This window comes from Ranitomeya variabilis, chromosome 8 (assembly GCF_051348905.1).
Source record: "Ranitomeya variabilis isolate aRanVar5 chromosome 8, aRanVar5.hap1, whole genome shotgun sequence".
NCBI classification, from domain to species: domain Eukaryota; kingdom Metazoa; phylum Chordata; class Amphibia; order Anura; family Dendrobatidae; genus Ranitomeya; species Ranitomeya variabilis.
The window spans coordinates 91,576,613-91,720,791 of NC_135239.1; positions in this window are offsets into that span (position 1 = coordinate 91,576,613).

A 144,179-nucleotide genomic window follows, 5' to 3' on the forward strand; every position below is an offset into this window, starting at 1 on the left:
AGGAAGTTAGATATGGATGTAAAATGAATTGGGTGATGGAGGAGGGTGCTAAGCCCCTGATGGTGGTCCTCCCCATCTTACAATTCATTATGACACTATCAGGGACTTAAAATTTATTGGGGAGTGAGAGAGGACGGGTTAATGTGCAAAGGACACTTTATAACGAATTGAAATGTGATAAGATGCGATCAGGGACTTGTAATGGATTTGGAGGTGGCTGAGATTGCTCAGTACCCGATAAAGCCTTCTCCCAACCCCAAATTCATTATGATGCTATCAAGTATGTATTAGTAATGATCAAATAGTGAAATATTCTGATTCGGGAAAATCGGCACAAATAATTTCTAATATCCATGTATTCTTGCCAAATGACGAATCCAATACAAGACAATGGGAAAGCTAAATATTTTTCAGATGGACAGAGCAAACAGGTCTGGGGGCATGAGAGAAAAACTGAACTGGATGGTAAAGAGCTAAAACTAAAAAGGAACTGCATGGAGAAGATGTCTGCATGCCTTTCTGAGTCATATATGGTATCTGGGAATAATGTCAGACTATTGCGCCGATTTTACGGATCTTTAAAAAGACCTACCAAACCAAATAAAAAAAAAAAATTAAAGGGAAAAAATATAACAAATACTATTTCCATATATAATCAAATATACAGTAAATCAGTTTATTTATGAATAAAAACTGATTTTTCCTCTTGTTTTGCCATATTACTTTTAGTGTGTGGTCAGTTATCCCCTTTGATATTCGTAGTGCCCTCGAATTCCTCTTTACACTACAATTGGTGTAAGCTGGTACACGCTCCATGCATGGCCCATGTGCTGAATTTGGTTGTAGAGCAGTTTTTAAAAACAATACCCTGACTTGCCAGACCTACTTGCCAATGTACGGCGTGTCAGCTCACATTTCCGAAAGTCATTTTAGGCTTTCGGCGGACTGGCTTGGCTGCAGCACTACTTTAATTTTGCCTCATGACCAACGGATTTGTGACCTGCCCACACGCTATAATTCAACCTTTATTAATAATAACAATAATAATAATAATAACAATAAATAATAATAATTTTATTTCCATAGCATCAACATATTCCGAAGCACTTTACATTTTAGAAGGGACTTGTGCAGACAATAAAAGACATTAATTACAGAATAACAATAATCACATAAACAAAAGATACCAAGAGGAATGAGGGCCCTGCTCGCACGCTTACAATATATGAAGAAATAAAGGAGACACGAAAGGTGGATGATATTGCTTTCATTCTCCTGACCAGCCATAACGTAAGAAGTTGGATGTTCACGTAATGCTGCATGAACCAGTTACAAAAAAGTATGTGTAAAAGTACAGACAAAGAGGGCTATTAAATTCATAAAGCATGTGAGAACAAGATACAAGCATTCTGGTTATGAAGAAACAAAAATGGAATTCTGTAAAAAGTCACTTCAAATAGCGTCAATTAATACAGTTCTATCCTTGAAGGTACTAGGAAGCAAAGTTCACAAAGCAGTCTTTCCGGAGCTTTGATTTAGTGTCTCCGGGCTGATAAAAAGTTCAAGAATATGCAAGAAGTTCATACAGATATGTCTCTGTAGGTACTGGGCTTAAACGTTACAGGACGATAACAATGACTAGGGTTGAGCGACTTTAATTTTTTTAAGATCGAGTCGGGTTTTGTGAAACCCTACTTTGTCCAGAGTCGAGTCGAGTGCAGTCGGCCGATTATCGCTAAAAGTCGGGGATCGACCGAAACACGAAACCCAATGCAAGTCAATGGGGAAGCATAGTCGGCAGTGAGTGGAGGCCAGGAAAACACCTACAGTGCCCATTTTAATGCCAAAAACATCCATTCTTGTTTCTGAAGCTTGTCAATCTTAATTAACTTTATAATAATAGTTGGGCATAGGAAATTGGGGGTCATTTGGCAAAAGTTGTGGGGGTAGGGCTGGTTCAAGGCTTTAGTGGGCCCAGGAAACGTGGACTACGTCACGGCGGTGGAGCAGGGAGAGGTAAGTATTTCAACGTTGCAAGTGCTGTGATCCTGAGCAAGCAGGGGGGCACACTCGTTCGCATTGGCACTGGCACAGGGCCCCTCAAAGTACGGCGGTGTGTTTGCATGGCGGGGGCGCCTCCCAACAGCAGCGACACTTTTGCGTACTCTGAGGGGCCCTGTGCCAGTGATGTCGCCAACGAGTATGCCCCCCCCCACCTGATGAAGGAACCTGCACTTTCATCTGCACCTTCCTCTTTGTCCCTGTGTAAGGTGGTATAACATGCGGGAAAAGGAACCTTACTTTCAGCAGGGTCAGATTCTGGCTGTGTAGAGTGCAAGGGGAATGTAGTGGTCTAGGTCAATGTACCAGCAGACTCATCTAGCAGTGGCTGGGCAATGGGCAGGATGAGGAGTAAACAGATATAGGGCCAAAGAATAAAGTAGGGTAAATGCAGTTCAAAATTGGTAACAGGACTAAACAGGCGGCATTGCTTTGTTCAGTGGAGTAGCAAACCCAAGAGCAGCAGACACTGTTTTAAGGGCCCAACCACACTAGTAGGCCAAATGCAGTTTAATATCTGCTACTGTAGGCCAAAAGCCAGAAGGTTGAAGCTCAGCTGTATTCAGTTGAGGTCAACACCAGGGAGGGGCAGACACCATTAGTAGGCCCTAACCACCAATTTTTAAAAACACAGCACTTAATGAGAGCCAGAAGGTTGAAGCTCAGCTGTATTCAGTTGAGGACAAACACCAGGCAGGGGCAGACACCGTTAGTAGGCCCTAAACACCATTTTTTTTTTTAAAAACAGCACTTAATGAGAGCCAGAAAGTGGAAGCTCAGCTTTATTCAGTTGAGGGCAACACCAGGGAGGGGCAGACACCGTTAGTAGGCCGTAACCAAAGTTGAAGGCCAAATGCAGTTTAATATCTGATACTATAGGCCGAAAGCCAGAAGGTTGAAGCTCAGCTGTATTCAGTTGAGGTCAACACCAGGGAGGGGCAGACACCGTTAGTAGGCCCTAACCACCAATTTTTAAAAACACAGCACTTAATGAGAGCCAGAAGGTTGAAACTCAGCTGTATTCAGTTGAGGACAAACACCAGGCAGGGGCAGACACCGTTAGTAGGCCCTAAACACCATTTTTTTTTTTTTTAAAAAAGCTTAATGAGAGCCAGAAGGTAGAAGCTCAGCTTTATTCAGTTGAGGACAACTTGAATTAGGGACTGTAGACAGACTTAGCAGGCTGTCCCCTGTGTGGACCATGCATCCAAGACATTAACTCATTGCGCCATAAAGGACACGTAACCTTCCGTGGCCATGCCTACAGGTCCATGTGTCTGTTGTCAGGTGTACCTTTGGACTCACAGATTGACAGAGTGCATGGACAATGCAGTCTTTTACATGCTGGTGGAGGGGTGGGATGGCTTTTCTCGCAAAAGAATTGTCAACTGGGTAGCTTATAGCGTGGTACAGCGTAGTCCATCATGGCTTTATTAATATTAAATAAAATAAAAAAATAGGCTCTATGCACTGTAAAATAGGTTCCAGGGGTAAACGGGCAGCATTGTTGTGGTCAGTGGAGGAGGATTGCAAGGAGGCACCGCAGACAGGCTAACGAAGGCCTAGAATAACAAAACATAGGCTCATGGCAGTTTTACATCGGTTACATGGATACACAGGCAGGCAGCATTGTGGTCAGTGGAGGAGTATTGCAAGGAGTGTCTGACTCAGTACTCCCAAAATATAAATAGATGTTAATGTCTCGCAAAACAAACAAAAATAAATAAAAAGGGTGGCATACTTAGGTACAGGGGTGGGCTCATCTGCTGAGTTTCTGACATAGTAATTTGGCAGTAAATATTTAATGGTGCCAATATAGGACACTGACCCAGACTACTTTAAGTAGCATCATAGATGTCTACAAATTGGTATTGTCAGTGCCAGACATTGAATGATGTCAGCGAATAGACTAAACATTGGTGGAGCTGTGCGAGATAATTTTGCACGTGGTAGAGCACAGTTTGAGCTGGGGGGGGGGAACTCTCTTGTGGCCAGCGGTACTGCCCCAGGGCCCCTCATGTTACAACGGTGTGTCTGACGTTGGGTGCGCACCACCACCGCCAGAGACACTACATTGTACTATGAGGGACCCAGTGGCAGTGCCGTCGACCAAAAGCGGGCACACCCACCTTTTCAGACAAACAGCACTGTAACGGGTGCTTGAGACAAGTGGCGAGACCACGGCCCCGTGGGGGGAGTTTTCTCATTGCGGGAGGTGTAAACATGTCATATGCTGGACAAACAGCTGCTGCAAATTAACAGATTGGAACACTCAGTAAGACCAGTCCACAAGCAAGCACTTTTTATAGGAAAGCTAGGTGTCAGCCGGGAAAGGTGGGGCAAAATAATTTGAAATCCAGGAGTGGTTCATTTTAATGAAGGTGAGATCATCCACATTTTGGGTAGCCAGACGAGTCCTTTTTTCGGTTAATATGAACCAGCAGCACTGAATACTCTTTCTGATAGCACACTAGCTGCTGGGCAAGCAAGCTCCTGCAATGCATATTCTGCCAATTCAGGCCAGGTGTCTAATTTTGATGCCCAGTAATCAAATGGGAATGACGGTTGAGGGAGAACATCGATAAGGGCTGAAAAATAGTTAGTAACCATACTGGAAAAATGTTGTCTCCTGTCACTTTGAATGGATGCTGCAGTACCTGTCCTGTCTGCGGTCATTGCGAAATCACTCCACAACCTGGTCAGAAAACCCCTCTGTCCAACGCCACTTCTGATCTGTGCACCTCGAACATCTCTGCCATGTAGCCCCCTGCAGCTTGTGTGAGACTGAGAACCATCACCGGCGCAGTGTGCTGGGAATGCCAGAATCAAACGGTCTACAAGAGTAGCTTGTTTGGTTGCTAATATTTGTTCGAGGTTCTCATGTGGCATAATATTTTGCAATTTGCCTTTATAGCGAGGGTCAAGGATGCAGGCCAACCAGTAATCATCATCGCTCATCATTTTAATAATGCGTGTGTCCCTTTTGAGGATACGTAAGGCATAATCCGCCATGTGGGCCAAAGTTCCAGTTGTGAAATCTGTGGTTGTGCTGGTTGGAGGGGCAGTTACAGGCAAATCTACGTCACTTGTCTCCCTTAAAAAAACAGAACCCGGCCTTGCAACGCCACTAATTTCTGTTGGCCCAGGAGAAGCTTCCTCATTCAAAAAGTACTCATCCCCATCATCCTCCTCGTCCTCCTCCACCTGTTCGCCCGCTACCGCGTCCTCAACACGGCCCTGACCAGACAATGGCTGACTGTCATCAAGGCTTTCCTCTTCCTCGGCTGCAGACGCCTGCTCCTTTATGTGCATCAAACTTTGCATCAGCAGACGCATTAGGGGGATGCTCATGCTTATTATGGCGTTGTCTGCACTAACCAGCCGTGTGCATTCCTCAAAACACTGAAGGACTTGACACAGGTCTTGTAGCTTCGACCACTGCACACCTGACAACTCCATGTCTGCCATCCAACTGCCTGCCCGTGTATGTGTATCCTCCCACAAAAACATAACAGCACGCCTCTCTTCGCACAGTCTCTGAAGCATGTGCAGTGTGGAGTTCCACCTTGTTGCAATGTCGATGATTAGGCGATGCTGGGGAAGGTTCAAAGACCGCTGATAGTTCTGCATACGGCTGGAGTGTACGGGCGAACGGCGGATATGCGAGCAAAGTCTGCGCACTTTGAGGAGCAGGTCGGGTAACCCCGGGTAACTTTTCAGGAAGCACTGCACCACCAGGTTTAAGGTGTGAGCCAGGCAAGGAATGTGTTTCAGTTGGGAAAGGGCTATGGCAGCCATGAAATTCCTTCCGTTATCTCTCACAACCTTGCCTGCCTCAAGATGTACAGTGCCCAGCCATGACTGAGTTTCATTCTGCAAGAACTCGGACAGAACTTCCGCGGTGTGTCTGTTGTCGCCCAAACACTTCATTGCCAATAAAGCCTGCTGACGCTTGCCACTAGCTGTCCCATAATGGCACACCTGGTGTGCAACAGTGGCAGCTGCGGATGTAGTGGATGTGCGACTGCGGTGTGTGGACGAGCTCTCGCTTCTGCATGAGGAGGAGGAAGAGGAGGAGGGGGGATGAACGCCTACAGCCAACTTTTCCTTGACCGTGGGCTAGGCAAAACTGTCCCAATATTGCTGTCCCCTGTGGACCCTGCATCCATCACATTCACCCAGTGTGCCGTGATGGACACGTAACGTCCCTGGCCATGCCTACTGGTCCATGCATCTGTAGTCAGGTGCACCTTTGCAGTCACAGACTGCCTGAGTGCATGGACGATGCGGTCTTTAACATGCTGTTGGAGTGCTGGGATGGCTTTTCTAGAAAAGAAGTGCCGACTGGGTAGCTCGTAGCATGGTACAGCGTAGTCCATCAGCGCTTTGAAAGCTTCGCTTTCAACTAACCGGTAGGGCATCATCTCTAATGAGATTAGTCTAGCAATGTGTGCGTTCAAACCCTGTGTGTTGTAAACTCTATTTTTGGGCTCCCTCTAGTGGTCACAAGCGGTACTGTGTAGTGTTGTCTTTCTGCAGGTTGGCTGCATCAGCTGGTTCGTTATCCTTGGTTGGTTTCCTATTTAGCTCACCTGGATACTCAGTTCCTTGCCTGCTATCAATGTATTCAGTGCTCTTCAGATTCCTTGTGACTACCTTGCTCCCAGTCTCTCCAAGACAAGCTAAGTTTTTGTTTGTTCATGTTTTGATTATCAGCATTCATCATGTTTCTTGTCCAGCTTGCTAAAATGTGATTTCCTCGCTTGCTGGTTGCTCTAGGGGACTGAGTTTCTCCCCCCACACCGTTAGTTGGTGCGGGGGTTCTTGAAATCTCAGTGTGGATATTTTGTAAGGGTTTTTTACTGACCGCATAGATCCCTTTTCTATTTTCTGCTATCTAGTATTAGTGGGCCTCATTTGCTGAATCTGCTTTCACCCCTGTGTATGTGCCTTCCTCTTACCTCACCGTTATTATTTGTTGGGGGCTTCTATATCTTTGGGGATTATTTCTCTGGAGGCAAGTGAGGTCTTTCTTTTTCTCTAGGGGTAAGTTCCTCAGGCTGGCTCGAGACGTCTAGGATTTTAGGCACGTTCACCGGCTACCTCTAGTGTGTTTGGATAGGTTCAGATTTGCGGTCAGTCCAGTTTACCACCTCCCTAGAGCTTGTCCTATGTTTAGTTACTTAGCTGGAGTCATTTGTGATCCTCAACCACTAAGGATCATAACAGGATAGCATGCCAAAAAGTGTTTAATGCATCGCAGAAGTGGGATAAAAAGAAGTCCTGAGTACATTTTTTTTTTTCCTCCCGCTTTTCCTTTGCTGCAGTCTGTTTAGCTTCTTTCATCCCCTTGAACTCTGGGTGGTTTTGAGCTCAGCTGCAGGCATGAATATTCAGACTCCTCTGACTTCTAGTGTGGATCATCTTACTGCACGGGTGCAAAGTATTCAGGATTTTGTTATTCATAGCCCTATGTCAGAACCAAAGATACCCATTCCTGAGTTGTTTTCTGGAGATAGATCTAGGTTTCTGAATTTTGAGAATAATTGTAAGTTTTTTCTATCTCTGAGACCTCGTTCCTCTGGTGATTCCGCTCAGCAAGTTAAAATTGTTATCTCCTTGTTGCGTCCCTCAGGATTGGGCTTTCTCTCTGGCGCCAGGAGATCCTGCATTGCTTAATGTAGATGCATTTTTTCTGGCTCTTGGACTGCTTTATGAGGAGCCTAATCTTGAGAATAAGGCAGAAAAAGCGTTGCTGGCTATTCTCTCAAGGTCAGGATGAAGCAGAGGTGTATTGTCAAAAATTTCGGAAATGGTCGGTGCTTACTCAATGGAATGAGTGTGCCCTGGCTGCAAATTTCAGAGAAGGTCCTTCTGAAGCCATTAAGAATGTTATGGTGGGGTTTCCCACCCCTACAAGTCTGAGTGATTCTATGGCTTTAGCCATTCAGGTTGATCGGCGTTTGCGGGAGCGCAAATCTGCTCATCCTTTGGCGGTATTTTCTGAACAGAGAACTGAGTCTATGCAATGTGACCGAACTCTGACCAGAATTGAGCGACAAAGTCATAGACGTCAAAATGGGTTGTGCTTTTACTGTGGTGATTCTACTCATGTTATCTCAGCATGCTCTAAACGCTTAAAAAAAATCAGTAAACCTGTCACCATTGGTACTATACAGCCTAAATTTATTTTGTCTGTTACTTTGATTTGTTCTTTGTCGTCCTACTCGGTTATGGCTTTTGTGGATTCGGGTGCTGCCCTGAATCTGATGGATTTGTCGTTTGCCAGGCGCTGTGGTTTTGTCCTGGAGCCTTTGGAATTTCCTATTCCTCTGAGGGGAACTGATGCTACGCCATTGGCTGAGAATAAGCCTCAGTATTGGACGCAAATGACCATGTGCATGACTCCCGCACATCAGGAGGTGATTCGCTCTCTTGTTCTGCATAATTTTCATGATGTTGTCGTTTTGGGTCTGCCATGGCTGCAGGCTCATAATCCAGCTTTAGATTGGAAAGCTATGTCTGTGTCAAGTTGGGGTTGTCAGGGAATTCATGGCGATACTCCGTTGGTGTCTATTGCTTCTTCCACTCCTTCTGAGGTCACTGAGTTTTTGTCTGACTACCAGGATGTATTTGATGAGCCCAGGTCCAGTGCCCTGCCCCCTCATAGGGATTGTGACTGCTATAAATTTAATTCCTGGTAGTAAATTCCCTAAGGGACGACTTTTTAATTTGTCTATACCAGAGCATGCCGCGATGCGGAGTTATATAAAGGAGTCTTTGGAGAAGGGACATATTCGCCCATCCTCTTCCCCTCTTGGTGCAGGATTTTTTTTTGTGGCCAAGAAGGACGGTTCTTTGAGACCTTGTATAGATTATCGTCTTCTGAATAAGATCACAGTCAAATTTCAGTATCCTTTGCCACTATTGTCTGATTTGCTTGCTCGGATTAAGGGTGCCAGTTGGTTCACCAAGATAGATCTCCGTGGTGCGTATAACCTTGTGCGCATTAAGCAGGGAGATGAATGGAAAACAGCATTTAATACGCCCGAAGGCCATTTTGAGTACTTAGTGATGCCTTTTGGACTCTCTAATGCTCCTTCTGTGTTTCAGTCCTTCATGCATGACATCTTCCGAGAATATCTGGATAAATTTATGATTGTTTATCTGGATGACATTTTGGTCTTTTCTGATGATTGGGAGTCCCATGTGAAGCAGGTCAGGATGGTGTTTCAGGTCCTGCGTGCTAATGCTTTATTTGTGAAGGGCTCAAAATGCCTCTTCGGAGTACAGAAGGTTTCCTTTTTGGGTTTTATTTTTTCTCCTTCTACTGTGGAGATGGACCCAGTCAAGGTCCAGGCTATTCATGACTGGACTCAGCCCACGTCTGTTAAGAGTCTTCAGAAGTTCTTGGGTTTTGCTAATTTTTACCGTCGTTTCATCGCTAATTTTTCTAGCGTGGTTAAACCTTTGACGGATTTGACCAAGAAGGGTTCTGATGTGACTAATTGGTCTCCTGCGGCCGTGGAGGCCTTTCGGGAGCTGAAGCACCGGTTTTCTTCAGCTCCAGTCTTATGTCAGCCAGATGTCTCTCTCCCCTTCCAGGTCGAGGTTGATGCTTCTGAGATTGGAGCAGGGGCTGTTTTGTTGCAGAGAAGCTCTGATGGCTCTGTGATGAAGCCATGTGCTTTCTTTTCAAGAAAATTTTTGCCTGCCGAGCGGAATTATGATGTTGGTAATCGGGAGTTGTTGGCTATGAAGTGGGCATTTGAGGAGTGGCGACATTGGCTCGAAGGAGCTAAACATCGTGTGGTGGTCTTGACTGATCACAAAAATCTGATTTACCTCGAATCTGCCAAGCGCCTGAATCCTAGACAGGCTCGTTGGTCGTTGTTTTTCTCCCGTTTCAACTTCGTGGTCTCATACCTGCCTGGTTCGAAGAACATGAAAGCTGATGCACTTTCTAGGAGTTTTGTGCCTGACTCTCCGGGAGTTTCCGAGCCGGCTGGTATTCTCAGAGAGGGAGTGATTTTGTCTGCCATTTCCCCAGATTTGCGACGAGTGCTGCAGAAATTTCAGGCGGATAGACCTGACCGTTGTCCACCAGAGAGACTGTTTGTCCCGGATAGATGGACCAGCAGAGTTATTTCCGAGGTTCATTCTTCGGTGTTGGTGGGTCATCCTGGGATTTTTGGTACCAGAGATTTGGTGGCTAGGTCCTTCTGGTGGCCTTCCTTGTCGCGGGATGTGCGTTCCTTTGTGCAGTCTTGTGGGATTTGTGCTCGGGCTAAGACTTGCTGTTCTCGTGCCAGCGGTTTGCTTTTGCCTTTGCCTGTCCCAAAAAGGCCTTGGACGCACATTTCCATGGATTTTATTTCGGATCTTCCAGTATCTCAGAAAATGTCTGTCATCTGGGTGGTGTGTGATCGTTTTTCCAAGATGGTCCATTTGGTGCCCTTGCCTAAGTTGCCTTCCTCCTCCGATTTGATTCCTCTATTTTTTCAGAATGTGGTTCGCTTGCACGGCATTCCTGAAAATATTGTGTCTGATAGAGGATCCCAGTTTGTGTCCAGGTTTTGGCGGACTTTTTGTGCTAAGATGGGCATTGATTAGTCTTTTTCGTCGGCCTTCCATCCTCAGACTAATGGCCAAACCGAGCGAACTAATCAGACGTTGGAAACTTATTTGAGATGTTTTGTTTCTGCTGATCAGGATGATTGGGTGACTTTTTTGCCATTGGCCGAGTTTGCCCTTAATAATCGGGCTAGTTCTGCTACTTTGGTTTCGCCTTTTTTCTGCAATTCTGGTTTCCATCCTCGTTTTTCCTCGGGTCAGGTTGAGCCTTCTGACTGTCCTGGGGTGGATTCTGTGGTGGATAGGTTGCAGCAGATTTGGAACCATGTGGTGGACAATTTGAAGTTGTCACAGGAGAAGGCTCAACGCTTTGCCAACCGCCGCCGCGGTGTGGGTCCCCGACTTCGTGTTGGGGATTTGGTGTGGCTGTCTTCTCAGTATGTTCCTATGAAGGTCTCCTCTCCTAAATTCAAGCCTCGCTTCATTGGTCCTTATAAGATCTTGGAAATTCTTAACCCAGTGTCTTTTCGTTTGGATCTCCCAGCATCCTTTGCCATTCATAATGTGTTCCATAGGTCTTTGTTGCGGAGGTATGTGGTACCTGTGGTTCCTTCTGTTGAGCCTCCTGCTCCGGTGCTGGTCGAGGGCGAATTGGAGTACGTGGTGGAGAAGATTTTGGATTCTCGTATCTCTAGACGGAGGCTTCAGTATTTGGTTAAGTGGAAGGGCTATGGTCAGGAGGATAATTCCTGGGTTGTCGCCTTTGATGTTCATGCGGCCGATTTGGTTCGTGCCTTCCACGCGGCTCATCCTGATCGCCCTGGGGGTCTTGATAAGGGTTCAGTGACCCCTCCTCGGGGGGGGGGTACTGTTGTGAACTCTATTTTTGGGCTCCCTCTAGTGGTCACAAGCAGTACTGTGTAGTGTTGTCTTTCTGAAGGTTGGCTGCATCAGCTGGTTCGTTATCCTTGGTTGGTTTCCTATTTAGCTCACCTGGATACTCAGTTCCTTGCCTGCTACCAATGTATTCAGTGCTCTTCAGATTCCTTGTGACTACCTTGCTCCCAGTCTCTCCAAGACAAGCTAAGTTTTTGTTTGTTCATGTTTTGATTATCAGCATTCATCATGTTTCTTGTCCAGCTTGCTAAAATGTGATTTCCTCGCTTGCTGGCTGCTCTAGGGGACTGAGTTTCTCCCCCCACACCGTTAGTTGGTGCGGGGGTTCTTGAAATCTCAGTGTGGATATTTTGTAAGGGTTTTTTACTGACCGCATAGATCCCTTTTCTATTTTCTGCTATCTAGTATTAGTGGGCCTCATTTGCTGAATCTGCTTTCACCCCTGTGTATGTTGTTATGACCCCAATGGCGAGGGTCTCAGAGGAACAAGTAAGTCTGCGAAGTACAAAAATCCAGCTCTTAGGGCAGTGGTAACTGGGTTGACCATATATCTACTCCTAACGCCAACACTAGAAGTAGCCGGGGAACATGCCTACGTTGGTCGCTAGATGTCTCGCGCCAGCCGGAGGACTAACTACCCCTAGAAGAGGAAAACAAAGACCTCTCTTGCCTCCAGAGAATAGACCCCAAAAGTAGGATACAAGCCCCCCACAAATAATAACGGTGAGGTAAGAGGAAATGACAAACACAGAGATGAACTAGGTTTAGCAAAGAGAGGCCCACTTACTAATAGCAGAATGTAGTAAGATAACTTATATGGTCAACAAAAACCCTAACAAAAATCCACACTGGAGATTCAAGAACCCCCGAACCGTCTAACGGCCCGGGGGGAGAACTCCAGCCTCCCTAGAGCTTCCAGCAAGGTTAGGATACAGATTATGTACAAGCTGGACAAAAATGCAAACAAAAACAAATAGCAAAAAGCAAGAAAGCAGACTTAGCTTTATTTAGCAGGAACCAGGATCAGTAGACAAGAGCACAACAGATTAGCTCTGATTACAACGTTGCCAGGCATTGAACTGAAGGTCCAGGGAGCTTATATAGCAACACCCCTGACCTAATGACCCAGGTGAGCATACAAGGGATGGCAGACATTCCCAGAGTCAAATCACTAGTAACCACTAGAGGGAGCCAAAAAGATAAATTCACAACAGTACCCCCCCTTAGTGAGGGGTCACCGAACCCTCACCAAGACCACCAGGGCGATCAGGATGAGCGGTGTGAAAGGCACGAACCAAATCGGCCGCATGCACATCAGAGGCGACCACCCAGGAATTATCCTCCTGACCATAGCCCTTCCACTTGACCAGGTACTGAAGCCTCCGCCTGGAGAGACGAGAATCTAAGATCTTCTCCACCACGTACTCCAACTCGCCCTCAACCAACACCGGAGCAGGAGGCTCAGCAGAAGGAACCACAGGCACAACGTACCGCCGCAACAAGGACCTATGAAATACGTTGTGGATGGCAAACGACACCGGAAGATCCAGGCGAAAGGATACAGGATTAATGATTTCCAATATCTTGTAAGGACCAATGAAGCGAGGCTTAAATTTGGGAGAGGAGACCTTCATAGGAACAAATCGAGAAGACAGCCATACCAAATCCCCAACGCGAAGTCGGGGACCCACACCGCGGCGGCGGTTGGCAAAACGCTGAGCCTTCTCCTGTGACAACTTCAAGTTGTCCACCACATGACTCCAGATCCGCTGCAACCTATCCACCACGGAATCCACCCCAGGACAGTCAGAAGGCTCCACATGTCCCGAGGAAAAACGAGGATGGAAACCAGAGTTGCAGAAAAATGGCGAAACCAAGGTGGCTGAACTAGCCCGATTATTAAGGGCAAATTCAGCCAACGGCAAGAAGGTCACCCAATTATCCTGATCAGAAGAGACAAAACACCTCAAATAAGCCTCCAGAGTCTGATTAGTTCGCTCCGTTTGTCCGTTAGTCTGGGGATGGAAAGCGGATGAAAACGACAACTCAATGCCCATCCTACCACAAAAGGATCGCCAGAACCTGGAAACAAACTGGGATCCTCTGTCCGACACAATATTCTCAGGAATGCCGTGCAAACGAACCACGTTCTGGAAGAACACAGGAACCAGATCAGAAGAGGAGGGCAGCTTAGGCAAAGGAACCAAATGGACCATCTTGGAGAAACGATCACATATCACCCAGATGACAGACATGCCCTGAGACACCGGAAGATCAGAAATGAAATCCATAGAGATGTGTGTCCAAGGTCTCTTCGGGACAGGCAAGGGCAAGAGCAACCCGCTGGCACGAGAGCAGCAAGGCTTAGCTCGAGCACAAGTACCACAGGACTGCACAAATGACCGCACATCCCTTGACAAGGAAGGCCACCAAAAGGACCTGGCCACCAGATCTCTGGTGCCAAAAATTCCCGGGTGCCCTGCCAACACCGAGGAATGAACCTCGGAAATGACTCTGCTGGTCCATCTAGCAGGCACAAACAATCTGTCAGGTGGACAAGAGTCAGGCCTACCAGCCTGAAATCTCTGTAACACATGTCGCAGATCTGGAGAAATAGCAGACACGATAACTCCTTCCTTAAGAATACCCACAGGTTCAGAGACTCCAAGAGCATCAGGCACAAAGCTCCTAGACAGAGCATCGGCCTTCACATTCTTAGAACCTGGTCAATACGAGACCACAAAGTCAAAATGGGAGAAAAACAATGACCAGCGGGCCTGTCTAGGATTCAGGCGTTTAGCAGACTCGAGATACATCAGATTTTTGTGATCAGTCAAGACCACCACACGATGCTTAGCACCCTCGAGCCAATGACGCCACTCCTCAAATGCCCACTTCATGGCCAACAACTCCCGATTGCCCACATCATAATTTCGCTCTGCCGGCGAAAACTTCCTAGAGAAAAAGGCACAAGGTCTCATAGTAGAGCAACCAGGGCCTCTCTGCGACAAAACGGCCCCTGCCCCAATCTCCGAAGCATCCACCTCAACCTGAAAGGGAAGTGAGACGTCAGGCTGGCACAAAACAGGTGCCGAAGTAAACCGGCGTTTCAACTCCTGGAAAGCCTCCACGGCAGCAGGAGCCCAGTTAGCTACATCAGAGCCTTTCTTGGTCATATCCGTCAGCGGTTTAACAACGCTAGAGAAATTTGCGATAAAACGACGGTAGAAGTTAGCAAAACCCAAGAACTTCTGAAGACTCTTAACTGACGAGGGTTGAGTCCAATCATGAATAGCTCGGACCTTGACTGGATCCATCTCCACAGCAGAAGGGGAAAAAATGAACCCCAAAAAGGGAACCTTCTGTACACCAAAGAGACACTTTGAGCCATTTACAAACAAAGAATTTTCACGCAGAATCTCAAAAACCATCCTGACCTGCTCCACATGCGAGTCCCAATCATCAGAAAAAACCAGAATATCATCCAGATAAACAATCAAAAATTTATCCAGATACTTCCGGAAAATGTCATGCATGAAGGACTGAAAAACTGAAGGTGCATTAGAGAGCCCAAATGGCATCACCAAGTACTCAAAATTACCTTCGGGCGTATTGAATGCGGTTTTCCATTCATCGCCCTGCCTAATGCGCACAAGGTTGTACGCACCACGAAGGTCTATCTTGGTGAACCACTTGGCACCTTTAATCCGGGCAAACAAATCTGACAACAGCGGCAAAGGATACTGAAATTTGACAGTGATCTTATTTAAAAGCCGATAGTCAATACAAGGCCTCAAAGATCCGTCCTTTTTGGCCACAAAAAAGAATCCCGCACCAAGAGGGGAAGAAGAAGGACGGATATGCCCCTTCTCAAGAGACTCCTTGATATATGAACGCATCGCGGTATGTTCAGGTACCGACAGATTAAACAGTCTCCCCTTAGGAAACTTACTGCCAGGAATCAAATCTATTGCACAGTCACATTCCCTGTGAGGAGGCAGTGCACTGGACTTAGACTCGCTGAAGACATCCTGATAATCAGACAAATACGCCGGAACTTCCGAAGGCGTAGAAGAAGCAATAGACAAGGGCAGGGAATCTCCATGAATTCCATGGCAGCCCCAACTTGACACTGACATAGCCTTCCAGTCCAAGACTGGATTATGGGTCTGTAACCATGGCAAACCCAAAACAACCAAATCATGCATTTTATGCAGAACAAGAAAACGTATTACCTCCCGATGTTCGGGAGTCATGCACATGGTAACCTGTGTCCAAAACTGCGGTTTATTTTTTGCCAATGGCGTAGAATCAATACCCCTAAGAGGGATAGGATTTTCCAATGGCTCAAGAACAAATCCGCAGCGCTTGGCAAATGACAGATCCATAAGGCTCAGGGCAGCACCTGAGTCCACAAACGCCATGACAGGATACGATGACAGTGAGCAAATCAAAGTTACAGATAGAATAAATTTAGGTTGCAAATTACCAATGTCGACCGGACTAACAACCTTAGTAAGACGCCTAGAGCATGCTGAGATAACATGTGTAGAATCACCACAGTAGTAACACAAGCCATTCTGGCGTCTATGAATTTTCCGCTCATTTCTAGTCAGGATTCTATCACATTGCATTAAATCAGGTGCCTGTTCAGACAACACCATGAGGGAATTTGCGGTTTTGCGCTCCCGCAACCGCCGGTCGATTTGAATAGCCAGGGCCATAGAATCATTCAGACCTGTGGGAATGAGAAAAACCCACCATCACATTCTTAATGGCTTCAGAAAGGCCATTTCTAAAATTTGCAGCCAATGCACACTCGTTCCACTGGGTCAGCACGGACCATTTCCGAAATTTTTGGCAATACACTTCAGCCTCGTCCTGGCCCTGAGACATCGCCAGCAAGGCTTTTTCTGCCTGAATCTCAAGATTGGGTTCCTCATAAAGCAAACCGAGCGCCAGAAAAAACGCATCAATGTCAGCCAATGCCGGATCTCCTGGCGCCAGCGAGAAGGCCCAATCCTGAGGGTCGCCCCGTAAAAAAGAAATAACAATTTTTACTTGCTGAGTGGAGTCTCCAGATGAACAGGGTCTCAGGGACAAAAACAATTTACAGTTATTCCAGAAATTTCTAAATTTAAATCGGTCTCCGGAAAACGGTTCAGGAATCGGTATCTTAGGTTCTGACATAGGATTTCTGATAACATAATCTTGTATGCCCTGCACACGAGCAGCAAGCTGGTCCACACTTGTAATCAAGGTCTGGACATTCATGTCTGCAGCAAACACAAGCCACTCAGAGGTAAAGGGGAAAAGAAAAAAAAAAAATGAGAGAGAGAAAAAAAAACTCAGAACTTTCTTTCTTATAATCCCGCTTCTGCAATGCATTTAACATTTAATACTGGCCTGGCAAACTGTTATGACCCCAATGGCGAGGGTCTCAGAGGAACAAGTAAGTCTGCGAAGTACAAAAATCCAGCTCTTAGGGCAGTGGTAACTGGGTTGACCATATATCTACTCCTAACGCCAACACTAGAAGTAGCCGGGGAACATGCCTACGTTGGTCGCTAGATGTCTCGCGCCAGCCGGAGGACTAACTACCCCTAGAAGAGGAAAACAAAGACCTCTCTTGCCTCCAGAGAATAGACCCCAAAAGTAGGATACAAGCCCCCCACAAATAATAACGGTGAGGTAAGAGGAAATGACAAACACAGAGATGAACTAGGTTTAGCAAAGAGAGGCCCACTTACTAATAGCAGAATGTAGTAAGATAACTTATATGGTCAACAAAAACCCTAACAAAAATCCACACTGGAGATTCAAGAACCCCCGAACCGTCTAACGGCCCGGGGGGAGAACTCCAGCCTCCCTAGAGCTTCCAGCAAGGTTAGGATACAGATTATGTACAAGCTGGACAAAAATGCAAACAAAAACAAATAGCAAAAAGCAAGAAAGCAGACTTAGCTTAATTTAGCAGGAACCAGGATCAGTAGACAAGAGCACAACAGATTAGCTCTGATTACAACGTTGCCAGGCATTGAACTGAAGGTCCAGGGAGCTTATATAGCAACACCCCTGACCTAACGACCCAGGTGAGCATACAAGGGATGGCAGACATTCCCAGAGTCAAATCACTAGTAACCACTAGAGGGAGCCAAAAAGATAAATTCACAACAGTATGTGCCTTCCTCTTACCTCACCGTTATTATTTGTTGGGGGCTTCTATATCTTTGGGGATTATTTCTCTGGAGGCAAGTGAGGTCTTTCTTTCTCTCTAGGGGTAGTTAGTTCCTCAGGCTGGCTCGAGACATCTAGGATTTTAGGCACATTCACCGGCTACCTCTAGTGTGTTTGGATAGGTTCAGATTTGCGGTCAGTCCAGTTTACCACCTCCCTAGAGCTTGTCCTATGTTTAGTTACTTAGCTGGAGTAATTTGTGATCCTCAACCACTAAGGATCATAACACCTGTGTACGCGGATGCGAGGATGAGTACTTCCTTTTCCTAACAAGAGTCTCATGTAGGGTGAGTTGGACTGGAGAGCTGGAGATCGTGGAACTAGCGGTGGTGCCGGTGGACATGGGTGAGTGAGAGAGGGTTGGAGATGGTATTCTTGCCGGTGCCCTACATGCAGTATTTCCTACTGCAAACCTGGCGATTCCCTGACTTCTTTGGCCTGGCGACGAAAGCTGCACAGATACTGCAGGTGGTGCGGGAAATGGTGGGTTTACAGTGAGGGAAGGGATGTAGCGTTGCTGACTAGCTTCATTGGCTGAGGGTGCTGCAACCTTTAGGGACATTTGGTAGTTAGTCCCGGCTTGCAAATGCATGGTGGATAAATGTCTATGCATGCAACTTGTATTTAGACTTTTAAGATTCTGACCTCTGCTTAAGCTAGTTGAACATTTTTGACAGATGACTTTGCGCTGATCATTTGGATGTTGTTTAAAAAAATGCCAGACTGCACTCTTTCTACTATCGGATACCTTTTCAGGCATTGCAGACTGAGCTTCTTTAACCGGATGGCCACGCTGTCCTCCAACTGGTTTTGGTTTTGCCACGCGTTTTTGGCCAGATACGGGCCCGTCAGATGGAACCTGTTGTGATGTTGATGCCTGCTGCGGCTCCTCCTCCTCCGCTTCTGAACTACTGCCACCTGTACCCTGTTCCCCCAATGGCTGCCAATCGGGGTCAACAACTGGGTCATCTATGACCTCCTCTTCTATGTCGTGTGCAACTTCGTCTGTGTCACCGTGTAAGCCGGTGGTATAGCATTCGTGACGGGGCACCATAGTCTCTGCTGGGTTTGATTCTGCCTCAGTACACTGCGAGGGCAATGTTCTGGTCTGAGTCAAAGGAACAGCATAGTAATCTGGCTGTGGCTTTGCATCTGTGCACTCCATGTCCGATTCAACTTCTAATGGGCATGGCCTGTTAACTGTTTCACTGTCTAACCCAGGAACGGTATGTGTAAAGAGCTCCATGGAGTAACCTGTTGTGTCGACTGACGCATCCTTCACTGTTGTTCTGGGTGAAGGACACAAGGAAGCGACTTGTTCCTGACCGGGAGCATCCACTGATGATGCACTGCTCTGACATTTTGCACTTTCCGAGGAGGAGGAGAAAGAGCTAGAGGCAGAGTGAGCAATGAAAGCCAATACTTGTTCCTCCTGCTCCGGCTTCAAAAGTGGTTTTCCTACTCCCAGAAAAGAGAGCGTTCGAGGCCTTGTGTAGGCAGACGACGTTTTTGGCTCAACAACTCGAGACTTAGGTGCTGTACTGCTTTTACCACGACCGCCTGATGCTCCACCACCACTACCATCATTACCAGCTGACAATGACCGCCCACGGCCACGACCTCTTCCACTAGACTTCCTCATTGTTTGCAAAACGTAGCCAAAGTAACGCTATTTGTTACTGTAAAACAACTTATTAGTTGAACTCAAACTTCTTTAGGATTTATATATACCTTTATAGGTGCCTGACACTGAAAGGAAAATCAGGCCCAATGTTACACACTAGGTTTTCTGTGCCCCAATAATTTGAGACAGATGGCACATACTGGAGCAGCACTCAAGCAGACTTGCCAATATTTATCTCCCACTATTTTTTTTGAAAAGGGAGAATTTACCCAAAAAAAAACAAAAAGGCCCAGTATTACACACTGCTTTTCGGTGGCACACAATGAGAGACAGATGCCACACACAGGACTGGCACGGAGGCAAACTTGCCAATATTTATCTCCCACTAACTATTTTTTTTTGAAAAGGGAGAATTTACCCCCAAAAAACAAAAAGGCCCAGTATTACACAGTGCTTTTCGGTGGCACACAATGAGAGACAGATGGCACACACAGGACTGGCACGGAGGCAAACTTGCCAATATTTATCTCCCACTAACTATTTTTTTTTGAAAAGGGAGAATTTACCCCCCCCAAAAAAAAGGTCCAGTATTACACAGTGCTTTTCGGTGGCACACAATGAGAGAGAGATGCCACCCACAGCAATGGCACGGAGGCAGACTTGCCAATATTTATCTCCCACTAATTTTTTTTTTGAAAAGGGAGAATTTATAAAAAAAAAAAAATGGCAAAGTATTACACAGTGGTTTTCGGTGGCACACAATGAGAGAGAGATGCCACCCACAACAATGGCATGGAGGCAGACTTGCCAATATTTATCTCCGACTAATTTTTATTTTTTTTTGAAAAGGGAGAATTTAGCCAAAAAAAAATAAAATGGCCAAGTATCACACAGTGTTTTTTTCGGTGCCACACAATGAGAGAGAGATGCCACCCACAACAATGGCATGGAGGCAGACTTGCCAATATTTATCTCCGACTAATTTTTATTTTTTTTTGAAAAGGGAGAATTTAGCCAAAAAAAAATAAAATGGCCAAGTATCACACAGTGGTTTTCGGTGGCACACAATGAGAGAGAGATGCCACCCACAGCAATGGCACGGAGGCAGACTTGCCAATATTTATCTCCCACTAATTTTTTTTGGGGAAAAGGGAGAATTTAGCCCCCCCCAAAAAAATGGCCAAGTATCACACAGTGGTTTTCGTTTTCGGTGCCACACAATGAGAGAGAGATGCCACCCACAGCAATGGCACGGAGGCAGACTTGCCAATATTTATCTCCCTGCAGTTATCTCAGAAAAGTATGGCAGGCAGCTATAAAAAGGACTGCTGCACACAAAAGTGTGGACAAACACACAAGATAGCTGTGCAGAAAGGAAGGAAATACAGGATTTGTGCTTTGAAAAAAGCAGTTGGTTTGCACAGTGACATACACACACAGGCACAGCAACGCAGCTATCAGGGTCAGGGAGCCTTCTAAGGCAGCCCAATGAGCGACAGCGCTGAGGAAAAAAAAAAGTAGCTTCCACTGTCCCTGCAAACAAAAGGTCGTGTTGGACAGCGGAAATCGCTACAGCACAAGCGGTTTGTAGCTTTATGTACCCTGCCTATCACTATCCCTGCTTCTGAAGAAGCGGCAGCAACCTCTCCCTATGCTCACATCAGCAGCAGTAAGATGGCGGTCGGCGGGAACGCCCCTTTATAGCCCCTGTGACGCGGCAGAAAGCAAGCCAATCACTGCAATGCCCTTCTCTAAGATGGTGGGGTGTTATGATCCTTAGTGGTTGAGTATCACAAATTACTCCAGCAAGGTAACAAAAATAGGACAAACTCTAGGGAGGTGGAAAACTGGACTGACCGCAAATCTGAACCTATCCAAACACACTAGAGGTAGCCGGTGAACGTGCCTAAAATTCCTAGACGTCTCGAGCCAGCCTGAGGAACTAACTACCCCTAGAGAGAAAGAAAGACCTCTCTTGCCTCCAGAGAAATAATCCCCAAAGATATAGAAGCCCCCAACAGATAATAACGGTTAGGTAAGAGGAAGGCACATACACAGGGGTGAAAGCAGATTCAGCAAATTAGGCCCACTAATACTAGATAGCAGAAAATAGTAAAGGGATCTGTGCGGTCATAAAAAACCCTTAGAAAAATATCCACACTGATATTTCAAGAACCCCCGCACCAACTAGCGGTGTGGGGGGAGAAACTCAGTCCCCTAGAGCAACCAGCAGCACAGAAATCACATTTTAGCAAGCTGGACAAAAAAACATGATGAACGCTGATAATCAGAAAAATGAACAAACAAGAACTTAGCTTGACTTGGAGAGACTGGGAGCAAGGTAGTCACAAGGAATCTGAAGAGCAATGAATACATTGATAGCAGGCAAGGAACTGAGTATCCAGGTGAGTTAAATAGGAAACCAACCAAGGATAACGAACCAGCTGATGCAGCCAACCTGCAGGAAGACAACACTACACAGTACCGCTTGTGACCACTAGAGGGAGCCCAAAAATAGAGTTCACAACAGTGGGGACTGAGCTCTATGTCATCACGCTGCCCACACTCTGTGTCCACCTTCATTGGCTGAGAAATGGCCCTTTTAGCGTCATCGAAACGCGACTTTGGCGCGAAAGTCGCGTACCGCATGGCCGATGCAACGCTGGGATCGGCTCGGTTTCATGAGACGCCGACTTTGCCAAAAGTCGGCGACTTATGAAAATGAACGATCCGTTTCGCTCAACTCTAACAATGACTATAGTCTTATAGTTGGTAATCCGCATACCTGGCCGGTAATTGACCCTGGGTACTACGCTGGGATCTACGTCATAGCGGTGTCTCTTTATGTGATGTACTACTGTCTACTGCGGATATGGTATCTGCCCTCTCTGCTAAAGATAATTCCACAGCTATGGGGTTGGCAAGTCCACCGTGAATGGGTTGAATAACTTCTGGTTCTGGCTGGACAACTTCTGGCTCTTTCAACGTTTCCGGACATAATTTAAGATTGTCTCTTGACACTAGTACAGATGTTAAACCTCCATTTTTGCTAATGAGACACATTTTAGGATTATCCATTCTTGTTGGTAAAACTGTGTAGGGTACGGCTTCCCATTGATTATCCAGTTTATTGGTTCGACGATTCCTCTTGAGTAGTGTTGAGCATTCCGATACCGCAAGTATCGGGTATCGGCCGATACTAGCGGTATCGGAATTCCGATACCGGGATTCCGATACTTGGCGCGTATCGGATACCGGAATCGGAAGTTCAATGATTCAAAATTCAGAAATTCAGCCAATGAGAAAGATTCCAAGTGTGGGCACATCCTGTTTAGCATGGAGGGCATGAAACTACTGGCAAGGCTGTGATTGGCTGCTGAAATGATGTCATGATGCAGTTTAAAAGTCGCTGGCGCCATTTTGCGATCACTCTGCTGTGAATTCAGTTAGTGACAGGACGCTGTTTGCTGACTGAGGGACAGTTTAGAGATAGCGATTTGCTTCTTTGTGCTTTCCAAAGGCTAATTTAGCAACCGCTGTGTTCACCTACTATTCACCTTCCTTTTGCCTTGTAGCGCTGTTTTCACAGCGATCTGCAAGGTCTCTCTGTGTGTGTGTGTGTGAGTGCAGCCCACTCTCTAGTCTGAGTGCAGCCACATAGGCCATCCATAGCTGGTTGTATTCAGTTCAGGGAGGGTGGTTCATTGCCTCATACTGTCCTTTTTTTTTTTTTTTTTGAAGTAGTGCAGGCTGCTGCACATTTTTTCCAAAAATTCCTATTAGTGTCTTTCCACCCGTCTCCAGCTAATTTGTGGAAAAACACTACATAGGATAAAGTAGAGGAGGGTTTTTGGGCCTTGCAGCGCCGTTTACGGCTGTCTGCACGGTCTCCGTGTGACTGCAGCTCGCCCTGTAATCTGTGAGCAGCTATAGCCTGGTTGTCTCCAGCTCAGGGTTTTTCACTGCGTCATACCGCCAAATCAATTTTCTTTTTTTTCAAAGTAGTGTAGTCTGCTGCTAATTTATTTTAAAAAATCCTATTAGTGTCTTTCCACCCGTCTCCAGCTAATTTGTGGAAAAACACTACATAGGATAAAGTAGAGGAGGGTTTTTGGGCCTTGCAGCGCCGTTTACGGCTGTCTGCACGGTCTCCGTGTGACTGCAGCTCGCCCTGTAGTCTGTGAGCAGCCGTAGCCTGGTTGTCTGCAGCTCAGGGTTTTTCACTGCGTCATACCGCCAAATCAATTTTCTTTTTTTTCAAAGTAGTGTAGTCTGCTGCTAATTTATTTTAAAAAATCCTATTAGTGTCTTTCCACCCGTCTCCAGCTAATTTGTGGAAAAACACTACATAGGATAAAGTAGAGGAGGGTTTTTGGGCCTTGCAGCGCCGTTTACGGCTGTCTGCACGGTCTCCGTGTGACTGCAGCTCGCCCTGTAGTCTGTGAGCAGCCGTAGCCTGGTTGTCTGCAGCTCAGGGTTTTTCACTGCGTCATACCGCCAAATCAATTTTCTTTTTTTTCAAAGTAGTGTAGTCTGCTGCTAATTTATTTTAAAAAATCCTATTAGTGTCTTTCCACCCGTCTCCAGCTAATTTGTGGAAAAACACTACATAGGATAAAGTAGAGGAGGGTTTTTGGGCCTTGCAGCGCCGTTTACGGCTGTCTGCACGGTCTCCGTGTGATTGCAGCTCTATCCGTTGTCAGTTCAGCCCCCAAAAAATAAATAAATAATAAAGTTCACCAAACACACCAGTTACACACCACTTTACATTTGTGTAGGCCACATTAGCTCATATTCAAGTCTAGTCCACACTTTAGAAAATTAGTGTGTCTTATACCTGTTAGGAGGAGTTGCTCAGGAATCAGCACACAAAGCCGTTAGTACTTTTCTGCTTATCTTTATCAGTCAACCAAGATGAAGAAGGCAGTGAGTAAGGCACGTGGGCGTGGGCGCGGAGCAGGGAGGGGACGTGGGGATTCTGTGCCTGCTGCGGGCACCGGTGAGTCATCAGCACCCACTTTCACAAGGGAACAGTCGTTCACGCGCAGCTTTGTCGCCGAGCGCCGTACACCGCTGCTGCGTGAAGACCAAATTGAAGCCGTTGTGGGATGGATGGCAGCTAATGCATCAACTTCCATTAGTGCCACATCCTCTCAGACACAGAGCACTGGAGAGCAGCCATCTGTCTCCTCACCACCTGCAAAATTGCCCAGGCAGACAGAGATCCCAGGACAGGAGCAGTCTCTACTTCTGTTCTCTGAATCATCTCTTGGCTTGGAAACAGGGGGCCAGCCAAGCAGCATTGAAGAAATGGAAGAAGAGGCAGGGTGCAGTGATGCCCAACAGCTTTTTCTGTCTTCCTCTGAAGAGGCGGGTGGGCCAGTGGCTCCGGTCACCACCTCGCAGGCCGCATCAGCTGATGATGACACTCAGGTGCCACTTACTGGTGCGTGCTCTGCTGCTGAGACTACCCAGGAGGAGCAGTTGGGGGCAGAGGGTAGTGTAGATGATGAGGTCCTTGACCCATCTTGGCGTCAGGGACAGGAAGGTGGTGGGAGCAGCTCTGAGGAAGAGATTCCCCGTACGGCCCAAAGAGGGAGAGGGAGGGGGAAGACTGCGGATCCTGCAGCCTCCGCTTTGGCACCCGTAAGGAGCATGTCTCTTCCAAAAGTCAAAAGGGGGGCTCCCAAGACTTGCAGTGCCTGGTCCTTTTTTGACACAGTTGCAGATGACATTTGCTATGTCAGATGCAAGGTGTGTCATCAAAAAATCAAAAGAGGTCAAAAAGTCGCCAACCTCAATACCTCCAACATGTGGAAACATGTGCGCAACAGGCACCCGGCGGAGTTGGACAAACACACTGAAGAGCTAGGCCAACCAACAGCGGCAGCTACCACCTCTTCAGCTCGTGTTGCCTCTTCCTCTAGCTCACACGCAGCTGGTTCGGCTTCCTCCCAGGATCGCCGTGGAAGAACCTCTGGCCCTGTTGTCCAGAGACCCGCTGTCATTCCACCCGCAGCACCACTTTCCCAGTCAATCACACACTCCCAGCCCAGTCTACAGCCATCGGTAGTACAGGCATGGGAGAAAAGGCGGCCTTTCTCGTCAAACCACCCACGAGCACAGGCTCTGACTGCAGGCATTGCCAAACTTCTGTCACTGGAAATGCTGTCATTCAGGCTGGTGGAGACTGACAGCTTCCGTGACTTGATGTCATTGGCAGTCCCACAGTACAGTGTGCCCAGCCGCTTTTACTTCAGCAGGCAAGCCGTCCCTGCCCTGCACAAGCATGTGGAGGGACACATAAAACACGCGCTACTGAACGCCGTCAGTAGCAAGGTCCACCTCACCACCGATGCGTGGACCAGTCAACATGGACAGGGGCGATACCTTTCCCTCACTGCCCATTGGGTTAATGTCGTTGAGCCGGGTACAGACCGTGCGAGTGGCGCAGGACGTGTCCTGCCCACTCCAAGGATTGCAGGAATCCATTCTGTACGCATTGACTCCTCCTCTTACACCAGTTCCTCAGAATCATCGCTGCAGGAGCCGTCACAGTCCACCTCCACATGGACCCGTGATGAACGTGTACCTGTTACGACTGACATGAGCACAGCCGTGGCCAAACGTCAACAGGCCGTCTTGAAATTAATTTTTTTGGGGAATCGTAGCCACACAGCGCAGGAGCTCTGGAATGCCATCAAGCATTAGAGCGATGTGTGGTTTGAGCCAGCGAATCTCCAGCCAGGCATGGTAGTGTGTGATAATGGCCGAAATCTGGTGGCAGCCCTGGGCCTCGGCAACCTCACTCACATCCCATGTCTGGCACATGTGCTCAATTTGGTCGTGCAGAGTTTTTTGAGGGACTATCCGGATCTTGATGCACTGCTGCACAAGGTCCGCCTAGAGTGTGCTCACTTGCGGCGTTCCAGCACGGCAAAAGCGCGCATTGCGGCTCTGCAGCGCCGACACCGCCTGCCGGAACATCGCATCATATGTGACCTACCTACCAGGTGGAATTCCACGTTACATATGTTGGAGCGGTTGTGTGAGCAGCAGCAAGCTGTAATGGAGTACCAGCTGTATCAGGCGCAAAAAAGTCGCAGTCAGCGCCGTACAGACTTCACAACCACAGAGTGGGCCACTATGAAGGATGTCTGCCAGGTTTTGCGTCCCTTTGATTATTCCACGCGGATGGCGAGTGCAGATGATGCACTAGTCAGCATGACTGTCCCCCTTATCTGCCTGCTTGAAAAATCACTGCAAGCGCTAAGGGATGATGTTGTGGAAGAGGTGGAGGATGAGGATTCACCACTTCCATCATCTTCTGGACAGTCAGCGCCACGTGGTTCCTCACAAACGCGTAGGCAGGGGACAGTTTGTGAGGAGGATGAGGAGGAGTCAATGGAGGAGGAAGACATCCGTCCAGAGGAGGGAGTTCCCGAATTGTCCAGTACTCAGTGTGTACAGCGAGGGTGGGGTGATGACGAGCGGGCAGAGATCACGCCTCCAGCTGGGGACAGCGTTTCTTGGGCAGTTGGCAGTCTGCAGCACATGGTGGATTACATGCTGCAGTGCCTGAGAAACGACCGCCGCATCGACCACATTCTCAACATGTCTGATTATTGGGTGTTCACCCTCCTCGATCCTCGCTACCGGGACAACGTAGAAAGCCTCATCACACCGTTGAACCGGGAGCGAAAAATGCGGGAGTACCAAGACACATTGGTCAGTTCCATCATCTTCTCCATTCCAACTGAGAGAAGTGCTGCTAGTGCATTCCAAAGCAGCTCAGTGCGTCCAGGCAGTGGTGGAGGCTCTGCACAAAGAGGGAGCAGAAGCAGTGCCTCTGCCCAAGGCAAGACCAGTATGGCCGAACTGTGGCACAGTTTTCTGTGCCCGCCACAAAAGTCTACACCATCACAGACGGCTCCAGTCAGCAGGAGGCAACGGTTCCGTCAGATGGTGACAGACTACATGTCTTGCCCTCTTGCTGTACTCCCAGACGGCTCTTCCCCTTTCAAGTTTTGGGTCTCAAAGCTGGATACATGGCCAGAGCTAAGCCAGTATGCATTGGAGGTGCTGTCTTGCCCTGTGGCCAGTGTATTATCGGAACGTGTCTTTAGTGCTGCAGGTGGTGTACTAACTGACCGTCGCATGCGACTATCCTCCGATAACGTTGACCGGCTTACTTTCCTGAAAATGAACAAGGCCTGGATCTCGCAGGAATTTGCCACTCCTCCTCCTGATTAAATAATTAGGTCACTGTATACGTTATCCAGGTCTCCTGTTGTGTTCATCTTTCTACCACCTGAACTTAAATTCCTGGGCTCCAACACCGCCAGTTGAGGCTCAGATGTGCCGTCTGCACAGTCAAAACATACGACCCAGTGTTATTGGGTTTCAGTAACGTCAGCTGATCCCCAGCTGTGTAGCCGGCAATGTGTCATGCGACCGCCACGCTGACACAACAACTGAAATGTAAGGGAATCTGTCCCCCCCCCCCAAGGCGTTTGTTACTGAAAGAGCCACCTTGTGCAGCAGTAATGCTGCACAAGGAAAAAGGTAGCTATTTTGGTTTTGCTCCTTGCACACGCAAAACTTAACACTTATAAAATGTGTCCACTGATACCGTAAAACCGTCCCGGAGGTGGGACTTTCCTTCGTAATATGACGCAGCACAGCCGTCATTCCTACCCCCCCGGCGCCGCGCCCCGGCTCCTCAGCGTTGTTTGATTCCGTCCCGGAGCCTGCGCTGTTATGTTATCCCGTGGCCAGGCACACTTAGCGCTGCCCGTCTTCTGGCATCATTTGGTGTCAGGCTGGCTGCGCCTGTGCGGCCACGCTGGCCGAGAGCCCGCCTCGCAGTGTCTTCTGATTTAATCCCACTGGGGGCCTGGGATCTATGGACATGCGCAGTGCATATCTGAACCTCCACCTCTCACTCATCTCCCTATGGCTTCTTCAGACTGTTCGGTGTCAGCTGGTCCCTAATAGCATGCCACGGCCGTGACACCGCACAGTCTGAAAAAGAAGCCGTAGGGAGGGGAGTGAGAGGCGAGGATATGCACTGCGCATGGCCATGGATCCCAGGCCCCCAGTGGGATTACATCAGAAGACACTGCGAGTCGGGCTCTCGGCCAGCGCGGCCGCACAGGCGCAGCCAGCCTGACACCAAATGATGTCAGAAGATGGGCAGCGCTAAGTGTGCCTGGCCACGGGATAACATAACAGCGCAGGCTCCGGGACGGAATCAAACAACGCTGAGGAGCCGGGGCACGGCGGCGGGGGGGTAGTAATGATGGCTGTGCTGCGTCATATTACGAAGGAAAGTCCCACCTCCGGGACGGTTTCACGGCTTCAGGGGACACATTTTAAAAGTGTTTAGTTCTGTGTTTGCAAGGAGCATGATGAAAAGAGCCACCTTTTCCTTTTGCATCTTTTGTGCTGCACAAGCTGGCTCTTTCAGCTACAAACGCCTTGGGGGGGGGGTTAAAGGTTCCCTTTCGACTTTCTCAGGCTTCGGCCTACATTGTGTTCCTCTGCTTTTCCACCTGCCCCTGGGCTCCAACACCGCTAGTTGCCGTCCAGAAGTGCTGTACGCACAGTCAACAGTCCCTCCTCTGTTATTGGGGTTCAGTAACGTCAGCTGTTCCCCTGCTGTGTGTGTGGCAATCCCTCCTACCTCCTCCTACCTCCTCCTCCTCCACCTGTCCCTGGGCTCCAACACCGCCAGTTGCCGTCCAGAAGTGCTGTACGCACAGTCAACAGTCCCTCCTCTGTTATTGGGGTTCAGTAACGTCAGCTGTTCCCCTGCTGTGTGTGTGGCAATCCCTCCTACCTCCTCCAACCTCCTCCTCCTCCACCTGTCCCTGGGCTCCAACACCGCCAGTTGCCGTCCAGAAGTGCTGTACGCACAGTCAACAGTCCCTCCTCTGTTATTGGGGTTCAGTAACGTCAGCTGTTCCCCTGCTGTGTGTGTGGCAATCCCTCCTACCTCCTCCTACCTCCTCCTCCTCCACCTGTCCCTGGGCTCCAACACCGCCAGTTGCCGTCCAGAAGTGCTGTACGCACAGTCAACAGTCCCTCCTCTGTTATTGGGGTTCAGTAACGTCAGCTGTTCCCCTGCTGTGTGTGTGGCAATCCCTCCTACCTCCTCCAACCTCCTCCTCCTCCACCTGTCCCTGGGCTCCAACACCGCCAGTTGCCGTCCAGAAGTGCTGTACGCACAGTCAACAGTCCCTCCTCTGTTATTGGGGTTCAGTAACGTCAGCTGTTCCCCTGCTGTGTGTGTGGCAATCCCTCCTACCTCCTCCAACCTCCTCCTCCTCCACCTGTCCCTGGGCTCCAACACCGCCAGTTGCCGTCCAGAAGTGCTGTACGCACAGTCAACAGTCCCTCCTCTGTTATTGGGGTTCAGTAACGTCAGCTGTTCCCCTGCTGTGTGTGTGGCAATCCCTCCTACCTCCTCCAACCTCCTCCAACCTCCTCCTCCTCCACCTGTCCCTGGGCTCCAACACCGCCAGTTGCCGTCCAGAAGTGCTGTACGCACAGTCAACAGTCCCTCCTCTGTTATTGGGGTTCAGTAACGTCAGCTGTTCCCCTGCTGTGTGTGTGGCAATCCCTCCTACCTCCTCCAACCTCCTCCTCCTCCACCTGTCCCTGGGCTCCAACACCGCCAGTTGCCGTCCAGAAGTGCTGTACGCACAGTCAACAGTCCCTCCTCTGTTATTGGGGTTCAGTAACGTCAGCTGTTCCCCTGCTGTGTGTGTGGCAATCCCTCCTACCTCCTCCAACCTCCTCCTCCTCCACCTGTCCCTGGGCTCCAACACCGCCAGTTGCCGTCCAGAAGTGCTGTACGCACAGTCAACAGTCCCTCCTCTGTTATTGGGGTTCAGTAACGTCAGCTGTTCCCCTGCTGTGTGTGTGGCAATCCCTCCTACCTCCTCCTACCTCCTCCAACCTCCTCCTCCTCCACCTGTCCCTGGGCTCCAACACCGCCAGTTGCCGTCCAGAAGTGCTGTACGCACAGTCAACAGTCCCTCCTCTGTTATTGGGGTTCAGTAACGTCAGCTGTTCCCCTGCTGTGTGTGTGGCAATCCCTCCTACCTCCTCCAACCTCCTCCAACCTCCTCCTCCTCCACCTGTCCCTGGGCTCCAACACCGCTAGTTGCCGTCCAGAAGTGCTGTACGCACAGAGCCAAACACCTCGCCAATGTGTTAGTGGGGTTCAGCACCGCCAGCTGTTCCCCTGCTGTGTATACGGCAACGTGTACTGCGACCGCCACGCAGACACAACAAGTTAAATGTAAGGGAACCTGCCCCCCCCAGGCGTTTGTTACTGAAGGAGCCACCTTGTGCAGCAGTAATGGTGCAAAGGGAAAAAGTGCCTCTTTTCGATGCTCCTTGCACATGCTGAACCAAACACTTATGAAATGTGTCCCCACACAGCGTTAAACCGTCCGGTAGGTGGAACTTTCCTTTGTCGTGTGACGCAGCACAGCCATCATTTTTACCCCCTTGGCGCCGTGCGCCCCCTCCTCAGCGTTGTTTGAATCTGTCCCGGAGCCTGCGCTGTTAGGTTAGCCCTTGGCCATGCACACATGTTGCGCTGCCCGTCTTCTGACCTCATTTGGTGTCAGGCTGGCTGCGCCTGTGCGGGTGCGCTGGCCGAGATCCCGCCTCGCAGTGTCGTCTAATGTAATCCCACCGCGGGCCTGTGATCCGTGCCCGTGCGCAGTGCATATCCTCTCCTCTCACTCCCCTCCCTACGGCTTCTTCAGACTGTGCGATGTCAGCTGGTCCCTAATAGCATGCCACGGCCGTGACACCGCACAGTCTGAAAAAGCCGTAGGGAGGGGAGTGAGAGGAGAGGATATGCACTGCGCACGGGCACGGATCACAGGCCCGCGGTGGGATTACATTAGACGACACTGCGAGGCGGGATCTCGGCCAGCGCACCCGCACAGGCGCAGCCAGCCTGACACCAAATGAGGTCAGAAGACGGGCAGCGCAACATGTGTGCATGGCCAAGGGCTAACCTAACAGCGCAGGCTCCGGGACAGATTCAAACAACGCTGAGGAGGCGGCGCACGGCGCCAAGGGGGTAAAAATGATGGCTGTGCTGCGTCACACGACAAAGGAAAGTTCCACCTACCGGACGGTTTAACGCTGTGAGGAGACACATTTCATAAATGTTAGGTTCCGCATGTACAAGGACCATAATTAAAAGAGCTAAGTTTACCTTTTCCAGCATTAGTGCTGTACACAATGGCTCTTTCAGCTACAAACGCCTGGGGGGGGGGGGGGGTTAAAGGTTTCCTTTCAACTTGCTCGAGTGCAGGCTTCGGCCTACACTCCGCTCCCCCTGCTCCTCCTGCTGACCCTGGGCTCTAACACCGCCAGTTTTTGCCCAGATGTGCTAGCTGCACAGAGAAAAACACCAGCCAATGTGTCAGTGGGGTCCAGCACCGCCAGCTGTTCCCCTGCTGTGCAGCCGGCAACGTGTCCTGCAAAAGCCACGCAGACACAAGAACTGAAATTGAAGGGAACCTGTCCCCCCTCCCCCAGGCGTTTTTACGCTATCCAGCCACCTTGTACAGCGGTAATGCTGCATGTGTGCAAGGTGGCTCAGAAACGTATTCTCCTCGCACATGTGGAACTGAAAACACGTCTGAAATGTGTCCTCTGTGTGACCATTTAACCGTCCCGGTGGTGTGACTTTCCTTTGTAATGACACGCTGCAACCCCCTTGGTAGCGCTGCCCGTCTTCTGGCATCATTGTTTGGCTGGCTGCGCCTCTGCGGCCGCCCTGACCCACACAACGACCCTCGGTGTCTTATTTATTGGGACTGCGAGGGTGCGATTCATGGGCAGGATCAGTGCATCAGTTCGCCTGTCCCTCCTCTCCTTCCGCCTTCTTCGGACTGTGCGGCTTCATGGCCGTGGCATGCGATAAGGGATCAGATGACGCCGCACAGTCTGAAGCGGGTGTAAGGACCCGAGTGTGAGAGGCGAACATATGTGCTGCGCCAGGCCCTGAATCCCAGCCCCGCAGTGTTTTAACAATGTTAAGACACTGCGGGGCTGGGATTCAGGGGCATCGCGAACCGCACCGGCCGACATTACATGATGCCAGAAGATGGGCAGCGCTAACGGCGCTAGGCCAGGGGATAACACGACAGCGCAGACTCCTGTACAGCAAATAACAACGCTCGGGAGGCTGCACCCAGCACCAAGGTGGGATTCTTGACACCTGTGCTGCGTCTCATTACAAAGGGAACTCTCGCCTCCATTACACAGTTTGACTGTATAAAGGGCTAAATGTTATACGTGTTCCATTCAGCGTGTGCAAGGAGAAAAATTACAAGAGCAACCTTTGACTTGCGCAGCACTGCTGCTGCATAAGCTGTGGCTCTTCTACTTTGTAACCCCTGAGGGGGGGTTAAAGGTGACTTTTGAAATCGGTTCAATTAGGCTTCGGCCTACACTCTGCTCCACCTGCAGAGCCCGGGCTCCAACAACGCTAGTTGCTGTCCGGAAGTGCTGGCTGCACAGAGCCAAACACCTCGCCAATGTGTCAGTGGGGTCCAGCACCGCCAGCTGTTCCCCTGCTGTGTAGCCGGCAACGTGTCCTGCAAAAGCCACGCAGACACAACACACCCAAAGCTGCCGCCTGTGCAGGCTTCGGCCTACACTCCCCTCCCCCTGCTCCTCCTCCTCCTGCTCCTCCTCCTGCTGTCCCTGGGCTCTAACACACCGCCAGTTGGGGCCCAGATGTGCTAGCTGCACAGAGAAAAACACCAGCCAATGTGTCAGTGGGGTCCAGCACCGCCAGCTGTTCCCCTGCTGTGCAGCCGGCAACGTGTCCTGCAAAAGCCACGCAGACACAAGAACTGAAATTGAAGGGAACCTGTCCCCCCTCCCCCAGGCGTTTTTACGTTATCCAGCCACCTTGTACAGCGGTAATGCTGCATGTGTGCAAGGTGGCTCAGAAACGTATTCTCCTCGCACATGTGGAACTGAAAACACGTCTGAAATGTGTCCTCTGTGTGACCATTTAACCGTCCCGGTGGTGTGACTTTCCTTTGTAATGACACGCTGCAACCCCCTTGGTAGCGCTGCCCGTCTTCTGGCATCATTGTTTGGCTGGCTGCGCCTCTGCGGCCGCCCTGACCCACACAACGACCCTCGGTGTCTTATTTATTGGGACTGCGAGGGTGCGATTCATGGGCAGGATCAGTGCATCAGTTCGCCTGTCCCTCCTCTCCTTCCGCCTTCTTCGGACTGTGCGGCTTCATGGCCGTGGCATGCGATAAGGGATCAGATGACGCCGCACAGTCTGAAGCGGGTGTAAGGACCCGAGTGTGAGAGGCGAACATATGTGCTGCGCCAGGCCCTGAATCCCAGCCCCGCAGTGTTTTAACAATGTTAAGACACTGCGGGGCTGGGATTCAGGGGCATCGCGAACCGCACCGGCCGACATTACATGATGCCAGAAGATGGGCAGCGCTAACGGCGCTAGGCCAGGGGATAACACGACAGCGCAGACTCCTGTACAGCAAATAACAACGCTCGGGAGGCTGCACCCAGCACCAAGGTGGGATTCTTGACACCTGTGCTGCGTCTCATTACAAAGGGAACTCTCGCCTCCATTACACAGTTTGACTGTATAAAGGGCTAAATGTTATACGTGTTCCATTCAGCGTGTGCAAGGAGAAAAATTACAAGAGCAACCTTTGACTTGCGCAGCACTGCTGCTGCATAAGCTGTGGCTCTTCTACTTTGTAACCCCTGAGGGGGGGTTAAAGGTGACTTTTGAAATCGGTTCAATTAGGCTTCGGCCTACACTCTGCTCCACCTGCAGAGCCCAGGCTCCAACAACGCTAGTTGCTGTCCGGAAGTGCTGGCTGCACAGAGCCAAACACCTCGCCAATGTGTCAGTGGGGTCCAGCACCGCCAGCTGTTCCCCTGCTGTGTAGCCGGCAACGTGTCCTGCAAAAGCCACGCAGACACAACACACCCAAAGCTGCCGCCTGTGCAGGCTTCGGCCTACACTCCCCTCCCCCTGCTCCTCCTCCTCCTGCTCCTCCTCCTGCTGTCCCTGGGCTCTAACACACCGCCAGTTGGGGCCCAGATGTGCTAGCTGCACAGAGAAAAACACCAGCCAATGTGTCAGTGGGGTCCAGCACCGCCAGCTGTTCCCCTGCTGTGTAGCCGGCAACGTGTCCTGCAAAAGCCACGCAGACACAACACACCCAAAGCTGCCGCCTGTGCAGGCTTCGGCCTACACTCCCCTCCCCCTGCTCCTCCTCCTCCTGCTCCTCCTCCTGCTGACCCTGGGCTCTAACACCGCCAGTTTTTGCCCAGATGTGCTAGCTGCACAGAGAAAAACACCAGCCAATGTGTCAGTGGGGTCCAGCACCGCCAGCTGTTCCCCTGCTGTGCAGCCGGCAATGTGTCCTGCAAAAGCCACGCAGACACAAGAACTGAAATTGAAGGGAACCTGTCCCCCCTCCCCCAGGCGTTTTTACGTTATCCAGCCACCTTGTACAGCGGTAATGCTGCATGTGTGCAAGGTGGCTCAGAAACGTATTCTCCTCGCACATGTGGAACTGAAAACACGTCTGAAATGTGTCCTCTGTGTGACCATTTAACCGTCCCGGTGGTGTGACTTTCCTTTGTAATGACACGCTGCAACCCCCTTGGTAGCGCTGCCCGTCTTCTGGCATCATTGTTTGGCTGGCTGCGCCTCTGCGGCCGCCCTGACCCACACAACGACCCTCGGTGTCTTATTTATTGGGACTGCGAGGGTGCGATTCATGGGCAGGATCAGTGCATCAGTTCGCCTGTCCCTCCTCTCCTTCCGCCTTCTTCGGACTGTGCGGCTTCATGGCCGTGGCATGCGATAAGGGATCAGATGACGCCGCACAGTCTGAAGCGGGTGTAAGGACCCGAGTGTGAGAGGCGAACATATGTGCTGCGCCAGGCCCTGAATCCCAGCCCCGCAGTGTTTTAACAATGTTAAGACACTGCGGGGCTGGGATTCAGGGGCATCGCGAACCGCACCGGCCGACATTACATGATGCCAGAAGATGGGCAGCGCTAACGGCGCTAGGCCAGGGGATAACACGACAGCGCAGACTCCTGTACAGCAAATAACAACGCTCGGGAGGCTGCACCCAGCACCAAGGTGGGATTCTTGACACCTGTGCTGCGTCTCATTACAAAGGGAACTCTCGCCTCCATTACACAGTTTGACTGTATAAAGGGCTAAATGTTATACGTGTTCCATTCAGCGTGTGCAAGGAGAAAAATTACAAGAGCAACCTTTGACTTGCGCAGCACTGCTGCTGCATAAGCTGTGGCTCTTCTACTTTGTAACACCTGAGGGGGGGTTAAAGGTGACTTTTGAAATCGGTTCAATTAGGCTTCGGCCTACACTCTGCTCCACCTGCAGAGCCCGGGCTCCAACAACGCTAGTTGCTGTCCGGAAGTGCTGGCTGCACAGAGCCAAACACCTCGCCAATGTGTCAGTGGGGTCCAGCACCGCCAGCTGTGTAGCCGGCAACGTGTCCTGCAAAAGCCACGCAGACACAACACACCCAAAGCTGCCGCCTGTGCAGGCTTCGGCCTACACTCCCCTCCCCCTGCTCCTCCTCCTGCTGTCCCTGGGCTCTAACACACCGCCAGTTGGGGCCCTAGGAAGACAAGCTTGAATAGGTCCCCATCCGGGTTCCAGTACCGTCAGCTGGTTCTCGGCAGTGTCTTTTGCTCTTGTACCTTCTGCTCCCCATCCTGGTTCCAGTACCGTCAGCTGGTTCCGGGCAGAGCCTTTAGCTTAGGTGCCTCCCTCTGGGTATCCGAGTTCCACCAACGTCAGGTGGTCCTTGGTAGTGCTTTCAGGCACGGGTACCTCCTGCTTAGTAACCGGGTTCCAGTAACGTCAGCTGGTCCTCGGTAGTTCCATTGGCTCTTGGACCTTCGGCTACCCATCCGGGTTCCAGTACCGTCAGCTGGTTCTCGGCAGTGTCTTTTGCTCTTGTACCTTCTGCTCCCCATCCTGGTTCCAGTACCGTCAGCTGGTTCCGGGCAGAGCCTTTGGCTTAGGTGCCTCCCTCTGGGTATCCGAGTTCCACCAACGTCAGGTGGTCCTTGGTAGTGCTTTCAGGCACGGGTACCTCCTGCTTAGTAACCGGGTTCCAGTAACGTCAGCTGGTCCTCGGTAGTTCCATTGGCTCTTGGACCTTCGGGTAGCCATCCGAGTTCCAGTTCCATCAGCTGTTTCTCGGCATTTTCTCAGCCTTCTTGTACCTTCTGCTACATTTCCAAGTTCAAGACCCGAAAGACGATGACCCGGAAGACCACCCCTAAGATGATGACGACACCAGAGACGACAACCACCGAGATGACGACGACCCTGGAGACGATGACCCTGAAGACGACCCCGATGACGACGACCCCGATGACGACGACCCCGATGACGACGACCCTGGAGATGACGACCCTGGAGATGATGACCCTGGAGATGACGACGACAACCTGGAAGACCGAGAAGCAGAAGAACAAGAGGCTGCAGAACAAAGAGCAGAAGAACATTAAGCATAAGACTAAATATCAGAGCAAAAGATATTATCTAAATTATAAGCAGAAGAAGACTAAGCAGTGTATGGGGGTGAGTCCGTTCCTCCTCGTGGTGCCCCTGGATAAAGCCTGATGCTGCAGGCCAAACTGAACGCGGACAAATGTAACTGTTTTGTGACAGGCAGAACGGAAGGTGTAATCTTCAAACTTTTATAGATAACAACTACGGGAATGCCTGTCACAAATAAGAATATGATGAAGAAGTTGAATATAAAAAAGATAATAGTTAAATAAAAAGAATATGAACAATGTAAAAAAAAATATATATATATACGTAGAAAAGAAGAAGATGAATAAGGTGAAGAAGTTGATGTCACAGAAGCTGATGATGAGGATAATGAAGAAGAAAGTGTGGGAGAAGTAAAAAATAGGGTGAAGGGCGTGGAAGTAGTGAAACATCAATATCTGACAAAATAAATAAAAAATTAACATAGTCAAATTCTTTCTAACGCCGAACGTCATAAAAAAATTAAAAATACTGCTATTCTATTTGATTGGGATAAACCCCTGTGCCTTTAATGTCTCCGCCACCTCCCCCAATACATCCTACATTATTCTTAGTTGTTTTCCTTCATGTAGAATTAACCTACAAGGAAAGAAAGGGTTTATTTTAATTCCGATATTTTCGTCCCATTGACTTGCATTGGGATCGGGTATCGGTATCGGATTGGATTCCGATACTGTGACGGTATCGGCCGATACTTTCCGATACCGATACTTTCCGATATCGGAAAGTATCGCTCAACACTACTCTTGAGTACTTGGTCACAAGTTCTTAATGGAGTTGCTAGAGCATTCTGGTTGAAAGTTCGCTCTTGTCTTTCTCTGGTTTGCTGAAGGCTTCTTTCCACACTCTCTTGCACTTGGCAATACTGCTTTTGCCATACGACATCCCAATTGGAGTCTTGAACTTCTGCGTCTGGTTTCAGAATTCCCATTTCTAGATCGATTGGTAATTGACCGGGTCTTGCACGCATAAGGTAAGCTGGGGTGCAGTTGGTGGAGCTCACCGGAACATGATTATATAGATCCACCAAGTCAGGCAATTTATCTGGCCATTGATTCCTTTCCGTTTCAGGTAAAGTCTTTAGTAGGTCTATCACAATATGGTTCATCTTCTCACATAAGCCATTTGTTTGTGGATGATAGGCCGTCGTCCGGATCTTTTTGCAACCATACATATTACAGAACTCTCTGAAGATCTCTGATTCAAAGGCTGTACCCTGGTCGGTGAGAACCTGTTCCAGATATCCATGGGGTCTACAAAAGTACGTTTGGAATGCTTTGGCTGCTGTTTTTGCTGTCAGATCTTTTACGGGCACTACTACCAAGAAGCGTGAATAATGATCCACGATGGTCAAGGCATAGACATAGCCAGATCGTCTCGGTGTCAACTTCACGTGGTCTATGGCTACAAGTTCAAGCGGTTGTTTGGTAATTATGGGCTGCAGTGGTGCTCTTTGGTCCTATTGATCGTTTCTTCTGAGGTTGCACGGTCCACAGTTTCTGCACCACTGTTCGATTGATTTTCTCATCCCGACCCAATAAAATCTTTCTCTTAGAAGCACTTCTAACTTTTTCCAACCGAAGTGACCAGCACCATTGTGGTAAGCCTCGAGGACCATCCTCACATCTTGTTTAGGCACGATAATTTGCCAAACCAATTCATGCGTTTTTGGATTGGTGTACCTCCTACAGAGCTTCCTTTGATACAGGAACATTTTGCCTCTCTCTTTCCAGAGTTGATGCATCTCTTCTGGGGCATCTGTTGTGAATTCCGTTCTTGGGCTCCATCCTGTGGTCATGAATGGTATTTTTGGGAGTTCTGCTCTTGGGCTCTCTCTGGTGGTTTCAAGTGGAACTTAGCAGCTGCTTTCACTAATCGGTGCCCTGGCCTTGTTATTTAACTGGGCTTTAGGCTGTAGTTGATGCCAGCTGTCAATGTTTTTTCCTGTGGATTCAGTCCTTTCCTGGAAGCTCTCTGTTGGCCAGTCCATTTCAGCTTAAGATAAGTTCTGCTAGTTTTTGGGTGTTTCCCTGCTTATGACCTTCTGTTCAGTTTAAGTTATGTCTCTTTTGTCCAGCTTGTCATTATGAAGTATTCCGGCTAGTTGGAAGCTCTGGGGTCGCAGATTTGCTCCTCCACACCGTGAGTCAGTGTGGAGGTTATTTTTGTAAACTCTGCGTGGACATTCAGTTTTTTATACTGACCGCACAGTAGACTTTTCTATCTCTGTCTATTTAGATAGTATTGGCCTCCTTTGCTAAATCTAGTTTCATTTCTGAGTTTGTCATTTCCCTCTCCACTCACCGTCAATATTTGTGGGGGGCTATCTTTCCTTTGGGGGTTTCTCTGAGGCGAGATAGTTTTCCGTTTCAATCTTCAGGGGTAGCTAGTTCTTAGGCTGTGAAGAGGCGTTTAGGCAGAGATAGGAACGCTCCACGGCTATTTCTAGCTATTTGCTAGCTCCTCAGAGCTAGTACATTATTTGTTTTACCCACCAGGTCATTTCAGTGCTGCTCCGTAATCACTAGGTCATAACAGTGATTACTGTCGGTGGAGCTGCCACCTCCTCTGAGCTTGTCCATGATTGGTTTTACCCACCAGGTCATCTCAGTACTGCTCCGTAACCACCAGGTCATAACAGTACAGCTGGCCCACAATGTGTTAAATGCATCTCAAAAGAGGGAAGAGAAAGTTCTGAGTCATTGTTTTTTTTTTTTTGTTGCCTGTTTCGTCTTTTTTTTTTTCCCCTTGATTTTTGGATGGTGCAGGAGCTTGGTGCTGATATGGAGGTTCAGGGTCTGTCTGCGCGTGTTGATCATCTCGCTGCAAGGGTACAGAGTATCCAAGACTATGTTGTTCAAACTCCTGTTTCTGAGCCTAGAATTCCTATCCCTGATTTGTTTTCTGGGGATAGATCTAAGTTTTTGAACTTTAAAAATAATTGCAGATTGTTTTTTGCTCTGAGACCCCGTTCCTCTGGTGACCCCATTCAGCAGGTGAAGATTGTTATTTCTCTGCTGCGTGGCGACCCGCAGGACTGGGCATACTCCCTTGAGCCAGGGAATCCTGCATTGCTCAATGTAGATTCATTTTTTCAAGCACTTGGACTGCTTTATGACGAACACAATTCTGTGGATCAGGCAGAAAAGATTTTGCTGGCTCCGTGTCAGGATCAGGAAGCAGCAGAAATATATTGTCAGAAATTTAGAAAGTGGTCTGTGCTTACAAAATGGAATGAGGATGCCCTGGCAGCTATTTTCAGAAAGGGTCTTTCTGAAGCCCTTAAAGATGTTATGGTGGGGTTTCCCACGCCTGCTGGTTTGAATGAATCAATGTCTCTGGCCATTCAGATTGATCGGCGCCTACGTGAACGTAAGGTGGTGCATCATATGGCGGTGTCCTCTGGGCAGAGTTCTGAGCCTATGCAATGTGATAGGATTTTGACGAGAGCAGAACGGCAGGAGTTCAGACGTCAGAATGGGCTGTGTTTTTACTGTGGTGATGCTACACATGCTATCTCTGACTGCCCGAAGCGAACTAAGAGGGTTGCTAGGTCGGTTACCATTAGTACTGTACAGCCTAAATTTCTCTTGTCTATTACCCTGATTTGCTCATTGTCGTCCTTTTCTGTAATGGCATTTGTGGATTCTGGCGCTGACCTGAACTTAATGGACCTAGAATTTGTCAAGCGCTGTGGTTTTTCCTTGGAGCCTTTGCAGAGCCCTATTCCCTTGAGGGGGATTGATGCTATGCCATTGGCCAAGAATAAACCTCAGTACTGGACACAGTTAGCCATGAACATGGCTCCAGCACATCAGGAAAATATTCGCTTTTTGGTGTTGCATAATTTGCATGATGTGGTTGTGCTGGGGTTTCCATGGTTACAGGTACATAATCCAGTGCTGGATTGGAAATCTATGTCTGTGACTAGTTGGGGTTGTCAGGGGATACATAGTGACATTCCTCTAATGTCAATTTCCTCGTCCCCTTCTTCTGAAGTTCCTGAGTTTTTGTCGGATTTCCAGGATATATTTGAGGAGCCTAAATCCAGTCCTCTGCCTCCTCATAGGGACTGTGATTGCGCTATTAATTTGATTCCTGGCTGTAAGTTCCCTAAGGGTCGACTTTTCAATCTGTCTGTGCCAGAGCATGCCGCTATGCGGAGTTATGTAAAAGAGTCCTTGGAGAAGGGTCATATTCGCCCGTCTTCGTCACCGTTGGGAGCGGGGTTCTTTTTTGTTGCCAAGAAGGATGGCTCCTTGAGGCCCTGTATAGATTATCGCCTTCTCAATAATATCACGGTCAAATTCCAGTACCCTTTGCCTTTGCTCTCTGATTTGTTTGCTCGGATTAAAGGGGCTAGCTGGTTTACCAAGATTGACCTTCGAGGGGCGTATAATCTTGTCCACATCAAACAGGGTGATGAATGGAAAACAGCATTTAATATGCCCGAAGGCAATTTTGAATATCTTGTGATGCCTTTCGGGCTCTCTAATGCTCCATCTGTGTTTCAGTCCTTTATGCAAGATATTTTCCAGGAGTATCTGGATAAATTCTTGATTGTATATTTGGATGATATTTTGTTTTTTTCCGATGATTGGGAGTCTCATGTGAAGCAGGTCAGGATGGTATTTCAGATTCTTCGTGCTAATACACTGTTTGTGAAGGGGTCTAAGTGCCTTTTTGGAGTTCAGAAGGTTTATTTTCTGGGGTTCATTTTTTCTCCCTCAGCTATTGAAATTGACCCTGTTAAGGTCCAGGCTATTTGTGATTGGACTCAACCCACATCTGTGAAGAGCCTTCAGAAATTATTGGGCTTTGCTAATTTTTATCGCCGCTTCATTGCTAATTTTTCTACTGTGGTTAAACCTCTGACCGATTTGACCAAAAAGGGTGCTGATGTGGTGAATTGGTCCTCTGCGGCTGTGGAGGCCTTTCAGGAGCTTAAGCGTCATTTTACTTCTGCCCCTGTGTTGTGTCAGCCAGATGTTTCTCTCCCTTTTCAGGTTGAGGTTGACGCTTCTGAGATTGGGGCAGGAGCTGTTCTGTCTCAGAGAAGTTCTGATGGCTCGGTGTTGACACCGTGTGCTTTCTTCTCCAGAAAGTTTTCGCCTGCTGAGCGTAATTATGATGTCGGCAATCGGGAGTTGTTGGCTATGAAGTGGGCATTTGAGGAGTGGCGACATTGCTTGAGGGAGCCAAGCATCGTGTTGTGGTCTTGACCGATCATAAGAATCTGATTTAGTTTGAGTCTGCCAAGCGGTTGAATCCTAGACAGGCTCTGTGGTCTTTGTTTTTCTCCCGTTTTGATTTTGTGGTCTCGTATCTTCCGGGATCTTAAAATGTGAAGGCTGATGCCCTGTCTAGGAGTTTTTTGCCTGATTCTCCGGGAGTCTGTGAGCCGGCTGGTATTCTCAAGGAGGGGGTGTTTCTTTCTGCTATCTCCCCTGATTTGCGGCGGGTGCTTCAGGAGTTTCAGGCTGATAGACCGGACCGCTGTCCTGTGGGGAAATTGTTTGTTCCTGATAGATGGACTAGTAAGGTGATTTCTGAGATTCATTGTTCTGTATTGGCTGGTCATCCTGGCATCTTTGGTACCAGAGATTTGGTTGCCAGGTCCTTTTGGTGGCCTTCTTTGTCACGGGATGTGCGTTCCTTCGTGCAGTCCTGTGGGATCTGTCCTCGGGCTAAGCCCTACTGTTCTCATGCTAGTGGGTTGCTTTTGCCTTTGCCTATCCCTGAGAGGCCCTGGACGCATATTTTCATGGATTTTATTTCTGATCTTCCTGTTTCTCATAAGATGTCTGTCATCTGGGTGATTTGTGACCGGTTTTCTAAAATGGTCCACTTGGTACCTTTGCCTAAGTTGCCTTCCTCCTCTGATTTGGTTCCTTTGTTTTTCCAGCATGTGGTTAGTTTGCATGGTATTCCAGAGAATATTGTGTCTGACAGAGGTACCCAGTTTGTTTCTAGGTTTTGGCGGTCCTTTTGTGTTAGAATGGGCATTCATTTGTCTTTTTCTTTGGCATTTCATCCTCAGACAAATGGACAGACGGAGCGAACCAATCAGACCTTGGAAACCTATTTGAGATGCTTTGTGTCTGCTGATCAGGATGATTGGGTTACCTTCTTGCCGTTGGCCGAGTTTGCCCTTAATAATCGGGCTAGTTCGGCTACTTTGGTTTCGCCTTTTTTTTGTAACTTCGGTTTTTGTTTCTTCAGGGCAGGTTGAGCCTTCGGACTGTCCTGGGGTAGATTCTGTGGTGGACAGGTTGCAGCGGATTTGGACTCATGTGGTGGACAATTTAACATTGTCTCAGGAAAAGGCTCAACTTTTTGCTAACCGCCGTCGGTGCGTTGGTCCCTGGCTTCGGGTTGGGGATTTGGTCTGGTTGTCTTCTCGTCATGTTCCTATGAAGGTCTCTTCCCCAAAGTTCAAGCCTCGTTTTATTGGTCCTTATAGGATTTCGGAAATTATCAATCCGGTGTCTTTTCGTTTGGCCCTTCCACTTCTTTTTCCATTCATAATGTGTTCCATAGATCTTTGTTGCGGAGATATGTTGTGCCCATGGTTCCCTCTGTTGACTCTCCTGCTCCGGTGTTGGTTGAGGGGGAGCTGGAATATGTGGTGGAGAAGATTTTGGATTCTCGTCTTTCAAGGCGGAAACTTCAGTATCTGGTCAAGTGGAAGGGTTATGGCCAGGAGCTTCACCCACGGGGAACATATCAAAATGAGCCAGCATCTTTTCCCTGAAACCGTCAAGGGTATTAGGTTCACCTTCTTACATTGGAAGCCACGGGCCACCCGGGGTATATGGCATCAACACCGGCATGATGGGCGCCACTCTTTGCACTGCTGCACTGCCGGAATCCCTATCGACACTCTGTCTTTCAGCTGCATTAGCATCGCCGGGTGCTGCGGCGTCTCCGTGCTGCGACATACTGTACCCCCTTAGTTAATCCAGACCCCTCCGGTCCCCGCTTCCGTCTAGATAATGTAGATTCGTTCCTCTGTGCAGCAGGATTGGTTTCCCCTTGCTCTGATGTCAGAGCGCTCTGCTTGGTACCGCTCACAATGACATGCCCCCTGCTGCCTCTACCTGCCGCACACTCTGTAATGGTGGATTTTGAAGTTTTTCAGTTAGACTGGGGCTTGGGTAATGATGTAGCTCGATTAACAGTCTCGTGCTTAACGGTTATGAGGTGATTACCTCAGGGGATGACGGCCATTTTTACTCCATTATAACCAATGGAGAAAAGTCACTTTCAATAGTTTTCAATGGGGAACGGGATTTTCTTTAAGAAAGTCAATTTTCAAGACTTCTCATCCAAGTTTTCACAGTTTTAGGCTCCAATCACGGCACACAATACCCGGTGTACGGGCTGGCCAGATCCTGTTCGTGACGCCAGTTGTGACGCCCAGGAGACCGGGGTACTCAGCACCAGACCAATGGAGTCTAGCTCTTGAAGGGAATGTCACGAGTGGCTTGACCCGGTGCTGTGATCTCAGGCAATGCACAATATAAAGGGTATCGTGAAGGAATAGGCACTTACTTGATCAGCAGCAGATTCTCTCAGCGGTGATGATCCCAATCCTAGATATATATCTGTTGTCCAAATAAAAGACTGAGGCACTAAAACGTTTAACTAGTTTACTTCAACATAAAGGGATTTACGACCAGTCCTGTCACCGAAATCTGTATAAGAATTCTGAGTTACTTTGACCCTACCGAGGTTTTCATCTCTTATTATACGCACTTTCTGTATAGCCCTGCTGCTGTATGTGAACTAGCTGCCTGCCCAATCTGTCCCTTCCGGGTTCCGGTTCGATGGGCAACCCGAGTACTTTTATCGGTTTACCCCTCCGGAGGTAACTGAACTCTGTATCTGTTGCTGCGTCCGACCCTAGTGAAGTTGATATCACCTCACATTCTCTTCCGGTTGCTGTATTATATATAATGAATAAAGCCACGGATCCGGTATCCGTCTCTGCGCCTATTCTGGATAGTGATTAATGCTACCCGGTTCTCACCATGTCCTTTTTCTCTATTCCTCTTTTCCTCAGATTGGTACTATGGGCCTATAATCCGTCATAGCGCTGTTAGGAGTTCAGCTATACGACCTCTCACTTTCAGCTCCTTAACCCAACTGCCAGTCCTTTTCTCAGACCAGAATGGATCAAGAGGAGTCTCTGGAGCTCCCCCTTCTGGCCGGAGATGGTAGTGCAGTCTTGCTATTTTAGTATTTGTATTTGGTGTCAATAACTATTTCTGTGGCAAATACCTCTAGGGGCGCCACATTTGTTTCCTCTTTTGAAACATGTGTTCCGGTTCTGTTATAGTAGTTGGGAAATTAACTTTATACTGACAGATTGCTGATCTAATGCTCTGCCTTGTGCCGATGGGAGTGCAGCAAGAGCTCCCTCCCTCTGCGATACCCCGCGATGTTGCTGTTACTATTAACAGTGGCATCAGAGGGGTTAAATTCCCCTTTTGGTGCTAGCACCGATCATGGGTGTTGCTGCAGTGTGTCATCTCTCATATACAGCTGACATCCACATTTGATCGAAGCGGTGTACAGCGTGAGCCCACGAGATCATCACGCCGAATATATAAGGTGATTTGCGGGAACGAAGCTCATGCAGCGCCATATATACAGTGCATGTTGGGAAGGGGTTAAGGTGTTTTTGAAAGACATTTTCATTTTGTGTAGTGTTTTTAAGCATTTTTACGCTGAAGCCATTTTTAAAAGCCTTTTGTTTAGACAGTGCCTAGTTTGGATCAGATTCTATCAGGAGACGTTTCAAAGAATAGCCATGTAGTTTTTTTTTTTCCCCACCAGGCATTATTTCAAACCTGTAACAGTGAAATCACTGAACTGAACACAAGCAAATTGGTTTTATAATAGAAATAAATAGGTCCAGTTTTCAAAAGGAATCTGTCAGTAGGTATTTGCTTTGTAAGATGAAGACTAGTGTTGAGTGATACCTTCCGATATTTGAAAGAATCGGTATCGGATTGGATCGGTCGATATCCAAAAAATATCAGATATCGCCGATACCGATACCAATACAAGTCAATAGGACACAAATATCGGAAGTGATCCTGGATGGTTCCCAGAATCGGAAGGAGAGGAGACTCTCCTTCAGGCCCTGGGATCCATATTCATGTAAAAAATAAAGAATAAAAATAAAAAATATGGACATACTCACCCTCGTCCGAGCCCTGGCTGTCACCGCTGCAAGCGTCTGCCTCCGTTCCTAAGAATGCAGAGTGAAGGACCTTCGATGACGTCGCGGACCTTCGATGACGTCGCGGACCTTCGATGACGTCGCGGCTTGTGATTGGTCGCGTGACCGCTCATGTGACCGCTCATGCGACCAATCACAAGCCGCGACGTCATCGCAGATCCTACACTCACTGCATTCTTAGGAACGGAGGCTGCCGGTTGCACCGCTGAGGTCCAGGAGCCGTCCGAGGGTGAGTATATCCATATTTTTTATTTTTATTATTTATTTTTTACATGAATATGGATCCCAGGGCCTGAAGGAGAGTCTCCTCTCCTCCAGACCCTGGGAACCGTACGCACCGCACACGCCTGGGAGCTTATAGGAACTTCCGATTCCGATTTCCGATATCACAAAAATATCGGAACTCGGTATCGGAATTCCTATACAGCGAATGTCGGACGATACCCGATATTTGCAGTATCGGAATGCTCAACACTAATGAAGACAGCATGCTGTAGAGATTAAAACACAGATTTCATCAATGCAGCTCTTATCAAGCTCCAGGTTTTGTTTGCCTACAATGATTGTTTTAGCACCAGGAGCTTATCATTACTATGACCCAGCAGTCCAACACTTTCCTCCTTTGACAGGCAGCTCACTGTCTATGGACTTTGTACATAGAGAGCCTGGTGTGGGCAGGGGTGGCTTTTCAGCTTTGCTCCATTGCTAAATCTAAAAGTTCTGATTGTGATGGAACTGCTGCATCCAGTAATTTAACCCTGCTGTTTTGTTCGCATTTACTATACACTTGTAGTGTTCCGGGTCACTATGACCTGGCTTATTAAACCTTGATTTTAGACACTCTAACTCCATTTTTTTTATACTTTTTGCTTACTAGACTGTTTGTGAACATGTTTGGTAGTGAAAAAAAAAGAAAAATGAACTAGAAATCTTTTTTCTTTTGTTTTTATTCTGAAAAAACAGATCAATGAGCAAAACGAAAATAGAAAACTACACATATTTTGTAAAAAAAAAAAAACCTTTGTAAGTGAACAATAATAATAAAGTCTGAGAAAAAAAACAGCTTCAAAAACAATAAGGGCTCATTTCCACATGCAAGAAACACGTCCGTATCGCGCATGTGGAAACCAAGTTCTGGCGCCGGCACTTTGGAGCGGAGCTGTGCAGCTCCATGTGTTCCTATGCGGCCGCATGCTCCGCTCTGGAGTGACGGCTCCACAGCTTGGTTTCCACATGCGAGATACGGACGTGTGCCTCACATGTGGAAATGAGCCCTAAGAGCTTCTATAGTACATCAAAGCATACCAGTGCTCAATATCCAGCAATCTATCATGCTAAGTGTAGAGCAGTGTATCACACAGTAATAACACTAATTACATGTAATAAAATAAAATAAAAGTATATTGTAAAGTATATACTTTACAATATACAATCTATCAATAGAATTGATTAGTAAAAGCATAACAAGCAACATACCTGTAGAAAACAAAGACACTGCCTGGAACAGAGATATCCTGGAACAGAGGTATGTACACAGCTGCTCTCCAAAGAAACTGAAAGGTAACATGTCCGGGCTAGCATATGTGTACTGATAAGAGCAGAGAAGATAAGAACCCTTCTGAAAACAAGCAGATAAGCCAGGAAGACAGACTTACTTAGCAAAAAAAATTTTTTTGCAAGACTTTACAGCTCAGCTTTACAAAAAAAAAAAGTCTTAGACAGCGCGTTCTGAGCAGTCCGTTCTGCGCATAATATACACGTGTAGTGCACACCTAGTGATCTCTCCAGATGCACTCTACATTTTAGAATAGACTGCGCACCAAAAATAATCAATATAAAGCCATTTTTATGGTGCGCAGATCTCAATGCATACCCCCGGTAGAGCGCGTGTACGACCCCATTGAAATAATTTAGGAAATAAATCAATTGATATACAATAGTAGATGCAATAAATAGACCCAACTGAGGTTATAACTCCTTTATTTCACTGAAAATATGGCCTCACAGCTGTAAAAAACGATGTCGGGTCACTATGACCCAAACACAACAAGTTTAACTTTTTGCGTGTAGCAAAAAGTAAACGAAAAAAATAAATAAAAAAATACTCATAGGTAGGTCCCCCCAAATGAGGAAAAGTCAAGGAGTCTCAAGTTTTATAGACTTACAGAAAAAAATCTACAGGGCCGCAAAAAGTCTGTTCGGGTCACTATGACCCGAACAGAACAGCAGGGTTAAGTGATACATTGTTGGATTCAGCTTCTTTTTGCCTACATCAGGCTGCACTTAGATGAGGTAGCAAAAAATTTTGTCAGATCCTCTTTAAAGCATATTTAACCCCTTAGTGACGGAGCCAAATTTTTGAAATCTGACCAGTGTCCCTTTATGTGGTAATAACTCTGCAACGCTTCAACAAATCCCAGTGATTTTGAGATTGTTTTTTCGTGACACAATATACTTTATGATAATGGTAAATTTAGTTCAATATGTTTTGTGTTTATTTATAAAAAATATAAAAAATTTGAGAAAAATGTTAAAAAATTAGCAATTTTCAAACTTTGAATGATTATCCCTTTAATCCAGATGGCCATACCATAGCAAACCATTAATAAATAATATTTCCCACATGTCTGCTTTACATCAGCACCATTTGTAAAATGTTATTTTATTTTGCTAGCATTTTAGGAGGATTAAAAATGTAGCAGCAATTTTTCATTTTTTCAAGGAAATTTACAAAATTTATTTTTTTAGAGACTTACCGTATATACTCGAGTATAAGCCGAGATTTTCAGCCCAAATTTTTGGGCTAAAAGTGCCCCCTCGGCTTATACTCGAGTCATGATCGGTGGTGGGGTCGGCGGGTGAACACTGTCATATACTTACCTGCTTCCGGGGCTCCTGTCGCCCCCCCTGCACGTCCCACTGTCTCCGGGTGCCGCAGCCTCTTCCCCTGAGCGGTCACGTGGGACCGCTCATTAGAGAAATGAATAGGCTGCTCCACCTCCCATAGGGGCGGAGCCGCATATTCATTTCTCTAATGAAGCGGTGCCGGTGACCGCTGATAGAGAAAGAGGCTGCGGCAGCGAAGACAGGCAGGGGGAAGGAGCGGGACGCCGGGAGCAGGTAAGTATCGCATATTCACCTGTCCTCGTTCCACACGCCGGGCGTCGCGCAATCTTCCCGGCATCTCTCTGCACTGACTGTTCAGGCAGAGGGCGCGATGACGCATATAGTGTGCGCGCCGCCCTCTGCCTGATCAGTCAGTGCAGAGAGACGCCGGGAAGATGGCGCCGAGGAGCTGCAAGCAAGAGAGGTGAGTATGTGTTTTTTTTTTTTTTATTGCAGCAGCACAGATTTATGTGGAGCATCTATGGGGCAATGGTGCAGAGCACTATATGGCAGAGCTATGGGGCAACGGTGCAGAGCACTATATGGCACAGCTATGGGGCAACGGTGCAGAGCACTATATGGCACAGCTATGGGGCAACGGTGCAGAGCACTATATGGCACAGCTATGGGGCAATGGTGCAGAGCACTATATGGCACAGCTATGGGGCAATGGTGCAGAGCACTATATGGAACAGCTATGGGGCAACGGTGCAGAGCACTATATGGCACAGCTATGGGGCAACAGTGCAGAGCACTATATGGCACAGCTATGAGGCAACTGTGCAGAGCACTATATGGCAGAGCTATGGGGCAACGGTGCAGAGCGCTATATGGCACAGCTATGGGGCAACGGTGCAGAGCACTATATGGCACAGCTATGAGGCAACTGTGCAGAGCACTATATGGCAGAGCTATGGGGCAACGGTGCAGAGCACTATATGGCACAGCTATGGGGCAATGGTGCAGAGCACTATATGGCACAGCTATAGGGCAATGGTGCAGAGCATTATATATATGGCACAGCTATCTATGGGGCAACGGTGCAGAGCATTATATATATATGGCACAGCTATCTATGGTGCAACGGTGCAGAGCATTATATATGGCACAGCTTTATGTGGAGCATCTATGGGGCCATAATGAACGGTGCAGAGCATTATATATGGCACAGCTTTATGTGGAGCATCTATGGGGCCATAATGAATGGTATGGAGTATCTATTTCTAATTTTAAAATTCACCGGTACCTGCTGCATTTTCCACCCTAGGCTTATACTCGAGTCAATAAGTTTTCCCAGTTTTTTGTGGCAAAATTAGGGGGGTCGGCTTATACTCGGGTCGGCTTATACTCGAGTATATACGGTATCCATGTTTGAAGTGACTTTAGGGGTCCCATATTTTGGGAAACCCCCAAACGTGATACCATTTTTAAATCAGCACCCCCTGACGTATTGAAAACTGCAGTCAGGTAGTTTATTAACTCTTCAGGTGCTTTACAGGAATTATTGCAAAGTGGCATAACAGAAATGAAAATGTATATTTTTATCAACTAAATGTCTCTAGCTTCTGAACAGATTACTACAGCCGTTAGATTCTTAGGCCACTATTTGGTTGTGAAATTGCCATGGCAAACATCAAGACCACAGAATCATGATCTGAGGGCACCAATTGGAATAAAGAGGAAGCCCCCACACTCTGCTAACCATTTATAATGATGTAGTCACTATTGACAGCAGCATCTAAGGGGTTAAACAGATATGGACGGTGCAAACACTGATCGTGGATGATACAGCAAGTTGTCAGCTATAGTGTACAGCTGACAGCTGCTGGATTGTCACCTGTATGAGGAGGCTATTCTCTTATATCTCAGGTCAGTTAAAAGACGTATTGGCTGTCATTAAGGGGTTAAAGCATTTTTTAGATGATTTTTGAAGCAAACATGCTCCAAAAAAACGCAAAAATTTTCTATAAAACTTAGCATGCACATACCTTTAAGGAAACAAAGTTACAGTATATAAGACAGGCTCAGGCTTCTTTCACATGTCCTTGTTTAAACACATATGTGAAAAAACGGTACTTGTGCCATGAGTGTTTTCCATCATTGAGTCATTTGTTTGTCCATTTTTATTATCAGATTGTCGTCATTGTTTTTCCCATAAGGTTAAAAAAAGAAATAGATTACAAAGCTTCTCCTAAACTTTTCAATCTTAAACGTGGACAGAACATAGGTGCCAAGAACTATAAACTTATATTGGCCCTTGTCATCTATGCTGCAGAAAAAAAACGGAAATGTATTTTGCATAGACACATGGTCGGTATTAAAGCAAGGACATGTGAGCAGCCCCATAGACTATAATGGGTATGGATTGCCCCCCAAGGCCCGTGGGGTACTCGGTACCGGGTCCTGCAGTTCACAGGGGGATGTCACAGTGGCTGAACTGGTCCGTGGCCCTGGGACTTCCGTATAAAAGGGGAAAGATCTTTAAAAGGAAAGAGTTTATGTTCATGACGCCACCTGTGGTGTTCAGTCAGGGTGACCGACGCTGCTTTAAGGGGTCCGCTGGGGTGATGTTATGGCAGCTAGATGGTATACCTTCCCACAGGTGAAGTATATCCCCAGGGCTTCCCAGGGTATAGATGGTAGTATGATGAGAGACACAGAGAAGACCAAGGACACAAGGTTGCAGTCTCTTTACCTTTACTGAAGAGTTCAGCATCCACAGTCCAGGGCACCAGATCACGGGGCAGACAGAGTCCGGTCGGTGTGGAGGCAAGTCCAGAGTTCCCTTGTCCAGGTGGAAATCAGTAGCCTTCCCTTGCGCTGCAGTGGTGTAGTCCCTTACTGCCTATGGCCTCACATAAGAGTCTCTCAGATGTGGTGTTTCGTTGTCTCTGTCCCCCATATAAGATAGGACAAAACCCGTATGACTGGTGACTTGAGCCTGTTTATAGGGTCTCTTAGATAACCCGGCTCTGTAGGTGTTACCATGCCTCCTGGGAGTAGGTGCGGACAGGTATCCTGTAATTAGCTGTTCTGCTGGTCTCTGAAATAAGGCGTAGAGGTCCTTACTCCCTCAGTGTTCCAGCTACCGGGATTTTACGCCTCAGAAGGAGGCAGCCTGAGCGGAGCTGGTCCCCTTCTGGTATCCTCTCCTTTGTTGCAACTTTCTTAACGCTCGCTGCAATACAGTTCTGCCTTTCAATGTCTCTTTCCGGGAGCTGCAGCTCTGAGGGCATGCACAGCTCCATTAACCTTCTATCCTCCTCAGACTCTGGTCTGGAACTGACTGAGCTGAGCTCAGCCAGCAACTAACTGCTGTCTGGAACTGACTAACTTTCCCTACAGACTACCAGTTATATATATGGGGAGTGACCTAATAAATAGGACCAGAACCTCCCCCTGGTGGCCTGGAGTGTGAAATGTGTTGCATGTTTGTGATACATGGATGAAGTTATCCTTCTTTGCTTTCAAACGTAGCATCACTCTCCCCGAGAGGAAAGCATTACCACTGCGACGACCAGGACCCTGGGGCGCCACAGGTACGTATGGCATCAGTGAAAAAAAAGGATGTCACACATACTGGAAAGTGAGAGGAAATATAGCTGCACTCTAAAACACTAAGAATAATATATTTAGAATATTAGAACTGCATTACAGCAGTTCTACAGAAAATAGGTAAAAGCTACATTATGTACATATGGACTATTGAAAAAAGTATCCACAATATTTCTATAGAAAAGTTACAGAAAAAGGAAGGTACTTAGCTTGCACCTATATATACACTAGTTTGGATTTTTTTTATGTTTGGAGCAAACTCCTCATGATGACATGTGCACTCCTACTCCCAATCCCATTAACATAAGATGGCTTTAATTAGCTGGATCCCTCCTACCCTATAAATTGTAGGCTTTTTAGCCGAGAAGAGGTGTCTTATCAGGTTAGAGACCCATTAATAAGGTACACCTTGTCAATGGCTGTTAGGCTCTCATAATAAAACTTGTCCAGCTATAAAACATATTACACCCGCTGGAGATGCGGTAACACTTCTTCCAGCTTTGCGCCCTCCTCACCGGTCTACAGATGAATCATCACTGGCATCGCTGAAAAGCAGAAGCTCCATGAGGAATAGGAGGGCGCGGGTGACATATTCATCTCCAGCACCTGCTTCCATGACAGTCAAGCGTGCACAGAATGTGCTTGCATGGAAGCGTGGCCTACTTCCCAGAATTCGCACAGTTCAGCACAAGACTTTCACCGGCAGAGAGTTCCGGCTGTTGCAACGTCATCAAGCATCAAGCTGTTGCAATTGTAAAAGCACGTGGCGGTCCAGAATACATAAGACTCTGCACCGGAAGCCTTGATCCGCACCAGGAGAGGGCAATCACTGACCATTGTGGCCTCATCACTTGCCTCTAGTTCCACAGCCATGAAGTCCGGAGATGAAGAGGAACCAGCGCAGCTGGCTACAGTGCAGTCGCATTCGCCCCTATGCTGGGTTTGAGTGCCTGCTCTAAAGAGGACACGTACATGGATCAAGGACAATCCATAAGTGGTGAGTAGTGTTGAGCATTCCGATACAGCAAGTATCGGGTATCGGCCGATACTTAGCGGTATCGGAATTCCGATACCGAGATCCGATACTTGCCGCGTATCGGATACCGGAATGGGAAGTTCCCAGGATTCAAACTGCACAAATTTGCACAAAATCAGCCAATGAGAATGATTCCAAGTGTGGGCACATCCTGTTCAGCATGGAGGGCCTGAAACTACTGGCAAGGCTGTGATTGGCTTCTGAAATGATGTCATGATGCAGTTTAAAAGTCGCTGGCGCCATTTTTCGCTCACTCTGCTGTGAATTCAGTTAGTGACAGGACGCTGTTTGCTGACTGAGGGCCAGTTTAGAGATAGCGATTTGCTTCATTGTTCTTTTCCAAGGCTAATTTAGCTACTGCTGTGTTCACCTACTAATCACCTTGCTTTTGCCTTGCAGCGCTGTTTTCACAGCGATCTGCAAGGTCTGTGTGTGTGTGTGTGAGTGCAGCCCACTCTCTAGTCTGAGTGCAGCCATAGGCCATCCATAGCTGGTTGTATTCAGTTCAGGGAGGGTGGTTCATTGCCTCATACTGTTCTTTTTTTTTTTTTTTTTCAAGTAGTGTAGTCTGCTGCTCATTTTTTCTAATAATTCCTATTAGTGACTTTCCACCCGTAGCCAGCTAACTTGTGGAAAAACACTACATAGGATAACGTAGAGGAGGGTTTTTGGGCCTTGCAGCGCCGTTTACGGCTGTCTGTACGGTCTCCGTGTGACTGCAGCTCGCCCTGTAGTCTGTGAGGAGCCATAGCCTGGTTGTCTCCAGCTCAGGGTTCTTCACTGCGTCATACCGTAAAATCAATTTTCCTTTTGTTTTAAGTAGTGCAGGCTGCTGCACATTTTTTCAAAAAATTCTTATTAGTGTCTTTCCACCCGTAGCCAGCTAACTTGTGGAAAAACACTACATAGGATAACGTAGAGGAGGGTTTTTGGGCCTTGCAGCGCCGTTTACGGCTGTCTGCACGGTCTCAGTGTGACTGCAGCTCGCCCTGTAGTCTGTGAGCAGCCATAGCCTGGTTGTCTCCAGCTCAGGGTTCTTCACTGCGTCATACCGTAAAATCCATTTTCCTTTTGTTTTAAGTAGTGCAGGCTGCTGCACATTTTTTTCCAAAAATTCCTATTAGTGTCTTTCCACCCGTATCCAGCTAACTTGTGGAAAAACACTACATAGGATAAAGTAGAGGAGGTTTTTTGGGCCTTGCGGCGCCGTTTACGTCTGTCTGCACGGTCTCCGTGTGACTGCAGCTCGCCCTGTAGTCTGTGAGCAGCCATAGCCTGGTTGTATCCAGCTCAGGGTTGTTCACTGCGTCATACCGTAAAATCAATTTTCCTTTTGTTTTAAGTAGTGCAGGTTGCTGCACATTTTTTCAAAAAATTCCTATTAGTGTCTTTCCACCCGTATCCAGCTAACTTGTGGAAAAACACTGCATAGGATAACGTAGAGGAGGGTTTTTGGGCCTTGCAGCGCCGTTTACGGCTGTCTGCACGGTCTCCGTGTGACTGCAGCTCTCTCTGTTGTCAGTTCAGCCCCCAAAAAATAAATAAATAATAAAGTTCACCAAACACACCAGTGACACCACTTTACATTTGTGTAGGCCACATTATCTCATATTAAAGTCTAGTCCACACTTTAGAAAATTAGTGTTTCTTATACCTGTTAGGAGCTGTTCAGGAATAAGCACACAAAGCCGTTAGTACTTTTCTGCTTATCTTTATCAGTCAACCAAGATGAAGAAGGCAGTGAGTAAGGCACGTGGGCGTGGGCGCGGAGCAGGGAGAGGACGTGGGGATTCTGTGCCTGTTGCGGGCACCGGTGACTCACCAGCACCCAGTTTCACCAGGGAACAGTCCTTCATGCGCAGCTTTGTCGTAGAGCGCCGTACACCGCTGCTGCGTGAAGAACAAATTGAAGCCGTTGTCGGATGGATGGCAGCTAACGCATCGACTTCAATTAGTGCCACATCCTCTCAGACACAGAGCACTGGAGAGCAGCCATCTGTCTCTTCACCACCTGCCAAATTGCCCAGGCAGACAGAGAGCCCAGGTCAGGAGCCGTCTATACTTCTGTTCTCTGAATCTCTTGACTTGGAAACAGGGGGCCAGCCAAGCAGCATTGGAGAAATGGAAGAAGAGGCAGGGTGCAGTGATGCCCAATAGCTTTTTCTCTCTTCCTCTGAAGAGGCAGGTGGGCCAGTGCCTCCGGTCACCACATCGCAGGCCGCATCCGCTGATGATGACACTCAGGTGCCACTTTCTGGTGCGTGCTCTGCTGCTGAGACTACCCAGGAGGAGCAGTTGGGGGCAGAGGGTAGTGTACATGATGAGGTCCTTGACCCATCGTGGCGTGAGGGACAGGAAGGTGGTGGGAGCAGCTCCGAGGAAGAGATTCCTAGAACGGGCCAAAGAGGTAGAGGGAGGGGGAAGACCGCGCAGCCTGTAGCCTCCACTTTGGCACCCGTTAGGAGCATGTCTGTTCCAAAAGCCAAAAAGGGCGCTCCCAAGACTTGCAGTGTCTGGCCCTTTTTTGACACAGTTGCAGATGACATTTGCTATGTCAAATGCAAGGTGTGTCATCACAAAGTCAAAAGAGGTCAAAATGTCAGCAACCTCAATACCTCCAACATGTGAAAACATGTGCGCAACAGGCACGCGGCGGAGTTAGAAAAACACACTGAAGAGCTAGGCCAACCAACAGCGGCAGCTACCACCTCTTCAGCTCGTGTTGCCTCTTTCTCCAGCTCACACGCAGCTGGTTCGGCTTCCTCCCAGGATCGCCGTGGAAGAACCTCTGGCCCTGTTGTCCAGAGACCCACTGTAATTCCACCCTCAGCACCACTTTCCCAGTCATCCACACACTCCCAGCCCAGTCTACAGCCATCGGTAGTACAGGCATGGGAGAAAAGGCGGCCTTTCTCGTCAAACCACCCACGAGCACAGGCTCTGACTGCAGGCATTGCCAAACTTCTGTCACTGGAAATGCTGTCATTCAGGCTGGTGGAGACTGACAGCTTCCATGACTTGATGTCATTGGCAGTCCCACAGTACAATGTGCCCAGCCGCTTTTACTTCAGCAGGCAAGCTGTCCCTGCCCTGCACAAGCATGTGGAGGGACACATAAAACACGCGCTACTGAATGCCGTCAGTAGCAAGGTCCACCTCACCACCGATGCGTGGACCAGTCAACATGGACAGGGGCGATACCTTTCCCTCACTGCCCATTGGGTTAATGTCGTTGAGCCGGGTACAGATCGTGTGAGTGGCGCAGGACGTGTCCTGCCCACTCCAAGGATTGCAGGAATCCATTCTGTACGCATTGACTCCTCCTCTTACACCAGTTCCTCAGAATCATCGCTGCAGGAGCCGTCACAGTCCACCTCCACATGGACCCGTGATGAACGTTTACCTGTTACGACCGACATGAGCACAGCCGTGGCCAAACGTCAACAGGCCGTCTTGAAATTAATTTCTTTGGGGAATCGAAGCCACACAGCGCAGGAGCTCTGGAATGCCATCAAGCAGGAGAGCGATGTGTGGTTTGTGCCAGCGAATCTCCAGCCGGCATGGTAGTGTGTGATAATGGCTGAAATCTGGTGGCAGCTCTGGGCCTCGGCAACCTCACTCACATCCCATGTCTGGCACATGTGCTCAATTTGGTCGTGTAGAGTTTTTTGAGGGACTATCCGGATCTTGATGCACTGCTGCACAAGGTCCGCCTAGAGTGTGCTCACTTGCGGCGTTCCAGCACGGCAAAATCGCGCATTGCGGCTCTGCAGCGCCGACACCACATGCCGGAACATCGCATCATATGTGACCTACCTACCAGGTGGAATTCCACGTTACATATGTTGGAGCGGTTGTGTGAGCAGCAGCAAGCTGTAATGGAGTACCAGCTGCATCAGGCGCAAAGAAGTCGCACTCCGCGCCGTTCAGACTTCACAACCACAGAGTGGGCCACTATGAAGGACGTCTGCCAGGTTTTGCGTCCCTTCGATTATTCCACGTGGGTGGCGAGTGCAGATGATGCACTAGTCAGCATGACTGTCCCCCTTATCTGCCTGCTTGAAAAATCACTGTAAGCGCTAAGGGATGATGTTGTGGAAGAGGTGGAGGATGAGGATTCACCATTTCCATCATCTTCTGGACAGTCAGTGCCACGTGGTTCCTCACAAACGCGTAGACAGGGGACACTTTGTGAGGAGGAGGATGAGGAGGAGTCAATGGAGGAGGAAGACATCCATCCAGAGGAGGGAGTTACACAATTGTCCAGTAGTCCGTGTGTACAGCGAGGGTGGGGTGATGACAAGCGGGCAGAGATCACACCTCCAGCAGGGGACAGCGTTTCTTGGCCAGTTGGCAGTCTGCAGAACATGGTGGATTACATGCTGCAGTGCCTGAGAAACGACCGCCGCATCGCCCACTGTCATGATTCTCAATGGCGAGAGAACATAGCCCAGCATATATGAGAACTAGCTCTTGGAAGATGGAAACTATACTGACCATGAACTAAACCTGCCGCACAACTAGAAGTGGCCGGGTAGCATGCCTACGTTTTTTATCCCTAGATGCCCAGCGCCAGCCGGAGAACTACCTAATCCTAGCAGAGGAAAAGACAGTCCTGGCTCACCTCTAGAGAAATTTTCCCAAAAGGCAGACAGAGGCCCCCACATATATTGGCGGTGATTTTAGATGAAATGACAAACGTAGTATGAAAATAGGTTTAGCAAAATCGAGGTCCGCTTACTAGATAGCAGGAAGACAGGAAGGACACTTTCATGGTCAGCAGAAAACCCTATCAAAACACCATCCAGAAATTCCTTTAAGACTCTAGCATTAACTCATAACACCAGAGTGGCAATTTCCGATCACAAGAGCTTTCCAGACACAGTAACGAAACAGCAGCTGTGAACAGGAACAAAATGCAAAAACACACAAGGACAAAAGTCCAACTTAGCTGGGAGTTGTCTAGTAGCAGGAACAAGCACAGAAGGCTTCTGATTACATTGTTGACCGGCAAGAAACTGACAGAGGAGCAAGGTTATATAGCGACTCCCACATCCTGATAGGAGCAGGTGAACAGAGGGGATGATGCACACAAGTTCAATTCCACAAGTGGCCACCGGGGGAGCCCAGAATCCAATTTCACAACAGTACCCCCCCCCTCAAGGAGGGGGCACCGAACCCTCACCAGAACCACCAGGGCGATCAGGATGAGCCCTATGAAAGGCACGGACAAGATCGGAGGCATGAACATCAGAGGCAGTGACCCAAGAATTATCCTCCTGACCGTATCCCTTCCATTTGACCAGATACTGGAGTCTCCGTCTGGAAACACGAGAGTCTAAGATCTTTTCCACAACGTACTCCAACTCACCCTCAACCAACACCGGAGCAGGAGGCTCAACGGAAGGCACAACCGGTACCTCATACCTGCGCAACAATGACCGATGAAAAACATTATGAATCGAAAAGGATGCAGGGAGGTCCAAACGGAAGGACACAGGGTTAAGAATCTCCAATATCTTGTATGGGCCGATGAACCGAGGCTTAAACTTAGGAGAAGAAACCCTCATAGGGACAAAACGAGAAGACAACCACACCAAGTCCCCAACACAAAGCCGAGGACCAACACGACGACGGCGGTTGGCAAAAAGCTGAGTCTTCTCCTGGGACAACTTCAAATTGTCCACCACCTGCCCCCAAATCTGATGCAACCTCTCCACCACAGCATCCACTCCAGGACAATCCGAAGATTCCACTTGACCGGAGGAAAATCGAGGATGAAACCCCGAATTACAGAAAAACGGGGACACCAAGGTGGCAGAGCTGGCCCGATTATTGAGGGCGAACTCCGCCAAAGGCAAAAAAGCAACCCAATCATCCTGATCCGCAGACACAAAACACCTCAAATATGTCTCCAAGGTCTGATTAGTCCGCTCGGTCTGGCCATTAGTCTGAGGATGGAAAGCAGACGAAAAAGACAAATCTATGCCCATACTAGCACAGAATGCCCGCCAAAATCTAGACACGAATTGGGTCCCTCTGTCAGAAACGATATTCTCAGGAATACCATGCAAACGAACAACATTTTGAAAAAACAGAGGAACCAACTCGGAAGAAGAAGGCAACTTAGGCAAGGGAACCAGATGGACCATCTTAGAGAAACGGTCACACACCACCCAGATGACAGACATCTTCTGAGAAACAGGCAGATCCGAAATAAAATCCATCGAGATGTGCGTCCAAGGCCTCTTCGGGATAGGCAAGGGCAACAACAATCCACTAGCCCGAGAACAACAAGGCTTGGCCCGAGCACAAACGTCACAAGACTGCACAAAGCCTCGCACATCTCGTGACAGGGAAGGCCACCAGAAGGACCTTGCCACCAAATCCCTGGTACCAAAGATTCCAGGATGACCTGCCAACGCAGAAGAATGAACCTCAGAGATGACTCTACTGGTCCAATCATCAGGAACAAACAGTCTACCAGGTGGGCAACGATCAGGTCTATCCGCCTGAAACTCCTGCAAGGCCCGCCGCAGGTCTGGAGAAACGGCAGACAATATCACTCCATCTTTAAGGATACCTGTGGGCTCAGAATTACCAGGGGAGTCAGGCTCAAAACTCCTAGAAAGGGCATCCGCCTTAACATTCTTAGAACCCGGTAGGTACGACACCACAAAATTAAACCGAGAGAAAAACAACGACCAGCGCGCCTGTCTAGGATTCAGGCGCCTGGCAGACTCAAGGTAAATTAAATTTTTGTGGTCAGTCAATACCACCACCTGATGTCTGGCCCCCTCAAGCCAGTGACGCCACTCCTCAAAAGCCCACTTCATGGCCAAAAGCTCCCGATTCCCAATATCATAATTCCGCTCGGCGGGCGAAAATTTACGGGAAAAAAAAGCACAAGGTCTCATCACGGAGCAGTCGGAACTTCTCTGCGACAACACCGCCCCAGCTCCGATTTCAGAAGCGTCGACCTCAACCTGAAAAGGAAGAGCAACATCAGGCTGACGCAACACTGGGGCGGAAGAAAAGCGGCGCTTGAGCTCCCGAAAGGCCTCCACAGCATCAGGGGACCAATCAGCAACATCAGCACCCTTCTTAGTCAAATCAGTCAATGGTTTTACAACATCAGAAAAACCAGCAATAAATCGACGATAAAAGTTAGCAAAGCCCAAAAATTTCTGAAGACTCTTAAGAGAAGAGGGCTGCGTCCAATCACCAATAGCCTGAACCTTGACAGGATCCATCTCGATGGAAGAGGGGGAAAAAATGTATCCCAAGAAAGAAATCTTTTGAACCCCAAAAACACACTTAGAACCCTTCACACACAAGGAATTAGACCGCAAAACCTGAAAAACCCTCCTGACCTGCTGGACATGAGAGTCCCAGTCATCCGAAAAAATCAGAATATCATCCAGATACACAATCATAAATTTATCCAAATAATCGCGGAAAATGTCATGCATAAAGGACTGGAAGACTGAAGGGGCATTTGAAAGACCAAAAGGCATCACCAAATACTCAAAATGGCCCTCGGGCGTATTAAATGCGGTTTTCCACTCATCCCCCTGCTTGATTCGCACCAAATTATACGCCCCACGGAGATCAATCTTAGAGAACCACTTGGCCCCCTTTATACGAGCAAACAAATCAGTAAGCAGTGGTAACGGATATTGATATTTCAAAAGTCGATAATCAATACACGGCCTCAAAGAGCCGTCTTTCTTAGACACAAAGAAAAAACCGGCTCCTAAGGGAGATGACGAAGGACGAATATGTCCCTTTTCCAAGGACTCCTTTATATATTCTCGCATAGCAGCGTGTTCAGGCACAGACAGATTAAATAAACGACCCTTAGGGTATTTACTACCCGGAATCAAGTCTATGGCACAATCGCACTCCCGGTGCGGAGGTAGTGAACCAACCTTGGGTTCTTCAAAAACGTCACGAAAGTCAGACAAGAATTCAGGAATCTCAGAGGGAATAGATGATGAAATGGAAACCAAAGGTACGTCCCCATGAGTTCCTTTACATCCCCAGCTTAACACAGACATAGCTCTCCAGTCGAGGACTGGGTTATGAGATTGCAGCCATGGCAATCCCAGCACCAAAACATCATGTAGATTATACAGCACCAGAAAGCGAATAACCTCCTGGTGATCCGGATTAACACGCATAGTCACTTGTGTCCAGTATTGTGGTTTATTACTAGCCAATGGGGTGGAGTCAATCCCTTTCAGAGGTATCGGAGCCTCCAATGGCTCCAAATCATACCCACAGCGTTTGGCAAAGGACCAATCCATAAGACTCAAAGCAGCGCCAGAGTCGACATAGGCGTCCGCGGTAATAGATGACAAAGAACAAATCAGGGTCACAGATAGAATAAACTTAGACTGTAAAGTGCTAATTGAAACAGACTTGTCAGGCTTCTTAGTACGCTTAAAGCATGCTGATATAACATGAGTTGAATCACCACAATAGAAGCACAACCCATTTTTTCGTCTAAAATTCTGCCGCTCGCTTCTGGACAGAATTCTATCACATTGCATATTTTCTGGCGTTTTCTCATTAGACACCGCCAAATGGTGCACAGGTTTGCGCTCCCGCAGACGCCTATCGATCTGAATAGCCATCGTCATGGACTCATTCAGACTCGCAGGCACAGGGAACCCCACCATAACATCCTTAATGGCATCAGAGAGACCTTCTCTGAAAATCGCCGCCAGGGCGCACTCATTCCACTGAGTAAGCACAGACCATTTGCGGAATTTTTGGCAGTATATTTCAGCTTCATCTTGCCCCTGAGACAAGGACATCAAGGCCTTTTCCGCCTGAAGCTCTAAATGAGGTTCCTCATAAAGCAACCCCAAGGCCAGAAAGAACGCATCCACATTGAGCAACGCAGGATCCCCTGGTGCCAATGCAAAAGCCCAGTCTTGAGGGTCGCCCCGGAGCAAGGAAATTACAATCCTGACCTGCTGTGCAGGGTCTCCGGCAGAGCGAGACTTCAGGGACAAAAACAATTTGCAATTATTTTTAAAATTTTGAAAGTGAGATCTATTCCCCGAGAAGAATTCAGGCAAAGGAATTCTAGGCTCAGACATAGGTGCATGAACAACAAAATCTTGCAAATTTTGTACCTTTGTGGCGAGATTATTCAAACCTGTAGCTACACTCTGAAGATCCATTTGAAACAGGTGAACACAGAGCCATTCAAGGATTAGAAGGAGAGAAAGAGAGGAAGGCTGCAGTATAGGCAGACTAGCAAGTGATTCAATTAAGAGCACACTCAGAACTAGAGGAAAAAAAAAAAAAATGTAGCAGACTTCTTTTTTCTCTCCTTTCTCAGCCAGTAATTTAACCCTTTTTTGGGCCGGTCAAACTGTCATGATTCTCAATGGCGAGAGAACATAGCCCAGCATATATGAGAACTAGCTCTTGGAAGATGGAAACTATACTGACCATGAACTAAACCTGCCGCACAACTAGAAGTGGCCGGGTAGCATGCCTACGTTTTTTATCCCTAAATGCCCAGCGCCAGCCGGAGAGCTACCTAATCCTAGCAGAGGAAAAGACAGTCCTGGCTCACCTCTAGAGAAATTTTCCCAAAAGGCAGACAGAGGCCCCCACATATATTGGCGGTGATTTTAGATGAAATGACAAACGTAGTATGAAAATAGGTTTAGCAAAATCGAGGTCCGCTTACTAGATAGCAGGAAGACAGGAAGGACACTTTCATGGTCAGCAGAAAACCCTATCAAAACACCATCCAGAAATTCCTTTAAGACTCTAGCATTAACTCATAACACCAGAGTGGCAATTTCCGATCACAAGAGCTTTCCAGACACAGTAACGAAACAGCAGCTGTGAACAGGAACAAAATGCAAAAACACACAAGGACAAAAGTCCAACTTAGCTGGGAGTTGTCTAGTAGCAGGAACAAGCACAGAAGGCTTCTGATTACATTGTTGACCGGCAAGAAACTGACAGAGGAGCAAGGTTATATAGCGACTCCCACATCCTGATAGGAGCAGGTGAACAGAGGGGATGATGCACACAAGTTCAATTCCACAAGTGGCCACCGGGGGAGCCCAGAATCCAATTTCACAACAGCCCACATTCTCAACATGCCTGATTATTGGGTGTTCATCCTCCTCGATCCTCGCTACCGGGACAACGTAGAAAGCCTCATCACACTGTTGAACCGGGAGCGAAAAATGCGGGAGTACCAAGACACACTGGTGAATTCCATCATCTTCTCCATTCCAACATAGAGAAGTTCTGCTAGTGCATTACAAAGCAGCTCAGTGCGTCCAGGCTGTGGTGGAGGCTCTGCACAAAGAGGGAGCAGAAGCAGTGCCTCTGCCCAAGGCAAGACCAGTATGGCCCAACTGTGGCACAGTTTTCTGTGCCTGCCACAAAAGTCTACACCATCACAGACAGCTCCGGTCAGCAGGAGGCAACGGTTCTGTCAGGTGGTGACAGACTACATGTCTTGCCCTCTTGCTGTACTCCCAGACGGCTCTTCCCCTTTCAAGTTTTGCGTCTCAAAGCTGGATACATGGCCAGAGCTAAGCCAGTATGCATTGGAGGTGCTGGCTTGCCCTGCGGCTGGTGTATTATCGGAACACGTCTTTAGTGCTGCAGGTGGTGTACTAACTGACCGTCGCATGCGACTATCCTCCGATAACGTTGACCGGCTTACTTTCCTGAAAATGAACAAAGCCTGGATCTCGCAAAAATTTGCCACTCCTCTTCCTGATTAAATAATTAGGTGACTGTCTACGTTATCCAGATCTCCTGTTGTGTTCATCTTTCTACCACCTGAACTTAAATTCCTGGGCTCCAGCACCGCCAGAAGTGCCGTCTGCACAGTCAAAACATACGACCCAGTGTTATTGGGTTTCAGTAACGTCAGCTGATCCCCAGCTGTGTAGCCGGCAATGTGTCCTGCGACCGCCACGCTGACACAACAACTGAAATGTAAGGGAACCTGTCCCCCCCCCCCAAGGCGTTTGTTACTGAAAGAGCTACCTTGTGCAGCAGTAATGATGCACAATGAAAAGGTAGCTATTTTTTTTAGCTCCTTGCACACGCAGAACTTAACACCTATAAAATGTGTCCACTGATACCGTAAAACCGTCCCGGAGGTGGGACTTTCCTTCGTAATGTGACGCAGCACAGCCGTCATTCTTAACCCCCCGGCGCCGTGCGCCGGCTCCTCAGCGTTGTTTGATTCTGTCTCGAAGCCTGCGCTGTTATGTTATCCCTTGGCCAGGCACACTTAGCGCTGCCCCTCTTCTGACATCATTTGGAGTCAGGCTGGCTGCGCCTGTGCGGCCGCGCTGGCCGAGAGCCCGCCTCGCAGTGTCTTCTGATTTAATCACACTGCGGGCCTGAGATCCATGGACATGCGCAGTGCATATCTCAACCTCCGCCTCTCACTCATCTCCCTACGCCTTCTTCAGACTGTGTGCCGTCAGCTGATCCCTAATAGCATGCCACGGCTTTGACGCCGCACTCCGTCTGAAGAAGCCGGAGGGAGGGGAGTGAGAGGCGAGGATATGCACTGCGCATGGCCACGGATCCCAGGCCCGCGGTGGGATTACATTAGACGACACTGCGAGGGGGGCTCTCGGCCAGCGCGGCCGCACAGGCGCAGCCAGCCTGACACCAAATGATGTCAGAAGATGGGCAGCGCTAAGTGTGCCTGGCCAAGGGATAACATAACAGCGCAGGCTCCGTGACGGAATCAAACAAAGTTGAGGACCCTGGGCACGGCGCCAAGGGGGTAGGAATGACAGCTGTGCTGCGTCATATTACGAAGGAATGTCCCATGTTGTGAATTCTGTTTTTGGGCTCCCTCTGGTGGTTACTGGTGGTACTGGTTGACTGGTGTCTTGTTTCTTCCAGTGCACCTGTTTCCATTAGGAAATTGGGAGTCTCCTATTTAGTCTGGCTTCCCAGTCATTGTAGTGCCGGCAATCAATGTTATCAGAGCACCTTGTTGCTTGCTTCCTGCTCCAAGTCTGCAATTCAGCTAAGTTGAATCTTTGGCTTTTGTGTTTGTTTTGTCCAGCATGCATTTACATTTCTTGTGTTGCTGGAAGCTCTAGTGATCTGGAATTGCTACTCCGGTGTCATGAGTTGACAACGGAGTTAAGGTAATTCCAGGATGGCTGTTCAGGGTTTTGAGGTGACCGCGAAGTCCTCTTTTGTATATTCCGCTATCTAGTCAGAGGGCCTCGCTTTGCTGAATCTATATTCATACTGCGTTTGTGTTTTCCTCTTACCTAACCGTTATTATATGTGGGGGGCTACTATAACCTTTGGGGTTTCCCTGGAGGCAAGTCAGGTCTGTGTATTCCTCTGCTAGGGGTAGTTAGATCTCCGGCTGGCGCGAGGTGTCTAGAGACAACGTAGGCACACCCCCTGGCTACTTTTAGTTGCGTGTTAGGTTCGGTATCGCGGTTACCTAAGATACCATCCTTCCTAGAGCCTGTCCGTTTTTTGTCTAAGTCCCTGCCATTGGGAATCATGACAGTATTGCCGGCCTAATGTATTAAGAGTATTGGCTGAAGAAAGAGAGAAAAAAGAAGTTTCTGACACTTTTTTTTTTTTTTTACTCAGAAGTTCTGTCTAGCCATAATTGCAGTCTGCTGTTTTTTTTTTTTTTTTTCTCACCTCTTAACCCCTGAATGGCTCAGATCTCTGCTGTTGAAAAATGGATATCCAGGGTTTAGCTTCAAACCTGAATGCTCTCGCTTCTAAGGTTCAAATTATCCAAGACTATGTTATACATGCTCCTATGTCTGAACCCAAGATCCCTATACCCGAGTTCTTTTCTGGAGATAGATCTCGTTTTTTGAATATTAAGCACAATTGTAAATTGTATCTTTCTTTGAGATCTCGCTCCGCTGGAGATCCCGCTCAGCAGGTTAAAATTGTTATTTCCTTGTTGCGGGGTGACCCCCAGAATTGGGCATTTGCATTGGCACCAGGGGATCCTGTGCTGCTCAGTGTGGATGCGTTTTTTCTGGAACTGGGGTTGCTCTATGAGGAACCTAATTTGGAGATTCAGGCTGAAAAGGCCTTGATAGCCCTCTCTCAAGGGCATGATGAAGCTGAAATATATTGTCAAAAATTTCGAAAATGGTCTGTGCTTACTCAGTGGAATGAGTGCGCCCTGGCGGCGAATTTCAGAGAAGGTCTCTCTGACGCCGTTAAAGATGTCATGGTGGGGTTTCCTACGCCCACAGGTCTGAATGAGTCCATGACTATGGCTATTCAGATTGATCGGCGTTTACGGGAGCGCAAACCTGTGCACCATTTGGCGGTGTCTTCTGAGCAGGCACCAGAGATTATGCAATGTGATAGAATTCTGTCCAGAGGTGAACGGCAGAATTATAGGCGCAAAAATGGGTTGTGCTTCTATTGTGGTGATTCTGCTCATGTTATATCAGCATGCTCTAAACGCACAAAAAAGGTTGATAAGTCTTTTTCAATTGGCACCTTACAATCTAAGTTTATTTTGTCTGTAACTTTGATCTGTTCATTATCATCTATCACTGTGGATGCCTATGTGGATTCTGGCGCTTCCTTGAGTCTTATGGATTGGTCCTTTGCCAGACGCTGTGGGTGTAGCCTAGAGCCTTTGGAAGTTCCTATCCCTCTGAAGGGTATCGACTCCACACCTTTGGCTAGGAATAAACCACAATTCTGGACACAAGTGACTATGTGTATGACTCCTGACCATCGGGAGCTGATTCGCTTCCTTGTGTTGCATAACTTGCATGATGTCTTAGTGCTTGGATTGCCATGGTTGCAAACTCATAATCCAGTCCTCGACTGGAAAACAATGTCTGTGTTAAGCTGGGGATGTCGGGGGGCTCATGGGGAAGTACCTTTGGTTTCCATTGCTTCATCTACTCCCTCTGAAATTCCGGCATTTTTGTCTGATTTTTGTGATGTTTTTGAGGAGCCTAAACTTGGTTCTCTTCCCCCTCACCGGGATTGTGATTGCGCTATAGAATTGATTCCTGGCAGCAAGTTTCCCAAGGGTCGTTTGTTCAATCTGTCTGTGCCTGAGCATGCTGCTATGCGAGAGTATATTAAGGAGTCCTTGGAAAAGGGACATATCCGTCCATCCTCATCCCCTTTAGGAGCAGGTTTTTTTTTCATGGGTAAAAAAGATGGCTCCCTGAGGCCCTGTATTGATTATCGCTTGTTGAATAAGATTACAGTCAAATATCAGTATCCTTTGCCACTATTGACTGATTTATTTGCTCGTATTAAAGGGGCAAAGTGGTTCTCTAAGGTTGATCTTCGGGGTGCATATAATTTGGTGCGGATTAAGCAGGGAGATGAGTGGAAAACTGCATTTAATACGCCCGAGGGCCATTTTGAGTATTTGGTAATGCCTTTTGGTCTTTCTAATGCTCCTTCAGTCTTTCAGTCCTTTATGCACGATATATTCCGTAAATACCATGATAAATTTATGATTGTGTATTTGGATGATATTTTGATTTTTTCGGATGACTGGGAGTCGCATGTTCAACAGGTTAGGAAGGTTTTTCAGGTTTTGAGGTCCAATTCTTTGTTTGTAAAGGGTTCAAAGTGCATTTTTGGGGTTCAGAAGATCTCCTTTTTGGGGTATATTTTTTCCCCTTCTTCTGTTGAGATGGATCCTGTCAAGGTTCGGGCTATTTGTGATTGGACGCAGCCTACTTCCCTGAAGAGTCTTCAGAAGTTCTTGGGCTTTGCTAATTTCTATCGTCGATTTATAACTGGGTTTTCAAGTGTGGCTAGACCTCTGACTGATTTGACTAAGAAGGGTGCTGATGTTGCCAATTGGTCCTCTGCGGCTGTGGAGGCCTTTCGGGAGCTTAAGCGCCGCTTTTCTTCTACCCCTGTGTTGCGTCAGCCTGATGTTTCGCTCCCTTTTCAGGTTGAGGTTGATGCTTCCGAGATTGGAGCAGGGGCGGTTTTGTCGCAGAAAGGTCCCGATTGCTCAGTGATGAGACCATGTGCATTCTTCTCTCGAAAGTTTTCGCCCGCCGAGCGAAATTATGATGTCGGTAATCGGGAGCTCTTGGCTATGAAGTGGGCATTTGAGGAGTGGCGTCATTGGCTTGAGGGTGCTAGACATCAGGTGGTGGTCTTGACTGATCGCAAGAATCTGATTTACCTTGAGTCTGCCAGGCGTCTGAATCCTAGACAGGCGCTCTGGTCTTTGTTTTTCTCCCGGTTTAATTTTGTGGTTTCATACTTGCCGGGCTCGAAAAATGTGAAGGCAGATGCTCTTTCTAGGAGTTTTGAGCCTGACTCCTCTGGTGATTCTGAGCCTACGGGTATCCTTAAGGATGGAGTGATTTTGTCTGCTGTCTCCCCAGACTTGCGGCATGCTTTGCAGGAGTTTCAGACTGATAGGCCTGATCGTTGTCCGCCTGGGAGATTGTTTGTTCCAGATGAGTGGACCAGTAGAGTCATCTCAGAGGTTCATTCTTCTGTGTTGGCAGGTCACCCTGGAATTTTTGGTACCAGAGATTTGGTGGCCAGATCCTTCTGGTGGCCTTCCCTGTCTCGGGATGTGCGTACCTTTGTGCAGTCTTGTGATGTTTGTGCTCGGGCCAAGCCTTGCTGTTCTCGGGCTAGTGGATTGTTGTTGTCCTTGCCTATTCCGAAGAGGCCGTGGACGCACATCTCTATGGACTTTATCTCGGATCTCCCGGTTTCTCAGAAAATGTCTGTCATTTGGGTGGTGTGTGACCGTTTTTCTAAGATGGTTCATTTGGTACCCTTGCCCAAATTGCCTTCTTCATCGGAGTTGGTTCCTTTGTTTTTTCAGAATGTGGTTCGTTTACATGGTATCCCGGAAAACATCGTTTCTGACAGGGGATCTCAATTTGTGTCCAGGTTCTGGCGAGCGTTCTGTGCCAGGATGGGCATTGATTTGTCTTTTTCGTCTGCGTTCCATCCCCTGACTAATGGCCAGACGGAGCAAACTAATCAGACATTGGAGACTTATTTGAGGTGTTTTGTGTCTGCTGATCAGGATGATTGGGTCGCCTTTTTGCCGTTGGCAGAGTTTGCCCTCAATAATCGGGCCAGTTCTGCCACTCTGGTTTCTCCTTTCTTTTGCAATTCAGGGTTTCACCCTCGTTTTTCATCTGGCCAGGTGGAATCTTCGGATTGTCCTGGAGTGGACACTGTGGTGGATAGACTGCACCAGATTTGGAGTCATGTGGTGGACAATTTGAAGTTGTCTCAGGAGAAGACTCAGCAGTTTGCTAATCGTCATCGTCGTGTGGGTCATCATCTCCGTGTTGGGGACTTGATGTGGTTGTCTTCCCGTTTTGTCCCTATGAAGGTCTCCTCTCCTAAGTTTAAGCCTCGGTTTATAGGTCCTTATAAAATTTTGGAGATTCTTAATCCTGTATCTTTTCGTTTGGATCTACCAGCATCTTTCACCATTCATAATGTCTTCCATCGGTCGTTGTTGCGGAGGTACGAGGTACCGGTTGTTCCTTCTGTTGAGCCTCCTGCTCCTGTGCTGGTGGAGGGTGAATTGGAGTATGTTGTGGAGAAGATTTTGGACTCTCGCATTTCCAGACGGAGACTTCAGTATTTGGTTAAATGGAAGGGATACGGTCAGGAGGATAATTCTTGGATGACTGCCTCTGATGTTCATGCCTCTGATTTGGTTCGCGCCTTTCATAGGGCGCATCCAGATCGCCCTGGTGGTTCTCATGAGGGTTCGGTGCCCCCTCCTTAAGGGGGGGGTACTGTTGTGAATTCTGTTTTTGGGCTCCCTCTGGTGGTTACTGGTGGTACTGGTTGACTGGTGTCTTGTTTCTTCCAGTGCACCTTTTTCCATTAGGAAATTGGGAGTCTCCTATTTAGTCTGGCTTCCCAGTCATTGTAGTGCCGGCAATCAATGTTATCAGAGCACCTTGTTGCTTGCTTCCTGCTCCAAGTCTGCAATTCAGCTAAGTTGAATCTTTGGCTTTTGTGTTTATTTTGTCCAGCATGCATTTACATTTCTTGTGTTGCTGGAAGCTCTAGTGATCTGGAATTGCTACTCCGGTGTCATGAGTTGACAACGGAGTTAAGGTAATTCCAGGATGGCTGTTCAGGGTTTTGAGGTGACCGCGAAGTCCTCTTTTGTATATTCCGCTATCTAGTCAGAGGGCCTCGCTTTGCTGAATCTATATTCATACTGCGTTTGTGTTTTCCTCTTACCTAACCGTTATTATATGTGGGGGGCTACTATAACCTTTGGGGTTTCCCTGGAGGCAAGTCAGGTCTGTGTATTCCTCTGCTAGGGGTAGTTAGATCTCCGGCTGGCGCGAGGTGTCTAGAGACAACGTAGGCACACCCCCTGGCTACTTTTAGTTGCGTGTTAGGTTCGGTATCGCGGTTACCTAAGATACCATCCTTCCTAGAGCTTGTCCGTTTTTTGTCTAAGTCCCTGCCATTGGGAATCATGACAGTCCCACCTCTGGTACGGTCTCAAGGTATCAGGGGACACATTTTATAAGTGTTTAGTTCTGTGTTTGCAAGGAGCATAATGAAAAGAGTCACCTTTTCCTTTTGCATCCTTTGTGCTGCACAAGCTGGCTCTTTCAGCTACAAACGCCTTGGGGGGGGTTAAAGGTTCCCTTTAGACTTTCTCCAATCAGGCTTCGGCCTACACTGTGTTCATCTGCTCCTCCCGCTGTCCCTGGGCTCCAACACCGCTAGTTGCTGTCCAGAATTGCTGTCCGCACAGTCCCAACAGTCGCTCCTCTGTTATTGGGGTTCAGTAACGTCAGCTGTTCCCCAGCTTTGTGTGTGGAAGTCCCTCCTATCTCCTCCACTTCCTCCTGCTGCTGCTGTCCCTGGGCTCCAACACCGCTAGTTGCCGTCCAGAAGTGCTGTCCGCACAGTTCCAACAGTCGCTCCTCTGTTATTGGGGTTCAGTAACGTCAGCTGTTCCCCAGCTGTGTGTGTGGCAATCCCTCCTATCTCCTCCACCTCCTCCTGCTGCTGCTGTCCCTGGGCTCCAACACCGCTAGTTGCTGTCCAGAAGTGCTGTCCGCACAGAGCCAAACACCTCGCCAATATGTTAGTGGGGTTCAGTAATGCCTGCTGCTCCCCTGCTGTGTGTGTGGCAATCCCTCCTATCTCCTCCACCTCCTCCTCCTGCTGTCCCTGGGCTCCAACACCGCTAGTTGCTGTCCAGAAGTGCTATCCGCACAGTCCCAACAGTCACTCCTCTGTTATTGGGGTTCAGTAACGTCAGCTGTTCCCCAGCTGTGTGTGTGGCAATTCCTCCTATCTCCTCTACCTCCTCCTGCTGCTGCTGTCCCTGGGCTCCAACATTGCTAGTTGCTGTCCAGAAGTGCTGTCCGCACAGAGCCAAACACCTCGCCAATGTGTTAGTGGGGTTCAGTAATGCCTGCTGCTCCCCTGCTGTGTGTGTGGCAATCCCTCCTATCTCCTCCACCTCCTCCTGCTGCTGTCCCTGGGCTCCAACACCGCTACTTGCTGTCCAGAAGTGCTGTCCGCACAGAGCCAAACACCTCGCCAATGTGTTAGTGGGGTTCAGTAATGCCTGTTGCTCCCCGTCTGTGTGTGTGGCAATCCCTCCTATCTCCTCCACCTCCTCCTGCTGCTGTCCCTGGGCTCCAACACCACTAGTTGCTGTCCAGAAGTGCTGTCCGCACAGAGCCAAACACCTCGCCAATGTGTTAGTGGGGTTCAGTAATGCCTGCTGCTCCCCTGCTGTGTGTGTGGCAATCCCTCCTATCTCCTCCACCTCCTCCTCCTGCTGTCCCTGGGCTCCAACACCGCTAGTTGCTGTCCAGAAGTGCTGTCCGCACAGTCCCAACAGTCGCTCCTCTGTTATTGGGGTTCAGTAACGTCAGCTGTTCCCCAGCTGTGTGTGTGGCAATCCCTCCTATCTCCTCCACCTCCTCCTGCTGCTGTCCCTGGGCTCCAACACCGCTAGTTGCTGTCCAGAAGTGCTGTCCTCACAGGGCCAAACACCTCGCAAATGTGTTAGTGGGGTTCAGTAATGCCTGCTGCTCCCCTGCTGTGTGTGTGGCAATCCCTCCCATCTCCTCCACCTCCTCCTCCTGCTGTCCCTGGGCTCCAACACCGCTAATTGCTGTCCAGAAGTGCTGTCCACACAGTCCCAACAGTCGCTCCTCTGTTATTGGGGTTCAGTAACGTCAGCTGTTCCCCAGCTGTGTGTGTGGCAATCCCTCCTATCTCCTCCACCTCCTCCTGCTGCTGTCCCTGAGCTCCAACACCGCTAGTTGCTGTCCAGAAGTGCTGTTTGCACAGAGGCAAACACCTCGCCAATGTGTTAGTGGGGTTCAGTAATGCCTGCTGCTCCCCTGCTGTGTGTGTGGCAATCCCTCCTATCTCCTCCACCTCCTCCTCCTGCTGTCCCTGGGCTCCAACACCGCTAGTTGCTGTCCAGAAGTGCTATCCGCACAGTCCCAACAGTCACTCCTCTGTTATTGGGGTTCAGTAACGTCAGCTGTTCCCCAGCTGTGTGTGTGGCAATTCCTCCTATCTCCTCTACCTCCTCCTGCTGCTGCTGTCCCTGGGCTCCAACATTGCTAGTTGCTGTCCAGAAGTGCTGTCCGCACAGAGCCAAACACCTCGCCAATGTGTTAGTGGGGTTCAGTAATGCCTGCTGCTCCCCTGCTGTGTGTGTGGCAATCCCTCCTATCTCCTCCACCTCCTCCTGCTGCTGTCCCTGGGCTCCAACACCGCTACTTGCTGTCCAGAAGTGCTGTCCGCACAGAGCCAAACACCTCGCCAATGTGTTAGTGGGGTTCAGTAATGCCTGTTGCTCCCCGTCTGTGTGTGTGGCAATCCCTCCTATCTCCTCCACCTCCTCCTGCTGCTGTCCCTGGGCTCCAACACCGCTAGTTGCTGTCCAGAAGTGCTGTCCGCACAGAGCCAAACACCTCGCCAATGTGTTAGTGGGGTTCAGTAATGCCTGCTGCTCCCCTGCTGTGTGTGTGGCAATCCCTCCTATCTCCTCCACCTCCTCCTCCTGCTGTCCCTGGGCTCCAACACCGCTAGTTGCTGTCCAGAAGTGCTGTCCGCACAGTCCCAACAGTCGCTCCTCTGTTATTGGGGTTCAGTAACGTCAGCTGTTCCCCAGCTGTGTGTGTGGCAATCCCTCCTATCTCCTCCACCTCCTCCTGCTGCTGTCCCTGGGCTCCAACACCGCTAGTTGCTGTCCAGAAGTGCTGTCCGCACAGAGCCAAACACCTCGCCAATGTGTTAGTGGGGTTCAGTAATGCCTGCTGCTCCCCTGCTGTGTGTGTGGCAATCCCTCCCATCTCCTCCACCTCCTCCTCCTGCTGTCCCTGGGCTCCAACACCGCTAATTGCTATCCAGAAGTGCTGTCCACACAGTCCCAACAGTCGCTCCTCTGTTATTGGGGTTCAGTAACGTCAGCTGTTCCCCAGCTGTGTGTGTGGCAATCCCTCCTATCTCCCCCACCTCCTCCTGCTGCTGTCCCTGAGCTCCAACACCGCTAGTTGCTGTCCAGAAGTGCTGTTTGCACAGAGGCAAACACCTCGCCAATGTGTTAGTGGGGTTCAGTAATGCCTGCTGCTCCCCTGCTGTGTGTGTGGCAATCCCTCCTATCTCCTCCACCTCCTCCTGCTGCTGTCCCTGGGCTCCAACACCGCTAGTTGCTGTCCAGAAGTGCTGTCCGCACAGTCCCAACAGTCGCTCCTCTGTTATTGGGGTTCAGTAATGTCAGCTGTTCCCCAGCTGTGTGTGTGGCAATCCCTCCTATCTCCTCCACCTCCTCCTGCTGCTGTCCCTGGGCTCCAACACCGCTAGTTGCTGTCCAGAAGTGCTGTCCGCTCAGAGCCAAACACCTCGCCAATGTGTTAGTGGGGTTCAGTAATGCCTGCTGCTCCCCTGCTGTGTGTGTGGCAATCCCTCCTATCTCCTCCACCTCCTCCTGCTGCTGTCCCTGGGCTCCAACACCGCTAGTTTCTGTCCAGAAGTGCTGTCCGCTCAGAGCCAAACACCTCGCCAATATGTTAGTGGGGTTCAGTAATGCCTGCTGCTCCCCTGCTGTGTATAGGGCAACGTGTTCTGCGACCGCCACGCAGGCACAACAAGTTAAATTTAAGGGAACCTGCCCCCCCCCAGGCGTTTGTTACTGAAGGAGCCACCTTGTGCAGCAGTAATGATGCAAAGGGAAAAAGTGCCTCTTTTCGTGGTGCTCCTTGCACATGCTGAACCTAACACTTATGAAATGTGTCCTCTCACACGGTTAAACCGTCCGGTCTGAGGAACTTTCCTTTGTCATGTGACGCAGCACAGCCATCATTTTTACCCCCTTGGCGCTGTGCGCCTCCTCCTCAGCGTTGTTTGAATCTGTCCCGGAGTCTGCGCTGTTATGTTATCCCTTGGCCAGGCACACTTAGCGCTGCCCGTCTTCTGACATCATTTGGTGTCAGGCTGGCTGCGCCTGTGCGGCCGCGCTGGGCAAGATCCCGCCTCGTAGTGTCTTCTGATTTAATCCCACTGCGGGCCTGTGATCCATGGACATGCGCAGTGCATATCTGAACCTCCACCTCTCACTCATCTTCCTACGCCTTCTTCAGACTGTGCAACGTCAGCTGATCCCTAATAGCATGCCACGGCCGTGACGCCGCACAGTCTGAAGAAGCCGTAGGGAGGGGAGGGAGAAGCGAGGATATGCACTGCTCATGCCCATGGATCACAGGTCCGCAGAGTGATTACATTAGATGACACAGCGAGGCGGGATCTTGCCCAGTGCGGCCGCACAGGTGCAGCCAGCCTAACACCAAATGATGTCTGAAGACGGGCAGCGCTAAGTGTGCCTGGCCAAGGGATAACATAACAGCGCAGACTCCGGGACAGATTCAAACAACACTGAGGAGGAGGCGCACGGCGCCAAGGGGGTAAGAATGACGGCTGTGCTGCGTCACATGACAAAGGAAAGTTCCTCCGACCGGACGGTTTAACCGTGTGAGGGGACACATTTCATAAGTGTCAAGTTCAGCGTTTGCAAGGACCATAATTAAAAGAGCTAAGTTTACCTTTTCCAGCATTAGTGCTGTACACGATGGCTCTTTCAGCTACAAATGCCTGGGGGGGGGGTTAAATGTTCCCTTTCAACTTGCTCCAGTGCAGGCTTCGGCCTACACTCCGCTCCCACTGCTCCTCCTGCTGACCCTGGGCTCTAACAACACCAGTTGGGGCCCAGAAGTGCTGGCTGCACAGAGAAAAACACCCGCCAATGTGTCAGTGGGGTTCAGTAACGCCAGCTGTTCCCCTGCTGTGTAGCCGGCAACGTGTCCTGCAACAGCCACGCAGACACAAAGCTGCCACCAGTGCAGGCTTCGGCCTACACTCCGCTCCCTCTACTCCTCCTGCTGACCCTGGGCTCTAACAACGCCAGTTGGGGCCCAGAAGTGCTGGCTGCACAGAGAAAAACACCCGCCAATGTATGTGTCAGTGGGGTTCAGTAACGCCAGCTGTTCCCCTGCTGTGTAGCCGGCAACGTGTCCTGCAACAGCCACGCAGACACAAGAACTGAAATTGAAGGGAACCTGTCCCCCCTCCCCCAGGCGTTTGTATGTTTTACAGCCACCTTTTACAGCAGTAATGCTGCGTGCAAGGTGGCTCATAAACTTATTCTCCTTGCACATGTGGAACTGAACACGTCTAAAATGTGTCCTCTGAGACCTTTAAAAACCCTAGAACGCGTACCTGGGGCCTCGCAGGCCTGCTAGGTTACTTGTTTTCTATTATCTGTAAAACTACATTAGTTAGAATTTTGAAACTCAAGGTAATCCTCAGGTATATAGTTTTTAGTAATATCCAGTTGTTCATATATTTTTATGTTATAGGCATCTCGTATAGCAACGCTTTTTTTGTGACTACCCCAGATTCACGTACCTGGGGCCTTTGAGGCCTGCTTTGGTTTACATGTACTCCTCAGTCTTTTTGTCTGTACTGTTGTTGGGGAAGAACTTATGACTCAGTCTTTATGACTATTGGTCGATGGCTGTTGCTGGGAAGAGTGTGGACTCTGCCTGACATGGTAATGTGATCCTGGAAGGGAGTTTCCCCTCACAAAGTAACGTGATTATGATGTCAGTACAGGTCCTTTAGTCCTAAATCCTAGTTGCTGGAGAGACTTTGGAGGAAGAAGTCTGCTTTCTTTGGTCTGTAACAAAGAACCTTTCTGAGCTCCAAAACCAGAGGCTTCTACTGCACTTACAAGAAAGTGATCTGTTGAAGGTAAGAGTAGGGGTCTGTACTTTACCCTAAGCACACAAACACTAACAAAGTCTTAGCACACACAGTGTATAGTGCACAAGCCTGATTGTAATCTTTATTTTTTACTTTTCATTTTAGTTTACTCACATCTAAGATTACAATGGCACAGTCTACATCAAGGGGATTGACTGTCCAAGAAATTGAGGCGATTATTTTCAATAGTGATGAAGACAGTGACATTTCTTTGTCGGATGAAGAGTATATTCCACCAGCTAATGTATCAATTTCATCATCCAGCGATTCCTCAGATGATGAAGAAGTAATGGATCCAGCAGAATGTGCAAGTAGAACATCTAAAACAAATGTTTTTTGGAACAGTGCACCAAGTTTGCTACAGACTTTATGTAAAAACTTTTTATAAGAAAAAATGTATCCATCATAAAAAAATTGTACTGAGTGAATATATTGGGCGTGCCCATTTAGTTACATTTTAGTTGTTTTATGTACATAATTTTTTTGGGGAATTATACACATCTTAGGCTATGTTCCAAGTAGCGCTGGGGTTCACCAGAATGGGATCCATAATGGATCTGACCTCCTGGTAACTCCAGCTAAGGCTGATGGAATGCTGGGATTCCACCAGCCTTAGCTGAGGTCACCAGGAGGTCAGATCCATTACGGATCCCCTCCTGGTGGACCCCAGTGCTAGTGAGAATGCATCCTTACTTTGCAAATTTAAAATAAACTTTGAAAAGTATTTTTATTTGAGTTATTCCATGTTATTTGCACACAGGCCTAAAAGGCCCCAGGTACGTGAATATGGGGTAGTCACAAAAAAAGCGTTGCTATACAAAATGCCTATAACATAAAAATGTACGAACAACTGGAAATTACTAACAACTATATAGCTGAGGAATACCTAGAGTTTCAAAATTGTAACTAAAGTAGTTTTACAGAAAATAATAAAAAAGTAACCTGACAGGCCTGCGAGGCCCCAGGTACGCGTTCTACCAGCCTTAGCCGGGGTCACCAGGAGGTCAGATCCATTACGAAATCCCGTCCAGGCGGACCCCAGAGCTAGTGGGAATGCATGCTTACTTTCAAATAACTTTGAAAAAAAAATTTTTTTGAGTTATTCCATGTTATTTGAAAACAGGCCTCAAAGGCCCCAGGTACGTAATAGTGTAGATTTCTATGGTCACGCATTCTAGGGTTAAAACGTCCCTGAGGTCTGACTTTCCTTTGTAATGACACGCATCAACCCCCTTGGTAGCGCTGCCCGTCTTCTGGCATCATTGTTTGGCTGGCTGCGCCTCTGCGGCCACCCTGCCAAACACAACGCCCCTCGGTGTCTTATTTATTTTGACTGGGAGGGTGTGATTGATGGGCATGAGCAGTGCATATGTTCGCCTGTCCCTCATCTCCTTCCGCCTTCTTCAGACTGTGCGGCTTCATGGCCGTGGCATGCGATAAGGGATCACCTGACGCCGCACATTCTGAAGCAGGTGTAAGGACCCGAGTGTGAGAGGCGAACATATGTACTGCGCCAGGCCATGAATCCCAGCCCCGCAGTGTTTTAACAATGGAAAGACACTGCGGGGCTGGGATTCATGGTCATCGCAAACCGCATCGGCCGACATTAAATGATGTCAGAAGATGGCCAGCGCTAACAGCACAAGGCCAAGGGATAACACGACAGCGCAGACTCCTGTACAGCAAATAACAACGCTCAGGAGGCTGCGCCCAGCACCAAGGTGGGATTCTTGACATCTGTGCTGCGTCTCATTAAGAAGGAAACTCTCGCCTCCAACACAGTTTGACTGTATAAAGGACTAAATGTTATACGTTTTTCATTCAGCGTGTGCAAGGAAAAAAATTAAAAGAGCAACCTTTGACTTGTGCAGCACTACTGCTGCATAAGGTGTGGCTCTTCTAGTTTGTAACACCTGAGGGGGGATACTCTGCTCCCTCTCCTCCTCCTGCTGACCCTGGGCTCTAACAACGCCAGTTTGGGCCCGGAAGTGCTGGCTGCACAGACCCAAACACTTCGCCAATGTGTCAGTGGGGTTCAGCACCGCCAGCTGTTCCCCTGCTGTGTAGCCGGCAACGTGTCCTGCAAAAGCCACGCAGACACAAAGCTGCCGCCAGTGCAGGCTTCGGCCTACACTCTGCTCCCTCTCCTCCTCCTGCTGACCCTGGGCTCTAACAACGCCAGTTGGGGCACGGAAGTGCTGGCTGCACAGAGCCAAACACCTCGCCAATGTGTCAGTGGGGTTCAGCACTGCCAGCTGTTCCCTTGCTGTGTAGCCGGCATCGTGTCCTGCAAACACCATGCAGACACAAAGCTGCCGCCAGTGCAGGCTTCGGCCTACACTCTGCTCCCTCTCCTCCTCCTGCTGACCCTGGGCTCTAACACCGCCAGTTGGGGCCTGGAAGTGCTGGCTGCACAGAGCCAAACACCTCGCCAATGTGTCAGTGGGTTTCAGCACCGCCAGCTGTTCCCCTGCGGTGTAGCCGGCATCTTGTTCTGCAAATGCCACGCAGACACAAAGCTGCCGCCAGTGCAGGCTTCGGCCTACACTCTGCTCCCTCTCCTCCTCCTGCTGACCCTGGGCTCTAACACCACCAGTTGGGGCCCGGAAGTGCTGGCTGCACAGAGCCAAACACCTCGCCAATGTGTCAGTGGGGTTCAGCACCGCCAGCTGTTCCCCTGCTGTGTAGCCGGCATCGTGTCCTGCAAACGCCACGCAGACACAAAGCTGCCGCCAGTGCAGGCTTCGGCCTACACTCTGCTCCCTCTCCTCCTCCTGCTGACCCTGGGCTCTAACACCGCCAGTTGGGGCCCAGAAGTGCTGGCTGCACAGAGCCAAACACCTCGCCAATGTGTCAGTGGGGTTCAGCACCGCCAGCTGTTCCCCTGCTGTGTAGCCGGCATCGTGTCCTGCAAACGCCACGCAGACACAAAGCTGCCGCCAGTGCAGGCTTCGGCCTACACTCTGCTCCCTCTCCTCCTCCTGCTGACCCTGGGCTCTAACACCGCCAGTTGGGGCCCGGAAGTGCTGGCTGCACAGAGCCAAACACCTCGCCAATGTGTCAGTGGGGTTCAGCACCGCCAGCTGTTCCCTTGCTGTGTAGCCGGCAACGTGTCCTGCAACAGCCACGCAGACACAAGAACTGAAATTGAAGGGAACCTGTACCCCTCCCCCAGGCGTTTGTATGTTTTACAGCCACCTTGTACAGCAGTAATGCTGCATGTGTGCAAGGTGGCTCATAAACTTATTCTCCTTGCACATGTGGGACTGAACACGTCTAAAATGTGTCCTCTGTGACCATTTAACCGTCCCTGAGATGTGACTTTCCTTTGTAATGACACGCTGCAACCCCCTTGGTAGCGCTGCCCGTCTTCTGGCATCATTGTTTGGCTGGCTGCGCCTCTGCGGCCGCCCTGCCCCACACAACGCCCCTCGGTGTCTTATTTATTTTGACTGCGAGGGTGTGATTGATGGGCATGAGCAGTGCATATGTTCGCCTGTCCCTCATCTTCCGCCTTCTTCAGACTGTGCGGCTTCATGGCCGTGGCATGCGATAAGGGATCAGCTGACGCCGCACAGTCTGAAGCAGGTGTAAGGACCCGAGTGTGAGAGGTGAACATATGTACTGCGCCAGGCCATGAATCCCAGCCCTGCAGTGTTTTAACAATGTAAAGACACTGCGGGGCTGGGATTCATGGTCATCGCAAACCGCACCGGCCGACATTAAATGATGTCAGAAGATGGCCAGCGCTAACAGCGCAAGGCCAAGGGATAACACGACAGCGCAGACTCCTGTACAGCAAATAACAACGCTCAGGAGGCTGCGCCCAGCACCAAGGTGGGATTCTTGACATCTGTGCTGCGTCTCATTAAGAAGGAAACTCTCGCCTCCAACACAGTTTGACTGTATAAAGGGCTAAATGTTATACGTGTTTCATTCAGCGTGTGCAAGGAAAAAAATTAAAAGAGCAACCTTTGACTTGTGCAGCACTACTGCTGCATAAGGTGTGGCTCTTCTAGTTTGTAACACCTGAGGGGGGGTTAAAGGTTACCTTTGAAATTGGTTCAATTAGGCTTCGGCCTACACTCTGCTCCCTCTCCTCCTCCTGCTGAGCCTGGGCTCTAACAACGCCAGTTTGGGCCCGGAAGTTTGGAGCGCCCCCACACTGCCGCAGGGCCGAGGGGTACCTGGAGCCGGGCCTCTAGGTCTCAGTCCTGGAGTTGTCACGGTGGCTAGACCCGGTCCGTGGCCCTGTCCATCAGTGGGGGACGTCCAGTGAAATAGGTGGTGGTGTAGCGGTTGTGGGGTGCAGGTCGCGGTAAATAACGAGGACACCAGGTTGCAGTCTCTTTACCTCTTTACTGGAGATCTCTGAGTCCTCAGTCCAGAATACGGTTCACCAGGCTGCGCAAGTCCGGCCGGTCCAATGGCACTTCCAGAGCTCTCTTCACAAGTGGAAATCTGTGCCTTCCTTCTTAGCGCTATGTGTTGTAGTCCTTCCCTGCTATGCTTACGGAAAGTACCCCACAACTGTTGTGTCTGTTTCTTAAGTTCCCTCACAACAACTCGATTAACTGATGTTCTGCTAATCTTCCGTCCCTTCCTGATGTTACGGTTAGAACGGCACCCATTTGTCGGGTAGGCCTGGAGTTCTTCCGGAACCCTAGAGACGCCCCTCTCCCGCAATTGCCTCCCAAGACTTCATAGGTGATTTAGGTGAGACAGCCCGCCTGAGACTGACTGTCCTGCCGCTGTTTAGAGTATTGCTTGAAGCTGTCTATTGAAATACTCCCTCGGCGTTCCGGCCACCGGTTGTGCGCCTCAGTAGGATGTTGCCCCCTTCACTCAGCATCACCCCTACTGGTATTCTCCTTTTGCTTCGATCTCGTTTCTCACTCAGCACAATATATCTCTCTTCTCGTCCTTCCTTAGGGCACCGCTGCTTCTCAGTGCAGGCACGGTCCCGTTGCTTTCTCTCTCGTTGCCAAGCCCCTGTCAGGATCCCACCCCTGACAGAGACCCTACTGTCTCTTCCCCTACAACACCCTCTGCCACAAGGTGTTGCCTGGTTCCGACCCAGTCAGCTTCCCACTAACTTCCTGCCTGACCCCCAGTTTACCCACTATGGTGGGGGAGTGGCCTAATGAATAGCACCCTTAGCTCCCCCCCGGAGGCCCAGCTGTGAAATCTATTGGTGTCTGTGATACCTGATCAGAAGAGCTCCTTCAGTGCCATCGGACGTACCATAGCTCCCCATAGTGGCGGAGCCACAGTACTGCAACGACCAGGACTCTGGGCCGCTGCAAGTGCTGGCTGCACAGACCCAAACACCTCGCCAAAGTGTCAGTGGGGTTCAGCACCGCCAGCTGTTCCCCTGCTGTGTAGCCGGCATCGTGTCCTGCAAACGCCACGCAGACACAAAGCTGCCGCCAGTGCAGGCTTCGGCCTACACTCTGCTCCCTCTCCTCCTCCTGCTGACCCTGGGCTCTAACACCGCCAGTTGGGGCCCGGAAGTGCTGGCTGCACAGAGCCAAACACCTCGCCAATGTGTCAGTGGGGTTCAGCACCGCCAGCTGTTCCCCTGCTGTGTAGCCGGCAACATGTCCTGCAACAGCCACGCAGACACAAGAACTGAAATTGAAGGGAACCTGTACCCCTCCCCCAGGCATTTGTATGTTTTACAGCCACCTTGTACAGCAGTAATGCTGCATGTGTGCAAGGTGGCTCGTAAACTTATTCTCCGTGCACATGTGGAACTGAACACGTCTAAAATATGTCCTCTGTGACCATTTAACCGTCCCTGAGGTGTGACTTTCCTTTGTAATGACACGCTGCAACCCCCTTGGTAGCGCTGCCCGTCTTCTGGCATCATTGTTTGGCTGGCTGCGCCTCTGCGGCCGCCCTGCCCCACACAACGCCCCTCGGTGTCTTATTTATTTTGACTGCGAGGGTGTGATTGATGGGCATGAGCAGTGCATATGTTCGCCTGTCCCTCATCTCCTTCCGCCTTCTTCAGACTGTGCGGCTTCATGGCTGTGGCATGCGATAAGGGATCAGCTGACGCCGCACAGTCTGAAGCAGGTGTAAGGACCCGAGTGTGAGAGGCGAACATATGTACTGCGCCAGGCCATGAATCCCAGCCCCGTAGTGTTTTAACAATGTAAAGACACTGCGGGGCTGGGATTCATGGTCATCGCAAACCGCACCGGCCGACATTAAATGATGTCAGAATATGGGCAGCGCTAACAGCGCAAGGCCAAGGGAAAACACAACAGCGCAGACTCCTGTACAGCAAATAACAACGCTCAGGAGGCTGCGCCAAGCACCAAGGTGGGATTCTTGACATCTGTGCTGCATCTCATTAAGAAGGAAACTCCCGCCTCCAAGACAGTTTTGACTGTATAAGGGGCTAAATATCATACGTGTTTCATTCAGCGTGTGCAAGGAACAAAATTTAAAAGAGCAACCTTAGACTTGTGCAGCATTACTGCTGCCCAAGCTGTGGCTCTTGTAGTTTGTAACCCCTGAGGGGGGGTTAAAGGTTACCTTTAAAATCGGTTCAATTAGGCTTCGGCCTACACTCTGCTCCACCTGCAGAGCCCGGGCTCCAACACCGCTAGTTGCTGTCCAGAAGTGCTGGCTGCACAGAGCCAAACACCTTGCCAATGTGTCAGTGGGGTTCAGCACCACCAGCTGTTCCCCTGCTGTGTAGCCGGCAACGTGTCCTGCAACAGCCACGCAGACACAACAGACCTAAAGCTGCCGCCAGTGCAGGCTTCGGCCTACACTCTTCTCCCCCTGCTGACCCTTTGCTCCAACAACGCTAGTTGGGGCTCTAGGAAGACAAGCTTGAATAGGTCCCCATCCTGGTTCCAGCACCGTCAGCTGGTTCCGGGTAGAGCCTTTTGCTTAGGTGCCTCCTTCTGGGTATCCGAGTTCCACCAACGTCAGGTGGTCCTTGGTAGTGCTTTCAGGCACGGGTACCTCCTGCTTAGTAACCGGGTTCCAGTAACGTCAGATGGTCGTCGGTAGTTCCATTGGCTCTTGGACCTTCGGGTAGCCATCCGAGTTCCATTTTTATCAGCTGTTTCTCGGCATTTTCTCAGCCTTCTTGTACCTTCTGCTACATTTCCAAGTTCAAGAGACTAAAGACGATGACCCGGAAGACCACCCCTAAGATGACGACGACACCAGAGATGACAACCACTGAGATGACGACGACCCTGGAGACGATGACCCTGAAGACCACCCCGATGACGACGACCCCGGAGACGACGACCCTGGAGACGACGACGACCTGGAAGACTGAGAAGCAGAAGAACAAGAGGCTGCAGAACAAAGAGCAGAAGAACATTAAGCATAAGACTAAATATCAGAGCAAAAGATATTATCTAAATTATAAGCAGAAGAAGACTAAGCAGTGTATGGGGGTGAGTCCGTTCCTCCTCGTGGTGCCCCTGGATAAAGCCTGATGCTGCAGGCCAAACTGAACGCGGACAAATGTAACTCTTTTGTGACAGGCAGAACGGAAGGTGTAATCTTCAAACTTTTATAGATAACAACTACGGGAATGCCTGTCACAAATAAGAATATGATGAAGAAGTTGAATATGAAGAAGATAATAGTTAAATAAAAAGAATATGAACAATGTAAGAAAAAAAATAATAGGTAGAAGATGAAGAAGAAGATGAATAAGGTGAAGAAGTTGATGTCAAAGAAGCTGATGATGAGGATAATGAAGAAGAAAGTGTGGGAGAAGTAAAAAAGAAGGTGAAGGGCGTGGAAGTAGTGAAACCTCAATATCTGACAAAATAAATAAAAAATTAACATAGTCAAAATCTTTCTAACGCCGAACGTCATAAAAAAAAATAAAAATCATGCTATTCTATTTGATTGGGCTAAGCCTCTGTGCCTTTAATGTCTCCGCCACCTCCCCCAATACATCCTACATTATTCTTAGTTGTTTTCCTTCATGTAGAATTAACCTACAAGGAAAGAAAGGGTTTATTTTAATTCCGATATTTTCGTCCCATTGACTTGCATTGGGATCGGGTATCGGTATCGGATTAGATCCGATACTTTGACGGTATCGGCCGATACTTTCCGATACCGATACTTTCCGATATCGGAAGGTATCGCTCAACACTAGTGGTGAGACTTTCTGTGCGCCCCTGTCTGTGTCATACTCAAATTTTAAATCTCTTGATGAAGAGGTGCTGACTGAGGTTTTAGGTAATTCAGACATTTCTGTGTAGAGTAGAAGACTGGGCTGTGGGTGCTGACAAGGCACCGGATCACAGGCTGCTGAGGCCGGGCCTACTGTTGCGGGGGAGGAGATTGAGGATGGAGCAGACCCTTGACTTGTGTAGAGCGGGTGTGGTTAGCAAGGGAAGGATAAGAGGGTTTGTGCGGAAAAGATAGGGGCTTCCCGCCAGAAAGAAGAGACAAGGGGGTTCTGCGCTGAGCTGTGGAGAGAGATAGGCCGCACAGCAGCGACTACAGCCGGGTACAGCAAGGACTCTCAGACCTCATTGGGCGTGTGGAGGAACATATGCCGAGTGGAGGATTGCAGTGAATTACTCCATGCTGCTCTGCAGCACAATGGACTAGGGGCTCAATGGGTCAGACCTGTGACCACCCACTGCCGCCAGAAGTGAGACTGACTTGTTAGGCAGGGAAGCTCTCAGCACCAGCCTCAGCCGGCAGCCAGCCATCCAACCCAGGAAAAGAGTGGGACATCTGAGTTACACTAAGTGCAATTGATATTTATAAACTGCCACCTTGAGTTATTTTTTCCGTTGTACTCTTCAACTTTCACCTGGTTAATTCCCTGTTGCTCCCTGTGAGGAGGTTACCCATGTACCTATTAGACAAGTGATTGTCTTTCCCTGTTAACTCTTGCTCCTTGTTTCTGTGTCACTGCATCCTAGCACCTGTGTTACATTTGGCGTAGTCGTCATTATGCAGTCTTTGGACACAGACATTGCAGATCAATCCACGATAAGTGCCCCAAGGTCTAGCTTGCTTAGGGGCCAGGCTCAGCAATCTCCCGAAATTCACATGGAGCAATCTGATGTTGTGGGACTGGACTGACAGGGTTAAGAGCATGTTGTGGATGCACCATATGACCCCTGCTATGCATTCTGAGATTGCTTTAATGGCCCTGGATGGTGAGACCCAGTACTCTATGTTCTGCCCCCCATTAGTGAGATATGCTGGAAAAGGTTGTGGTGCAGATCTTGGAGGAAATGCATGGTGACCCTACTGATGTTGGGGAGCTGCGGATCTGACTGTTTTACCGTGTTCAGAGGGAGGGAGAGACTGACGCAGTATATCAATGCATTGCAGGAGGTGTACATGCATATCACTAAGCGGAGTGATGTGGGGACAATGGGAATGTGACCCCCTGATATGATATTGAGAGATCAGTTTGTGTCGGGCCTCAGGGATGCGCCGCTCAAGCAGGCTTTGCAAAAACGCCTGTGTACTAACCCACGTATGACCTTCCTAGAAGTAGGGGCGGAGGCGCACATGAGAGAATAGGAATGGGGGTGGCAGCCCTAGCAGGGATGGTCCAGAGCAATGAGGCACCCACTCCAGATGCAGCCGGGCCGGAGTGGGCCTGAAAGATCTGGAGGGAAATACAGGAAATGCAGAAAGAATGGTCTAGCTTCAGAGGAGCCCCCACTCCGGCCCAAGAAACATCGAGAGTGTCCCCTTCATCAAGAGATAGAACTGACTCTAGGTCCCACCCTTTTGTTGAACCCCATTAGGGAACGAGACAACCCAGTGCAGAATGGGACATGACTTGCTACAGGTGTGGAAACACAGGACACTATGTCTGAGCCTGTGCAAGTCGAGGTCTGTCCCTGCCATGGCAGTCGTTAAACTAGTGGGCTCCATGTTTGGAAGATGCAGACCGGAGCCTGAACGACAAAGGAGGAGATAAGAAAGTCTCAAAGGCATAGTTTCCATAAGCCCTACAGTCTGGGCTGACATAAATGGGCGAGCTGTTCACTGCTTGATTGACACCAGGTCACAAGTGACCACCATGCCAGAAGCTTTCTTCGGGCAACATTTTCCAGAAGTATTGCAGTCAGAGTGGGGGTAGGAAATTAGACTGACAGCAGCCAACCAGTTATTATTATTATTTATTTATTTATATAGCACCATTAATTCCATGGTGCTGTACATGAGAAAGGGGTTACATACAGGGTTATAAATATTGTTTACAGTAAACAAGGTTACAGTGACAGACTGGTACAGAGGGGAGAGGACCCTGTCCTTGCGGACTTACATTCTATGGAATGTATGTATTCTATGGAACCAGTTGCCCATCCGGGTCGCAGGGGTGGTCTGGATGGAGATCAGAGTGTGCAGAAAGGATGTAGGCCCAAAAGCAGTTGTTTTGGTTGCTGGGAACATCGGTCACGGGCCCATGATGACCCTCAGGATAAATGTACTGAAAAAGATTGGACACCCCCAGATCAATGAGCCATGAAGGACCTTTGTGAACCAGTGCAGCCCACGAACGCCTCAATGGAAGGTGTTCCAGCAACTGGTCTGAGCTGCCCAAGCTCAGGAGACATTGAGTGAAGGGAAAATCCTGGGGAAAATGATGGTCCCTGCAGCTGCCACGCTTACTCTACTGCCTGGCCAGAGAGTGCTCACATTACCAGTACACGTTTATACACCTCTTGAGGGGGTGGAAGTGCAGATAGAGCTGACATTAATGGATCAGTTACCCCCTGGGCTTCTCATAGCCCAGACTCTAGCCACAGTCCATGGTGGAAATATCGTAGTGTGATGCATCAACTTGGGGGAAGGCAGTCTCACTCTCTCTTCTAAGAATGAAGTGGCCCAGATCCTGGGAATGCCAGAAAAGTTGGTGTGACCTGAGGCAGTACAACTGGCTGTAGTGCGAGGAGATCCCTGAACTTTAGCCATCACATTGACACTGGAACCCCACCTGGCAGCACAAAGGAGGGTCCTAGAGCAGATTTGGGCTGAATTGACTGGTCTCTCACCTCAGCAGGTGTAACAAGTTGAAGATGTGCTAGAGCATTATCAGGAGGTCTTCGCTTGCCAAAAAGATGACTTCAGTTGCACTCAGGCCATCACTCATGAGATCCCTATGGAGTGTGCTGCACCAGTTTGGGAAAGATACAAAGATACCAACAAATACCTCCCCAGATGTATAAATAAGTGAAGGAGCTGCTAGCACACATGTTGCAGAGTGGGGTGATACGGGAGAGTCAGAGTCCGTGGGCAGCTCCCATTGTTCTGGTCTGAAAGAAAGATGGGATATTACATTTCTGCATTGATTACAGATGGCTGAATGCCTGTACTGTGCCGGAATCCTATCTATTGCCAAGAATTGAGGAGTCCCTATCTTTATTGGGATAGGCAAAGTACTCTTTGTCCCTTGACCAAGCCAGTGGGTACTGGTAGGTGCCCAAGACTGAACATGACCGTCCGAAGACAGCTTTCGTATTGCCCATGGGACTACTTTAGTCCATCCGTATGCCCTTCAGCCTGACAAATGCCCCTGGGATGTTCCAGCACTCTATGGAGAGCTGCCTGGGAGACTTGTATTTCTAGAAAGCACTAATCTATCTCGACGACATCATCGTCTATGCAGCCAACTTTGAAGAACACCTTCAGTGACTGGAACAAGTGCTAAGTCAGCTACAGAGTCACAACCTGAATGTAAAGCCAGAGAAATGTCATCTTTTCCGCAAACAGATCTAATATCTGGGGCACGTCATGTCCAGTGAATGAGTGAGACCCACAAGGAGGAAGGTGGCAGTTGTACAAGAGTGGTCGACTACAACACTCCAACAATGGTAAAAGACATTCGGGCCTTCCTGGGGCTGCTGGGCACTACCGAAGATTTGTGAAAAACTTCACCCTCCTGTTCAACCCATTACTGGAGCTGCTAGAAGGGGTGCCCGCTGGCTCTAAGAACCGAACTATTCAATGGGGAATCAGTCAAGACGAAGTCTTCAGAGCCTTGAAAATGGCCCTGACAGAGCCCCCAAAGCTTGTCTATGCAGATTTCTCACAGCCCTTGATTCTCCACACTGATGGAAGTTCACATGGTCTGGGGGCAGTGCTATCACAAATGCAAGGGGAGAAGGAACGAGTGATAGCCTACGCGAGCCGGTCCTTTCACGACTCCAAATGGAACCCAATTATAACTCCTTCAAGCTGGAACTGCTGGCGCTGCTGTGGACGATGACTGAGAAGTTACTCAGAGTACCTGTCTGGGTCGGAGGTCCTGGTGTGGATGGACAAGAATCCCTTCGCTCATCTGAAAAATGTGAAGTTTGGGGGGGCCTTAGAACAGCGATAGATTGCTCGCATGGTGAAGTATCAGTACTGGATCATCTACTGGGCCAGGACTGAGAAAACCCATGCTCTCTCTAGGGTGAATAATGAGCAACCTGAGCATGATCGAGATGATAAGTTGGAGGCAGAAGAGATTCCTGGCTTCTGGGACTTTACCAAATCATTGGTTGCGACGCAGGGACAGATAGGAGGGGCATCTGAAGGATAGGTGTTGGGATAGCTCTGGGATGACTGGGTTCAAATGCAACAGACAAATAAAGAAATCACCAAGCTGAGAGAATGAGTGGCACAAAACCAAGTTCCCAGCTGGCAAGAGAGGACACTTTGTCTACAGGGACCCTGTGGATTCTGGGGCAGTGGGAAAGGCTTCACTTGGAGGATGGATTGCTGTACCGAAAAAGTACAGCTGCTACGATAATTGGGGGTCAATTGGCAAGTAGTGCTCCCAGAGATGTTGATCAGAGTAGTGGCTACAGAGGCCCACGAGAGAGGGCTCACTTTGGTCCGGAGACGACGTTCCGGTGTTTGCAAAGGCTGGTGTATCACCCACAATTGAGAACTGCAGTGGAGGATGCTTGCCAACAACATCGGAGATGTGAGCTAGCCAAACCCCCAGAACAGTGGGCCCTAATGCAAACCATCATGACTTCTGCCCCCTTGGAGTCTCTGATGATTGATTACTTGACTGAGTATGAACATTGCCTGGTAATGACCGGCCATTTCACAAAGTTTGCTGTGGTAACCCCAACCAGAGACCGGACCACCGAGTCAGCTGCGCAGGCCATCTGCTGGGATTTTATCCTCGTGTACAGTTGTCCAAAGAGGATCCATTCCAATCAAGGCACCTGCTTTCAGGGCCCATTGATGAAAGAACTGTACTATTTATACCGGATCGAGAAGTAAAGATCTACTCCTTACCACCCTCAAGGGAATAGGGCCTGTGAGCACTTTGAGCACTGATCCAAATGTTTTGAACACTAGAGGAAGACCGTATGACACGGTGGTCTGAGTTTGCAGCTGAGCTACTATGGGTATACAACAACTGAGTGCATAGTACGACAGGGTGTGTTGTATTATATACACTCACTGGCCACTTTATTAGGTACACCTGTCCAACTTCTTGTTAACACTTAATTTCTAATCAGCCAATCACATGGCGGCAACTCAGTGCATTTAGGCATGTAGACATGGTCAAGACAATCTCCTGCAGTTCAAACCGAGCATCAGTATGGGGAAGAAAGGTGATTTGAGTGCCTTTGAACGTGGCATGGTTGTTGGTGCCAGAAGGGCTGGTCTGAGTATTTCAGAAACTGCTGATCTACTGGGATTTTCACGCACAACCATCTCTAGGGTTTACAGAGAATGGTCCGAAAAAGAAAATAAATCCAGTGAGCGGCAGTTCTGTGGGCGGAAATGCCTTGTTGATGCCAGAGGTCAGAGGAGAATGGGCAGACTGGTTCGAGCTGATAGAAAGGCAACAGTGACTCAAATCGCCACCCGTTACAACCAAGTTAGGCCTAAGAGCATCTCTGAACGCACAGTGCGTCGAACTTTGAGGCAGATGGGCTACAGCAGCAGAAGACCACACTGGGTACCACTCCTTTCAGCTAAGAACAGGAAACTGAGGCTACAATTTGTACAAGCTCATCGAAATTGGACAGTAGAAGATTGGAAAAACGTTGCTTGGTCTGATGAGTCTCGATTTCTGCTGCGACATTCGGATGGTAGGGTCAGAATTTGGCGTAAACAACATGAAAGCATGGATCCATCCTGCCTTGTATGGAGCATCTTTGGGATGTGCAGCCGACAAATCTGCGGCAACTGTGTGATGCCATCATGTCAATATGGACCAAAATCTCTGAGGAATGCTTCCAGCACCTTGTTGAATCTATGCCACGAAGAATTGAGGCAGTTCTGAAGGCAAAAGGGGGTCCAACCCGTTACTAGCATGGTGTACCTAATAAAGTGGCCAGTGAGTGTAAACTACATGGCTGTTAAATACTGCGTGGCTGCTATATACTATGTGGCTCCTATATACTAAGTAGCCTGTGCTATATACTATGTGGCTCCTATATGCTACGTGGATTGTGCTATATACTATGTGGCTTCTATATACATACATATATACATATTCTAGAGTATATCTCTCTGGAGTATATGAAGGACTATAATGTATAAAGGTATCTACTATATAATTGTCTAAGGGTCACTTCCGTCTTTCTGTCTGTCTGTCACGGATATTCATTGGTCGCGGCCTCTGTCTGTCATGGAAATCCAAGTCGCTGATTGGTCGCGGCAAAACGGCCTCGACCAAACAGCGACAGGCACAGTCCGGCGGCAAAATGGCCGCTCCTTACTCCCCGCAGTCAGTGCCCGCTCCATAATCCCCTCCAGTCAGCGCTCACACAGGGTTAATTGCAGCGGCAATGGACCGCGTTATGCCGCGGGTAACGCACTCTGTTACCGCTGCTATTAACCCTGTGTTACCAACTTTTAACTATTGATGCTGCCTATGCGGCATCAATAGTTAAAAGATCTAATGTTAAAAATAATTTAAAAAATTTAAAATCGTTATATACTCACCGTCCGTCGGCCCCTCGGATCCAGAACCGGCCTTTCCCGCTCCTCGTGACGCTCCGGTGACCACTCCATGCATTGCGGTCTCGCGAGATGATGACGTAGTGATCTCGCGAGACCGCTACATCATCATCTCGCGAGACCGCAATGCACTCTTGAGTCCGGAGCGCCCGAGTAGCGTCGGTAACCGCTTCGCTTGGATCCGGGGCCAACGGAAGGTGAGTATATAACTATTGTTTATTTTAATTTTTTTTTTTTAACAGGGATATGATGCCCACATTGCTATATACTGCGTGGGCTGTGCAATATACAACATGGGCTGTGCAATATACTACGTGGGCTGTGCTATATACTACGTGGGCTGTGCAATATACTATGTAGGCTGTGCAATATACTACGTGGCTGTGCAATATACTACGTGGCTGTGCAATATACTACGTGGCTGTGCAATATACTACGTGGCTGTGCAATATACTACGTGGCTGTGCTAGTTAATACATGGCCTGTTATATACTACATGGCCGGCCGCGAACAATCAGCGACAGGCGCAGTCCGGCCGCGAATTGGCGCGGGATTTGAACCACACTTCGCTAATTGGTCGCGGCCGGCCGAATCCTGTGTAGAGGAGAAAAACGGGCTGTGGGTGCTGACAATGTACCAGGTCCCGAACTGCTGGGGTCGGGCCTACTGTTGCAGGAGGAAGGAGATTGAGAATGGAGCAGACTCTGGACTTGTGTGTGGGGTGTGGTGAGCCAGGGAAATATAAGAGGGTTTGCGCAGGAAGAGCGGGGCTTTCCACCAGAGAGAGGACGGAGAGGTTTGACACTGAGCTGCGGAGAGAAATATGCCATATGGCAGTGATTACGGCTGGGAACAGCAAGAACTCTCAGACCTCATTGGGTGTGCGGAGGAACGTACACCTAGTGGAGGATTGCAGTGAATTACTCCATGCTGCGCTGAATAATAACGGACTAGGGGCTCAGCAGGTCAGACCGGTGACCGCCCACTGCCGCCAGAAGCGAGACCGACTTGTTAGGCGAAGAAGCCGGAAGAACTCACCACTTGCCTCAGCCGGCAGCCAGCCGCCCAACCCAGGAAGAGAGAGGGACTTCTGAGTAACGCTAAGTGCAATTGTCATTTATAAACTACCACCTTGAGATATTTTTTCCTTTGTACCTTTCAACTTTCACCTGGTTTATTCCCTGTTACTCCCTGTGAGGAGGTTACCCTGTACCTATTAAACAAGAAATTGTTTTTCCCTGTTAACCCTTGCTCTGTGTCTCTGTGTCACTGCATCCTAGTACCTGTGTTACATCAGTTTTGCCTGATTCCTCTCATCAACTTTGTGAGTCTGTCAGTCCTGCAGTTTATATTAGACCAAGACCAGAAACCCATTTAAAAGAGGCTTGATATGTGAATTATCCTCTCTGGGATTTCATTTATCTGCCTCTGTGAAAGAACATATTTGGAGCAGGAATTATGTTGAATTATTCTCTCTACTGCCAATTACTAACTAATAGCTTGCTAAATGCAAAAATAATTGATACTGATGATAGGAAACATGGAGCCCTACCAAGATCTTTTAACAATTGGCTCCAAGCATTTTTTATTTATTCTGCTGTTTTAGGGGAGAAATTTCCTAAAATCCAAACCAATGGTGCAATTATGGTGAGGAAAAAAATAGGGTAAGGAAGGAAGGGGATGGCACATACAAAACTGCTCCTATAACATCCGTATTGGGACCAGAACAGCCTATAGCAGTATTAATTGTATGCTGATTATAGCATCCATAGTACTAGTTGTGATATAATGAAATTTCAGCTCACACTAGGGGAACTTACAGAACATTATTCCTGAAGTAATGTAAGAAAAAGTTGCAACCGGTCTAGTGTGTCGTTTGGTCACCATGTAAAACAATTACATCTCACTGTTTCCTTAACTGTATAACAGGATATGTTAAGCAAAAAACGAATAAACTGTATGTGTCATGTATTTTAAAGAAATAAAAATCACAATTACTCAGGATTAGGGTTGAGCGACTTTTCATTTTTTTAGATCGAGTCGGGTTTCTCAAAAGTTGGGTCGAGTGAAATCGGCCGATCTTATTGAAAAGTTGGGATCGAGGATCGGCCAAAACATGAAACCCAATGCATTTCAATGGGGAAGCATACTTTTTTAATATTTGCTTCAGCGCGATAATGTTGAAAAGCCGGTAATTCAATTGCCGGCTTTTCATTTCTCCTGCCTAAACCCGACATGATATGAGACATGGTTTACATACAGTAAACCATCTCATATCCCCCTTTTGCATATTCCACACTACTAATGTTAGTAATGTGTATGTGCAAAATTTTGTCGCTGTAGCTATTCAATTTAAGGGTTAATTCACGGAAAAAATTGGCGTGGGCTCCCGCGCAATTTTCTCCGCCAGAGCGGTAAAGCCAGTGACCGACGGCAGATATTAATAGCCAGGAGAGGGTCCATGGTTATTGGCCCCCCCGTGGCTAAAAACATCTGCCCCCAGCCACCCCAGAAAAGGCACATCTGGAAGATGCGCCTATTCTGGCACTTGGCCTCTCTCTTCCCACTCCCGTGTAGCGGTGGGATATGGGGTAATGAAGGGTTAATGCCACCTTGCTATTGTAAGGTGACATTAAGCCAGATTAATTATGGAGAGGCATCAATTATGACACCTATCCATTATTAATCCAATTGTTTGAAAGGGTTAAAAAACACACACACATGATTAAAAAGTATTTTAATGAAATAAACACACCGGTTGTTTTAATATTTTATTGCTCTCTCAATCCATTTGAAGACCCTCGCTTGGCAAAATAATAAACCCACAATATACATACACTCTGATGACCTGTCACGTCCCACGAGGTAATCCATCTGAAGGGGTTAAAATATTTTACAGGCAGGAGCCCTGCTAATGCAGCTGTACTCGTGTATGTAAGCCCCAGCGATTGAAGGAAATGTAGGTCATTGACCTACATTTCCTTCATTCACGGTGATGCGCCCCCTGCTGGATGTCCTCATGAACTGCAGCCTGGGAACTTTTTCCCACGCTCCAGGTCATATGAGGACATCCACCAGGGGGCGCATCACCGCAAATGAAGGTAACTATAGGTCATTGACCTACATTTCCTTTAATCGCCGGGGCTTACAGACACGAGCACAGCTGCATTAGCAGGGCTCCTGCCTGTAAAATATTTTAACCCCTTCAAATGGATTACCTCGTGGGACGTGACAGGTCATCAGAGTGTATGTATATTGTATGTATATTCATTAAAATACTTTTTATTCGTGTGTGTGTGTTTTTTAACCCTTTCAAACAATTGGATTAATAGTGGATAGGTGTCATAATTGACGCCTCTCCATTATTAATCTGGCTTAATGTCACCTTACAATAGCAAGGTGGCATTAACCCTTCATTACCCCATATCCCACCGCTACACGGGAGTGGGAAGAGAGAGGCCAAGTGCCAGAATAGGCGCATCTTCCAGATGTTCCTTTTCTGGGGTGGCTGGGGGCAGATGTTTTTAGCCACGGGGGGCCAATAACCATGGACCCTCTCCTGGCAATTAATATCTGCCGTCAGTCACTGGCTTTACCGCTCTGGCGGAGAAAATTGCGTGGGAGCCCACGACAATTTTTTCCGCGATTTAACCCTTAAATTTAATAGCTACAGCGCTGAAATTTTGCACATACACACTACTAACATTAATAGTGTGGAATATGCAAAAAAAAGGGGGATATGAGATGGTTTACTGTATGTAAACCATGTCTCATATCATGTCGGGTTTAGGCAGGAGAAATGAAAAGCCGGCAATTGAATTACCGGCTTTTCAACATTATCGCGCTGAAGTAAATATAAATAAATATATATATATATATATATATATATATATATATATATATATATGTGTCTCTGTGAAGCGATGGCCGGGGGACCACCACGGTGCAAGAAGACTACTGTACACAAGATGAGGTGCAAACAACAAGGGATAGATTTATTGGGAGACAGGAAATGGAAAGGACAAGGAAGGTGCAAACAGGGGTTTACAATAACAAAAGATAATGCACATGAGTCAATTTGTCTGTAAAATAGCACAGTGCTTAAGCAATTGCAAACTCAGAATCTATCTCACAAGCAACTTTACACAATAAAACATATATCGTTGCTACTCTGCATATACTCTCCCTGGCCTTTACTACGCAGGCCACACGGCTACCGTGCTCTAACTACTGAAGCCTGCACTAGGCCCTAACTGGTGCACCAGACAGGAACAGACTCACTGTGATGTTGGGGACACAGGTCCAGTCCCAGGGGGCCCCCGAAGTCCAAAACGGTGGTGCGCACGGATTCCTGTCGGCTCTGTAAAGCGTGGTCTTCTCTTTGCTCCTGGAAACTGTAAGTCCCCTTCTCAGTATCTTCATGGCTACACAAACCAGCGCAGAACAGCCACCCTTCGCTGTAACCGGGAAAGTCTATTTAACAATCGCAGTTCGTCTCAAGCTGTGAAGTCTTTCTTGCAGCCAACGACTCTTCCTTGCAGGCAGAACAGCTCACAGTTCTCTCAGTTCCCTCTGAAACTCTTCTTCTCTCACACGCTGCTCAGCTCCACCCACTCCACACAGCCCCGACCAGTTCATAGCAAAAACAAGAGTAGGGGAGAACCGCAGAACATACCATCTCATAAGACAAGGGGATGCAGCCTCTTAAAGTGACAGCGTGTTTCTTATTATCCATAACAGCACCACCCTCTTACATGCCTCCCTTCTTAATGATGGTCGTCCTCGGCCATCACAACTTCAGGGTAAAAGTGTAATGGAGGAGGCAACAAAGGTGTACAAACAGACAGAGCACACTGTTCTACATATCGGACTGGTGGAACCCCTGCATTAGACCTCTGGGATCTCCGAAGCTCTTGGCTGTCAGGCAAGGCTTGACTATCTTCCAGAGTAACACTTGTTGCAGGGGACATTGTGCGCTCTTGTCTGGTCTCATCCTCACATGGCGGTACTGGTACATCCATCAGATTACCGCCTCGGGGTGGCTGAGGACCCCCTACTGTGTCAGGGACGGTCCACCACTCATCATCGATTTGGACATCAGGCATGACAGATTCAGGAAGTGGAGTGGCACCTCCAGGCAACAATGGCATAGAACAGACCTCAGAACGGCAAGGCCGCAGCATATTTCTGTGAAGTACTCTAGGGGTGGATGCCCCATCTTCAATCTGTACCTTGTAGACAGGGCCATTAGCATACACTTGCTCGATAACCTTGTACGGCTGTACTTCCCATCTCTCACTTAGTTTTCCCTTAGGGCGTCTCTCTCTGACCAATACCCGGTCTCCAGGTTGAAGCGGTAACTCTTGAGTCGGTTTGCGGGCTGTATGTTCTTTTCCTTGCAGTTGCTGACCCGCCAACCGCCGTATCGTTTGCAAACGTTGCCGATGCTCTTTCACCCATGAGGTGACATTTCGCTCCATCAGCTCCTCTGGCTGTTCCAGGTTCAGCTCAATGATCTCTCGTCCAGCTCTTCCAAACAACAGTAGATAGGGGGTATAACCCGTGGTGGAGTGGACCCGATTGTTGTAGGTCCAGACCAATTCTGGCAGATAGTCTGGCCAACACACCTTCTTATCCTCCTCCAATGTTCTCAGCATCTGAAGCAAGGTTCTGTTAAAGCGTTCGCAAGCTCCATTGCCTTGAGGATGATAAGGGGTGGTCCGGGACCGCTCGATGCCATACATGCGATACAATTCTTCCATCACCTTGCCTTGGAAACACGCGCCTTGGTCGGAGTGGATGCGCTTTGGGCACCCATACACCCGGATGAAGTCTTGACAGATGGCTCACGCCGCCGATTCCGCAGTCTGGTCTCTAGGCGGAGTTACTACTGCGAACTTAGAAAAATGATCGGTCATCACCAAACAATATTGCAGCCCCAGGGCCGAGTGTCCCACGAGGAGATAGTCGATCATCAAGACTTCCAACGGCTCCTTAGTTTGTATGGTCTGGATGGGTGCCCTCTGTTCAGTACTCTTAATGAGGTCACATACTCGACACTGCCGGCAAACCTCTCCCACCACAAGCTCCAACCGAGGACAATAGACATGCCGCTGCAACCATTAGTAGGTCTTTGTGGAGCCGAAGTGCGCTCCGAATTCATGGGCTTCTTTAGCTATTTCTTGAGCCATTCTTCCTGGGATGACCACTTGCCACCTTACTTCCATATCTTTTGGCTGTTGCTTCTTACGATATAGTACTGACTCTCGCACTTCCAGTCTTTCCCACTGGTGCAACACACTCCTCGTTTCAGAGTCCAGATTATCTCTCTCTTGTTTGCCAGGCTTCCGCTTTTGCATTACCCACCTTTTCATCTGTCTCAGCCCTTCGTCTTCATCCTGAACGTGTCCCCATTCTTCTTTGGTTCTTCCCAGGGACCGAGGTAATGCGCAGGCCTCCCTTCTTGACTGGGCCACAACCATCGGGGGCTTGAACTTATTAAAGTCTGGGGTTTCCTCCTCTTCGAGTTGTTCATCAAGATCCCCCACTGGAGTCTCCACAGGCACTCTGGACAGCCCATCCGCATTTGCGTTTTCGGTAGCAGAGTGATAGCGGATAGTAAAGTCGAACTTGGCCAGGCGAGCCATCCACCGTTGTTCTAAGGCCCCCAGTTTAGCATTCTCAAGGTGGGCCAGAGGATTATTGTCTGTTCGAACTTGAATTTTTGTACCTGTCAGGAAGCCTGCAAACTTTTCTGTCATGGCCCACACCAGAGCCAGGAGCTCTAACCGGAAGGAGCTGTAATTGTGAGGGTTTCTTTTGCTGTCTCGCAGGGACCTGCTAGCATACCCGATAACTCTCTCATGTCCATCCTGTATCTGAGAAAGTACTGCACCGAGTCCATGTAGGCTACCATTGGTGTACAACAGGAACGGTTGATTGAAGTCTGCTTAGGCCAAAATCGGGGCCGAAGTAAGGGCATTCTTTATAGCCTGGAAGGCCTCGTGTTGTCCCTGTGCCCAGGGGATGCGCTGGGTCTTCGGCACTCCAGCGGTCCCCCTCAGCAACTCATTGAGAGGACCGGCCACCTTCGCGAAGTCTTTAACAAACCGACGGTAGTACCCCGCGAGTCCCAGGAAGGCCTGGAGTTCTCTCACTGTTTGAGGGACTGGCCACTTCTGAATAGCAGCCACTTTTTCTGGCGAGGGTAGAACTCCATCTTGTGACACTATGTGACCTAGATACTCGATCTCCCTCTTGAAGAGGTGGCATTTCTTTGGCTTCAACTTCAGGTTATGAGTACACAATCTTCCGAGTACCTGTCCAAGCCGGGCAAGGTGGTCTTCGAAAGAGGATGAAAACACAATGATGTCATCCAGATAGATCAGGGTAGCCTCAAAATTTAAATCTCCCAAACACTTTTCCATCAGCCGTTGAAAGGTGCCTGGAGCATTGGAGAGCCCGAAGGGCATCCGGTTAAACTCGAACAGTCCCATAGGGAGGATGAAGGCAGTTTTCTCTCTGTCTTTCTCTGCCACGGCTACTTGCCAATATCTGCTTGCTAGGTCCAGGGTGGAGAAGTACTTGGCTTTCCCCAACGCTGTCAAGGATTCCTCGATGCGGGGCAACGCATACGAGTCTCGAACAGTGCAGGCATTGAGTTTCCTGTAATCTACACAGAACCGGATGGTCCCGTCCTTTTTCTTGATGAGCACCACAGGGGCTGCCCAAGGGCTCTGACTACTCTGCACCACTCCTGAATCCAGCATCTGCCTCAGTAATGTTTTCACCTCTTGGTACATTTTGGGCGGGATCTGCCGGTATCGTTCTCGAATTGGACGAGCTTCCCCAGTCGGGATCTCATGCGTGATGGCTTCAGTACAGCCGAAATCTTCAGCGTGACGGGCGAATGCGGCCTGATTTTTCCACAGCATAGTTTCTATTGCTTGCACACGCTCAGGGCCCATAGCCTTCACATCCACTTCCATTTGCTCAAGGATGACCTGTCCACTCCACTCCGGGGATGGTGTCTCTTCGTCTCCCGCACCAACTGCTAGGGTCCACCCCACGCCTTCTTTCGGTGATAAAGACATCTCCTTCTGACTCACCACTTCACCCTTATGTAGGTACACCAGGGCCAGATCTGTCCCTCGTGGCAAGGTGACCTCCCTGGGGCTCACATTCAAAGCTCTTATGGGGACATGTCCTCGCTGGACCACAGCTATCGTACGAGCTATCATGACTTCTTGATCCACTCCTCCGCCTACCACAGGCTGAACAACCACTTCCAACCCATCAAGGTTGCGGTGAGTCCCCACTGGAAGGTACACTATAGTTTCTTGCTCGGGAGGTAGGATTACAGGTTCTTTCCCAGGAGCCCGGATGACCCCTACCATCTGATAAGATGGCACACTCTTCTGCGTCCCACAGATGCGGATCAGTCGTTGAAGGGCTTCTTGAGTAGGCTTATGTGGGGTAGCCTTCTTCCAATATCCAGGTCCCCGTTTGGTAAACATAATCTGATCGAGTTCACGTAGGATATTCATTCCCAGTACTACAGGCACATCTTTCTTGACAGGCTCAGGGACTAGTAGGATCCCTTTTCTTCCAACTGCTTGTCCACAAATTCGAATATTCATCCACACGACCCCTGTGACCGGAATCGGTTGTTGGTTGGCAGCAAACAAGCGAATCAATGTCTCTTTTTCTGGCTTGGCCAGGTTCTGGAAATGCTGCTTGAAATATGCTTCTGACATCGTTGTCACTTGTGACCCGGTATCTACCAGGCAATCCACCAGAACTCCTTCAAATTCAGCACGTAGGATGGGGCTCCCAGCAATCAAGTGTTCATTATGATATGGAGCGGCCTCTCTTCTCGCCTCCCCCGCAGAGTGCCGCACTACAGCGGGGGTTGGTAGTTTAACAGCGGCTTCCACTGGCCTTGAGTATAGTTCCGACAGTCTCTGGCAAGGTGCCCCCCGTCCTCCACACTCCCAGCATTGAATGCCTCCTCCTCGCCGAGGAGTACTTCGAGCCTGTCCTCATGCCGCCGATGCCTGACGGGAGGGGGCTTGTTCCCACTGATCCCTTGTCGATCGGGCCGAAGGATGGTTTCATGAGTATGGTGGGTCAGTCTCTTGTAGTTCCCCCACTCTCCGCTCCATCTGGGTCAGTTTCTCTTGCACGTTAACAACGGACCACTGCAAGTCTTGCACTACCTGGACCAGCACTTCTTGATGGTTTGAGTCCCCTCTGGAATTGGTGCCCTGGACACGCATCACTCCAGACGCATAGCTTTCTTCTTTACTTCGGGCCACTGTTTCCGCCAGAACTTGACGAAACGTAAGGGCTGGATCTGCCCGGACCTGTTCTGACAGTGCTTGCCTCAAGGATGTGCTGTGTAGTCCCAAAATGAATTGCTCCCGGAGTATCCGGTCTTTAGAGCTCATGCTGCCAAATCCATCTGCCTCCTTTCTCTGCACCTCTTCGAACACTTCTTGCAGTGCTGTTGCATACTGAGAAATTCCTTCTTCTTCCCGCTGCAGCCTAGAGAAAAATTTGGCACGAAGATGTCCCGCGCTAGCAGTCTCGCCGTAGATCTCTTCCAGGAACTTCACTAGCTCCTTCAGGGTACTGCGGGTGAGTTCTGGTTGTAGGCAGACGTTTCTGCGGGCTTCCCCCTCTAGGGCAGTTAAAGCAATGTCCAATTCAAGGTCGGGGCTTATGTTATAAATCTTCAGGGTGCATTGCAGCCGGGACACCCAGTCGGACAGTGGCATATTCTTGCCGTCAAACTTTGGGAGCACACTAAATATGGTGCCCATAGGGAGTGTCCTTGCAGGGGTTCCACCAATGCCCACAGCATCCCCATTAATGTTAGCATTCCCGCCATTGCTGTCTGCTGCCTCCATCTTGATGACAGTACCCTGCTCGCAGCGCCACTTGAAGCAATGGCCGGGGGATCACCACGGTGCAGGAAGACTACTGTACACAAGACGAGGTGCAAACAACAAGGGATAGATTTATTGGGAGACAGGAAATGGAAAGGACAAGGAAGGTGCAAACAGGGGTTTACAATAACAAAAGATAATGCACATGAGTCAATTTGTCTGTAAAATAGCACAGTGCTTAAGCAATTGCAAACTCAGAATCTATCTCACAAGCAACTTTACACAATAAAACATATATCGTTGCTACTCTGCATATACTCTCCCTGGCCTTTACTACGCAGGCCACACGGCTACCGTGCTCTAACTACTGAAGCCTGCACTAGGCCCTAACTGGTGCACCAGACAGGAACAGACTCACGGTGATGTTGGGGACACAGGTCCAGTCCCAGGGGGCCCCCGAAGTCCAAAACGGTGGTGCGCACGGATTCCTGTCGGCTCTGTAAAGCGTGGTCTTCTCTTTCCTCCTGGAAACCGTAAGTCCCCTTCTCAGTATCTTCGTGGCTACACAAACCAGCGCAGAACAGCCACCCTTCGCTGTAACCGGGAAAGTCTATTTAACAATCGCAGTTCGTCTCAAGCTGTGAAGTCTTTCTTGCAGCCAACGACTCTTCCTTGCAGGCAGAACAGCTCACAGTTCTCTCAGTTCCCTCTGAAACTCTTCTTCTCTCACATGCTGCTCAGCTCCACCCACTCCACACAGCCCTGACCAGTTCATAGCAAAAACAAGATTAGGGGAGAACAGCAGAACATACCATCACATAAGACAAGGGGATGCAGCCTCTTAAAGTGACAGCGTGTTTCTTATTATCCATAACAGCACCACCCTCTTACATCTGTATGACATATACACTCACCGGCCACTTTATTAGGTACACCATGCTAGTAACGGGTTGGACCCCCTTTTGCCTTCAGAACTGCCTCAATTCTTCGTGGCATAGATTCAACAAGGTGCTGGAAGCATTCCTCAGAGATTTTGGTCCATATTGACATGATGGCATCACACAGTTGCCGCAGATTTGTCGGCTGCACATCCCAAAGATGCTCCATACAAGGCAGGATGGATCCATGCTTTCATGTTGTTTACGCCAAATTCTGACCCTACCATCCGAATGTCGCAGCAGAAATCGAGACTCATCAGACCAAGCAACGTTTTTCCAATCTTCTACTGTCCAATTTCGATGAGCTTGTACAAATTGTAGCCTCAGTTTCCTGTTCTTAGCTGAAAGGAGTGGTACCCGGTGTGGTCTTCTGCTGCTGTAGCCCATCTGCCTCAAAGTTCGATGCACTGTGCGTTCAGAGATGCTCTTAGGCCTACCTTGGTTGTAACGGGTGGCGATTTGAGTCACTGTTGCCTTTCTATCAGCTCGAACCAGTCTGCCCATTCTCCTCTGACCTCTGGCATCAACAAGGCATTTCCGCCCACAGAACTGCCGCTCACTGGATTTTTTTTCTTTTTCGGACCATTCTCTGTAAACCCTAGAGATGGTTGTGCGTGAAAATCCCAGTAGATCAGCAGTTTCTGAAATACTCAGACCAGCCCTTCTGGCACCAACAACCATGCCACGTTCAAAGGCACTCAAATCACCTTTCTTCCCCATACTGATGCTCGGTTTGAACTGCAGGAGATTGTCTTGACCATGTCTACATGCCTAAATGCACTGAGTTGCCGCCATGTGATTGGCTGATTAGAAATTAAGTGTTAACAAGAAGTTGGACAGGTGTACCTAATAAAGTGGCCAGTGAGTGTATATATATATATATATATATATATATATATATATATATATATATATATATATATATATATATATAAAAAATGAAACCCGACTTTGGAGCTAAGATCCCAGAGTGGGATCGGGTCGGGTTTCACGAAACCCGACTTTGCTAAAAGTCGGCGACTTTTGAAAAGTGCCGATCTGTTTCGCTCAACCGTACTCAGGATTGTCAGTATAGGGCCAGTAATAGAGAACCTGTGTCCACAGGTAAGTGTGTCTTCCGGCAGAAACCAGAGTACTGGACGAGTCTATGGTGATGAAATAATGCGTTAAGGTAAGTACTCGATAATTAGAAAATATATATATATCAGTGCAATACAGTACCCACAGTTAGTGTACAATGACCCGCTAATGCTACTGATGGGACCGAGACCTGTGTTTGATAACCTACATAGAGGGAATTGGTATCCATTATGAAGTGCATGGTAAGGCAGTCCTAATATGAAACAATGAAATAGTGTATCATTGTTTCATATTAGGACTACCTATTTTATTGATTCATATTAGGACTACCTTACCATGCCTTTCTTTTTAAAAGCTAGACGGAAAGCCTACTTTAATGGGTTTATTCCCCATAAAACAGTTCATGGGCGTACCCACCTCAGGGTAGGGGGAGCAGCTGCTCCCCGTAGAAGCATGGGTGTGCCGCGCACCGATCATGATTAGGTCTGGCCACCTGTTTTTCCTGCCACCGGCCCTTAAATCTTTGGGCACGGCAGCTTTACAGGTGCTCGCATCAGTGAGTCAGTGGCCTGGGTGCCCTGCACAGAGGGGTTAAGAAAGCCTGATGTTGAAAGTCACGATGTTCTTTATGGGCAGAGAGAGAGAGTTCTGCTCTCCCTGTCTCCCGCCCCTGGCAGCAGCGCGTCACTGAACGTATCATGATCAGGTCTCAGGCATCCAGAGGAGCTCCTACTACCCGCGCGTCCCTGAGGCAATCGATACAGGTGCTGAGCTGGGGCCTGGGGCTGGGCTGATGTATATACAGTGGCTGGGGCCTGGCTGGGGATGGGCTGATGTATATACAGGGGCTGGCTGGGCTGATGTATATACAGGTCACGTGCTGGGGCTGGCTGTGGCTGGCCTGATATATGTTTATACAGGGTGTCAGGACTCAGAACATTTTTTACCTTTTGTGCGTTACTGCCCTTTTCCAAGATGGTGTCTTTGGTCTCATGTGCACTGTGTCTTCCTGCTTTAAAACTCCACCCCAGCCTTCAGTCTGTGCTAGAGTATCCTGCCTTGCATCCACCTCCTGACCTCTGATTACTCCCTGGCTATATACCTGCTCCTGTGAACCTGTGGGGTGATCCTGCTACTCTGCTCTGAGTTTCTGCTGCATACACCAGTTTCCAGTAATCCTCCTTCATCTGCTGCTCATGTTTACTTCCATCTCATTTGCTGGACATGTAAGCTGTTTCTGCTCTGCAAAAACCTGAGACTATTAACCAGGCCTCCCTGGTTGAGCTAAGATATGATTTGAACTGCCTTATAAGCTTATCTATCTGTGTTTGGACTAAGACAAGGATTTATTCGTGTCAATGATCCTCAAGAATAACTGTGCTTCATAGAATTTCTGCATGATTGCATTTTCCTCTGAAGTTTCCTATAGACTTCTAAGCTGCATTTAATATTTACACCAAGTGTTGTGGACTTGAGTTTCTCTCTGCACCTGTTTGAATCACCGTGTGATAATATAGACTTCACCACTTATAAAACTGTGTCCTGTAGTTGTCTTGTTCCACGCAAAGAGTCTCCTGAGTTATCCCCTATAATTATTACAGGATACTCTAGCCATAAAAACAAAGGGAGACTGCTGGAACAATGACTGCAGAGAGCAGATTAGAGCAGGTGTTTTCCATAATTAGATCACTGCAGAAAGATGTGGAAGGTCTGCAAAAGAAGTTTGGAAGCTTTGAACACAATCAACAAGTGTTTGGACAAACTTTGCAGGACTTAAGCAACCGCATGGCAGCCCAGGAAAACAAACTTGCTGGCATAGAGTCCCAGTATGGACGGGCTTTTCAGGACATAAGCACGCAAATAGCTGCACAAGTGACTTTACCCTCTGGGCAACCACCACCAGCTAGCCCACCTAAGTTGCCCCCATTCAGATTTAATGGTGATTGCGACAAATTTCGTGGCTTTGTGAATCAATGTATGCTATATTTTGATGTGCATGCTGACTGTTTTCCTACTGATAGATCCAAAGTATTGTGTTTAATAATGCTACTGACCTCACGAGCGCTCGCCTGGGCAAATCCGATGATTGAGTCTCGTGACCCACGGTTAAATAATTTGGATGATTTCTTGGCCGCTATGGCATTAATGTTTGATGACCCTAATCGCCGTGCAACCGCTGAATCTGCTTTGTTGTCTAAACGTTCTGTTATTGAGTATGCCACTGAATTCAGGAGATTAGCGGTAGATACCAATTGGGACAGTTATGCACAATTGCCTATTTTTAAAATGGGTCTGTCTAGTATTGTAGAAGATGAACTAGCTCGCTCTGAGTCACCACAAGAGCTAGAGACATTTATACAGCATTGTGTGCGCATAGACATTCGCCTTACTGAGCGTAGGCAGGAGAAATTTGCTGCATATAACCGTATTTCTAACTTTTCCCTTCCTTCCAAAGAGCCTGCAGGTAAAACCTCTCGAGAGGTGGAGGAGGTGCCCATGCAAATTGATTCCGTTCAGAGGCGCAAGATCAATGAGCGCCAGGAGCATAGCCTTCGTGAAAGTCTATGTTTCTACTGCTGCCAGTCTGACCACTTCTTAATTAATTGTCCTAAGTGTCCTAGATGGCCTAACAAGGTGCTAGCAGCAGTAGGGGAGTATGACAACTGTGATGATGAATCTGACATCTCTGAATGTAGCCTGCCTTTAAACGCTGTATTCCATTCACTTTCTATGACTTCACCCCCCAAGGAGCTGAAAGAGAAGAACTCTCACTGTTCTCTCCCTATTAAGATCCTGTGATCAGGACAGTGGATTTCCAGTGCAGCTATGATTGACTCAGGTGCAGGTGGCAATTTCATGGATATCACATTTGCCAAGGAACATGGTATTGAAATTCAGCAAAGAGCCTCTCCAATTACCATGGAAACAGTGGATGGGTCAACTTTAATCTCTGGGCCTGTGGATCAGGAGACCGTACCCCTTGAAATTTTGTTGGAGCCTAATCATCAGGAGCAACTTTCTTTCTTGCTAATTTCTTCTCCTCATTTTCCTGTGATTTTAGGCATTCCTTGGTTGCGTTCTCAGAACCCAATTATCAACTGGGAGACCAAGGAGATTATCTTTCCAACAAGGAGCAACTCAGCGTTAACAGAAGCTGTCCCTGAGTCCACGGCTACGGAACCACATGTACAGGTATTTTCTTTACCTCCAGCATATAAAGAGTTCTCTGACATCTGTGACAAGAAGAATGCAGATCAGCTTCCTCCACACAGGCATTATGACTGTCCAATTGAGCTGCTTCCTGGGACAGCTATTCCTTTTGGTAATGTATACCCTTTGGCGGCACCTGAGCTTCAAACCTTAAAGGAGTATATTGATAAAAATCTGGCCAAAGGCTTCATACGTCCTTCTTCCTCACCAGCAGGGGCACCTATATTTTTTGTAAAAAAGAAGGATGGGACCCTGAGACCCTGTGTTGACTATCGGGAACTCAATAAGGTAACTGTACAAAACTGTTACCCTTTGCCTCTGATTCCCAAATTACTGGAAAGAGTCCACCATGCTAAGGTGTTCTCTAAACTGGATCTTCATGGGGCTTATAATTTGGTGCGTATTCGTCCAGGGGATAAGTGGAAGACAGCATTCCGATGCCGGTATGGACATTTTGAATATCTCGTGATGCCCTTCGAGCTTTGTAATGCCCCTGCAATGTTTCAACACCTTGCTAATTACATTTTCAGAGATTTGTTGGACCAGTTTGTGGTGATCTATTTGGATGATATTCTGATCTTTTCTGACTCTCTACAGGAACATGAAGAACATGTCAAAGCTGTTTTAAGACGTCTGAAAGAGAACCATCTGTATATCAAGCCAGAGAAATGCGAGTTCCATCGTTCTGAGATACAGTTCTTAGGTTATATCATCTCTCCCCAGGGGCTGAACATGGAATCTGGTAAGATTCAGGCTGTCCTTGACTGGCCGGGACCCAAGAACGTTAAGGAGGTCCAACGTTTTATTGGTTTTGCAAATTTCTACAGACGCTTCATTCGAAAATTTTCTGATATTGTCCATCCCATTACTTCCTTGACAAAGAAGGAAAAGCCCTTTAAGTGGTCATCACAGGCTCAAGAAGCTTTTGATCGGCTTAAGATCTGTTTCACATCAGCACCGCTGTTGATACACCCAAATCCAACACTTTCATTCATTGTGGAGGTGGACGCTTCTGATAATGCTTTGGGGGCTATTTTCTCCCAAAAAACTGGAGAGAAGGGTCTGCTACATCCTTGTGCTTTCTTATCCCGTAGACTAACCTCAGCAGAGAAGAATTACGACGTGGGAGACAAGGAATTGCTGGCTTTTATTGCGGCTTTCAAAGAATGGAGGCATCGTCTGCAAGGAGCTGCACAACAGATCATAGTGCTACCTGACCATCGCAATTTAGAGTTCCTTAGATCCGCTAGATGTCTTTCTCCTCATCAGGCTCGTTGGAACTTATTTTTAAATCAATTTAACTTTGTTATCTAGTACCGTCCAGGTTCTCTTAATGGGAAGGCTGATGCTTTATCCCAAATCCATGCTGCGGATTCCGTACCTGAAGCCCCGTCCAAGACCATTCTATCTGATGCCAATTTCATCGGAGTTATTCACTATCAGGACTTGTGGAAGGAGTGCAGGGAGGCCTATGATGGTGATGTTTTTTCTGGCCAACCCAGCTGTGGATATTAATCTTGTCTTTAAGGGTGGCAGGTGGCTCAGAGATCGATGTATCTACGTCCCTGAGGTTGTGCGTCTGCAGATCCTCAAGTTGGTACATGACTGCAAGTTGGCTGGTCACAGGGGGGTACAGAAGACACAAGAGTTCCTGAGCCGATTCTTCTGGTGGCCAACTTGCCTGAAGGATACCAAGGACTATGTTCTCTCTTGTGAGGTATGTGCCCGTTACAAGACTCCTCATGTGGCACCTACGGGTCTTCTACAACCATTACCTGTTCCATCCCACCCTTGGGGGTCTATATCAATGGACTTTATTGTAGAGCTGCCTACATAGGGGGGCATGAATACAATCATGGTGGTAGTTGATCGCCTGACTAAAGCTGCTCATTTTGTTCCATGCACCGGTATCCACTCAGCTAAAGATACAGTGAACTTGGTTATACAGAATATCTTTTGGTTGCATGGGGTTCCGGATGAGATCATCTCTGTCCGTGGAGTACAGTTCACTTCAAGATTCTGGAAGGGGTTTTGTTTTGCACTCAATATTAATGTCTATCTCTCTCCCGCTTATCATCCCCAGACAAATGGTCAGACTGAGCGTACCAACCAGACGCAGGAACAATATCTACGATGCTATGTCAGCCATCTCCAGGAAGATTGGTTGGAGTTGCTGCCGTTAGCCGAATTTTCATATAATAATTCTCAGAGCGCCTCCACTAAATACACAACTTTCTTTGCCAATCTGGGTTATTATCCGTGTATTTTACCTAGCACTCTAATTAATTCTCCGGTTCCGGCAGTGGAGGAAAGGCTGACTGCGATGAGACAAAATCTAGAGGTTCTGAAGGAATCCCTGACCACAGCTCAAGATCGGCTGATAGAATCCGTAAACCTGCACCCATGTTCAAGGTAGGAGATTCCGTGTGGTTAGCAACTAAGAATCTTCTAAACGTTCCTTCACAAAAACTTGGACAGAAATTCATTGGCCCTTTTAAGAGCAACGGTTTTGTGAGCTCTGTGGCCTGCCGGCTGAAGCTGGCTAGGACTATGAAGGTACACCCAGTTTTTCATGTATCTTTCCTAAAGCCTGTATCTCCTAATCCCTTCCAGGGATGTGTTGTGCCACCTCTGCAGCCTGTGGTGATTGATGGGCAAGAACAATTTGTGGTGGAGGAAATTATTGATTCCAGGATTCGCAGGAATCGGCTCCAATATCTGATAAGATGGCAGGGATATCCCACTGAGGAAGACTCTTGGAAACCTGTGGAAAACATCAATGCCCAACAAAAGACTTCTCGTTTTCATCAGAGATTCCCTGAGAAACCAGGTCCAGGATTGTCCTGAGGCCGCTTCTAAGGAGGGAGTAATGTCAGGACTCAGAACATTTTTTACCTTTTGTGCATTACTGCCCTTTTCCAAGATGGCATCTTTGGTCTCATGTGCACTGTGTCTTCCTGCTATAAAACTCCACCCCAGCCTTCAGTCTGTGCTAGAGTATTCTGCCTTGCATCCAGCTCCTGACCCCTGATTACTCCCTGGCTATATACCTGCTCCTGTGAACCTGTGTGGTGATCCTGCTTCTCTGCTCTCAGTTCCTGCTGCATACACCAGTTTCCAGTAATCCTCCTTCATCTGCTGCTCGTGTTTGCTTCCATCTCATTTGCTGAACATGTAAGCTGTTTCTGCTCTGCAAAAACCTGAGAATATTAACCAGGCCTCCCTGGTTGAGCTAAGATATGATTTGAACTGCCTTATAAGCTTATCTATCTGTGTTTGGACTAAGACAAGCGTTTATTCGTGTCAAGTATCCTCAAGAATAACTGTGCTTCATAGATTTTCTGCTTGATTGTATTTTTCTCTGAAGTTTCCTATAGACTGCTAAGCTGCATTTAATATTTACACCAAGTGTTGTGGACTTGAGTTCCTCTCTGCACCTGTTTGAATCACTGTGTGATAATATAGACTTTACCACTTATAAAACTGTGTCCTGTAGTTGTCTTGTTCCACGCAAAGAGTCTCCTGAGTTATCCGCTATAATTATTACACAGGGGCTGGGGGCTTGCTGGGCTAATATATATATACAGGGGCTGGTGGCTGGCTGTGGCTGGGCTGATGAATATACAGGGGCTCATTATACTGTTTGGAGTATTATATGGGGCACATTATACTGCATGGAGCAATATATGGGAATATATGGGAATCATTATTCTGTATGGAGTGCTATGTGGTGCCATAATACTGTATGGAGCAATATATGTGGCTTATTATTCTGTATAGAGCAATATATGGGGCTCATTATTCTGTATGGAGTAATATATGGGGCTCATTATACTGTATGGGGAGCAATATTATTATACTGTGCGGAGCAATATATGGGGCATGTTATTTTGTATGGAGTGCTATGAGGTGCCCACAATACTGTATGGAGGACTATGTGGTGCACATAATACTGTATGGAGCAATATATGGGGCTCATTATACTGTATGGAGCAATATATGGGGCTCATTATTCTGTATGGAGCACTATGTGGTGCCCAGAATACTGTATGGAGGACTATACTGTCTGATTTATGACCTATTGTAGAATGTACAATAGTTATCACACATTTAATGTATGTGGGACTGTATGTGAGATGGGAGCCCTATGTGGGGCTGTATATGTGTTTGTGGGGGGCACCATTTTGAAGTTCACCTCAGGAAGCAGTGTGGCTAGGTTCACCCCTGCCTATAAGCAAAAAATGAACATTATTATTCTTCCTGCGCTTTATACTTACCTCGCAGCACTCCCCCGATGACCATCGGTGTCTTCTGATCCCCGCCTTGGCCGCAGCGAGCGCGGGCTCTAGGACCCAGGAGCACCATGTGACCGGAGATGTCGCCCGGTCACATGGTGCTGTTTAAGGTTCTGTGCCAGGTCCTACGGTGCCGTGATGAGGAGCAATCATCATGGGAACCCGGCGAGCGAGGTGCGTAAAAAGCACGACCGTGGCTTGGCGCCCCCTAGTTTTCATCCTGGGTACGCCCATGAAACAGTTGCTTAAAGGCTTTAAGAGAAGGAATAATAAATTAGATAATGGATGTTCTATATTTTTTGCATTGTTAAAAGACCTTTGCTTAACTTTGAATTCAGTTTGCAGCAATTTTAGCTAAGCATGATCGTTAGCTTGTTTCACAGCCCTGTAGGTGAACTTTTGTCATCCAAAAAATCTGAACCCTTGGGTTTTTTAGTCAGTGATGTTCTATTGAAAGATTCCCAGGTTCTGTTATTTATAAGGAAATCTAAAATGGAACAGCTGGGTATGGGAACAAGTATAAGATTGAATTACATATCTGATTCCACAATCTTCCCAGTAGCAATGTAAGAAGAAGGTTTAATTTGAGGCCAGAAGTTCAAGCACACTTTTTACTCATTCTAATAAGGAGCCAGCCACTAGCTTCTAATTTAATTCTGTTTTGAAAAAATGTGTGGTCAAACTGGGCAAAGATAAATTGAAGAATTCATCACATTCTTTCAGGATAGGAGCTGCTACAGAAGCCTCTCATTTAAGTTTAGAGGATGAGAGAATCATGAAAATTGGTAGATGGGAGTCTAGACAGTTTAAATTGTACATTTGTCTGGAACTGTATGATAATTAACCCCTTTCTGACATCGGACATACTATCCCGTCGAGGTGGGGTGGGCCCGTATGATCACCGACGGGATAGTACGTCCAGCTCGATCGGCCGCGCTCACGGTGGGAGCGCAGCCGATCGCGGCTGGGTGTCAGCTGACTATCGCAGCTGACATCCGGCACTATGTGCCAGGAGCAGTCACGGACCACCCCCGGCACATTAACCCCCGGCACACTGCGATCAAAAATGATCGCAGTGTACTGGCGGTACAGGCAAGCATCGAGCAGGGAGGGGGCTCCCTGCGTGCTTCCCTGAGACCCCCGGAGCAACACGATGTGATCGCGTTGCTCCGAGGGTCTCTTACCTCCTCCTCCCTGCAGCAGGCCCGGATCCAAGATGGCCGCGGCATCTGGGTCCTGCAGGGAGGTGGCTTAACAGCACCTGCTCAGAGCAGGCGCCGGGAAGCCTCCAGGAGCTGTGCATGTCAGATCGCCGATCTACCACAGTGCACAGCAAAGTGTCAGATCGGTGATCTTACACTATAACATGATGATCCCCACTTGGGCAATGTTATAGTGTAAAAAAAAAATATTCACATGTGTAAAAAAAAATAAAAAAAATTCCCCCAAAAAATTCCCCCCCAAAAAATATATATATATATATTGTTCCTATAAATACATTTCTTTATCTAAATAAAAAAACAATAAAAGCACACATATTTAGTATCGCTGCGTCCGTAACGACCTGACCTATAAAACTGTCCCACTAGTTAACCCCTTCAGTGAACACCGAAAAAAAAAAAAAGAGGCAAAAAACAACGCTTTATTATCATACCGCCAAACAAAAAGTGGAATAACACGCGATCAAAAAGACGGATATAAATAACCATGGTACCGCTGAAAACGTCATCTTGTCCCTCAAAAAACAAGCCACCACACAGCATCATCAAAGAAAAAATAAAAAAGTTATAGTCCTCAGAATAAAGCAATGCAAAAATAATTATTTTTTCTATAAAATAGTTTTTATCGTATAAAAGCGCCAAAACATAAAAAAGATATAAATGAGGTATCACTGTAATCGTACTGACCCAAAGAATAAAACTGCTTTATCCATTTTACCAAACGCGGAATGGTATAAACGCCTCCCCCAAAAGAATTTCATGAATAGCTGGTTTTTGGTCATTCTGCCTCACAAAAATCGGAATAAAAAGCGATCAAAAAATGTTACGTGCCCGAAAATGGTACCAATAAAAACGTCAACTCGTCACGCAAAAAACAAGTCCTCACATGACTGTGGACCAAAATATGGAAAAATTATAGCTCTCAAAATGTGGTAACGCAAAAAACATTTTTTTGCAATAAAAAGCGTCTTTCAGTGTGTGACGGCTGGCAATCATAAAAATCTGCTAAAAACCCCACTATAAAAGTAAATCAAACCCCCCTTCATCACCCCCTTAGTTAGCGAAAAATTAATAAAATTAAAAATATATATTTATTTCTATTTTCCCATTAGGGTTAGGGTTAGGGTTAGGGCTAGGGTTAGGGCTAGGGTTAGGGTTAGGGCTAGGGTTAGGGTTAGGGTTAGGGCTAGGGTTAGGTCTAGGGTTAGGGTTAGGGCTAGGGCTAGGGTTAGGGCTAGGGTTAGGGTTAGGGTTGGGGCTAGGGTTAAGGCTACAGTTAGAGTTGGGGCTAAAGTTAGGATTAGGGTTGGGGCTAAAGTTAGGGTTAGGGTTTGGATTACATTTACCGTTGGGAATAGGGTTGGGATTAGGGTTAGGGGTGTGTCAGGGTTGGGGGTTTAGTTAGGGTTACCATTGGGATTAGGGTTAGGGATGTGTTTGGATTAGGGTTTCAGTTATAATTGGGGGGTTTCCACTGTTTAGGCACATCAGGGGCTCTCCAAACGCGACATGGCGTCCGATCTCAATTCCAGCCAATTCTGCGTTGAAAAAGTAAAACAGTGTTCCTTCCATTCCGAGCTCTCCCGTGCGCCCAAACAGGGGTTTACCCCAACATATGGTTTATCAATATACTCAGGACACATTGGACACCAACTTTTGGGGTCCAATTTCTTCTGTTACCCTTGGGAAAATGCAAAACTGGGGGCTAAAAAATAATTTTTGTGGAAAAAAAGATTTTTTATTTTCACGGCTCTGCATTATAAACTGTAGTGAAACACTTGGGGGGTTCAAAGTTCTCACAACACATCTAGAAAAGTTCCTTGGGGGGTCTAGTTTCCAATATGGGGTCACTTGTGGGGGGTTTCTACTGTTTAGGTACATTAGGGGCTCTGCAAACGCAATGTGATGCCTGCAGACCAATCCATCTAAGTCTGCATTCCAAATTACGCTCCTTCCCTTTCGAGCTCTGCCATGCGCTCAAACGGTGGCTCCCCCCCACATATGTGGTATCAGTGTACTCAGGACAAATTGGACAACAACTATTGGGGTCCAATTTCAACTGTTACCCTTGGAAAAATACAAAACCGGGGGCTAAAATATAATTTTTGTGGAAAAAAAAGGATTTTTTATTTTCACGGCTCTGCGTTATAAACTGTAGTAAAACACTTGGGGGTTCAAAGCTCTCACAACACATCTAGATAAGTTCCTTAGGTGGTCTACTTTCCAAAATGGTGTCACTTTGGGGGGGTTTCAATGTTTAGGCACATCAGGGGCTCTCCAAACGCAACATGGCGTCCCATCTCAATTCCAGTCAATTTTGCATTGAAAAGTCAAATGGCGCTCCTTCGCTTCCAAGCTCTGCCATGCGCCCAAACAGTGGTTTACCCCCACATATGGGGTTTCAGCGTACTCAGGACAAATTGCACAACTTTTGGGGTCCAATTTCTTCTCTTAACCTTGGAAAAATAAAAAATTGGGGGCGAAAAAATCATTTTTGTGAAAAAACATGATTTTTTATTTTTACGGCTCTGCATTATAAACTTCTGTGAATCACTTAATAGGTCAAAGTGCTCACCACACATCTAGATAAGTTCCTTAGGGGGTCTACTTTCCAAAATGGTGTCACTTGTGGGGGGATTCAATGTTTTGGCACAACAGTGGCTCTCCAAACGCAACATGGCGTCCAATCTCAATTCCAGTCAATTTTGCATTGAAAAGTCAAATGACGCTTCTTCGCTTCCGAGCTCTGACATGCGCCCAATCAGTGGTTTACTCCCACGTATGGGGTATCGGCGTACTCAGGACAAATTGTACAACAACTTTTGGGGTCCATTGAGAAAATTTGTAAAATAAAACAAATTGGAGCTGAATTAAATTTTAGTGAAAAAAAGTTAAATGTTCATTTTTATTTAAACATTCCAAAAATTCCTGTGAAACACCTGAAGGGTTAATAAACTTCTTGAATGTTGTTTTGAGAACCTTCAGGGGTGCAGTTTTTAGAATGGTGTCACACTTGGTTATTTTCTATCATATAGACCCCTCAAAATGACTTCAAATGAGATGTGGTCCCTAAAAAAAATTGTGTTGTAAAAGTGAGAAATTGCTGGTCAACTTTTAACCCTTATAACTCCCTAACAAAAAAAATTTGGTTCCAAAATTGTGCTGATGTAAAGTAAATATGTGGGAAATGTTACCTATTAAGTATTTTGTGTGACATATCTCTGTGATTTAATTGCATAAAAATTCAAATTTGGAAAATTGCGAAATTTTCTAAATTTTCGCCAAATTGCCATTTTTTTCACAAATAAACGCAGGTAATATCAAATAAATTTTACCACTATCATGAAGTACAATACGTCACAAACAAACAAGGTCAGAATCATCAGGATCTGTTGAAGCGTTCCAGAGTTATAACCTCATAAATGGACAGTGGTCAGAATTGTGAAAATTGGCCCGGTCATTAACGTGCAAACCACCCTCGGGGGTAAGGGGGTTAATTATTTGAATTCGCTTTTCAGGTCCTCTAATAGTGTGGATTGTTGGACCCTCATTTAACTACTGGGCTGAGAGAAGAGCAAGCCTGCGGTCTTATACAGAAAATCTCTCTTTCAGTGCTTCCTCAGTTCAGGTTTAGTGGCACAGTATCAGAGGAATGAAGTGGTAGAACTTAATACCAGAAATGTGAAAGCTAGCATTACAATGGCCTACTTCTGATTTAAAAAAATATCAAAAAAGAAGGCAGCACTCCATTATTTCCAAAAAAAATATAGGATTTATTCAAATCCACGTGTCAGTGCGACGTTTCAGCTCTATTGAGCTTTTCTCAAGCAGTGGATACAGGTTCCTTAGTGCATATATACAGTACTTAACCATCCTTAATTACAGCCATTTGTGTTTAATTATATACAGATAAATCTGATAAAGTGCATCTGTGCATATTTGTGCGTTATATGTGTAAACAGTCTGTGAACCATGCTGTTCTTACCGCCATAGGGACCGGTTTCTAATGGAGGACGCCATTAAATCTTTCGGCGTTCATAGATAACTATTGTGCATGTCTGTTGCGTCATACCGCTTGGTTGAACTGCAGGTCAAATGGCTGAACTCGGCGCATGCGCAGTAGCGCTATATTTCACCATCTTTCTGGAGACATAATTCCTTTGGTGCTATACATGTATATAGACAAGCGAAAGGGGCGTATTTGTATGCTTTTAAGCTAATGAAATGTATATAAGTAGGCACAAAAGCGTCGAGTGACGCCACCTACTCAGGCTATATATAATCATTATCCCCACCATTCAGCATAGATAACGTTTTTAGTAGTGTTCAGTTACCAGCACTGTCTGTGTTATATACGGACTATAGTCCATGACAATATAGATCGCCATAGGGACGTTATCGACACTGCCCTGATACTGCGGGTATAGCCTTGCGCAGGCCACATCTCGCAGATCAAATAGCATTCAACTATGAGCAAGTCGAACCACTACGGTTAGGCTGCCCACAGTCCGAATTGCTATATGGCAGTGAGGTATCCCGGCGTATTACCAAGGTTCTCATACCTAACACATGACAGGTACTATAGCATTCTTTTAGCTCACTTTATTAAATTGGCCTCAGTTCAACACAATGCATGCTTAAAAAATTAGATGAAATTAATATTAATTAATACATCGATATCCAAAGAAATTTTGTTATAATATATGTGTCCTCCATGTTCACATGGTCCTTCAAGTCAGTATTCCAGCAAGGTCGGCTTCTTATCTAGATAAAAAATAAAATTAGGAAAATATATTAATATCGTTTCCTAAATTTAAAAGCACAGTAGCAATAACATGGGACTTTATAACCATACAATTTTTTCAAATAATCGTATACATCTTAAAGTCAACATTAAGACCCCCAGGTTTTAGGGTATTGGGCTCGTATATCCACATTAGTTCTTTCTTTTTAAGGATTGATTCTCTATCTCCCCCTCTTCTCTGTATTCGGACAGTGTCAATGATTCTGAACCGTAGGTCCTTTTCTGTGTGCTTATGGTCAGTGAAGTGTTTGGGGACCGGAAGGTCAGTTCTCTTTTTTCTTATAGTATATCTATGTTGGTTCATTCTAACCTTAAATTCGCAGGTTGTTTCCCCAACATACCACAAATTGCAAGGGCATATAAGGACATAGATGACATATTCTGAGCTACAGGTCAAAAAATGCTTCATTTTATAGGTTTTATCTGCCACTGGGTGTTTGAATATAGATCCTTTGATCATATATGTGCAATTTATGCAATTTAAACAGGGGAAGCATCCACTTCTCCCAGATCCTGTCAGGGACATTTGGGTGCTTCTCCTCATAGGGCCAATATCTGACCTAGTAAGCATGTCTTTAATATTCCTGCTTCTCCTGTATGAATGCAATGGAAGCGTCTTAAACTCTTGGACATTGTGGAGACATTTACCCAACATTGTCCAGTGTTTTTTGATGATGCTAGCTATTTTGTCACTTTCTTCCGTATACGTGGAAACAAAAGGTACCCTTTTAGACATTTTTTTATGTTCTGCATTTGAGTTTTTATTGATAAGTTGTAATCTATCCTTTTTCATAACAATATTTTTTGTCTGCTCCAATAATTTCTTGGGGTATCCCCTGTCCAGAAATTTTTTAATCAATAAGTCTATTGTTGAGTCAGCTTTGTCTTCATCTCCAACTATTCGTCTAACCCTAAGTAATTGGCTCAATGGGATGGATTTTTTAATAGATCTTGGATGCTGGCTGTCGTATAAAAGCAAATTGTTTTTGTCTGTATTTTTTACAAATAGAGTAGTATTAAGTTGACCATTTTTTAGTCCAACTAACACATCCAAAAATTGGATTTCAGTTCTAGATTTTACCAAAGTAAATTTGATCGTTTGGTCTATTGTGTTGAGAAACATATGGAACTCATCTAGCTCATTTTCTGTACATGTCCAAAGGAGGAAGACATCGTCTATGTATCGCCACCACACCAGTACATGTCGGAAGTGGTGGGACACATAGACGAGGTCCTCCTCCAGGACCTCCATAACAAGGTTAGCATGTGAAGGGGCCACGTTTGCCCCCATAGCTGTACCTTGTTTTTGCGCGTAAAACGCGTCACCAAAGAGGAAATAGTTATATCTCAGGATAATTTCCAACAGTCTAAGGAGAAAGGCCTTACCCTCAGTTGTATATTTCATTGGATCCAGCATTTTGCTGATAGCTTCTAAGCCCCTTTTGTGGTCAATAGAAGTATATAGTGACACTACATCGAAGGAGGCTAGAAGCACATCCCCCTCCAATTGTTGTGTTTCCAATTTTCCTAGAAAATCTGTAGTATCTTTAATATATGATCCACATTTTTTTGTGATAGGGTTCAGTATTTTGTCAAGGAAGATACCCATTTTATTAAAAATGGAACCAACTCCGGACACTATAGGTCGCCCCGGAGGGTCGCCCAAACTTTTGTGTATTTTTGGTGTTATATATAGCGCCGGGGTGTGTGGGTTCTCTTCCCATAAAAAATTATATAGTTCTTGATCTATTATAGATGCCTGCATTGCTTCTTTAAGGCACTTCTTGATTTCTTCCTGAATACTGAATTTTGGATCCCTATCGAGTTTTTCATATACATTTTCATCACTTAACTGTCTCATGACTTCTCTTACATAGGCCTGCTTGTCCATGACGACGACCGCTCCCCCCTTGTCTGCGGGTTTTATTACAATGTCGTCGTCATGGACAAGCTCCTGTAAGGCCTCGACCTCCTCCCTCCGAATGTTGGGGTATCTGTATTCATTTACACTGTTATTTTTGAGTAATTCAATATCTGATTTTACAGCCTTTTCAAAAGCTTCTATAATGGCAGGACTTGTTGGTGGAATGAATTTACTATTTTTCTTCAACTCAACCATTTTCAAATCAAATTCACTAATTTTACATGACATACCATCATTTTTACCACTAAACAATTCTCTTAATTTGATTTGTCTAAAGAAACGCTCCAATTCAATTTGTAGCTCAAACCAATCTACATGGGTACACGGACTAAAGCTTAACCCCTTACTAAGTACAGATATTTGTGCATTCGTTAATACCTTGTGGGAAATATTCACCACTAGTTCTGCTCCCTCTTTCTGAGGTTCAGAGTCCTTGGTGTTTTGGCTTTTTCTAATTTATTTTAGTGGTTCGACTTGCTCATAGTTGAATGCTATTTGATCTGCGAGATGTGGCCTGCGCAAGGCTATACCCGCAGTATCTGGGCAGTGTCGATAACGTCCCTATGGCGATCTATATTGTCATGGACTATATACTATAACACAGACGGTGCTGGTAACTGAACACTACTAAAAACGTTATCTATGCTGAATGGTGGGGATAATGATTATATATAGCCTGAGTAGGTGGCGTCACTCGACGCTTTTGTGCCTACTTATATACATTTAATTAGCTTAAAAGCATACAAATACGCCTCTTTCGCTTGTCTATACACATGTATAGCACCAAAGGAATTATTATCAAAAACCAACAAATGCCCAGAAACGTATTGAAGGACAAACAACTCCAGGAATATTAACAACCACAGGTGGATAAACCACACTACAAATGAGTATAATCCTTAATGTAATATATTTTATTAAAGAACAAATACATAACATACACATTAAAATGAGAAAAACTGGATAACCAATAAACAGGACACAAAGAGTGCCCGACACATAACGCCTAAAGCAGCAGAGTAGCAATTCAATGCCCCATAAAGTGCTAACAATGATATAGTCACACAGCAATGTCAATATCAAAGTGTGAAAGCTTCAGTGATCACACCTTTCAAACAGTGCCTGGTGTCAAAGACATCCACATGGTATTTAATATGTGTGATAGCCAAGCTCAACACAAAGGATCCACATGCTGCTGAATAATATAAAGGGCAAACATATACCATAAATAAATAACATTATCCCACGTTAGAACCAGTGTATACTGTGAAAATGCAAAAAGACAGGCATGAGCCCAAAACATAGAAATGTAACTAAGAGAGGCATGATATACTCACTAAGTGTAATGAAGGCAGAGTGCCGGTGCCACGTTGGTCCCTGCCGCCCCAACGCACGTTTCGTAGTGACTTCCTCAGGAGGCGTGCATTGGGGGGAGGGTTTCGACCATTTATACCATGTCCAGCCAATCACAGCATAGAACTAAACCTAATTAAAAACAAATAACATATGTGCGCAGAATGCCCGTACTGACGTCTGATAATGACCGGTACCAACGGCGCATGCGCAGCCGCCACAGCAACCACGGGACCATCCAGGAAGCGGCCGTGGAACGCAAGCAAGCAGGGCCGTCATGGAGACGGCTCTGCATGCCGCGCGCCGAGCGCCGCCCACCAGATGATCCGGCGCCATGGAAGCAGTGCATGCGCACACCGGACATAAAGAAATCTAAAGAAAAAAAATAGACTCAGAAGTGAATATACCGTAACACAGAGAAATCATGGCACTGAACAAGAATGAAGGTGACTGTGTGCATATGCATATAAAGGTGACTGTGTACATACTAATGCGCATAAGTAAGTGATGTAACCCACTTAATTAAAACGCAATGTGATATAAACCATTTGACAATATTTATAAGATAAACAGAATACACAAAAACAATGAGTGCCATAGCAATATATGGAGGTGAAAGCCTCATAATTATAACAGTCAATCTGTGATATTAAACAGGTAAGTAATATACATAACAAAGACAACAGTTATGATATTATAACACATAAACAGTGATTATCAATATTAAATACAAAAAATAAGGAAACCATATGCCTATAAAACTACTATGCATAAATGGATAATATCACCTGATAAATAGAAGCAAAAGTGCTGTGCAATATCATATAATATAAAAGTAAGCATTAGTGCAAAACAATAAATAATGCTAGAGGCCAATATGGAGGAAAAAACCTCACAATCAACCCATAACACAATAATACAAATAGATAAAAGCACATAAAAAAAGCACATATTTTGAACAGAAAACATGATTGGTGTTTCCAATTGAAGAATGGCAGACTTACTTCGATGAGAATCTCATGAATCTTCACGAGCACTGATATACGTTCAATACAAAGGGCAGAATGCGCACAGCAAAAAGCAACAACTAGAATATAGAATATAGAAAGAAAGAACATGAGTAAAGAATAAAAAACATAACCAATGCTAAAAGACAATTATGTAAAATAAATGACCGACAACCCCCACCCCCTAAAAAACGTGAATGATGTCACTATAGAAATGAACCGAAACCAAACCCCTCATTAAGGCCACCCGGGGTAACGGTCTTAAGTCGATATATCCAGCGGCTTTCAGTACGGGCCAACACTCTAAACAGATCACCACCTCTAGGCCCAAGAGATACTTGGTCAATCGCCTTGATTTTAAGCTTACTGGGATTGCAATCATGATTAGTGTTGAGCGATACTTTCCGATATCGGAAAGTATCGGTATCGGAAAGTATCGGCCGATACCGTCAAAATATCGGATCTAATCCGATACCGATACCCGATCCCAATGCAAGTCAATGGGACGAAAATATCGGAATTAAAATAAACCCTTTATAAACTTGTAGGTTCATTCTACATGAAGGAAAACAACTAAGAATAATGTAGGATGTATTGGGGGACGTGGCGGAGACATTAAAGGCACAGAGGTTTAGCGCAATCTAATAGAATAGCAGGATTTTGTTTTGTTTTTTATGACGTTCGGCGTTAGAAAGATTTTGACTATGTTAATTTTTTTTTTATTTTGTCAGATATTGATGTTTCACTACTTCCACGCCCTTCACCTTCTTTTTTACTTCTCCCACACTTTCTTCTTCATTATCCTCATCATCAGCTTCTTTGACATCAACTTCTTCACCTTATTCATCTTCTTCTTCATCTTCTACCTATTATTTTTTTGGTTACATTTTTCATATTCTTTTTATTTTACTATTATCTTCTTCATATTCAACTTCTTCATCATATTCTTATTTGTGACAGGCATTCCCGTAGTTGTTATCTATAAAAGTTTGAAGATTACACCTTCCGTTCTGCCTGTCACAAAACAGTTACATTTGTCCGCGTTCAGTTTGGCCTGCAGCATCAGGCTTTATCCAGGGGCACCACGAGGAGGAACGGACTCACCCCCATACACTGCTTAGTCTTCTTCTGCTTATAATTTAGATAATATTTTTTGCTCTGATATTTAGTGTTATGCTTAATGTTCTTCTGCTCTTTGTTCTGCAGCCTCTTGTTCTTCTGCTTCTCGGTCTTCCAGGTCGTCGTCGTCTCCAGGGTCGTCGTCTTCGGGGTCGTCGTCATCGGGGTGGTCTTCAGGGTCATCGTCTCCGGGGTCGTCGTCATCGGGGTGGTCTTCAGGGTCATCGTCTCCAGGGTCGTCGTCATCACGGTGGTTGTCGTCTCTGGTGTCGTCGTCATCTTAGGGGTGGTCTTCCGGGTCATCGTGTTTAGTCTCTTGAACTTGGAAATGTAGCAGAAGGTACAAGAAGGCTGAGAAAATGCCGAGAACCAGCTGATGGAACTGGAACTCGGATGGCTACCCGAAGGTCCAAGAGCCAATGGAACTACCGAGGACCAGCTGACATTACTGGAACCCGGTTACTAAGCAGGAGGTACCCGTGCTTGAAAGCACTACCAAGGACCACCTGACGTTGGTGGAACTCGGATACCCAGAGGGAGGCACCTAAGCCAAAGGCTCTGCCCGGAACCAGCTGACGGTACTGGAACCAGGATGGGGAGCAGAAGGTACAAGAGCAAAAGACAGTGCCGAGAACCAGCTGACGGTGCTGGAACCCGGATGGGTAGCCGAAGGTCCAAGAGCCAATGGAACTACCGAGGACCAGCTGACGTTACTGGAACCCGGTTACTAAGCAGGAGGTACCCGTGCCTGAAAGCACTACCAAGGACCACCTGACGTTGGTGGAACTCGGATACCCAGAGGGAGGCACCTAAGCCAAAGGCTCTGCCCGGAACCAGCTGACGGTACTGGAACCAGGATGGGGAGCAGAAGGTACAAGAGCAAGTGTATGCGTGGCTTTTGCAGGACACGATGCCGGCTGCACAGCAGTGGCACAGCTGGCGGTGCTGAACCCCACTGACACATTGGCTGGTGTTTTTCTCTGTGCAGCTAGCAGTACCGGGCCCCAACTGGCGGTGTTAGAGCCCGGGGTCAGCAGGAGGAGGAGATGGAGCAGAGTGTAGGCCGAAGCCTGCACTGGCGGCAGCTTTGGATCTGTTGTGCCTGCGTGGCAGTTGCTGGACACGTTGCCGGCTGCACAGCAGGGGAACAGCTGGCGGTGCTGAACCCCACTGACACATTGGCTGGTGTTTTTCTCTGTGCAGCTAGCAGTACCGGGCCCCAACTGGCGGTGTTGGAGCCCGGGCTCTGCAGGGGGAGCAGAGTGTAGGCCGAAGCCTAATTGAACCAATTTCAAAGGTAACCTTTAACCCCCCCTCAGGGGTTACAAAGTAGAAGAGCCACAGCTTATGCAGCAGTAGTGCTGCCCAAGTCAAAGGTTGCTCTTTTAATTTTGCTCCTTGCACACGCCGAATGAAACACGTATAACATTTAGCCCTTTATACAGTCAAACTGTGTTGGAGGCGCGAGTTCCCTTTGTAATGAGACGCAGCACAGATGTCAAGAATCCCACCTTGGTGCTGGGTGCAGCCTCCTGAGCGTTGTTATTTGCTGTACATGAGTCTGCGCTGTCGTGTTATCCCCTGGCCTATCGCTGTTAGCGCTGCCCATCTTCTGACATCATTTAATGTCGGCCGGTGCGGTTCGCGATGACCATGAATCCCAGCCCCGCAGTGTCTTAACATTGTTAAAACACTGCGGGGCTGGGATTCAGGGCCTGGCGCAGCACATATGTTCGCCTCTCACACTCGGGTCCTTACACCCACTTCAGACTGTGCGGCGTCATCTGATCCCTTATCGCATGCCACGGCCATGAAGCCGCACAGTCTGAAGAAGGCGGAAGGAGATGAGGGACAGGCGAACTGATGCACTGCTCATGCCCATCAATCACACCCTCGCAGTCCCAATAAATAAGACACCGAGGGGCGTTGTGTGGGTCAGGGCGGCCGCAGAGGCGCAGGCAGCCAAACAATGATGCCAGAAGACGGGCAGCGCTACCAAGGGGGTTGCAGCGTGTCATTACAAAGGAAAGTCACACCACCGGGACGGTTAAATGGTCACACAGAGGACACATTTTAGACGTGTTTTCAGTTCCACATGTGCGAGGAGAATACGTTTATGAGCCACCTTGCACACATGCAGCATTACCGCTGTACAAGGTGGCTGTACAACGTACAAACGCCTGGGGGAGGGGGGACAGGTTCCCTTCAATTTCAGTTCTGGTGTCTGCGTGGCTTTTGCAGGACACGATGCCGGCTGCACAGCAGGGGCACAGCTGGCGGTGCTGAACCCCACTGACACATTGGCTGGTGTTTTTCTCTGTGCAGCTAGCAGTACCGGGCCCCAACTGGCGGTGTTAGAGCCCGGGGTCAGCAGGAGGAGGAGATGGAGCAGAGTGTAGGCCGAAGCCTGCACTGGCGGCAGCTTTGGGTCTGTTGTGCCTGCGTGGCAGTTGCAGGACACGTTGCCGGCTGCACAGCAGGGGAACAGCTGGCGGTGCTGAACCCCACTGACACATTCGCTGGTGTTTTTCTCTGTGCAGCTAGCAGTACCGGGCCCCAACTGGCGGTGTTGGAGCCCGGGCTCTGCAGGGGGATCAGAGTGTAGGCCGAAGCCTAATTGAACCAATTTCAAAGGTAACCTTTAACCCCCCCTCAGGGGTTACAAAGTAGAAGAGCCACAGCTTATGCAGCAGTAGTGCTGCCCAAGTCAAAGGTTGCTCTTTTAATTTTGCTCCTTGCACACGCCGAATGAAACACGTATAACATTTAGCCCTTTATACAGTCAAACTGTGTTGGAGGCGCGAGTTCCCTTTGTAATGAGACGCAGCACAGATGTCAAGAATCCCACCTTGGTGCTGGGTGCAGCTTCCTGAGCGTTGTTATTTGCTGTACAGGAGTCTGCGCTGTCGTGTTATCCCCTGGCCTAGCGCTGTTAGCGCTGCCCTTCTTCTGACATCATTTAATGTCGGCCGGTGCGGTTCGCGATGACCATGAATCCCAGCCCCGCAGTGTCTTAACATTGTTAGAACACTGCGGGGCTGGGATGCGGGGCTGGGATTCAGGGCCTGGCGCAGCACATATGTTCGCCTCTCACACTCGGGTCCTTACACCCGCTTCAGACTGTGCGGCGTCATCTGATCCCTTATCGCATGCCACGGCCATGAAGCCGCACAGTCTGAAGAAGGCGGAAGGAGATGAGGGACAGGCGAACTGATGCACTGCTCATGCCCATCAATCACACCCTCGCAGTCCCAATAAATAAGACACCGAGGGGCGTTGTGTGGGTCAGGGCGGCCGCAGAGGCGCAGGCAGCCAAACAATGATGCCAGAAGACGGGCAGCGCTACCAAGGGGGTTGCAGCGTGTCATTACAAAGGAAAGTCACACCACCGGGACGGTTAAATGGTCACACAGAGGACACATTTTAGACGTGTTTTCAGTTCCACATGTGCGAGGAGAATACGTTTATGAGCCACCTTGCACACATGCAGCATTACCGCTGTACAAGGTGGCTGTACAACGTACAAACGCCTGGGGGAGGGGGGACAGGTTCCCTTCAATTTCAGTTCTGGTGTCTGCGTGGCTTTTGCAGGACACGATGCCGGCTGCACAGCAGGGGCACAGCTGGCGGTGCTGAACCCCACTGACACATTGGCTGGTGTTTTTCTCTGTGCAGCTAGCAGTACCGGGCCCCAACTGGCGGTGTTGGAGCCAGGGCTCTGCAGGGGGAGCAGAGTGTAGGCCGAAGCCTAATTGAACCAATTTCAAAGGTAACCTTTAACCCCCCCTCAGGGGTTACAAAGTAGAAGAGCCACAGCTTATGCAGCAGTAGTGCTGCCCAAGTCAAAGGTTGCTCTTTTAATTTTGCTCCTTGCACACGCCGAATGAAACACGTATAACATTTAGCCCTTTATACAGTCAAACTGTGTTGGAGGCGCGAGTTCCCTTTGTAATGAGACGCAGCACAGATGTCAAGAATCCCACCTTGGTGCTGGGTGCAGCCTCCTGAGCGTTGTTATTTGCTGTACAGGAGTCTGCGCTGTCGTGTTATCCCCTGGCCTATCGATGTTAGCGCTGCCCATCTTCTGACATCATTTAATGTCGGCCGGTGCGGTTCGCGATGACCATGAATCCCAGCCCCGCAGTGTCTTAACATTGTTAAAACACTGCGGGGCTGGGATTCAGGGCCTGGCGCAGCACATATGTTCGCCTCTCACACTCGGGTCCTTACACCCACTTCAGACTGTGCGGCGTCATCTGATCCCTTATCGCATGCCACGGCCATGAAGCCGCACAGTCTGAAGAAGGCGGAAGGAGATGAGGGACAGGCGAACTGATGCACTGCTCATGCCCATCAATCACACCCTCGCAGTCCCAATAAATAAGACACCGAGGGGCGTTGTGTGGGTCAGGGCGGCCGCAGAGGCGCAGGCAGCCAAACAATGATGCCAGAAGACGGGCAGCGCTACCAAGGGGGTTGCAGCGTGTCATTACAAAGGAAAGTCACACCACCGGGACGGTTAAATGGTCACACAGAGGACACATTTTAGACGTGTTTTCAGTTCCACATGTGCGAGGAGAATACGTTTATGAGCCACCTTGCACACATGCAGCATTACCGCTGTACAAGGTGGCTGTACAACGTACAAACGCCTGGGGGAGGGGGGACAGGTTCCCTTCAATTTCAGTTCTGGTGTCTGCGTGGCTTTTGCAGGACACGATGCCGGCTGCACAGCAGGGGCACAGCTGGCGGTGCTGAACCCCACTGACACATTGGCTGGTGTTTTTCTCTGTGCAGCTAGCAGTACCGGGCCCCAACTGGCGGTGTTAGAGCCCGGGGTCAGCAGGAGGAGGAGATGGAGCAGAGTGTAGGCCGAAGCCTGCACTGGCGGCAGCTTTGGGTCTGTTGTGCCTGCGTGGCAGTTGCAGGACACGTTGCCGGCTGCACAGCAGGGGAACAGCTGGCGGTGCTGAACCCCACTGACACATTCGCTGGTGTTTTTCTCTGTGCAGCTAGCAGTACCGGGCCCCAACTGGCGGTGTTGGAGCCCGGGCTCTGCAGGGGGATCAGAGTGTAGGCCGAAGCCTAATTGAACCAATTTCAAAGGTAACCTTTAACCCCCCCTCAGGGGTTACAAAGTAGAAGAGCCACAGCTTATGCAGCAGTAGTGCTGCCCAAGTCAAAGGTTGCTCTTTTAATTTTGCTCCTTGCACACGCCGAATGAAACACGTATAACATTTAGCCCTTTATACAGTCAAACTGTGTTGGAGGCGCGAGTTCCCTTTGTAATGAGACGCAGCACAGATGTCAAGAATCCCACCTTGGTGCTGGGTGCAGCTTCCTGAGCGTTGTTATTTGCTGTACAGGAGTCTGCGCTGTCGTGTTATCCCCTGGCCTAGCGCTGTTAGCGCTGCCCTTCTTCTGACATCATTTAATGTCGGCCGGTGCGGTTCGCGATGACCATGAATCCCAGCCCCGCAGTGTCTTAACATTGTTAGAACACTGCGGGGCTGGGATGCGGGGCTGGGATTCAGGGCCTGGCGCAGCACATATGTTCGCCTCTCACACTCGGGTCCTTACACCCGCTTCAGACTGTGCGGCGTCATCTGATCCCTTATCGCATGCCACGGCCATGAAGCCGCACAGTCTGAAGAAGGCGGAAGGAGATGAGGGACAGGCGAACTGATGCACTGCTCATGCCCATCAATCACACCCTCGCAGTCCCAATAAATAAGACACCGAGGGGCGTTGTGTGGGTCAGGGCGGCCGCAGAGGCGCAGGCAGCCAAACAATGATGCCAGAAGACGGGCAGCGCTACCAAGGGGGTTGCAGCGTGTCATTACAAAGGAAAGTCACACCACCGGGACGGTTAAATGGTCACACAGAGGACACATTTTAGACGTGTTTTCAGTTCCACATGTGCGAGGAGAATACGTTTATGAGCCACCTTGCACACATGCAGCATTACCGCTGTACAAGGTGGCTGTACAACGTACAAACGCCTGGGGGAGGGGGGACAGGTTCCCTTCAATTTCAGTTCTGGTGTCTGCGTGGCTTTTGCAGGACACGATGCCGGCTGCACAGCAGGGGCACAGCTGGCGGTGCTGAACCCCACTGACACATTGGCTGGTGTTTTTCTCTGTGCAGCTAGCAGTACCGGGCCCCAACTGGCGGTGTTGGAGCCAGGGCTCTGCAGGGGGAGCAGAGTGTAGGCCGAAGCCTAATTGAACCAATTTCAAAGGTAACCTTTAACCCCCCCTCAGGGGTTACAAAGTAGAAGAGCCACAGCTTATGCAGCAGTAGTGCTGCCCAAGTCAAAGGTTGCTCTTTTAATTTTGCTCCTTGCACACGCCGAATGAAACACGTATAACATTTAGCCCTTTATACAGTCAAACTGTGTTGGAGGCGCGAGTTCCCTTTGTAATGAGACGCAGCACAGATGTCAAGAATCCCACCTTGGTGCTGGGTGCAGCCTCCTGAGCGTTGTTATTTGCTGTACAGGAGTCTGCGCTGTCGTGTTATCCCCTGGCCTATCGATGTTAGCGCTGCCCATCTTCTGACATCATTTAATGTCGGCCGGTGCGGTTCGCGATGACCATGAATCCCAGCCCCGCAGTGTCTTAACATTGTTAAAACACTGCGGGGCTGGGATTCAGGGCCTGGCGCAGCACATATGTTCGCCTCTCACACTCGGGTCCTTACACCCGCTTCAGACTGTGCGGCGTCATCTGATCCCTTATCGCATGCCACGGCCATGAAGCCGCACAGTCTGAAGAAGGCGGAAGGAGATGAGGGACAGGCGAACTGATGTACTGCTCATGCCCATCAATCACACCCTCGCAGTCCCAATAAATAAGACACCGAGGGGCGTTGTGTGGGTCAGGGCGGCCGCAGAGGAGCAGGCAGCCAAACAATGATGCCAGAAGACGGGCAGCGCTACCAAGGGGGTTGCAGCGTGTCATTACAAAGGAAAGTCACACCACCGGGACGGTTAAATGGTCACACAGAGGACACATTTTAGACGTGTTTTCAGTTCCACATGTGCGAGGAGAATACGTTTATGAGCCACCTTGCACACATGCAGCATTACCGCTGTACAAGGTGGCTGTACAACGTACAAACGCCTGGGGGAGGGGGGACAGGTTCCCTTCAATTTCAGTTCTGGTGTCTGCGTGGCTTTTGCAGGACACGATGCCGGCTGCACAGCAGGGGCACAGCTGGCGGTGCTGAACCCCACTGACACATTGGCTGGTGTTTTTCTCTGTGCAGCTAGCAGTACCGGGCCCCAACTGGCGGTGTTAGAGCCCAGGGTCAGCAGGAGGAGGAGATGGAGCAGAGTGTAGGCCGAAGCCTGCACTGGCGGCAGCTTTGGGTCTGTTGTGCCTGCGTGGCAGTTGCAGGACACGTTGCCGGCTGCACAGCAGGGGAACAGCTGGCGGTGCTGAACCCCACTGACACATTGGCTGGTGTTTTTCTCTGTGCAGCTAGCACATCTGGGCCCCAACTGGCGGTGTTAGAGCCCAGGGTCAGCAGGAGGAGGAGAGGGAGCAGAGTGTAGGCCGAAGCCTGCACTGGAGCAAGTTGAAACGGAAACTTTAACCCCCCCCAGGCGTTTGTAGCTGAAAGAGCCATCGTGTACAGCACTAATGCTGGAAAAGGTAAACTTAGCTCTTTTAATTATGGTCCTTGCACATGCTGAACCTAACACTTATAAAAAGTGTCCCCTCCTACCGTGATACCGTCCGGTAGGTGGAACTTTCCTTTGTGATGTGACGCAGCACAGCCGTCATTCTTACCCCCTTGGCGCCGTGCGCCGCCTCCTCAGCGTTGTTTGAATCAGTCCCGGAGCCTGCGCTGTTAGGTTAGCCCTTGGCCATGCACACATTTTGCGCTGCCCGTCTTCTGACATCATTTGGTGTCAGGCTGGCTGCGCCTGTGCGGCCGCGCTGGACGAGAGCCCGCCTCGTACTGTCTTCTGATTTAATCCCACTGGGGGCCTGAGATCCATGGACATGCGCAGTGCATATCCTCGCCTCTCACTCCCCTCCCTACGGCTTCTTAAGACTGTGCGGTGTCATGGCCGTGGCATGCTATTAGGGACCAGCTGACACCGCACAGTCTGAAGAAGCCGTAGGGAGATGAGTGAGAGGTGGAGGTTCAGATATGCACTGCGCATGTCCATGGATCTCAGGCCCCCAGTGGGATTAAATCAGAAGACAGTACGAGGCGGGCTCTCGGCCAGCGCGGCCGCACAGACGCAGCCAGCCTGACACCAAATGATATACATTACCAAAAAAAGGGGGAGTTCCAGTAGTAAAACAGCCACCTCCAATCAATATAATCAATTCCTAATCACCAGGAAAATAACTGGTGAAATACCGAGGCTAAGACAAGAATAAATAAAATAGATATCTTTATTGACACAAAAAACATAAAATTTCATATAAAACAAGACAAGGAAATTTCCAAAAGGTACGAAATAACTGATGGTCACATATTTACAATATTCCAATAGTCATGGAAGTAAATAGGTTCAAATGGTATATACAGGTAAATCATCTCTTGCCCATTTAAATACAGTACATCTCAAAAATAAATTATTATCATTTCACATGGGGCAAAACAAACCACCCTTCCTAGCTATAACAAGGTTTCACCTGTATAGACATATTAAATTTATATATATATACAAAAATATGAAGTGCATGATCCTGTGCAGATATGCTCTTCACTATAAAAAATATTCAATCTATATATATATATAGGCATACTCAATATATCCTAGCCCAGTGTAAAGTGCAAAGTCCTGTGCAAATATGCTTCAATAATTATATCCTATAGCAACAATACTAACCGGCACTATATAAAAGTGCTCTGTGCTGTGCAAAGGAATGCATAATATGAACGGACCAGCATGGCAAGAGGGAAATAGAATATAAAGTGCAGTGCAGCAAAGAAAGGACCTGTACCCCAACCTGTAGATCTTTGTTACTTACATATGACAGACCATCAGAGACCCCGACAGCGCCGTTTCGCCATATTGGCTTCGTCAAATGGGGGCGTGTCTGCGTGCTACATTGTCCGTGCTTTTAAACCCACCCAGGGCGCGCATCCACAGCTGATTCAGATATCAGCATCACCGGCATGTATTTGCGCATGCGCCGTTTTACGAGCTTCCTCTAAAATGTGACTTCCCTTGCCACACGCCTGGAACGTAGGCATGGAACGCACTGCATCCAGCAGAGGGCAGGGTAGGAAATCACAGAGTCGCCCCAAACAGCGCATGCGCTGGCCGTGCGCTGAGCTGAACGAAGAATTGAAATGAAACAAAGGAGAAGTAAAGGGGAAACTGCGCAAACTACAATATTGGCCAATCCAGTGCCGAAAAAAGGGGGTAAATAAAAAATAACTGTGCAAAGTGAATCCAAAATGTGAAAATAAATGAAATGAAACCTAAACAAAGAGGGACATATAAAATATATGAATACACCCATCTAAATTATATACAGAAAAAAGGGGGGGTTTTGAAAATAGGTCTAAACTGTGCTGCAATAAGATTAATGACATACAATTATTGTTCATATTAATAATATTAATATATTTAAGGTACGCGGACTGTAATACTAGTCAGTCCTATAAGTGAATAATACCAATCTAGTGCAAAACCAACTGTGAAAAAATAACTACACATACTCCTTGAAAGGAGAAACATATGAAATATATACAAATATCAATTTACATTACAGAAAAAATATATATCGAATAAGAATAAATAAATTAAATACAATTAGTTAATATACATAATAGTCTTTATAACATATTAGACATAATAAATTCATCATATATAATGAAGTTAATACATACATCAATAAATATATATACATTCCAATAATTAAACTAATAAATATATCTCTACATAATTAATGCTATCAAGAATTGTGCAAACATATTGACAATAACTCCATAATTGATAAAAAATGCGTAGCTCCCCATAGGTGCAATACTTCAAGGACAACAATTCCAGATGATCCAGATATATAGTGGACAAGCCATCTCGCGCCCATCATCCTGGGCTGGACAAGCACTCCAAATACAAAAATCCTCACTAAATAACAAACAAATAGAAAAAGTTGAAATTTTAACACACAAACACAAATTAATAAAAAATATTTTAAAACCAGGAATACAGGAAGAGATTACATATTTTTCATAGGATCCATACCCTGCAATATACTTATAGAAATGCCGTAAACCCTAAATTTTCATTTAGGCCATTTGGAGCCATAGTGCCCAGGAGGTAAATCCATTTACTTTCTCTCTGGGCCAAGGCTTTACTCAGATTGCCTCCTCTAGGTCCCAAACACACTTGATCAATAGCCTGTATCCTCAAGCCAGAAGGATCGCATTTATGGAAGGACTTAAAATGCCTCGGGAGAGTTTTCAACAGTGTAATATCTTCCACTACAGATGCTTTTTCTATGTCTCTTACGTGTTCTCTAGTTCTTATTCTCAATTCCCGCGTAGTGAGGCCTATATATACCTTCTTACATGGGCAGCATGCGTGGTACACTACCCCCTTGGAGGAGCAAGTTAGTTTTTTCCAAATCTTAAATGTTCTCGTACCATCATGATTACAAAAGCATGTACTTTTAAAATGATTACTACACGCCTTACAATCATTGCACGGAAAGAACCCTTGAAATTTTGTTTCTATTTTCCCCGTAGATTGATTTAAATAATGGCTATGTACCAGGAAATCGCCCAAATTCTTAGACCGTCTGGGGGTTAAAAGTGGTCGTTTTGGTAAAATCTTTCTTAGAATAGGATCTGATTGTAAGATAGCCCAATGCTTTTCAAATATTGTAACCATTTCAGGCCATTGTTTGTTATTTTCAGTAATAAATCTTACAAAATTGGAGGTCTCTGTTGACTCCTTTAAATTCTGCCTATACAAAAGCTCCTCTCTAGAATACCCAATTGCCTTTTTAAACCCTCTTTTAATAATCCTTTTGCTATATCCACGGTCGACTAGCCTGTAGGCCAGGTCTGATGCTTGCCGCATAAAATCTTCTTCCGTGGTACAAATTCTTTTCAACCTCATGAATTGGCCTGTCGGAATGCCTTTTAGTGTAGACCTATGGTGCGCTGAGGATGCATGTAGCAGACTATTTGTCGCTGTTTCCTTTCTAAATACATCCGTAACCACATTTCCGTCTTCAAGGGCTTCAATTTTGAGGTCCAAGAATTCCACTTTTCTCCCATAATTAAAAGTCAGCTTGATGTTAAACTCATTCCTATTCAACCTTTCCATAAGTAGCATTAAATTTTCAACAGAATCTTCCCATATAAAGATAATGTCGTTGATGTAGCGACTCCAACAATGAATGGAGTCGCTACCGACAACAACCTCTTCCTGGAAGATCCTCCTCTCCCAGAATCCCATGAAAAGGTTCGCATACGAGGGGGCACATGAGGCCCCCATCGCTGTACCTTGTTCTTGCAAGAAAATCTCTGTGTTGAAAGTGAAGACATTGTGTTCTAATACAAACTTAAGAAGGGACAATATCAATTTAATTAGAGGAGGATCCAAATTGCTCTCATACAGAAAGTGGGAAACTGCCAACAGGCCATCTTCATGCCTTATGGATGAATACAGTGCTTCCACATCTGCAGTTACAAAAATTGCCCCCTCCTCCAGCTGTAGTGAATCCAATCTCCTCAACATACTGGTCGTGTCTTTAATGTAGGAAGGTAAAGAAAGTACAAAAGGCTGCAAATAGTGATCAATTATCGTACAGATGTTTTCACATAAACCTCCTATAGCTGACACTATGGGTCTCCCAGGTGGATCTATTGGATCTTTATGCAACTTAGGTAAAATGTAAAAAGTTGCTAATCTGGGTTGTAATTTTTTAGTTTCATCTACCAGTTTTTTGGGGATGATACCATCCTCGTATGCTGTCTCAAGGATGTTAATCAATTTTTGTTGGAACTCCAAAAGGGGATTATAGTGTAATCTCCTATAACACTTGTCATGATTCAAAATTTTTGCAACCTGTCTTTCATACAGTGTACAGGGCCAAATCACTGTATTTCCCCCTTTGTCCGCTTTTTTAATAACTATATCCTTCCAGGACTGTAATTCTTTAAGCGCTTTTTTGTCCTTACCACTCAAATTTGAAACCCAATCCGGGACCCGGGGCAAATTCTCAACCTCCTCAGTCACCAACTTCGTGAAAATTTCCACAGCAGAGCTAGTGCTCAAACTTGGAAATTTACGCGATTTACTAATAAAATGTGTTGGGAACTTACCCTCTTCCTGTGTTTTATTCTCTTCCAGGAGGTCTTCCAAATCCCTCAAAGTTTCTCTTTCAGCCTCAGTAAAGCAATCCACAACACCGTCATTTCTATAGTGTAATTTTTGTAAAATAATTTTTCTTGCGAACAGGTGAAGATCCTTTACTACCTGGAATGTATCTAGATGTGAGGAGGGAGAAAAATTAAGACCTTTCTCTAATAATTTAATTTGAGAGTCACTCAGGATATGATTTGATAACTTAATTACCTTTGGTTTATCAGTAAATTTTCTATTCATCCTTTTATGATTGAAGATATCAGGATACTTTTTGTTTTCACGATTGCCTGCCCTGGTTTGCATACGACTGTCACTACCACTTTCAGCCTCACTACATGACGTGCTGCTTTCAGCATAGGACATCTGTTCTCATCTTATACTTGTGTCTTTAAATCCATCTGATGCAGGTTTTCTCTTTGGAAGTTGCCATCTAAATATTTTATCCGCTTCAAAATCGGCTGTATCTCTCAGAAATTTTTTAAGTTTTAATTCACTGATATCCTTTTCCCATTTATCAATGTCCTTCTCAAGTGTTATGATAAAGTTCTCCATTCTTTCCACAGCCAACTGTCTCTTAAGGGTTTTATGAAGCTCTTCAATTTCAATGTCCAGGGCATTCATGCTGTTTGTGTTCTTATCTATTATGATTTTCATAAACTCTATTGAGCATACAATGGCCGCCTTTTTTTACTTTTTCTATTTGTTTGTTATTTAGTGAGGATTTTTGTATTTGGAGTGCTTGTCCAGCCCAGGATGATGGGCGCGAGATGGCTTGTCCACTATATATCTGGATCATCTGGAATTGTTGTCCTTGAAGTATTGCACCTATGGGGAGCTACGCATTTTTTATCAATTATGGAGTTATTGTTAATATGTTTGCACAATTCTTGATAGCATTAATTATGTAGAGATATATTTATTAGTTTAATTATTGGAATGTATATATATTTATTGATGTATGTATTAACTTCATTATATATTATGAATTTATTATGTCTAATATGTTATAAAGACTATTATGTATATTAACTAATTGTATTTAATTTATTTATTCTTATTCGATATATATTTTTTCTGTAATGTAAATTGATATTTGTATATATTTCATATGTTTCTCCTTTCAAGGAGTATGTGTAGTTATTTTTTCACAGTTGGTTTTGCACTAGATTGGTATTATTCACTTATAGGACTGACTAGTATTACAGTCCGCGTACCTTAAATATATTAATATTATTAATATGAACAATAATTGTATGTCATTAATCTTATTGCAGCACAGTTTAGACCTATTTTCAAAACCCCCCCTTTTTTCTGTATATAATTTAGATTGGTGTATTCATATATTTTATATGTCCCTCTTTGTTTAGGTTTCATTTCATTTATTTTCACATTTTGGATTCACTTTGCACAGTTATTTTTTATTTACCCCCTTTTTTCGGCACTGGATTGGCCAATATTGTAGTTTGCGCAGTTTCCCCTTTACTTCTCCTTTGTTTAATTTCAATTCTTCGTTCAGCTCAGCGCACGGCCAGCGCATGCGCTGTTTGGGGCGACTCTGTGATTTCCTACCCCGCCCTCTGCTGGATGCAGTGCGTTCCATGCCTGCGTTCCAGGCGTGCGGCAAGGGAAGTCACATTTTAGAGGAAGCTCGTAAAATGGCGCATGCGCAAATACATGCCGGTGATGCTGATATCTGAATCAGCTGTGGATGCGCGCCCTGGGTGGGTTTAAAAGCACGGACAATGTAGCACGCAGACACGCCCCCATTTGAGGAAGCCAATATGGCGAAACGGCGCTGTCGGGGTCTCTGATGGTCTGTCATATGTAAGTAACAAAGATCTACAGGTTGGGGTACAGGTCCTTTCTTTGCTGCACTGCACTTTATATTCTATTTCCCTCTTGCCATGCTGGTCCGTTCATATTATGCATTCCTTTGCACAGCACAGAGCACTTTTATATAGTGCCGGTTAGTATTGTTGCTATAGGATATAATTATTGAAGCATATTTGCACAGGACTTTGCACTTTACACTGGGCTAGGATATATTGAGTATGCCTATATATATATATAGATTGAATATTTTTTATAGTGAAGAGCATATCTGCACAGGATCATGCACTTCATATTTTTGTATATATATTATTTATTATTATTATTATTATTATTCATTTTTATAGCGCCATTTATTCCATGGCGCTTTACATGTGAAATACGGGGCACATATAGACAAATACATTAAACATGAGCAAAAAACAAGGCACACGGGTACATAAGGAGGGAGGACCCTGCCCGCGAGGGCTCACAATCTGCAGGGGATGGGTGATGATACACTAGGAGAGGGCAGGGCTGGTTGTGCGGCGGTTCAGTAGGTTCAGGATCACTGCAGGCTGTAGGCTTGTCGGAAGAGGTGAGTCTTCAGGTTCTTTTTGAAAGTTTCTATGGTAGGCGAGAGTCTGATGTGCTGGGGTAGAGAGTTCCAGAGTATGGGTGAAGCACGGGAGAAGTCTTGGATGCGGTTGTGGGAAGAAGAGATGAGAGGGGAGTCGAGAAGGAGGTCTTGAGAGGATCAGAGGTTGCGTGTTGGTAGGTACCGGTTGATCATGTCACAGATGTATGGAGGAGATAGGTTGTGGATGGCTTTGTAGGTCATTGTGAGGGTTTTGAACTGGAGTCTCTGGGCAATAGGAAGCCAGTGAAGGGCTTGGCATAGGGGAGAGGCTGGGGAATAGCGGGGAGACAGGTAGATTAGTCGGGCAGCAGAGTGTAGGATGGATTGGAGTGGTGCCAGAGTGCTAGAGGGGAGTCCAGAGAGTAGGAGGTTGCAGTAGTCGAGGCGGGAGATGATAAGGGCATGCACTAGTGTTTTTGTGGTGTCACGGTCAAGGAATGCGCGGATCCGGGAAATGTTTTTGAGTTTGAGGCGACAGGAGGAGGCAAGGGCTTGGATATGTGGTTTGAAAGAGAGGGCAGAGTCGAGGATCACCCCGAGGCACCGGGCGTGTGGGACTGGGGAAAGTGAGCAGCCGTTGACATTGATGGATAGGTCTGGTGGAGGGGTAGAGTGAGATGGGGGAAAGATGATGAATTCTGTTTTGTCCATGTTCAGTTGTAGAAAGCGAGCAGAAAAGAAGGCTGAAATAGCAGACAGACAGTGCGGGATTTTGGTAAGTAAGGAGGTGAGGTCAGGTCCGGATAGGTAGATCTGCGTGTCATCAGCATAGAGGTGATACTGCATACCGTGGGATTCTATGAGCTGTCCTAGACCGAAGGTGTAGATGGAGAAGAGTAGGGGTCCTAGAACAGAGCCTTGAGGAACACCGACTGACAAGGGGCGAGGTGAGGAGGTGGTGTGGCGGAGGGAGACACTGAATGTCCGATCTGTCAGATATGATGAGATCCAGGAAAGGGCCAAGTCTGTGATGCCAAGAGATGAGAGGATTTGTAGCAGAAGGGAGTGGTCCACAGTGTCAAAGGCAGAAGACAGGTCCAGGAGAAGGAGGACAGAGTAGTGTCGCTTGTTCCTGGCAGTTAGTAGGTCATTGGTGACTTTAGTTAGGGCAGTTTCAGTTGAGTGATGGGAACGGAAGCCAGATTGTAATCGATCAAAGAGGGAGAAGGAGGAGAGGTGAGAGGACATATATATATATAAATTTAATATGTCTATACAGGTGAAACCTTGTTATAGCTAGGAAAGGTGGTTTGTTTTGCCCCATGTGAAATGATAATAATTTATTTTTGAGATGTACTGTATTTAAATGGGCAAGAGATGATTTACCTGTATATCCCATTTGAACCTATTTACTTCCATGACTATTGGAATATTGTAAATATGTGACCATCAGTTATTTTGTACCTTTTGGAAATTTCCTTGTCTTGTTTTATATGAAATTTTATGTTTTTTGTGTCAATAAAGATATCTATTTTATTTATTCTTGTCTTAGCCTCGGAATTTCACCAGTTATTTTCCTGGTGATTAGGAATTGATGACACCAAATGATGTCAGAAGACGGGCAGCGCAAAATGTGTGCATGGCCACGGGATAACCTAACAGCGCAGGCTCCGGGACTGATTCAAACAACGCTGAGGAGGCGGCGCACGGCGCCAAGGGGGTAAGAATGACGGCTGTGCTGCGTCACATCACAAAGGAAAGTTCCACCAAACGGACGGTATCACGGTAGGAGGGGACACTTTTCATAAGTGTTAGGATCAGCATGTGCAAGGAGCACCACGAAAAGAGGCACTTTTTCCCTTTGCATCATTACTGCTGCACAAGGTGGCTCCTTCAGTAACAAACGCCTGGGGGGGGGGGGGACAGGTTCCCTTAAATTTAACTTGTTGTGCCTGCGTGGCGGTCGCAGTACACGTTGCCGGCTGCACAGCAGGGGAACAGCTGGCGGTGCTGAACCCCACTAACACATTGGCGAGGTGTTTGGCTCTGTGCGGACAGCACTTCTGGACGGCAACTAGCGGTGTTGGAGCCCAGGGACAGGTGGAGGAGGAGGAGGTGGAGGAGGTAGGAGGGATTGTCACACACACAGCAGGGGAACAGCTGACGTTACTGAACCCCAATAACAGAGGAGGGACTGTTGGGACTGTGCGTACAGCACTACCAGGCAACAACTAGCGGTGTTGGAGCCCAGGGACAGGTGGAGGAGGAGGAGGTGGAGGAGGTAGGAGGGATTGCCACACACACAGCAGGGGAACAGCTGACGTTACTGAACCCCAATAACAGAGGAGGGACTGTTGGGACTGTGCGTACAGCACTACCAGGCAACAACTAGCGGTGTTGGAGCCCAGGGACAGGTGGAGGAGGAGGAGGTGGAGGAGGTAGGAGGGATTGCCACACACACAGCAGGGGAACAGCTGACGTTACTGAACCCCAATAACAGAGGAGGGACTGTTGGGACTGTGCGTACAGCACTACCAGGCAACAACTAGCGGTGTTGGAGCCCAGGGACAGGTGGAGGAGGAGGAGGTGGAGGAGGTAGGAGGGATTGCCACACACACAGCAGGGGAACAGCTGACGTTACTGAACCCCAATAACAGAGGAGGGACTGTTGGGACTGTGCGTACAGCACTACCAGGTAACAACTAGCGGTGTTGGAGCCCAGGGTCAGGTGGAGGAGGAGGAGGTGGAGGAGGTAGGAGGGATTGCCACACACACAGCAGGGGAACAGCTGATGTTACTGAACCCCAATAACAGAGGAGGGACTGTTGGGACTGTGCGTACAGCACTACCAGGCAACAACTAGCGGTGTTGGAGCCCAGGGACAGGTGGAGGAGGAGGAGGTGGAGGAGGTAGGAGGGATTGCCACACACACAGCAGGGGAACAGCTGACGTTACTGAACCCCAATAACAGAGGAGGGACTGTTGGGACTGTGCGTACAGCACTACCAGGCAACAACTAGCGGTGTTGGAGCCCAGGGACAGGTGGAGGAGGAGGAGGTGGAGGAGGTAGGAGGGATTGCCACACACACAGCAGGGGAACAGCTGACGTTACTGAACCCCAATAACAGAGGAGGGACTGTTGGGACTGTGCGTACAGCACTACCAGGCAACAACTAGCGGTGTTGGAGCCCAGGGACAGGTGGAGGAGGAGGAGGTGGAGGAGGTAGGAGGGATTGCCACACACACAGCAGGGGAACAGCTGACGTTACTGAACCCCAATAACAGAGGAGGGACTGTTGGGACTGTGCGTACAGCACTACCAGGCAACAACTAGCGGTGTTGGAGCCCAGGGACAGGTGGAGGAGGAGGAGGTAGGAGGAGGTAGGAGGGATTGCCACACACACAGCTGGGGAACAGCTGACGTTACTGAACCCCAATAACAGAGGAGGGACTGTTGACTGTGCGTACAGCACTACCAGGCAACAACTAGCGCTGTTGGAGCCCAGGGACAGGTGGAGGAGGAGGAGGTGGAGGAGGTAGGAGGGATTGCCACACACACAGCAGGGGAACAGCTGACGTTACTGAACCCCAATAACAGAGGAGGGACTGTTGGGACTGTGCGTACAGCACTACCAGGCAACAACTAGCGGTGTTGGAGCCCAGGGACAGGTGGAGGAGGAGGAGGTGGAGGAGGTAGGAGGGATTGCCACACACACAGCAGGGGAACAGCTGACGTTACTGAACCCCAATAACAGAGGAGGGACTGTTGGGACTGTGCGTACAGCACTACCAGGCAACAACTAGCGGTGTTGGAGCCCATGGACAGGTGGAGGAGGAGGAGGTGGAGGAGGTAGGAGGGATTGCCACACACACAGCAGGGGAACAGCTGACGTTACTGAACCCCAATAACAGAGGAGGGACTGTTGGGACTGTGCGTACAGCACTACCAGGTAACAACTAGCGGTGTTGGAGCCCAGGGTCAGGTGGAGGAGGAGGAGGTGGAGGAGGTAGGAGGGATTGCCACACACACAGCAGGGGAACAGCTGATGTTACTGAACCCCAATAACAGAGGAGGGACTGTTGGGACTGTGCGTACAGCACTACCAGGCAACAACTAGCGGTGTTGGAGCCCAGGGACAGGTGGAGGAGGAGGAGGTGGAGGAGGTAGGAGGGATTGCCACACACACAGCAGGGGAACAGCTGACGTTACTGAACCCCAATAACAGAGGAGGGACTGTTGGGACTGTGCGTACAGCACTACCAGGCAACAACTAGCGGTGTTGGAGCCCAGGGACAGGTGGAGGAGGAGGAGGTGGAGGAGGTAGGAGGGATTGCCACACACACAGCAGGGGAACAGCTGACGTTACTGAACCCCAATAACAGAGGAGGGACTGTTGGGACTGTGCGTACAGCACTACCAGGCAACAACTAGCGGTGTTGGAGCCCAGGGACAGGTGGAGGAGGAGGAGGTGGAGGAGGTAGGAGGGATTGCCACACACACAGCAGGGGAACAGCTGACGTTACTGAACCCCAATAACAGAGGAGGGACTGTTGGGACTGTGCGTACAGCACTACCAGGCAACAACTAGCGGTGTTGGAGCCCAGGGACAGGTGGAGGAGGAGGAGGTAGGAGGAGGTAGGAGGGATTGCCACACACACAGCTGGGGAACAGCTGACGTTACTGAACCCCAATAACAGAGGAGGGACTGTTGACTGTGCGTACAGCACTACCAGGCAACAACTAGCGGTGTTGGAGCCCAGGGACAGGTGGAGGAGGAGGAGGTGGAGGAGGTAGGAGGGATTGCCACACACACAGCAGGGGAACAGCTGACGTTACTGAACCCCAATAACAGAGGAGGGACTGTTGGGACTGTGCGTACAGCACTACCAGGCAACAACTAGCGGTGTTGGAGCCCAGGGACAGGTGGAGGAGGAGGAGGTAGGAGGAGGTAGGAGGGATTGCCACACACACAGCTGGGGAACAGCTGACGTTACTGAACCCCAATAACAGAGGAGGGACTGTTGACTGTGCGTACAGCACTACCAGGCAACAACTAGCGGTGTTGGAGCCCAGGGACAGGTGGAGGAGGAGGAGGTGGAGGAGGTAGGAGGGATTGCCACACACACAGCAGGGGAACAGCTGACGTTACTGAACCCCAATAACAGAGGAGGGACTGTTGGGACTGTGCGTACAGCACTACCAGGCAACAACTAGCGGTGTTGGAGCCCAGGGACAGGTGGAGGAGGAGGAGGTGGAGGAGGTAGGAGGGATTGCCACACACACAGCAGGGGAACAGCTGACGTTACTGAACCCCAATAACAGAGGAGGGACTGTTGGGACTGTGCGTACAGCACTACCAGGCAACAACTAGCGGTGTTGGAGCCCAGGGACAGGTGGAGGAGGAGGAGGTGGAGGAGGTAGGAGGGATTGCCACACACACAGCAGGGGAACAGCTGAAGTTACTGAACCCCAATAACAGAGGAGGGACTGTTGGGACTGTGCGTACAGCACTACCAGGCAACAACTAGCGGTGTTGGAGCCCAGGGACAGGTGGAGGAGGAGGAGGTAGGAGGAGGTAGGAGGGATTGCCACACACACAGCTGGGGAACAGCTGACGTTACTGAACCCCAATAACAGAGGAGGGACTGTTGACTGTGCGTACAGCACTACCAGGCAACAACTAGCGCTGTTGGAGCCCAGGGACAGGTGGAGGAGGAGGAGGTAGGAGGAGGTAGGAGGGATTGCCACACACACAGCTGGGGAACAGCTGACGTTACTGAACCCCAATAACAGAGGAGGGACTGTTGACTGTGCGTACAGCACTACCAGGCAACAACTAGCGGTGTTGGAGCCCAGGGACAGGTGGAGGAGGAGGAGGTGGAGGAGGTAGGAGGGATTGCCACACACACAGCAGGGGAACAGCTGACGTTACTGAACCCCAATAACAGAGGAGCGACTGTTGGGACTGTGTGGACAGCACTTCTGGACGGCAACTAGCAGTGTTGGAGCCCAGGGACAGGTGGAAAAGCAGAGGAACTCAATGTAGGCCGAAGCCTGAGAAAGTCGAAAGGGAAACTTTAACCCCCCCCAAGGCGTTTGTAGCTGAAAGAGCCAGCTTGTGCAGCACAAAAGATGCAAAAGGAAAAGGTGGCTCTTTTCATCATGCTCCTTGCAAACACAGAACTAAACACTTATAAAATGTGTCCCCTGAAACCGTGAAACCGTCCCGGAGGTGGGACTTTCCTTCGTAACATGACGCAGCACAGCCGTCATTCCTACCCCCCCGACGCCGCGCCCCGGCTCCTCAGCGTTGTTTGATTCCGTCCCGGAGCTTGCGCTGTTATGTTATCCCGTGGCCAGGCACACTTAGCGCTGCCCATCTTCAGACATCATTTGGTGTCAGGCTGGCTGCGCCTGTGCGGCCGCGCTGGCCGAGAGCCCGCCTCGCAGTGTCTTCTGATTTAATCCCACTGGGGGCCTGGGATCCATGGCCATGCGCAGTGCATATCCTCGCCTCTCACTCCCCTCCCTACGGCTTCTGAAGACTGTGCGGTGTCAC